A 106,963-nucleotide genomic window follows, 5' to 3' on the forward strand; every position below is an offset into this window, starting at 1 on the left:
CTCACCTCATCAGTTCTTCAGCTGATCCTGTTTCCTCTGACTGGAAGCTTCTGACTCCTCATCCAAATGGATCTCAGCTGAACTGCTGCTCAAAAGCCTAAAGCTTAACCACCCTAGTTCCTGGTTTTCACGCCTTATATACTTTTCTGCTTTCTGCCATCACTTCCTGGGATTAAAGGCTCACTTCCTGGGATTAAAGATGTGAGTCACTATGCCTGGATGTTTCCAGTTTGGCCTTGAACTCACGGAGATCCAGATGGATCTTTGCCTCCAGAAGGCTAGGATTAAAATGTGCCACCATTTTCTGGCCTCTATGTCTGTCTAGTGGCTGTTCTGTTCTCTGACCCCAGATAAATTTATTAGGGTACACGATATACTGGGGAACACAATATCACCCACATAACTGCCTCAGAAAGCACTAACTAATATGACAATGTCTACCAGTCCTTACTGAAAATGACCCTGGAGCCTGTTTAGCTCTCCTACTGCAGGCCCATGAGGTGTCAGAGCTTTCACTCAGGACCTCCTTTCCACTGAGCTAGTGCTGTAGAATGCAGCTACATGCCCAGCTCTGTAGAACTGTTCCTCCATGCAGATGGTTTCGTGTTTTGCATGGCTGTAGGTAGAATGTCTCTTTTCGCAGGAAAGCAGAAAGTCCCTGCCTTTTGTCCTTCCTGATTCCTTCATGACTCACCACTTGTCAGATAATGTGACACATTCCCAGTAGCAATCACTGAAAGTTGGAAAGTTCATTCACACTCCCGTTGTAGACATTTCAGAAAAAAATGTTTGTTATTTGTTTTTCATTTTTGGAGCTTAGTTTTTCCCCTTGAGTTTTGATGCTAATTTAATGAGAAGAAGAGACTTGGCAAGAATTTACATACAGCATTCAAATCTTAGTTTTGTTTTTTTCTTTATGTGACTTCAGATACAGTCATTTATGGTCCAAAAACAATTGAAAAATTAAAAAAAAACATTTTCTTTCCTTCCTTCCTTCCTTCTTTTTCTTTTCCTTCCTTCCTTCCTTCCTTCCTTCCTTCCTTCCTTCCTTCCTTCCTTCTTTCTTTCTTTCTTTTTCTTTCTTCTTTCTCTCTTTACTAATGTAGGGGGCTAGATGAATGTACTACAGTGACCACTAGTATTTAATAAGTTGACCCACCAGGCACGTGATTCCCTGTTGGAGGGCCCCCATGTAGCAAAGCTGTGGGGTTATTGACTGAATGACTAATTGTTTTCTGTCCGTAACTTTCTAGGGTGCCACTGCTATGCCTCCCTAATAAGAACAGCTGTGGGATACTTTCCACTGCCCTTTGGTGGTGTATTTTATACTTGTTGGGCACACATTTAGCCGTGAATGGTCAGGAAAATTTCTGCCTATATTTTACATTACTCAGACTGAAATAGGATTCTCAGTCACAAAGACAGCCTTTTACACAGACAGATAATTTTAGACTTCAGATCAGATTCAAAGCAGGCTGGTTGTCCCTGGAGACAAATATCTGATTTCCCTTAGAGATAAATACATGAGGTCAATTTCCCAGGTGTTATTTGTTGCTGATTCGAGGTCTGGATTGAAGGAACTTTATTAGATGTAACTTTCTCAGTAATTGACTTTTTGCATGTAGTCCTAGTCTCAGGCTCAAGGTTCAGGCCACTGTTTACCATCTGGAATCCCTCACCAACTTAGAGCTATGGTGTCATGGGTCAATGTGACATTACTAGCCTAAGAGAAACTATGTGAGTTATCTTGTGCTAAGAGTTTGAGGGAGCCGGGTGGTGGCGGCGGCGGCCCACGTCTTTAATCCCAGCACTCAGAGGCAGAGCCAGGTGGATCTCTGTGAGTTCAAGGCCAGCCTGGTCTACAGAGTGAGATCCAGGACAGGCACCAAAACAACATGGAGAAGCCCTGTCTCTGAAACAAAACAAAACAAAAAATAAAAGGAAGAAAAAAAAGAAAAGAAATGAAAGAAAGAAAAAGAGTTGGAGGGGCTCCTGGCAGTGTGATCAAGTCTATCTCGTGCCTGAACTGGCTTTCTGGATCCTAATTACCTCTGCTCTGACACTTAGCTCACCCTTGATGCAGCAGGGAGGGTCTTGGTCCTGCCTTAACTGAAGGTACCAGGCTTAGCTGTTCCCCCATGGGAGAACTTTTGAAGGAGGACATGAGGGGTGGATCGGGGAGGGAATATGGGGGGTTTGGAAGGAGGGATGAGAGGAGGATCTGCTGTTGCTATGTAAAATGAATAAAAAAATTAAAAAAGAAAAAAATAAAGATTGATATCCAGCAGGAGAGAGAGAGAGAGAGAGAGAGAGAGAGAGAGAGAGAGAATTGTGGAAAGAGCTGGGCACAGGTGACAGTGTTTGTGTGCTGAGTGAGAGATGGAGCTGTGTGGAGACAGAACCGGAACTGAAGAGAACTGGAACTAGAGAGAACTGGGACCAAAGATTTAGAATAGAAAAGACTGGGGCTGAGGCGGGGGGGGGGGAGTGAATGAAGAGTGAGTGAATGATGCAGTAGTGTGTGAAGAAATGTAACATATAGATGTGTGTGAAGAGATGCAGCTGTATAGGCAGAGAAAAAGGAGAAGTATGAGAAATAAAAGATTGTGGGAGTATGATGAGTGAATGAATGAGAGAATGAGTGAGTAAAGAGTGAATGAAAGATGTGGTACTTAGTGAAGGAATGTGAGAGAGTAGAGAGAAGAAATGTGTAGATGTAACTGTGCAAAAGAGGTATGTGGGTGTGCGGAGAATTTATGGAGAATGTAACAATGTGGAATGTATCATGTGGAGACAGAGAGATTCTCAGAGAAAGAGATTTTCTAAGATGTAGTAAAAGAGAAACTTACCACCATCAGAAAGCATGTGCGTTTCCTTATTTTTCCCCTCAGACAGAAAAAGTCTAGCTCTAAGATGGATAAGAAGTTTTCCTTAGCCTTCACCACCTTCATAGATTTTTTTTTACATGCTCTAGTGGTCTCTGGGGGAGCTGAAGGGATAGCTAAGACGTTAAAGGCCAGACTCACAACCAAAAATATAAGGGATGAGTTCCCATCACTCATGGCTGTCCCCTCCAGCTTCCGATTCATTCATGCATTTATTTATTTAGTTAATTTATTTATGTCTCATAGACTCATATAATATGGGGACCAGAAGTGATTTCCCTTGTTTCTGTAATTCAATAAATAATAATTTATTTACAATCACTCAAATAGTTACAGACAACACACTTAAATCTCCAGTTTAGAATAACCACTTGAAAACATCTCGGTTCTGTAAAGTTTATTACAAACTCCTAAGATACCATTGATGTTTTAACTAGTTGATAAAATAAAATTCCACTATATAACTCATAGCCTAGAATAATTTCGTGGGAAGTAACTCACAGTCTAATATAATTACATTACTAGAAAATAGCTATGGATATTCCCAAGACATTTACATACTGCCAAGATTATTATTTACAACTTTATGTATTAACTGGTTTATTAGAGCATTTTTATGTGTAATAGTGTATTTAATAAACATCAATTACAGGTATAATTTTTTAATTTTTTTTATTGTACTCAGATACAATTCATCCAGATCAGAGCTTCCCCTCTGTCTACTCCTCCATGTTGTCCCTTACCTCCTGTTGGGCCCTGGCCCCCGTTTTTTTGGGGAGCTGTTGCCTTGCTTGCTGACCTTCCTTGATCAGATGTCCTCACTATGCTGATTCCCTGCGGGTTTCATTCTTCCTAAACAGCTTACCGAAGGTTCCTTGTTCGCGTATCCTGCATATTGGTGTAATGCTAGAGTGTAAAACATCTGTAGCTTACCTTTGCCCTCTTTTGCTCTTCCACCGTACTGTAAGTCTGTATTTAAGGCCTCCTCCCTCCTTCAATAAACGGCATTCTACTGAGACAAATGACCCGCTGCTGTCTTGTCTTTCTTTTTAATCCTCAGCCCATCACTAAGACATGGTGAACGGGTAGTAATGCGGGCATTGCTACAACCTCCTCCTTTCTGTCTGCTTCCCTCTTTCCGTCTCTCCCCAGGAAAGAGCAGGCCCCCATGGGACATCACCCAAATAGAACACAACACAACCAGCCACAAACCCTCACATCAAAGCTGGGTAAGGCATGCCAAAGGAGGAAAAGGGTCCCCAGAGCAGGCAGAAATGTCAGAGTCACCCCAACTCCCATTCTCAGAAGTGCCCCCCAAAGGCCAAGGCAACAGCATATCAGCTATCCAGAGGACTTAGTGCAGACCTATACAGGCTCCCTGCTGCAGCTCCAGGCTCTGTGAGTCCCCATGGGTTTCTCAACCATGATATCCTGGTGTCCTCGACCCCTCTGCATCCCACAATTCTGACTCTTGCTCTTCCCTGGGATTCCCTGAGCTCCAAGGGCAGGGCCTGGATGGAAACCTCAAACCTGCACCCTCTCTTTGCTTTATGTTTGGCTGTGGATCTCTGCACCTGCTCCCATCTGCTTCCAGTGGCAGTCTGATTGACAGCCATTAAACTGGGTACTGTTCTTTCAACAAAGTAGAACATCATTAAAAGTCATTTCTTTCTCATATTTTTGGTTGTGAGCCTAGCCTTTAATGGCTGAGCCATTTCTCCAGTGCTAAAGAGGCCCACAGAAATCCACAAAGATACCCCCACAAAAGACTGCTGGCAATGGTCGAGAGACAGCTGGGACTGACCTACTCTGGTGATGGGATGGCCAAACACCCTAATAGTTATGCCAGAAACCCCATCCAAGGACTGAGGAATCTGGATGCAGACATCCATGGCTAGGCCCCTGGTGGAGCTCTGGGAGTCTAATTAGCGAGAAAGAGGAGGGTTTATATGACCGAGAATTGTTGCAACCAAGGCTGGATAAAGCACAGGGACAAATAGCCAAATGAATGGAAACACATGAACTATGAACCAAAGGCTGAGGGGCCCCCAACTGGATCAGGCCCTCTGAATAGGTGGGACAGTTGATTGGCTTGATCTCTTTGGGAGGCATCTAGGCAGTGGTACCAGGTCCTGGGCTCGTTGCATGAGTTAGCTGTTTGAAACCTGGGACTTATGCAGGGACGCTTGGCTCAATCTGGGAGGAGGGGACTGCACCTGCCTGGACTGAGTCTACCATGTCGATCTCAGTCCTCGGGGGAGGCTTTGCCCTGGAGGAGGTGGGAATTGGGGGTGGGCTGGGGGGCAGGGGAGGGGGGCAGGAAGGGGGAGAACAAGGGAATCTGTGGCTGTTATGTAGAACTGAATGGTATTGTAAAATAAAATAAAATTAAATTAAAAAAAAAAGTCATTTCACTGATTTTTTGTGAGTCTTCTTTGGTTAAGTGTCATTGTACCAGAACATCATATAGTTAGGACAGATTGTAGGTCGAGTGTTTAGTGGCTGGGTTGGTGTCTCACACCCAACTGACTGGAAGCCTTGTCTGGTTGCAGAAGATGGATAGTTCAGGTTCTGTGATCTCCATTACGCGGAGTACTTTCTAGGGTCACCCTCAGAATGAATAGAGTAACACCCATCTAAAAAGAGAAGCTGTTATCCTCATCCTTTAAGAATATTGCTTTCCATGAAGTTTTATAAATTTTTCTGTTATTAGAATTTTAATAGTCACATTTTACAGTCTCAGCTTTGTTGATTTTGAAGGGCATAGATATTTGTATTTTATCCTCAGACACTTCACAAACATTGATCCAAATAAGATTCAAATAATATAAGTATTACAAGGAATGGATTCTGCTTTAGTTGTGATATCTGGGTATTGTTTCTTTTTAGTGATGTTAATGAACACAGTACAATCTACTTTAAATGCACCATATGGTAGTCATGATCGTAATACTATAAAATCTTAATTTAGGTTATATAAAATAACATTTTGAACAGTGCGAGCTATTAGAGAAATTTAAGTTAAAAATAAAACCTTAGTTCAATAAAGCATTGTGTACATTCCTCTGTCAAGTATGTTATCTTATTTTATTTGAATGACTGTATAATTGAGTCACAAGAATGTGCTTCATTTTATAGAAAAGAAAATTATGGTTGAGACATGATATATTTCTGTGAACTATTTTAGAATAGGGAGAGTGTATAAGTCTTTTTCTGCGTTCTCTCCAACCCCAGCACTGAGACATCACTACAGTTGTCTAAATTCCAGCCACTGCTCAAGTGGGCAGCAGAGCTGGTCTTGCTGGATGTAGTTTTCAAACATACAGAAAGCAAGTGGTCTAGCTCTATTCCATTGCTGTGGTAACACACTCTGACCCCTGAAGAGGGGAGTGTCTATTTGGCTTCCGTTTCCACTTCCATGTTATTAATCAAAATTGAGGACACATATGGCAAGAACTCAAGCTCAAACTAGAGAAGAACATGGCTTGCTGACTTTCACTCTGTCTTGATCACCTAGCTTTCTTACACAACCCAGGACTAATTCTCCAGGGATGATGCCACCCCACCCACAGTGTGCTACAACCTCCTCAATCAATGGTTCATCAACTCAGTCCCTAACAGTCATAGCCGCAAACTAACTTGATCTTAATAATTAGGTAAGACTCACTCAGACTGTGTCAAGTTGACAGCTGAAGCTAACCAGGATAGCAAGAATTATGGAGACATGAAAACTTCTACTAAGATTTCGAGAAAAACCATGTTGTTCAGGGAATATGTAGTAGGTTTCATACTGGCAGCCCAGAGTAGGCTATTGTCATAGTTTGAATGTAATTTGGCCCCATAATCTCTTAGGGAATGGCACTATTAGGAGGTAAGGCTATTTTTGGAGTGAGGTAGGGCCTTGTTGGAGGAAGTGTGCCACTATGAAGGCAGGCTTTGAAGTTTCCGATGCTGAGGATAATGCCAAGTGTCTCAGTCAATGTCTAGTTGCCTGCATTATATAGGACTCTAAGCTACTTCTCTAGAAGCATGTCTGCCTGCATGTGGCCTTTCTCCCATCATAATGATAATGGAATGAACCTTGAAACTGTGAGTTCCCTCATATAAATGTTTTCCCAATAAGAGTTGCTGTGATGATGGTGTCTTTTCACAGCAATAGTAACCCTAACTAAGAGAGAAGTTGGTACCAGGAGTGGGGCATTGCTGTGACGGATCTGACAATGTTTTTGTTTGAAGGAATATGGGCCTTGGGACTGTGAATTAAAAAAGCAATTGAAAGCTTTTAGTGCTGCTTAATGGGCCATACTAGAATGAGCATGGAAGTCCTTGGTGTCGAATGTGATTTGATGAAATGGGGGGGGGGGGGTGGCACTTACTCAAGAGTTTTCAGAAGTGAGGAATTTTAGTATGTTGCCTAGAGATCATTCTTGTGATGTTTTGGTGAAGAAAGCGGCTGCTTTTTGCCCTAGTTTGAAAAGTTCGCCTGAAGTTAAAGTGAAGAGTTTTGAATTTATTCCGTTGGCAAAGGAAATCTCAAAACAGCCTGGTTTAGGCTTTGTCGTGTGGCTGTTAGTGGTACCTCTAATGAAGATTTATAATGGAAAGTAGCAAGATGAGCAGGGTAAATTACAAAATATACCATTTAAGGAGAAAAGGAGCACCAAGAGTGGAAGGGATCTAAGTCCTCTGGTCAAGGAGAAAAACAGATTAAGAAAAGGAATTAAGGGAGTGGTGACCTCAGGGCAAGATCCCACCCAGGGTAAGTTTCCAACTTGGGAACAGGAACTAAAGAAAAACTTAGAGCCAGAAGGTGTGGGGCACACCTTTATTCCCAGCACTGGAAACACAGAGGCTGGATGATTTCTGAGTTTTAGGCCAGTCTGGTCTAGAGAGCCAGTTTCAGGAGAGCCAAGTTTAGGCAGTGAAGGACAGAAAGCTGGGAAAGATTTCAACTGAATAAGTGTCTCATGTTCCAACTCCAGTAAGCAGCAGCTCTTGGCAGATTTGACCATGTGGTTTTGGCTTTAGAGGTAAGGATAGAAGAAATGGCGTGTGTCAGGATGTCCCTGAATGGGGGCCCAGTAGAGGCCATTGTGTGAAGCTGGGAAGTTGAAGCCTGGATTGCCTTGGAGACCCCAATGTTAGAGATGCCAGTGTCATGGGATACCTGCAGAGGAGAGCTGCTGATGGGGAATGGACCCAGCTCAAGAGAGAGAGAAATGTGTTGCACTCAACAAAGCTGGACAGAGTTGGACATCTGAAGAGCTTTTTAACATCAGACATTGAAATGCAGCCTTTGGAGTTTGTCTGGCTGATTTTCAATCTTGCTTTGATTCAGTTTTCCTCACTATGTTCCCTTCAATACATTTGGGAATGTTGATGTATATCCTGTGCCATTATATGTTGGAAGTATGTGATCTCATTTTATTTTGATTTTATTTTATTTATTTATTTATTTATTTATTTGAGACAGGGTTTCTCTGTGTAGCTTTGCGCCTTTCCTGGAACTCGCTTTGGAGACCAGGCTGGCCTCGAACTCACAGAGATCCGCCTGGCTCTGCCTCCCGGGTGCTGGGATTAAAGGCGTGCGCCACCACCGCCTCCCCGCTTATTTTGATTTTATAAGGGATTACATTTAAGAGACTTATGAATTTCAGGAAAGTCCTTGAACTTTGTACTTTAAAACATTATTGAGACTGTGATAGACAATGGAGACTTTTGAAGTTGGACTATATTCATTTTGCATTATGATATTTTTACAAGTTTATGGGTGCAAGGGAGTGGAATGTGGTAATTTGAATGTAACTGACCCCCATAGTTTCATAGGGAGTGACTATTAGGAGGTATGGTTTAGAGTGGACATGACCTTTTTTGAGCAAATGTGTCACTGAGAGTATAGGCTTTGATGTTTCCTATGCTCAGGATACTACTGAGTGTCTTAGTCAACTTCCCACTGCCTGCAAGATATAGGATTCTCAGCTACTGCTCCAGCAACATGTCTGCCTGCATGCTGCCATGCTCCCTGCCATGATGATAATGGAGTGAACTTCTGAAAGTGTAAGTGAGCTCCTTCAATTAAATGTTGTCCTTCTAAGAGTTGCTATGGTCATGTTGTCTCTTTACAGCAATGGAAACCTTAACTAAGGCAGGTATGCATGAAAGTGAGGTCTAAAGCGCCATGGACATGCTAGGATGCTGGAGATGCCAGGAATGTGGGATGTATGTAAGAACTCTTGCATTTAAAAAATGGAATGAACCTGAGAGAGTCCAGATAGACTGAAGGAGTTAAGGCTGAAAAGGGTCTGCCTATGTCCTTTGGAGTTCATTTCTTGTAATCATATTCCCCACTTTCTTGTCCTGGAGCTGCAAGCTTTGGTATTTTTCTCACGTATTTGGTCTAGCTCTTTTTAAGATTTTTGTGTACCATTACCTACACTGTCCTTTTAGAATGCTGGCCTTTAAGGAATGCCCTGTACAGTAGATCGCTAGAGCCACCCCTTTGAGGGATTATCCTCAATTTTTAGTTTCAGAAGTGCTCAGCTTATAGGTCAACCAGAACCAGAACATCTGCCGCCTCATAGTCCAGCCACCTTCCACTGATTTCCTACACCATGCCTTCTTCATTCACATGGACTTAAACTCTATAAAGTGATGTGCCAAAACCATGCTTTGTTTGTCAAATGGTGTTTGTCACACGACTTAAAGAACTAATACAGTATCATGGAACAGAGAACATTTCATCATAAATTTCCTTTTCTACTCCTGTCTTTTTCACCAATGAAAGAATAAATTCTACTGAGCAAATATTGTTCAAAATGAATTCCCATCAGGGCTTGGTTCTGAGCTTTAAGTATCTTAAAAACAAATATTGACATATCACATATATTTTTTTCACATATAAGGCTGTTTTTGAAACAGAAAATGCCTGCATTTATATTTATCTCAGACTAGATATAATGATGTAGAAAAGTGTTCCAAATGCAGCACTTTAACTAAAGCAGTGCTTCATTCTTGATGGACAGGGAAGGAGCTTGGCCCTGTCTCAACTTGGCATATCATGCTTTGTTGACTCCCATGGGAGGCCTTACCCTTTCTGAGGAGTGGGTTGGGGAATAGAAATGAGGTTGGGGAGGGAATAGGATGAGAGAGGAAGGGGTGTGTGGGAACTGTGTTTGGTATGTAAAATAAACAAAACATTTAATGAAAAAAAAAGGAAAAAACAAGGTAACAAGAGAGGGACCAATATTTGCTGATTGCCTTGCATGGGGCACTCATTCAGTCAACAGAAAAGGCTTCAGTAGGTTTTATTTTACCCTGAATCACTGGAATAGCAGTAAGAAAGATATTGCAAAAGCAGTCAGGATAGCTACTATACATAAGAGGAAGAAGTGCCAGAAAGGGTGTGAGAAATTGTAACCTTTGTGCATTGCTGATAGGGACAGAGAGTGATGCAGGCAGGAACTGGCGGGGCATACAGTATGGTGCCTCCCCACAAAGCTAAATGGGGAATTACCATATGATTTTTTCATACACATTTATATTTACTTCACATCTATATTTATTCCCCAAAGAATTTTATGTCAGGCCTCAGATACTCATGTACCTCTGAGAAAACACACCTCCTCATTTCTTATTGTAATTGAAAGCCACCAAGAAGAAATCCATTCATGGGTAAATGAATAAACAATGGATAAACTAAGAAAACTAAAGCAGTGCTCATTTACATAAAGAAGTTATGGATGAACCATTAATGACCATCATCAAATACTGTATAGCTGCATTAGTAACTAGAAGAGCTAAAGGGAAATGTAGCAATCAAATGGACTAAAACAACTTTGAATGGATAATTAAATTATTTTTATTTAATTATTATTCATTATTCAATAACTTTGTACATTCAAAAATGATATCTTCTAAAAATATATTACAAAGCACATAAACATATATACATATATACATATATACACATATACAAGAACTATTTACATCAAGGGAAGGAAGGTAAATATAAAATAAACACTGAAGATAGTATAATATATTAACATAATATAACATAATCTAATGAAACAAGATAAACATATGGAAATAAAAACTGAAGATAATATAATAGTGTAATATACTACAATATAATGAAACAAAATAAACAGGTGAAAATAACACTGAAGATTATGTAATATAATACTATAATATTCTAAAACATAAAATAAAAATGTGCTTTTTCTTGAAGCAATTATTGGAGAAGGGTCAGATTGTTTTCCTGAGTTGTTTTATTGTAGATGGTCAGAGAAGTTGTCAGCCAATTGTCGTAGACTTGTCCAAGTTCTAGGATGAGAATAATTCAATTTAAATGCACAGTGCTCTCTTCTGTTTTATAAACTATATGGTGAAAAGAGCTAGTTAGAGCACTCATAAAATGCATTTCTAGAACATGTGTGCCAATGGAGACGTTTTTGTAAAATTCACCTTTCATCCATCATGAATATTCCCTTTAATACTTCACTTTCATGACAGACCTATATGCACCATGACATTTGTAAACCTTAATGCTAACACCTAACCTTAAATCTACTCTAACTATATAACAGGAAGCCTAATCATAAAATTCAACCTAGCCTTAAACTCTAAATTGGATCCTAACTCAGTATGTAATAACAGTGAGGAAAACATGGAAGATGGTTAGGAATACCTTTTCTTCTTATGAATGAAACCTTTGTGTTAGAAATTGATTTATGTTCTTATTACATATTCAACACTATGCTATTCCTTTTCTAAAGAATTTATTCTCTCTCCCACCACCAGACACACTGCTCCATGTTCCTCCTTTATGCCCAGTATTTGAAACTGTTCATATTCTTTAGCTCCCAGCTTTCTCTCTTCAGCTTTGTTTCCTAGTATTCTTGAACCTTTGAAATGTGACCAAAACATACATACACATACATTCTAGATATCTATCAATCGCTTATCTATCTATCTATCTATCTATCTATCTATCTATCTATCTATCTATCTATCTATCATCTATCTATCTATCTATCTATCATCTATCCATCCATATCTATCTATCTATCTATCTATCTATCTATCTATCTATCTATCTATCTATCTATCTATCTATCTATCTAATCTATCTAAATAACTATGTGTGTGTGTGTGTGTGTGTGACTGATGACAATCTTGATTTAGCCAGTTGTTGACTCATGAGACAATCATTCCATTGACAGTTAACACTTTTTATCCCCTGTGCTGCACTGAAATACTTATATTCCTGAGCTGGAAAACTGAGTATGTATTTTAGATAAACATTCTTTCTAATACTAATACATTTTAAAACAAAATATAACTCTTACCATCACTTTTTTATGTTTTCTCTTCTATTTCTTGTGGTGGCGAGAAGAGCTTCGTTTTTTGGTGAAACATGCACAAAAACATGCTCTTATAGTATCAATCTGAAAGAGATTATGTAAAATAAGGAATTTTTAAACTGAAAATTAAAACAATGTCACGAAAGATTTGAACCATCCATTCAACTAAAAAAGGCAATTATGGCTGATTGCATATTTTACATATATTCACAATTTTAGAATAAGTTACAATAGTATGAGAATTAAGTACTAGGACTCCTTCAAAAAGGGAGGGACTCTGAGTTCTAGGCTTAGGCTACCTCTGATATTCCAGAAACTCCAGAACCAGATGAAAGATTCTGACTTCCCTTTAGGGCCACATATGATACCCATGAACTTTGTCTTGGGGCCTGACTTGCATGATATCCTACAACAACATAAAGCCCAGGGATTTTTCTCCAGGATCCCAGGCAGTATGACTTCCTACACAAGTGAGGAGCCCTGCCTTCTGGAGGTTAGGCCTACTGATGAACTAGGCAAACTCCATGACCAGTTGAGAGGCTCTCACTGCTTTGATTCAACCTATGTATTTTGCTTGGGACCATTCCCACAGGTGGCTAGGTTTCACCTGCCAGGCACCACCTGTACTGACACAGGAACCCCGCTCTAGGCTTAGACAGAGGCTGACTCACAGATGAAGGATAGGACTAGGGCTGTGGCCCTCAATATCAGTGGCACAGAGGAAAAACTGCATATCAACCCTACCAAAATTTAGTCTCTCCTGGTGGTTTTAAATGCCTCCATTGAAACATAAGGTGTCTTGAAAAAAGGAAAGGAATACGAAAAATCCAACTAACAACCGAAAACATCTTCTGAAAAATTATTGATCACTTAATAGAGAGTTATAAAAGAGAACGATGTGGATGAAATTCAGGAGAAATAATTCAAGAGAATGATTTTAACAATGTCCAAGCAATTCTGAGATAATAAAAATCTGGGCTGAAACTAATAAAATAGAAATGACAATGTTTCCATAGAGCTCACTCTGGCAATATGAGTGAGGGTGAACTGGATCTGAGAACCTAAGAGAAGGAGAATTGGCCTTCTTTGCTCTGGTCTGTATTGGGTGAGCTAGCCTAGGCAGTGTTGGAGAACACATGCGGGTAGTGATAATAATGAAAAGCTAGCAAGCTGGCCAACCCAGCTAAAACCCAGGCCCAGAACCGGGGTTTTGAGTTGGTTCCCACCAAATCCACCAAATCTATGTACTGTTGGAGAATGTGAAGGGGACAAACCTACAGATTCAAAACAGCAGGACCTCCAAGACACAGGACAACAACAGGATGTCCAAGAGGAGCACCAGGGAGAGACCATTATTGGTGGTGAAACAGAAACCAGAGGATTTGAAGCAGACCAATTACTCATGGTAATTAACACTTGCAAGTTAAGGAGAACAGATTAAGAGATAAATTGTGTATCTTAGCAGGCCACACTACTGCTTCTATACAAGGTTCTTTTTTTTTTTGTTTTGTTTTTAAACTTCCAATGAAATTCAGAAATCACAAACATATTTAAAAATCTCCAGTGCATGTAATTCTAAAATCTAAAAAAAATGGATGTATTTCTAGATTCATTGTATGTAATGAAATTAAGTCAAGAGGAAGGAGATGATTCAATATATATATATATATATATATATATATATATACATATATATATATATATGTATATATATATATATATATATATTGAGATTGAAGAAGTAACAAAATATTTTTCAACTAAAAACAGACCAGGACAAGATGGATTATTTGCAGAATTTTACAGAATACCAAAGAAAAATGAATATCATTGCTACTCAGAAGGATTTCTCCTAAATCCTTTTTATGATGCCAGTAATAACTTGATACCCAAACTAAAGAAAGACTCACATGAAGAGAATTAGAACCACAGACTGATTTTCATGATGAGAACAGATACAAAACTTCTAAATGTGAGATTGACAAGCTGGGGTTTGAGAGATAACCCAGCATTGACAAGCACTGCCTATTCTTCCAGAGGACCCGCTTTCAATTCCCAGCATCCATATCATATCTCACAGCTATCAGTAACTCCAGTTCCAGGGAATTGGATGCTTTTTTCTGGCCTATGAATATACCAAGCACATATGGCATGGACAAGAATAATGTAGACAAATAACCATATATATAAAATTAAAAATGGCCATGGCAAAGAGAATTTAAGACCATAACAAAAAGATTATCCATGATGGCCCTTTTGGTTTCATCCAAGAATGCAGGGTAAGACAAATGTATGTAAATCAATAAATACAACATATCAAATAAATAGAATGAAGAAATTCACATGATTATCCCAATATATGCATAAACCACCACTAAAACAATTGAATATTTGGAACTTAATGATAAAAGTCAAGGAGAGGCTAGGTATGGGTAGAGAACATATCACAATCATACAAGTGAAAAACAACAAGCCTACAATCTACATCTTCTAAAATGGAGAAAAAATATTAATCTAACCATTATGATGGGGAAAAAGGCAATCATTGTTCACTGTCTCTATACTTTTTCAATAAAGAACTGAAGTTCTAGATAGACCCAATAAGGTAAGAAGGATATTAAAGCATTCAAAGTGTAAGAGAACTCAGAATGCCCCGACTTAAAGACGGTAGGATTTTATCAGCTGTAAAAGGGGTTGAGGCTCCACAAAAAGTCTTACAGCTGATAAACACTATAACAAATTAGCATTTCACAAATTTAACACCTAAATCAATGATGGCAAACTGAATAAAAAATCAACAAAAGAATCCCACTCATGTGCCCTAGGATATAGAATCAATCTTGATAGCCATCAGCAGATGAATGGATAAGGAAAATGTGGTATATACACACAATGGAATATTACTCAATAAAGAAAAAAATGAAATAGTAAAAATTGCAAGTAAATTAATAGAACTAGAAGAGTTTTACTCAATGAGGCCAGCTAGGATTAGAAAAGCAAATGTGATATGCTGTCCTCGTGTGTAGATATTAGACTTTCGTGTGTTCAAATAGGATTACATAAGGAAGCCTAGAAATTAGACATGGTCTATTGTAGATGGACCCATTGAAAGGGAGAGAGTAAAATATATGTAAAATTAAATCAGAGAAGGAGAATATTGGATGTTGACAGTTTCAATCATGGAAGGACTGGAGGATAAAGGACAAAAGGATGAGTGCCGAACAAAAATGAAGGTCTATGAAAAAAGCCTTATAGGAACTATGATGTTGCAAATTAAGGAAAATACATTTTGAACGGAGGTAGAACACAGGTGACAAGAAATAACACTGGATCAATAAGTAATCTGGGCTAAGGTTTAAGTGGCAATGAAGGCGGAAGAATAAGTCAGAGCAGGGACTAAGGTGTAACTGAACCGTATGAAGGCTTGTAGAAGTGACTCGTTTGTAAAAAAGTTTAAAAGACATACTAAAAAGAGTTTGTTCAGAGGTACCTGGAATGTGTTGACTTCCCTCATAAGACATGAGATTTATATTGAAACTCCAAAACAAAGGACAAGATACCTCCTTATGAGTTATTGGTCAATTAGGCCTCCATGTCACCCCAAATAACAAAGTCTATTTCTACACATTCTGCTTGTTTGTCATAACTAAATGGTAAGACTCTCTTGTTGAAGATACCACACAGTCTGGTTATGTAGGGCATTTAGAATCCAATCTCTAGCAGACAAGGAATTTCTGCCTTTCATCACAATAAAAGTTGTAGTTCCAGCCACTGGTCATGAAATACATGAAGAGTCTATCCAGTCTTGGACCTTTCCTATGACAACAGTGACCAGCCAGGTAAGCTGTCCACAATGATTGTGTGGTAGTTATGTAAATAACCAACCTTGTTAGGAATGGATGGGAGAGCTGCTCCAAGCAATGGATTAAATGTCTGATGCTGTAAACCTTGTCAAAAGCTTATGTCTGGAATAGTCATAAGCTAGTGCAACTAGTGCTATTATTATTTGTGTTTATACCCATAGGTTTGTTCTGCCCTCATTGTTGGTCATATGATTCCTTTTTTTTTCAGGGAGTAATGGTTAATATAGAGACTCATAACTAGTTAACATGATAAGGATAAGCCAGGGTGAAGGTTCATCTGCAGATGCGTCATTTCTATTGACCTCCCACTACTGAAAGCTCAAGAAACAATGAGGAAGAATGGTCTGAAAACAATGTAAGAGTTTGAATCTGGAGAGAAGTACACTGAAATGTTCTTTTGGGGACAAGGAATAACGGGTGCACAGATCAACTCAGAACAGCTGTGTCTTACACTAGACTTGCACAAGCTCTAGCAAATCAAGACGCCAGCATGAGTGAGGAAGCATCTCTCAAGGCCCCAGGACTAGATGAGGAGCAATTGGCCATGGCTGGTTGTGAAAGGAGGATCCTAATTTATCTGTGGGCTGTGGCTTAGGAGAGATTGCCTCATGTCCCAGAAGGTGTCTTCACACACATTCACAGATGGTCAGCCCCACTTAGACTCACTGGGCTATTGATAATAATTTAAGAGCCAGGCAGTGGTGGCATATACCTTTAATCCCAGCACTCGGGAGGCAGAGGCAGGAGGATCTCTGTGAGTTCAAGGCAAGCCTGGTCTACAGCGTGAGTTCCAGGAAAGGCACAAAGATACACAGAGAAACACTGTCTCAGAAAACAAATCAAAAACAAAAAAATAATTTTAAGAGATATTAAGCAAAGAATAAATAGAAGAAGAAGAAGAAGGAGGAGGAGGAGGAGGAGGAGGAGGAGGAGGAGAAGGAGAAGGAGATGGAGAAGAAGGAGAAGAAGGAGAAGAAGGAGAAGAAGGAGAAGAAGGAGAAGAAGGAGAAGAAGGAGAAGAAGAAGGAGAAGAAGAAGAAGAAGAAGCAGAAGAAGAAGCAGAAGAAGAAGAAGAAGAAGAAGAAGAAGAAGAAGAAGAAGAAGAAGAAGAAGAAGAAGAAGAAGAAGAAGAAGAAGAAGAAGGAAGAAGAAGAAGGATGAGTTCCACCAGCACAAGGTGGAGGAAGTCAGTGGTGAATGCAGTTTTCAAAGAATAAATAATAAGAATATTTAAAAAACATTTACATTTTATGTATTAATTCTAGAAGACATACTAAATTTAACCTTATTTGGCCTATGGAACATTACTGTGGAAATAGCATAAATGTGCAATGTAAAATGAAGTATTTACTTACAAATGACTGCTTAGTTTTTCTAGCACTGGGCTGCCTCTGCTCTTCTTCTGAGGCATGCGCTTGGTCTTCCATGACAGATGCTGTTAAGAAGTGCACACATCTCACTAAGCAAAGTACAATGAACATTGAGGGGAAAAGCTGTCCATTGCTATAATGAAGACACACTAGGGATGGGAAAATATTTATTTTCATTTTCCCAAGCAATAGTTTGACTTAAGTATAAACTGCAGTGGAAATATTTAACTTATCTTCTCTGCTTAATAAAGGATCTCTCTCAAAAACAGGTGTTTGGTGTGTCTTTTTTCTCTAAACAGAGGATTGGGAAGCAGCCCCCACTGTATGGGAGTTCCCTTCACTTACATATTCAGATTGATCTCATATATTTCTGAAGATAAAGCAAAAGAAAATGGACACCTGAGAGGTGGGAGCAAGGACTCTGTCTTTGACAAACAAAATCTTATCTGTTGCTCAGATTTGATATTGTGTGTATTATTACCGTTCTACTAATCCTTTGGCTTCCTATATATGTAGTTGTCTGTCTATAACAGACAGTGTTCTGTTCTATACACAATCATTCTATAGAACAAGTATATTTTAAAATGTACTACTTACTTTTCTCCTGATGCATTATTACATTTTTTTCTGCAACATTGTCCATATTGGATGAGTCAGGAGCTTCTGTGGAAGATTCCTGTGGTCCATTAGGGTCAGACACACTCTATCAAAAGGAGTATTGGTAATATATTTTAGAAAGGTCTTATTTGATTTCTAAGAACATACTTGAATTCCTAATTTCATGACAAGTGTACTTGAAATTCTATGTAGTATATATTTAAGACAAAGTCATTTTAATAGCAAATCTATTATTCACAGTAAAGTTTAAATCTATCCTTCATTTTTCATGGCACTTCACTATGTAAGAGGTACAAAGGAAAAAGGAAACACATTCAGAGGATATGACCTGATGCACAAAATTAACAAAAATAAAAGCAACTACTTTTATATAAGAACTGTTAATGCTATTTATATTCCCAAAATAATTTGGAGGATATTTATAAAATAAAGAAGTGCCTACCCTATTACCAGGAAAATTTCTTTAAACAGTGTGGTACTTTGAATGCCAATGGGCCCCATAAGCTTATAGGAAGTGTCACTATCAGAAGGTTTGGCCTTGTTGGCAGCGGTGTGACCTTGTTGGGGGAAGTTTGTCTGTCTGGGGGCCATTAGAGGTCTCCTGTGCTCAAGTTACACCCAGACTAAACACAGGTTCTTGTGGTGGTAATCTAATTATACTGAAATGTGATTTTGATTGTATGTTAATAAATAAAGTTGCCCGCGGGTCAGAGCTATTAGAGCCATAGCAAGAGTGTGGCGGTGGTGGCACACGCCTTTAATCCCAGAAAGCCAGCCTTTAATCCCAGGGAGTGGTGGTAGAAAGCAAAAAGATATATAAGGCGTGAGGACCAGAAACTAGAAGCATTTGGCTGGTTAAGCTTTCAGGCTTTGGAGCAACACAGTTCAGCTGAGAGCTATTGGGATGAGGACACAGAAGCTTCCAGTCTGAGGAAACAGGACCAGCTGAGGAACTGATGAGGTGAGATAGCTTTGGCTTGTTCTGTCTCTTTAAATAGACTAACAGACAGGAAATAGAGCCCTGATTCTGGAAGCTGGGACACCGCAGGCGGAAGGGTGAGATTTCAGCTCTGAGCTCTGACCTCTCGGCTTTCTCTTTTGCATTGTTTCTGTGTTTCTTATTTAATAAGACGGTTGGTTACATCTATAGGTTCTTTTACTGCTTGCTGATCAAGATGTAGAGCTCTCAGCTCCTTATCCAGGACCATGTCTGCCTGCATGCTGCCATGTCCTGCTATGATGATAGTGGACAAAGCCTGTGAAACAGGAATCCATCCCAATGAAATGTTTCCCTAATAAAAGTAGCTATGGTCATGGATTCTCTTCCCAGCAATAGAAACCATAACTAATACAAACAGTATTGTTTTCTATTCTCCTATTTGTCTCCTTTAATTTTGTTCTCTTGCTTTATTGCTCCAGCTAATAGATTGAGCACAACATTGAAAAGGATTCAAGATGATAGACAAATTTGTCTCTTATGACCTCATGGGACTCATGTTTTCATCCACTGGGGATGATGTTGGCTCTGAGTTTCTCATTACATAATTTTTATTGCATTGAGGTATGCTCCTTCTTGTCTTACACTCTCTGGATTGTTATCATGATGGTATATTGGATTTTGGCAAGTGCCTTATCTACATGTATTGAGAAGATTAGGTGACTTTTTGTCTAAGTCTGTTTCTGTGCTTTGTTAAATCTGTTGACTTGTGTATTTCAAACCATCTCTGCTTCTCTGAGATAAAAACAACTTGGTCATTGAACATTTGAACAATTGAACATTTAGAACTTAGTGATAAAATTCAAGGAGAGTCTAGGTATTTGTAGAGAATATGCCACAATTATACAAGTGATAAATAACAAGCCTACAATCTACATCTTCTAAAATGGAGAAAAAATATTAATCTAACCATTATGGTGGGAAAAAAGGCAATCATTGTTCACAGTCTCTATACTTTTTCAATAAAGAACTGAAGTTCTAGATAGACCCAATAAGGTAAGAAGGATATTAAAGCATTCAAAGTGTAAGAGAACTCAGAATGCCCCGACTTAAAGACGGTAGGATTTTATCAGCTGTAAAAGGGGTTGAGGCCCCACAAAAAGTCTTACAGCTGATAAACACTATAACAAATTAGCATTTCACAAATTTGACACCTAAATCAATGATGGCAAACTGAATAAAAAATCAACAAAAGAATCCCACTCATGTGCCCTAGGATATAGAATCAATCTTGATAGCCATCAGCAAATGAATGGATAAGGAAAATGTGGTATATACACACAATGGAATATTACTCAATAAAGAAAAAAATGAAATATTAAAAATTGCAAGTAAATTAATAGAACTAGAAGAGTTTTACTCAATGAGGCCAGCTAGGATTAGAAAAGCAAATATGATATGCTGTCCTCGTGTGTAGATATTAGACTTTCGTGTGTTCAAATAGGATTACATAAGGAAGCCTAGAAATTAGACATGGTCCATTGTAGATGGACCCATTGAAAGGGAGATAGTAAAATATATGTAAAATTAAATCAGAGAAGGAGAATACTGGATGTTGACAGTTTCAATCATGGAAGGACTGGAGGATAAAGGACAAAAGGATGAGTGCCGAACAAAAATGAAGGTCTATGGAAAAAGCCTTATAGGGACTATGATGTTGCAAATTAAGGAAAATACATTTTGAACGGAGGTAGAACACAGGTGACAAGAAATAACACTGGATCAATAAGTACTCAGGGCTAAGGTTTAAGTGGCAATGAAGGCGGAAGAATAAGTCAGAGCAGGGACTAAGGTGTAACTGAACCGTATGAAGGCTTGTAGAAGTGACTCGTTTGTAAAATAGTTTAAAAGACATACTAAAAAGAGTTTGTTCAGAGGTACCTGGAATGTGATGACTTCCCTCATAAGACATGAGATTTATATTGAAACTCCAAAACTAAGGACAAGATACCTCCTTATGAGTTATTGGTCAATTAGGCCTCCATGTCACCCCAAATAACACAGTCTATTTCTACACATTCTGCTTGTTTGTCATAACTAAATGGTAAGACTCTCTTGTTGAAGATACCACACAGTCTGGTTATGTAGGGCATTTAGAATCCAATCTCTAGCAGACAAGGAATTTCTGCCTTTCATCACAATAAAAGTTGTAGTTCCAGCCACTGGTCATGAAATACATGAAGAGTCTATCCAGTCTTGGACCTTTCCTATGACAACAGTGACCAGCCAGGTAAGCTGTCCACAATGATTGTGTGGTAGTTATGCAAATAACCAACCTTGTTAGGAATGGATGGGAGAGCTGCTCCAAGCAATGGATTAAATGTCTGATGCTGTAAACCTTGTCAAAAGCTTATGTCTGGAATAGTCATAAGCTAGTGCAACTAGTGCTATTATTATTTGTGTTTATACCCATAGGTTTGTTCTGCCCTCATTGTTGGTCATATGATTCTTTTTTTTTTCAGGGAGTAATGGTTAATATAGAGACTCATAACTAGTTAACATGATAAGGATAAGCCAGGGTGAAGGTTCATCTGCAGATGCGTCATTTCTATTGACCTCCCACTACTGAAAGCTCAAGAAACAATGAGGAAGAATGGTCTGAAAACAATGTAAGAGTTTGAATCTGGAGAGAAGTACACTGAAATGTTCTTTTGGGGACAAGGAATAACGGGTGCACAGATCAACTCAGAACAGCTGTGTCTTACACTAGACTTGCACAAGCTCAAGCAAATCAAGATGCCAGCATGAGTGAGGAAGCATCTCTCAAGGCCCCAGGACTAGATGAGGAGCAATTGGCCATGGCTGGTTGTGAAAGGAGGATCCTAATTTATCTGTGGGCTGTGGCTTTGGAGAGATTGCCTCATGTCCCAGAAGGTGTCTTCACACACATTCACAGATGGTCAGCCCCACTTAGACTCACTGGGCTATTGATAATAATTTAAGAGCCAGGCAGTGGTGGCATATACCTTTAATCCCAGCACTCGGGAGGCAGAGGCAGGAATATCTCTGTGAGTTCAAGGCAAGCCTGGTCTACAGCGTGAGTTCCAGGAAAGGCACAAAGATACACAGAGAAACACTGTCTCAGAAAACAAATCAAAAACAAAAAAATAATTTTAAGAGATATTAAGCAAAGAATAAATAGAAGAAGAAGAAGAAGAAGAAGAAGAAGGAGGAGGAGGAGGAGGAGGAGGAGGAGGAGGAGGAGAAGGAGAAGGAGATGGAGAAGATGGAGAAGAAGGAGAAGAAGGAGAAGAAGGAGAAGGAGAAGAAGGAGAAGAAGAAGGAGAAGGAGAAGAAGAAGAAGAGGAAGAAGAAGAAGAAGAAGAAGGAAGAAGAAGAAGGATGAGTTCCACCAGCACAAGGTGGAGGAAGTCAGTGGTGAATGCAGTTTTCAAAGAATAAATAATAAGAATATTTAAAAAACATTTACATTTTATGTATTAATTCTAGAAGACATACTAAATTTAACCTTATTTGGCCTATGGAACATTACTGTGGAAATAGCATAAATGTGCAATGTAAAATGAAGTATTTACTTACAAATGACTGCTTAGTTTTTCTAGCACTGGGCTGCCTCTGCTCTTCTTCTGAGGCATGCGCTTGGTCTTCCATGACAGATGCTGTTAAGAAGTGCACACATCTCACTAAGCAAAGTACAATGAACATTGAGGGGAAAAGCTGTCCATTGCTATAATGAAGACACACTAGGGATGGGAAAATATTTATTTTCATTTTCCCAAGCAATAGTTTGACTTAAGTATAAACTGCAGTGGAAATATTTAACTTATCTTCTCTGCTTAATAAAGGATCTCTCTCAAAAACAGGTGTTTGGTGTGTCTTTTTTCTCTAAACAGAGGATTGGGAAGCAGCCCCCACTGTATGGGAGTTCCCTTCACTTACATATTCAGATTGATCTCATATATTTCTGAAGATAAAGCAAAAGAAAATGGACACCTGAGAGGTGGGAGCAAGGACTCTGTCTTTGACAAACAAAATCTTATCTGTTGCTCAGATTTGATAATGTGTGTATTATTACCGTTCTACTAATCCTTTGGCTTCCTATATATGTAGTTGTCTGTCTATAACAGACAGTGTTCTGTTCTATACACAATCATTCTATAGAACAAGTATATTTTAAAATGTACTACTTACTTTTCTCCTGATGCATTATTACATTTTTTTCTGCAACATTGTCCATATTGGATGAGTCAGGAGCTTCTGTGGAAGATTCCTGTGGTCCATTAGGGTCAGACACACTCTATCAAAAGGAGTATTGGTAATATATTTTAGAAAGGTCTTATTTGATTTCTAAGAACATACTTGAATTCCTAATTTCATGACAAGTGTACTTGAAATTCTATGTAGTATATATTTAAGACAAAGTCATTTTAATAGCAAATCTATTATTCACAGTAAAGTTTAAATCTATCCTTCATTTTTCATGGCACTTCACTATGTAAGAGGTACAAAGGAAAAAGGAAACACATTCAGAGGATATGACCTGATGCACAAAATTAACAAAAATAAAAGCAACTACTTTTATATAAGAACTGTTAATGCTATTTATATTCCCAAAATAATTTGGAGGATATTTATAAAATAAAGAAGTGCCTACCCTATTACCAGGAAAATTTCTTTAAACAGTGTGGTACTTTGAATGCAATTGGGCCCCATAAGCTTATAGGAAGTGTCACTATCAGAAGGTTTGGCCTTGTTGGCAGCGGTGTGACCTTGTTGGGGGAAGTTTGTCTGTCTGGGGGCCATTAGAGGTCTCCTGTGCTCAAGTTACACCCAGACTAAACACAGGTTCTTGTGGTGGTAATCTAATTATACTGAAATGTGATTTTGTTTGTATGTTAATAAATAAAGTTGCCCGCGGGTCAGAGCTATTAGAGCCATAGCAAGAGTGTGGCGGTGGTGGCACACGCCTTTAATCCCAGAAAGCCAGCCTTTAATCCCAGGGAGTGGTGGTAGAAAGCAAAAAGATATATAAGGCGTGAGGACCAGAAACTAGAAGCATTTGGCTGGTTAAGCTTTCAGGCTTTGGAGCAACACAGTTCAGCTGAGAGCTATTGGGATGAGGACACAGAAGCTTCCAGTCTGAGGAAACAGGACCAGCTGAGGAACTGATGAGGTGAGATAGCTTTGGCTTGTTCTGTCTCTTTAAATAGACTAACAGACAGGAAATAGAGCCCTGATTCTGGAAGCTGGGACACTGCAGGCGGAAGGGTGAGATTTCAGCTCTGAGCTCTGACCTCTCGGCTTTCTCTTTTGCATTGTTTCTGTGTTTCTTATTTAATAAGACGGTTGGTTACATCTATAGGTTCTTTTACTGCTTGCTGATCAAGATGTAGAGCTCTCAGCTCCTTATCCAGGACCATGTCTGCCTGCATGCTGCCATGTCCTGCTATGATGATAGTGGACAAAGCCTGTGAAACAGGAATCCATCCCAATGAAATGTTTCCCTAATAAAAGTAGCTATGGTCATGGATTCTCTTCCCAGCAATAGAAACCATAACTAATACAAACAGTATTGTTTTCTATTCTCCTATTTGTCTCCTTTAATTTTGTTCTCTTGCTTTATTGCTCCAGCTAATAGATTGAGCACAACATTGAAAAGGATTCAAGATGATAGACAAATTTGTCTCTTATGACCTCATGGGACTCATGTTTTCATCCACTGGGGATGATGTTGGCTCTGAGTTTCTCATTACATAATTTTTATTGCATTGAGGTATGCTCCTTCTTGTCTTACACTCTCTGGATTGTTATCATGATGGTATATTGGATTTTGGCAAGTGCCTTATCTACATGTATTGAGAAGATTAGGTGACTTTTTGTCTAAGTCTGTTTCTGTGCTTTGTTAAATCTGTTGACTTGTGTATTTCAAACCATCTCTGCTTCTCTGAGATAAAAACAACTTGGTCATTGAACATTTGAACAATTGAACATTTAGAACTTACGGGCGGTGGTGGCGCACGCCTTTAATCCCAGCACTCGGGAGGCAGAGCCAGGCGGATCTCTGTGAGTTCGAGGCCAGCCTGGACTACCAAGTGAGTTCCAGGAAAGGCGCAAAGCTATACAGAGAAACCCTGTCTCGGAAAATCAAAAAAAAAAAAAAAAGAAAAAAAAAAAACTTAGTGATAAAATTCAAGGAGAGTCTAGGTATTTGTAGAGAATATGCCACAATTATACAAGTGATAAATAACAAGCCTACAAACTACATCTTCTAAAATGGAGAAAAAATATTAATCTAACCATTATGGTGGGAAAAAAGGCAATCATTGTTCACTGTCTCTATACTTTTTCAATAAAGAACTGAAGTTCTAGATAGACCCAATAAGGTAAGAAGGATATTAAAGCATTCAAAGTGTAAGAGAACTCAGAATGCCCCTACTTAAAGATGGTAGGATTTTATCAGCTGTAAAAGGGTTGAGGATCCACAAAAACTGATCCATGATATTCACATTGAGTCTTATCTTTACCCAGGTGTGCAAATACATTAAAAATAGAGCAATTACAATTTTCAGAAATTTACTTACTATACATCAATGGAAATATTTAGCAATGTCATGGGATTCTAAGAATACTAAATGCTTTCAATTTATTATTCAATAATTAATTTTTTGATTGAATAATGTGGTTTAAAATATAGCATGTGAGCCTATGGCAAAGTCATTGAAGCAAACAATAGGAAATGAGAAATTTAAATTTAAATTTTACGTACAAATTCTTGATTTTCTGCACTCTTAACAAAACTTCTCTTATTTTCCACCTTAGATTCTGTTATTTCTTCTGAAGAAATTATATCTTTTACATAAAAAATATGAACAACAATTAGGCAAAATAATACTCTATAAAAATGGAAATAATGTAAAGTTAGGGTTTTACATTTTATATGTTATTTCAATTAACCACATGGTATAGGTATATATTTACATCCTCAAGAAAACTTGTAATTGTAGACAAATCAACACTTGGACATATACTACATATTGGCCAGTTTTGAGTCATACATGCTTTATATGATTTGTTAGGAAACTCATAAATATATGCTTACATCCACATCTGCAGAAACTGTGGGAAAATAACACTTTCACCCTGTAAACTATCCTTGCCTTGCAAGAGTAACTTTAAATAACTCACTGTTAACTTCCCCCAAATGATACTTGGTTTACCACACATTTTTCTGTGAACAGGATAACATGCTTTTGCTCTGCTCTGACAAATTGATTTTTTTTGTTGTTGTTGTTGTTGTTTTTTGAGACAGGGATTCTCTGTATAGCTTTGGAGCCTTTCCTGGAACTCACTCTGTAGACCAGGCTTATGTCGAACTCACAGAGATCCATCTGCCTCTGCCTCCCAAGTGCTGGAATTAAAGGCACTACCGCCTGACAAATTGCTCCTTTTTGACTCACTTTATCACATGGAGTCATTCTGTACATCTTTTTTCCCCCAGGAAAAATGGGTATTGCTGTGGCTACCCTAGCTTAAGATAATGCTTAAACTCTTCTTTGTGACTTCAACTCGAACCCACTTTTTTACAGTTATATCTTTTTCTCCTTGACATGTAGGACCTATATTAAAGGTTATTCTAAGCTCCAAAGATCTCTTTGCTTTTGTTTCCTTTTTTCTTTTAATTACTTTGTGTGATTCTGATAGGTTTTGACTTTAAGTTTTGAAAGTAAGTAAGTCATTACAGACATGGTTTCTTTACTGATACAATGTCTGTTGTGACACAGAGAGATGAGTTTCAGACAACAGAGTACAGAAAAATAAAAAGGTGTAAAAGCATACAACATGTGCATATAAGTAATGAGATTTTCAGTGACTGAACTGTCATATGCAAGTGTATCCTAATTTATTGAAATAGATTGTAGATACGCTTTTAAAATGCCATTCCTTTTCCTTGTAAATAAATTACAATGCTCTGCAGATGGAGGAAGGCAGTGCACTATGATTTATAAACAACACAAAAATTGATTTTCTTTTCTGAAAATGTGGTATATTGCTGTTTGTCCAGCCCAGAACAGAATCTCTGAGCTCAACATGTCTCTGCCCTGACCTTTCAGAGAACTTTACTATAGGTGTGCATTTTGAGACCTAGGTGTCCAGAAATGATGTTCAAACATTGGGGAAGTCACATTAGTCTCATAGTTGACTTACAGAAGTCAATAATAAACAGGGAGTTTGCACACTGGAAAGGTTAAGGTGAGTGAACCTGAGTATTAAACATTGAAGCTGTGCTTACATTTACTAATAATTCATATTGTCCTTGTGAATGTTTTGAAGCATGCCTGCCACTAGTGAGATGGAATTGCTTATGTCAAACCCTGTCATCACCATCATCAAGATATAATGGGCATCAGGAAATCTGTGTGCATTTGAAATGTAATAAAATAAACTGATCAGAAGAATGTGACATACAAAATTTACCTGGTTGAGATTGGTGTGGTAGAGACTCAGGTTTGGAGATTGGATGTGAATAATCCCTCAGCTGAATGGATTTTCAAATGAGATATTTAATTAATGTTTTGGAATTCAATAAACATTAATCATTTAATATAAACATTAAAAGTCATTTACCTCTGGGTGAGGACATTTTTCAGCCCACACTAAAAAAGAAAGGATAAATTTATCAATCTCCTACACAATGGGAACTGCAAAAGTAATTTTATGTAGGCTTTGGATGGCAGTGAGTTCTTATTCCCTTCTTCCTAAATAAACACCTATTAGTTTACTGGTTAGGGCAACAGCTGACAGAAATAACTGAAATGTTCTAAAAGCAATCTTAGAGTCAATGTAATCCTCATCAAAACTACAACATGACTAGTCAGAGAAATTGAAAAAAATAACCACACCACCATGAAAAAGCCTTTTAGCTCCACATAGAAATAAACACAAACGAACAAAGAAAAAACCCTGGAGAGAGGTAAAACAAACCCCAATACAAAAAGAGTTGGAGAAACCACCACCCCAGATTTCATGATTTTTACAGGTCTAGAGTACTAAAAACATCATGGTTTTTAGCATCACAGTACACGTGTTGATCAATGAAATCAAATTGAACACCAAACATAAGTCCACACGCCTATGGACACTTTTACTTTTGATAAAGAAACTAGAAATACACACTGGAAAAAAAAACAACTTCAATACATGGTGCTCACCAAACTTTATGGCTTCAAGAAGAATGCACAGAGAACTATATTTCTAACCCTGAATAAAACTCAACTTCAAGTGGATCAAGGATCTCAAAATGAGACCAGAGACCCTGAATAAGATAGAAGACAAAGTGTGTAATAGGCTTGACCTTACTGGTACAGGAAAAAAACTTTCTGAATAGGACACCTGTAGCACAGGCACTAAGATCCACATTTAATAAATGGGACCACATGAAGCTAAAAGCTTCTTTATGGCAAGATATGTATATCAGTGTTGGGCTTTTAAATAATCACTCCACCATATGATAGTGTTATTGAAATAAATTATAGATATGAATTCTAAATATATTTCCTATTTCTTGTTACTAAGTTACAGTAGTGTACTACAGATGAAGGTAAGATATACATTATAAGTTCTAGAACAAAACAAAACTTGATTTTCTTTTCTGAAGATGTGGTATATTGCTGGCTGTCCAGTCCAGAACAGAATCTCTGAGGTAACATATGTTTTTGCTTTGTCCTTTCTGGTAGCTTTGAGTATGACAGGTGTTCATTCTGAGACCCAGGTATCAAGAAATCATAGTCAAACATTGGAGAAATCTCAGTAGTCTCACGATTGACTTCTATAAGTAACTAATAAACAGAGAGTTTGCACACTGGAAAGGATAAGGCCTTAGATCATAAGTATTAAACATTAAAGCTGAGCTTATTTTGCAAATGTTTTATATTTCCAATGTAATATATTTTCCAGCATGTATGCCACTATCAGATGGCACTGCGTATGTCAAATTCTATCATCACCATCATCAAGATATAATTGGCATCGGGAAGACTGTGTGCTTTTGAAATTTATTGAAATACCTTGATCAGGAGAATGTGACTTACGAAATTTACCTGCTTGAGATTGCTGTGTTTCAGACTTGGGTTTGGAAATTCGATGAGAATAATCCCTCTGCTGAATGGATTTTGAAATGAGATATTTAATCAATATTTTGGACTTCAATCAAGATGTAATTATTCAATATTAATATTAAAAAACATTTACCTCTGGGTGTGGACATTTTTCAGCCCAAACTGAAAGAGAAAGAATGTAGAGTCATTCTCATGCACAATGAGATCACCAAAACTACCTTTATGTAGGCTTCAGATGGCAGTGAGATTTCATTCCCTTCTTTCATAATAAACTCCTATTATTTTACTGCTTAGGACAAAAACTGACACAAATATACTGAAACTTAGCAAAGCAACTTAAAGATTCAGTGCAAGAGCCATCAAAATTCCAATATAATTTGTCAGAAAAATTGAAAATAAAAAAAAAAACAAAACAAAAAACCAACCACAACAGCATCAAAACACCTTTCAGGTTCATGTGGAAATTCAAAAATAAAAATAAAAAGAATAAAAATAAAACAAAAAAAAGAATGGACAGACTCCACCAGCTCAGATTGGACCAAGAGGTGAGTCACTGTTCTCCTAGGCACAGTTACAGGCCAGCAGGCAATACTCCTGCAGGCAGGTCTGATTACCACCACCCCATCAGATCCTTTAATCACAAGTCCTACTACTCTGGCCCTCTAAATCTACCCACTGCACCAAGACTGCAGCTGCCCCGTGAGACACAGACTCTGCTAGGTCCAATTGAACCAAGAGGTGAGTCACTATTCTTCCAGCAGGTCACCCCAGCCTCCAGGCCTTAGGCCCAGGGGCACAACCCATGCCCCCATTCCCTCTCCATTGCAGCCCCAATTGCAGGCCAGTTGGAGAGTTTCCTGCAGGCAACTGACAACCTGACAACCTCCACTTCACATATGACCCTGTTATCTACAAGTCCCACTTGCTCCCCCAAATCCACCCATCCCCCAAGACCATAGCTGTTCCCTGAGACATAGACTTAGCTGGCTCCCCCTGGACCAAGAGGTGACTCACCATATTCCCAGCTGGTCACCCTGCTTCAGAGGCACAACCCAAGCCCCCTTCCCCCACCCATTGCAGCCCCAGCTGCCAGCCAGCAGGCAGGACTCCTGTGGTGAGGTAACCCAGGCTCAGAAAGACAAACATGATATTTAATCACTCATCAGTGGATACCAGATGTAAAGAGAAAAATAATCAGACTACAACCCACAGCTCCAAAGAAGCTAGGAAACAAGGAGCCTAAGAGGGACACATGGATTGCCATGGGAAGGAGAAACAGAGGAGATCTCCATGAGTAGTGGGGATGGGGGGCAATAAAGGGCATGGGATGGAGGATGAGAATATGAGGAGATAATAGGATGGTTGAGCTGGGGGAGGGACAGAGTGGGAGAGCAATGAAAGAGATATCTTGTTAGAGGGAGACGTTATGAGGTAAGGGAGAAACCTGTTGCTAGGGAAATTTCCAGGAATCCACAAGGATGACCCCAGATTAGAAGACTGGCAATAGTGAAGAGGGTGCCTGAACTGGCCTACCCTGGTATTCAGATTGGTGAATTCCCTAACTGTCATCATAGAGCCTTCATCCAGTAACTGATGGAAGCAGATGCAGAGATCCACAACCAAGCACCAGGCTGAGCTTGGGGAGTCCAGTTGAAGAGAGGGAAGGGGATTATATGAGCATGGGCAGGGTCAAGATTATGATAGGGAAATCTACAGAGACAACTAATCCATGTTTGTAGGAACTCAGGAACTTTAGACCAACAGCTGTGGAACCAGCATGGGACTGGACTAGGCCCTCTGCATATGGGAGACAGTTGTGTAGCTTGGTCTGTTTGAAGGCCCCCCAGTAGTGGGATCAGGATCTACACCTGGTGCATGTGCTGGCAATCTGGAGCCCATTACCTATAGTGGGATGCCTTGCTCAGCCTTGCTGCAGTGTGGAGGTGCTTGATCCTGCCTAACTGAATGTACCAGGATTTACTGACTCCCCATAGGAGACCTAACACTTTTGGAGGAGAGGTTGGGGGTATGCTGGAGGGGAGTGGGAAGAGGGATGAGAGGGGGATTTGTGCTTGGTATGTAAAATAAAATTTTAAATAAAAAGAACAAAATAATGAAAGACTTAACATTGAATAGAGATAAAAGGATACTTAATATGAAAAGAGGATGGAGAAATCACTATCTTAGAGTTCATGTTTTGTTACAGAGTTAGACTAATAAAACAGCATGATTCTAGCATCACAATAGACATGTTATCAATGAAATCAAATTGAACACCAAATGGAGGTCCACACACATGATTTTTCATATAGAAACCAGAAATATACACTGGGTAAAAAACATCTTCCAACATGATAGTGAACTAATCTTGATTGCTGCATGGAGAAAACTGCACATAGATCTGTATTTACTACCATAAATAAAAACATAATTCCAAATGAATCAAGGATCTCTAAATAAGACCAGAGACACTGAATGTAACAGTAGAGAAAGTGTGTGATAGGCTTGAACTCATTGGTACAGGAAAAGACTTTTTGAATAGGACACCTGTAGCACAGGCACTAAGACCCACACTTAATAAATGGGACCACATGAAGCTGAAAGTTTCCTATGGCAAGATATCTATGTAAGTTTTGGGATTGTCAATGACTGCTCCACTATATGATAGTGTATGCTGTGCTATTGAAATAGATTGTAAGTAAGAATTCTAAATGCATTTCCTATTCCTTGTAATTAAATTACAGTGCACTATGAGTGAAGTGAAGCAGTGCACTATGAATTCTAGAGCAACACAAAAATTGATTTTCTTTTCTGAAGATATTGTACATTGCTGTTTGTCCAGTCCAGATCAGAATCACTGAGCTCAAATAAGTTTCTACCTTGTCTTTACAGATAGCTATGTGTGTAGGTGCGCATTCTGAGATCCATCAAGAAATTATGGTCACACATTGGGGAAGTATCATTAGTCTCATGATTGACTTCTATAAGTCACTAATAAACAGAGATTGCACACTGGAAATGATAAGGCAGTCGAACATGAGTATTAGACATTGAAGCTGAGCTGACATTTCTAAATGTTTTATATTGTCAATGTAATAATTTTGAAGCATGTATGCCACTAGTGAGTTGGCATTGCTTATGACAAAACCTTCCAACATTATAGTCGAGATATAATTGGCATCGGGAAGACTGTGTGCATTTGAAATGTATTAGAATAAATTGATCAGAAGAAAGTGACTTAACAAAATTTACCTGTTTGAGATTGCTGTGTTTCAGGCATGGGTCTGGAGGCTAGATGACAATAATCCCTCAGCTATTTTGAAAAGAGATATTTAATCAATATTTTGGATTTCAACAATATATAAATATTCAATATAAATATTAAAAGTCACTTACCTCTGGATGTGGACATTTTTCAGCCCAAACTGAAAGAAAAAGAAAGTACAGTCAATCTTATGCACAATGAGAATTCCAAACCTACCTTTATGAAGGCTTCAGAGGGCAATGAGTTCTATACCCTTCCTTCAAAATAAACATCTATTATTTTACTGGTTAGGAAAGCAGCTGACAAATATACTGAAATATATCAAAAGAAATCTATAGATTCAATTTAACTCCATCAAAATTCAGAGAAATTTTAAAAACAACCACAATAGCATCAAAAAGCCTTTCATGTTCATATGGAAATACAAAAAAGTCTTGGATATATTTAAGAAGATTCTCAATACTAAAATAGGCTGGAGAAATCACTATTTCATGGTATGTTTTGTTACAGAGCTAGAGTAATAAAAATATCATGGTTCTATCATCAAAATAGACATGTTGATCAATGAAATCAAATTAATGTCAAAACACCTATGAATACCTGATTTTTCACAAAGAAAGTAGAAATACACGCTGGACAAAAATAGCCTCCATACATGGAGATTACCAAACTTCATGGATACATGAAGAAGAATACACATAGGAGTATTTATTACCCTGAACAAAACTTAACTCCAAATGGATCATGAATCTCTAAATAAGACTAGATATCCTGAATATGACAGAAGAAAAATTTTTAACAGGCTTGAACTCACTGGCATAGGAAACAGAACACCTGTAGCACAGCACTAAGACCCAAATTTAGTAAATGGGACCACATGAAACTGAAAGCTTCTTTATGGCAAAGGACACCATCATCAGGCTACATAATAGGAAAAGAACTTAACCATTTAAACCTCTAACGTACAGTTAGTATCTAAAATAAATAAAGAAGAAAAAATTGGACTCCCAGGAAACAAATAACCCAATGACAATGGTGTTTGGGAATACAAAGACAATTTTTAAAGATAAAACACAAACTACTGACAAACTTTTAAAGAAATGCTCATCATTTTTATTTATCAGAAGAATGCAAACCAAAAGTACTTTGAGATTTCATTTTACTCCTGTCTAAAGGGCGAAGTTCAATTAAGCAAATGACAACTCATGCTTGTGAGGATATGACGAAAATGGAACACTTGCTCATTACTGATGAGAATGTAAACTTTTACAGCCATTATGGAAATGACTCTGGCATTTTCTCAGGAAGCTGGCTACTAATTCTTCTCTAAATTCACCTATACACCTATCTGGCATATACCCAAAGGACTCTATATCCTACTACATAAATATCTGCTCATACATGCTCATTATTGACTATTTACAATAGCCAGATTTAGGAACAGTCTAGATGTCCTTTAATTGACAAATATATAATGAAAATGTGGTGAACTTACACGATGGGGTGTTTTGCTTCTATCAAAAAAGGAAATTTACATATAAATGTATGAAGCTAGAAAAAATCACCACGAATGAGGAGACCCAGATCCAAAAGTCAAATACTGTATAATTTCCCTTATATGTGAGTGTTAGCATTTAAGTCTTCAACATGTGTGCTAAAATCCATATAACCACAGAGACTCTGCATCAAGTAAGGGATTGCTTGTGAGGATCATTCAAGTAAAGGGAAATAGAATATATAATTGTAGAGAGACAGTGGGGGGAAGGGCGATGCAAGTGAGAGGTTAGGGTAGGAATATGGGGATGACCAATTTACTAACATCCACATGAAAAACCGTATGGAAACATACTACTGTAGAAGATTTCTAAATACATAAGCATATAAAATAAATACAAATGGAGTCTCCAAATAAGAGAGGAGATAAACCCCCAATTAGACATCTTTTGCTAAACATGAAACCTTTAGTTATACCTTGTTGAGTCAATGGACAAATGGGGCACCTTAGGTATCTCAGGTAGAAGAAAACTCAGAGATCTTTCTGGGACTATCTCAATTTTACACATCGCTCATGCTTATTAACATATGGGACTTATTACCACTTTTGTTGTCTTTTATTTAAGTGTAAATTTATTCGGTGATTTCTTTCGGTAGCATAACATACCAGCATTTGTCTTACATAAAGTCTTTTCATGATGACTCTTACCTTCAATTATTTCATTTTCTTCTGGACCATTTCCTATGCTGGATGACTGGGCAGCTTTCTGCAGTGGATTAGGATAAAACACACTCTGTCACATGATATTAGTAGTGTAATTCCAAAAGGTCTTATTTTCTATTTCTGAACATATCATGATATTTGACTTTAAGGAAATTGTTCATGAGAATATATGCAGTATATATCAAAAACCATGGTATTTGAATGGAGAATCTTATATACACAGTCAAGTTTAAGCTTTTCATTTCCCAATTATATACAAGAAATATAGAGTAGAGGAAAAGCATCCACAGACATATTAATGCCTGATGTGCATGTATCAATAAAAGTAATCATTTTATATTATAATGCATGAAACTAATTTGTTCTTATTAGTAAAGTTGGAGGATGTTAATGAGACAAATGTTCACATCTTTAGTAGGGCCATTCCTCTAGGACACGATTAACATTAATTATGAGGTGTTGTACAATGACATTATTTGTGTGGTTAGGCTTGATAGGAGGTATGTATTATGTTAAAAGCATTCATATTGTATCATGCTGATTGTGTAGTGAAGAAGGCAGAATGGGCTCAATTTCGGTAAAAGTGAACAAACAAAACTGACATATTTTGTTAATTTCTTATACATGGTAATTCTGGATCAAAATGATTAGCAGACAAGTTTTTATTTCCTATGTTACCTTTAGACAATAACATTAGACCATTATGCAGTTTTTTAATATTTTACAAATGTTTCTCAATGAACAGAAATCTTCCCCAAACACCATTTCACAGTTTTTGCATGTTTAACAGAATAAACAAATCTTGCTTTCTCGTTCTTCAAGAATTTTAAAAGTTATGAGAATATGTTGTCCACTATTCTATATGTACAGTAATGCCATCCTATTTGACAGTTACTGAGTGGACACTCCCTCATCTTCTAAAACATGTTTGGCTTCATACTTTGATCTCTGATGACAAAATACCATTCTCACTCCTACCCTGTATTAACGACAATTTTGCCTAAATATCTCTCTCTACCATATGTTTTCTTTATGACAAAATGCACCTATCTGAACTAAAACAGTTGCTTTTTACTTGCTTGGTGTTCTATTACTATGGCAAAGGCTTCCCTCTGAAATTCTCAGTTCTTGATTTCTCAACATAGAGTAGATATTGACTATACAGATTTATGTGGGTTTAAAACATGAAAAATGTCTTCAGAACATACTCATACTTCAGTAAGTACCTAACATTGTATTATGTCTCTGAACAGATTGTGTGAAAGAGAAAGTATAGTGTCTTGAATCTATTTGAATTCTCTACATTAACTCAATTCCATATATATATATATATATATATATATATATATATATATATATATATATATTGAGCATATTGGACAATAATGTGGAAATAATTAATTTCCTTCATTGAAGTGAGCAAAATAATTGAGTTTTTCCTTCACAATTAGGTCTCTTTTATGGAATCAAAAATTCTTTCTGTTGGAAGATTAGTTGATTATATATCCATATGATCTTCTCAAATGAGGACCTTGAAATAACCCAATGACCATAAGGAAAAAATTTCTCCTTGACATAATTGAGTATAATCATCACATAACAAATTTAGTTTTTGCAGGAAGAATCAACTTTATTAAATAAGTCCAACTCTAAAGTCATAATTTTATATCGTCCACTATTTTAAATAGAGAGTCTATGGCTCTCCAGCCATGTAAAGAGCTTAACATAAAGCACAAGTAATAATCATATAATTATTTACTAAATTACATATAAAAGACAATGATTAGCTGTGTGACTGGATTCTAAGAATACCCTGTGTTTTATAATAGGTAAAAGACTTTCATTTCAATGTTAAATCATCATTGATGGACTGAATATAGTAGCCTGAAGTGTAGTTTCTTTTGGCCTATGGTAAGATCATCAAACCAAACAGTATTAAGTGAGAAATTTAATTTTACACAGTTACATACCAATTTTTGATAGTCTTCATTCTTATTACAAACATTTTCATTTTCCAGTTTTAAATCCGGTATTGTTTCTAATTCCAGTTCTTCTGACATATCCACATATTTTATTTAAAAAATAAATATAACAATTAGATACATAATTTTCTATGACAATAGATTGAAATACATTCACAATTAGAATTTAGAAAAAAATTTACTCTTATCAAATATTTCAATTAAATGTACTTTATAGATGAATATGCACATGCTTAGATAAATGCCCAAGTTGTAGAAATACCTGTATATCACTTGTATAGAAACTGCATGTTGCCAGCTTCAAGACATCCAAATACTTGACTAATTTACACACCTCTCATAAATGACCAAGCTCTCTAAAATCTACACTTTCAGATGTCATCGATGTTTCAGAACATTTATCATGTGCTTATACCCACAAGCACATTCAAAAAATGTACAAATTAAGGAAATTGGAAAAGGATTATGAAATAATTTTTTTTTTGGTTTTTCAAGACAGGGTTTCTCTGTGTAGCTTTGTGTCTTTCCTGGAACTCACTTGGTAGCCCAGGCTGGCCTCGAACTCACAGAGATCTGCCTGGCTCTGCCTCCCGAGTGCTGGGATTAAAGGCGTGCGCCACCAGTGCCCGGTTGAAATAATTGTTTTTTATTGAAACTAGCAAAATAGTTTTAGTTGTAAGGCCCTATTGCTCAAGACTCCACACTTTAGACACAGAATTTGGAGTAATTTAACTGGACCTGACATAGAAACCTGCTCTCATACTATGAGAACATGCTTTGCAAAGTGCCAAGGGAGATAAGCAATCAGTAATCCCACCAGCAGAAAATGGTACACCACCAAGATGTTGAAAAGCCTGGCAAGATAACGCTCATGGTAGGATAGCGATACTTTTATTTTTGGGGTAACCAACAGCTGTCCTATTGGTCTGGAGACCCACTAAATGAGAAATTCATTCCAAGTACTGGGAAACTAATCAACTATCCATGGATGGAGAAATTATAAACACTAGGAGTCATCAATTACTCCCATTTTCTCATAACAGTATACTTACTATGTTCTAAATATTGTTTTTTATAGTCACAGTTATACCCACAGAAGAATGTAGCTGACATTTTTCCTCAAAGAATTTACTTTTCACAGTACATAAAAGTATTACAGTATATACAATTAATCAAAATCCAAGGAGTGACCATAATATGCCCCAACTCCACTTATAAAGTCCTAAATCTAAGGATCAGAAAAAAATAGCAAGAATTGGGAAGATTGATTGTAAAATCAAAGTACCAGCACTCTTGAAGCTACACAGCATCTTCTATGCATGACTTAGATATTGCTACCATGAAATTTCAAAGGTATGATATCTGAAAAAACACCTGTATAAGGACAACACCAGATGAAATTCTACTGTGGGTGAAGTGAATCTCACAATGCACAACCCCTAGATGAAGATCTGTAGGCAATCAGTGGCTGATAAACAAAGATAAATCAGGTGATTTTCCAGAGATGAGCTCATCCTAGTAGGATAATAGGTTGTGCAATTCCAGTGATCAGTCCTAAACACATGTACATATAAGCAACACACTAAACAAATACATACAAGCATGCATACACTTATACACACACAGAAACACAAACACACATGCACACACACATGCACATACGTGCATAAACACACACAAATATAGTGTGTCTTTACTAATAGTATAGAAGAGAAGTCACACACAGAGTTACTAAGGACTTGAGCACAGGGAATGTTGTAGAAATAGCCAGAAACCTGAAAAAGATGTAAATATAGTACACAAGCATGAAATTATCAAAAGTTAAATAAAATAAAAGGCAACTCTTTTACTGACGTTCTTATTTCAACCTTTCGATGAAAATTTTTCTTGTCTACCATTACATTTTTACTTTTGTTTGATTTAACATATATTACGTGGGTTATTTTATTTGGCTAAGGTATTTGTTGTCATGTTTTAAGCAAACCTCTCTGCCAAGTAATCTTACAAGTTAAGCATGTGCATTACCTTCTTGTTCTTCTACATGTTCATATTGTTTGGAAGCTATTGGTAAGTCATCCGCACCACTTTTCAGACTATTCTCAGGAATATCTTGCTAAAATAATGAAAAATAATAATGAGAATATAGTTGAATTTCCTATTTTGAATTCAACTAAACTTAAAAATAGGATAGCATATTTTCATAGATAACATTTTGCATGCTCTTGAGATCAACCTATCTTTTCACCTCATACAGTCACATATGCTAAAATCAAGCTTTGAAGCAGAAATAGAAAAAGATCATCTGCAGAATTCAATAAGGAACTAAACTCATAATATGAAACTTATATTCCTCACTGAAAATTAAACAGTTAAAGAATGCATTTAAGTACTAACTATTAATGTGCTTGCCATACCAAAGTATTTGATTTAAAAATCAATTCCTTGAGAAAATCAATTTAATATTATAGTAAGGCCCTTAGATTAGTATGAAAATACAGACTATGCCATGTGGAGAAGAACTGAAATATTTTAGAATCAGTTTTGCTTATGAAAAGAAGGATGTACAAAAATAGTTTTGTTAAAATCTTAGATATAGAGAAAATAGTTTCATAAAATTAAAAAGCAGTTAGTGATTCTTCTCTCTTTATACAATGCATGTAATTATTCAATGAAATCTCAAACTCTTTCACAGTAAAAAACAGGTATCGTTAGAGCATAACAAGCATTAACATGAAGGGAAGCATCAGAACATTCATTCGATGTCTGGAATGTTCCTGGTGCTTATTTATACTTGAAATAGTAGAGATGTCCTTATGCAATTACACACTCAGCATTGTTAGTCATTTAGTTGTAAGATAGGTAAGAAAATTTAAGGTTCACATAGATTCACTATTCTCTAAATGGCATAACACTAATAGTTATCACCTCATATTTAAGTCATATGAACTGGTAGTTTTAATTCAGAAAGATTCTGTGATGAAACATCAATGTCATTATGCCAGTTGAGGATTTTTAAGTCTTCAAATACTGTTGAAATATATGTTAGTCTGGTCCCAACATTCATAAAACACACAAAGAAAGGAATAAAAAAGCCTAATTGACTGTATGCTGAAATCCACATTTGAAGAATTTATGTATAGCTTATCACAATAAGACTCAAAGGACTGGGTGTGTGGTTGAGTGGTAGAGAATTTGCCTTGCATTCATTAATTTCACAGTTGATGTAATAAATGAAAAAACAAAAAGGAAAACTAAAAAACACCAATCACAAATGATCTTGGACACCCAGAAACAGGAAGCCTAACCTCAGAGTGATTCTGGAGATTTAAATGAGCAATGAAACTACTGTATAGACATCCTTTAAAATTTGAAGTGTTACATATGATGCAAAGAATTTCAGTTTAATTTTCAACATTTTGAGTGCAAAAATAAGATGAAATTGAAATTTGGCCTTTAGCATTTGTTATCAAAGACCTTATTCTAGAACTTGCTATAATTAGGGGGAAACACGTATACCTCAATTATATGAAGAGTATTTTCTTCCATTTTTGATTTAAAAATGTGCATGTACAATATATTTTGAACATACTTTCCCAACCAAAATACTCCCAGATTATTCCTCATCTACCTACCCCCCCAAGTTTGTAATCTTTCTCTCTTAAATCTATCCCCAAATTGAAAATACAAACTTACAACCAATAAGACAAAAATGCCACAAGAGAACACATCAGCCCCCAACAATACCACAAACACAAAATTGAACACTGTTTCCTTTGTGTTGATCAACTTCCCCTGGTCATAGTGTCTGCTCAGGAGTGCCTTTGATATACCCAGTGATGCTTCAAGTAGAACACTGATTTTTCCTTTGCCAACAGCTATCAATTACAAATGGTGTCCTGGTTATGGATGGCAGCCTGTGTCTTCTGCCTCTTAGTGCTGGCAAACTGTCTTGTTGGAACTTGTGCAAATCATCTGTGTACTGGCATAGTCTCTGAGTTCATATGTGCATTGATCTTGGTCCTGCTGTGTCTGGAAGACAAAGTTTCCTTGACCTTATCCATAAGCACTGGCTCTTATAATCATTCTACTTTTTCTACATAAACACTGAGCCTTGTTGGAGGAGGTTTGATGAAGACATCCAATTTATGACTAGGTGGTCCAAAGTCTCTCACTCTGCATTTTGACCAGTTGATCTCTGTGCTGATTCCCATCTACTGCAATAGAAAACTTCTGTAAGGAGGATTGGGAAAGGTATAGTGACATGTCTCTAGGACTAATTTTCTTGCTCATTTTCATTCAGAAGAAGAGTAGCATTGGGTTTGTCCATGACCCATACCCTATATTGTCACATGTTATTGGCCCCTTTGGCAGTGTCAGGTTTGTATTCCATCTTATTCAGTCTTTAAGTCCAATGAAAAAGTCATTTATTACTCCCATAATGTTTGTGCTACTATGGGACCAGCATATGTTTCAGACAGGTCACTGTTGTAGGTAACAGGGTTGTAGCTGGTGATATTGATGGTTACATTTCTCCTCTGGGAGCATGAGGTGTATCTTCTAGTACCATGAACATTAGTTAGAAGGTGTAAGGATTCTATTTGGGCACAAATGCAACTACTCTATGTTTGGTGATTTAATATGTGGTTCCTTCACCAATAGGGTCTTCCTATTTAGTTGTGGAGTGAGACTAAAGGCCTTAGCCATAGCCTGTTATGTTTGGATAATTCTATGTGCCTATAGCATCATCAACAAATGGTTCTGGTCAAACTGGATGGCTACATGCAGAAGAACTAAGTAGATCCATATCTATCACCCTGCATACATCTCAACTACAAATGGATCAAAGACTTCAACATAAGACCATAAACTCTGATTAAGATAGAAGAAAATGTCTGGAAAAGGCTTCAATTCCTTGTTATACTCAATGACTGACTTTCTGAACCAGATACCAATAACACGGGCATTAGAACTGAAACTAGCAAGTGTAACTTCATGAAGATGAAAAGCTTCTCCTTAGAAAAGAACAGCATCATGGAAAAATTATGGCATGGAAAATAAATAAACCATTGTCAATTATACATCTGATAGGGGATTAGCATCTAAACCACAAAGAACTAATAAACTGAATATCAAGAAAACAAATAACATGTTCTAAAAAATGGGGTATACAACTAAGCAGAGATACACAAATGCCTGAGAAACACTTCAATAAATGTTCAACATCCTTAGTCATCAATGTAAATGTAAATCAATGCCCCTCTGAGATTTCATTTTACCTAAGTCAAAATGGCCAAGATCAATAAAACAAATGACAGCTCAGCTTGGGAGTATGCAAGGAAAGGGAAACACTTGTTCCTTCCTGAAGAAAGTGCAAACTTATCCTTGGATATGAAGAGCGTTCAAACATTCTTTTTCTACCTCATTATATATTGGCAGCCTGAGACAGAACTCATTAGGAACATCCTTGAACTCTTGGAAAGTTCAACCTGCCTCTGTCATCTGAATTTTAGGATAAAGACTGTGCCATGATGACTGGATCCAATATTTTATGAGAATGAATAATGCAAAGCTACTATTATACTAATTTTGAGAGAAAGATGTTGTATTTCTACATTTTAATCACTTTAAATAATACTTTTTTTCTAGATAAAGTACCAAAATTCTGTGGGATGGTCTTTCTGTATGCTGTGAATATATGTTGCTCCCATGGGTTAATAAATAATGCTGCATTAATAAATATGGCAGGGCAGGATGGAGCCAGGCAGGAAAACCAAGAGAGATAGAGGAAGAAGAAGGGTAGAGTCAGGGAAGATGCTGCAAGCTGTCAGGGGGAGCATGATGTAATAAAATACAGGTAAAGCCACGAGGCACATAGACTAATAGAAATGGGTTAATTTAAGATATAATAGCTAGCTAGCAATAAGCCTGAGCCATATATCAAACAGTTTATAATTAATGTAAACCTCTGTGTGTTTATTTGGGACCAAGTGGCTGCAGGACACAGGAAAACTTCCATCTACACCAGACTTGAAAAAAATGTTTTCAAAAGTTAGTGTTATGAGTAAAAGTGGTTTTTTTTTGTATTTTTATTATTAAGAAATTTTCTATTCATGTTACATAATAACCATAGATTCCCCTATCCTCCCTCCTTGTACCCTCAGCCTTCATCCCCAACCCATCCCCCATTCTCACCTCCTCCAAGGCAAGGTCTCCCATGGGGTCTCAGCAGAGCCTGGTACATTTGGTTGAGGCAGGCTCAAGCCCCTCCCTCATGCACCAAGGCTGCTCAGGGTGTCCCACCATAGGCACTGGGCTCCAAAAAACACACTCACACACCAGGGACAGATCCAGTTTCACTGCTTGGGGGTCCCCTAACCGCTTCAAGGCAAACAACTGTCTCGCCTATCCAGAGGGCCTAGTCCAGTCCCATGGAGGCTCAACAACTATTGGTCCACACTTCATGTATTTCCACTAGATTGGCTGGCTCTCTCTGTACATTTTCCCATCATGATCTCAATGTCCCTTGCTCATAGAATTCCTCCTCTCTCTTATCAATTGAACTGCTGGAGCTTGGCCTGGTGCTCAGCCATGGATCTCTGCATCTGCTTCCATCAGTTACTGGATGAAGGCTCTATGATGACAGTTACAGTATTCACTAATCTGATTACCAGAGTAGGCCAGATCAGGCACACTCTCGACTATTGCTAGTAGTCTAAGGTGGGATCATCCTTTTGGATTCCTGGGAACTTCCCTAGCACTCTGTTTCTCCCTGTTCCCATGATGTCTTCATTCATCATGGTATCTCTTTCCTTGCTATCCCACTCTGTCCCTGTTCCAGCTCAAACTTCCCATTGCCTTGTGTTCTCATCCCCCATTCCTTGTCCTCCATGACTCCCCCTCACCCTCAGTTTGCTCATGTTGATCTCATCTATTCTCCTTCACTGTTTGTTCTATGAGTCCCTCTTAGGGTCTTCCTTGTTAGCCAGCTTCTCTAAAGTTGTGGGTTGTAGTATGGTTATTCTTTGCTTTACATCTAGTATCCATGTATGAGTGAGTACATACCATATTTTTCCTCCTGAGTCTGGATTTTCATTCATTTGCCTGCACATTTTATAATATCATTATTTTTTACTGCTGACTAGTACTCCATTGTTTGTATGTTCCACATTTTCTTTATCCATTCTTCATCTGAGGGGCACCTAGATTGTTTCCAGTTTCTGGCTATTATGAATAATGATGCCATGAACATAGTTGAGCTTGTGTACTTGTGGTATGATAAGCATTCCTTGGGTATCTACCCAAGAGTGGTATAGCTGGGTATTGAGGAAGATTGACTCCCAATTTTCTGAGAAACCGCCATACTGATTTCCAAAGTTGCTGTACCAGTTTGCACTCCCACCAACAGTGGAGGAAGGAGTGTTCCCCTTGCTCCACATCCTCTCCAACATAAGCTGTCTTCAGTGTTTTTGATCATAGCCATTCTGACAGGTGTAAGATGGTATCTCAGAGTCATTTTGATTTGCATTTCCCTGATGGCTAAGGATGTTGAGTAATTCCTTAGATGTCCTTTGGCCATTTGAGATTCTTCTTTTGAGAATTCTCTGTTTAGCCCTGTAGCCCATTTTTAATTGGATTGTTTGGAATTTTGATGTCTAGCTTATTGAATTCTTTTATATATTTTGGAGATCAGCCCTCTGTCAGATGCCAGGTGGGGTTGGTAAAGATCTTTTCCCATTCTGTAGGCTGTTGTTTTGTCTTATTGGCTGTGTCCTTTCCCCTACAAAAGCTTCTCAGTTTCAGGAAGTCCCAATTATTAATTGTTTCTCTCAGTGTCTGTGCTATTGGTGTTATATTTAGTAAGTGGTCTCCTGTGCCAATGCATTCTAGGCTACTTCCTACTTTTTCTTCTCAAGATCAGTGTAACTGGATTTATGTTGAGGTCTTGGATCCACTTGGACTTGAGTTCAGTGCATGGCGACAGATACGGATCTATATGCAATCTTCTGCATGTTGACATCCAGTTAACATGTAGTTGACAGCCAGTTAACAGTTTTTAAAAGTTAGTATCATGAGTAAAAGATTTTTTAAAAGGTACATTAAAAACTAATGATAATTTCTGAGCCCTTCAATACATGGGTTGGAAATGTAAGCTATTGATAAGATACCTTAAGTAACATAATGAATAGGTTAGTCTACATATTTAGAGAAGCCTGAAAATTATGTAAGTCATGCTATAAAAATAAAAATAAAACAACTAATGTTTATTTGTCCAAATATTCCCAAATTTCAAATTCCCTCCAATGTGGTAAAACTATACAAACTAATTTTTCTGTGATTACTTATTTCTTATCTCATTTTTGGCTTTCAGAACCTTAAAATAGTTATTATGTTTTGGTATTTTTCACCATCAATATAGTAATATTTTCATAATTTTATAAAAAAAAATTCTAGCCAATTTTTCATCTAAAGTGATGACATTTTGACAACTGCTATATTATACCATTTTAAACTCCACAAAGAAGAAATTCAGCACAAGAATTTACCTCAAGAAGGCATTGATTACCTGAGTTTTCAAATTAGCTGTGTCCTCCATTCTTGCACACACAGACGTCAGTGACTTGGATTCAAAGTGATATCTTTGAAGCAAAACACACAACAAATAAGTGAGAAGTGGACAAAAGCATTTGTCCTGAATGTTTAGTTATTTGAATAGCAAATGGTGTTTCTATTGTTATTAGACAACTGTTTTATAAAATTTGTTCAGCTGTTAATTTCTGTCTCCACTTCTCCTAATCTCTGCACTTGTCAAGAAAGAGTTACACATAGTTCCACATCAAATAGTGTCAGTCAATGTATTTGTGGAACCTGAAAATCATTTGTTTTGAAAACTGTCCTGGTGATTGAACGCAAATTACAATTAATTGCTCACATACTCTTTAACCATTAATTTAAATAAAGGTAATAGCCCCAAATAAAGCAAAGCAATAGTGACCTCGTTCTACTCTATTAATAAAGCACAAAACTGTATAACTACTAAATGGCAACCTTCATTCTTGAGCATGGAAAATACCCATTGAAAGGAAACCATCACATCCATTCATTGTAAAATAACTAATGAAGTCATGAAACAAATGTGAAATCCTTGAACATTAAAGTTATAAGTGAACAAACAAATGTGCACATTGAGATTTGAAATCCTTTTATCATGGGTGTTCAAACATTAAAATATAATAATTCAGTTGTGCTTTCTACTTGGTGCAGGCTGATTCAAAAACTACCATGCACTTAAAAACCTTCATATGTGCTCGGTTGATGGCAGAGACATCTGGAAAAGCAGATCCCTGGGACTTTTGCCTCTGTTTCCCTCTATGTTCTCTAGATGTCTTCCTTATATAGGATACCACTCCTCGTTCCCTCTTTTGCAGTCTTCAGTGATGCTCTCTGGCCTTTAAATATTCATCCCAGGAAGGTGCAGATTCCTGAAAGTACAGGCTCAAAGAACCTGAAAGACAGCTAGTTCCCTGGTTCAGGCATATAAGCTAAATGGAGGGTCAGCAACACACATCCCAAGCCTAGGCATGTTATAAAATTCTATGATTATGTTCTGCAATTCCAATCTGAAAAGGACAGGAATTTGGCAAAGGTAACAGGAAAAGAAGCAGTGGCAGTGGATCATAGATATTTTTCATTCAGATTTCATTTCAGCCCTTGGTGCTGAACATTCTCTAGCCCACCCTCTGTGATACCACATTCCCTGTTTTCTATAAAGACTTCAGGTTTCTCAAGAAAGTTTCAACAGAAGAATTTATTTGTCATTTCTATCAATTAAGCACAAAAGGTAATATAGTTTCCAAATTACATTCAACCCTATCCATTCCCAGATGATTTTCACCATCCTGTGTCTATGTAATTAACTTTATTGTCTTTAAAAAACTAATCACGAGGCCAAACTCTTAGTCCTATTGACCTCCATGATTTTACTTTCAAAATTGCCCTTCCCCTGTTAAAGTCATTCAAATCATCCACCACTATGCTACTTTTAATGCCATTCTTGGAACACTTGACTCATTCCCATATTTTCCTACAGGAATTCTCAATCAAATACTGGTCAGTAATGACTGGTCTTTTAGTGAAGGAACTAAAAGACCTAAATTGGGCCATTTGTATTTCCACCTCCGTAGAATACTGTGTTTTAGTTTTGGCTTCTCCCTCAGAGCAACTGTTTATGTATAATGTTGGATCTAGTTTTCTGTGCTCAGGATACTTTTATTAGTTTTCAAAATCCCTTAAAAACTACAAATTTTTCATATCTGAAATTTTCTAATAAAACAAGAAGGAGTACCTGGCAGTCAAAAATTCTAAACTATAGGTCAAGAAACATGAGGAAAAATAAATGTACAGTAAAAATTTCAAAATGCTTAGTGTCTTGGGGGAAACCAAGACTTGATAAAACGAGGAAAAAAAATCCTCTTGTGACCAGGCAGTCTAGTAGTTTGAAGAGAAAACAAAACTGAGTATAAGTTCATAATGTCCCTTAAATAGATGCTCAATTGTAACAGCATAACATGGTGTATGTGCACATGGACTACCATTCCAATAATGTAATTCCAAGCCTTCTGTCATCTTGCTCATTTCAAACCTATGGCACTACAGACACAATTAAGAGAGGATCCCCCTCCAATCTTGATAGCAATGTAGTATCTAAGAACAACTTTCAAAAAGAAAAACTATGGAGTTATAGATAGGTTTCTCAGGAAAACTCTAATCCAGAGTTGACACATAAGGAAAACTGGCTTTCTACATGAGATCATCTCAATGTAGTCACAGGAACAAGAGAATGAAGAGGCTGACAGTTCAGTCAAGAGCTGGCAACTTGTTACCTATGGGATTATAGAATTAATCAAACTCTCTGCATGACCTTTGCTAAAGTAGTAAGACACTTAGTCACAAGGACATAAAAGCTTTAAAACATATGATTATATTAATGCATCATGGACACTAAATAAATCAGATGGAATCAGTGAAGAACACAATATTCAATAAACATTAGTTCTTTTCCCTGGTTCTAATTATAAGTTAACATTCATATTCAAAGACCTTAAAATCTTACCCTGATGAAACGACATCTTCAGGCTCATTTCCTATAATTGAATGAATAGTAAACATATTTCAGTCGATTATATTAGTCTATAAAATATCATAGGGTAAATCTTCTAGAGTAAAAAATCTTCTAGGATAAATAATAACTATGGTACTGGAATATAACAAATGCATCAGGAAATCACCTTCTTTGGATTTATTGAATAAAACAATGAAAGAAATTATCAGCATTTGATACCTCAAAGTAGGTGACCATGTATACTCACAACAATTCCAACTTACGGCAAATAGTGCCATTGCCAGAATCAGTGCCTATCATAAATAAATAGCAAAGAGAGTAGTTTTCTGGAAGAATGGTACCAGGATCAATTTCAAGAGAGTATAAATATTTTGTTATAACACAACAAATATTCCCCAGATACACGGCTGCAATCCTTCAGGTAAGAATGAACAACCTATCAGAGAGAACCTGAAGCAATGATCATTGTACTTATCAATCTCCCCTAAAATTATGGAAACCTATCAGGACAATGTTTCTCATAAAGACTTGCATGGAATTAGAAAAGAGAGGTAAGGTGAAATCAATGCTGCCCACCCTCCCTATCTCCTCTGTGGTTAGGTTCTGATGAGCTCTTTTAGATCTGGCTATAATTCTCATTCTTACCTATGATGCAATAAGGTAGAAACTCAATTGCTATTGTCACCTTTGGACATAACTACTGGTAAGATCCCCTTCTTAAGAACATATCTATTCTGCACATGGCTATTATACAGAAGATTAAAAGTATGCACTAGCAAGGCTAGGTCAAAGAAAGTTGCTTTGGAAATTTGTTTATTATAAAACTATAAATCCATATGTAGGTATCTACATATATATCACTTAATAACTCACTTAAGGTCTTTCTACTGGGATAGAAACCTAGTCCCCTATGGTGGTATTTTATTTGTGCTGAAGTGAAGTGTGATTTTATTTGTATGTTAATCAAGTTGCCTGGAGATCAGAAGTAAAACCGAGCCATTAAGCAGATGTCAGGCGGTGGTGGCACGTACCCTTAATCCAATCCCATGCAGGCAGAGTCTCTGTGTGGTCAAGGACACAGCCAAGCAGTGGTGACCTGAACCTTTAATCCCAGTACCAACCATAGAGACCTGGAGGTCTGTATAGACAGGCAGTGACAGGGAAGTCATGTGGTTGGGTTTAGAGCCAATGAGAAGGCAGAACAGAAAGACAATAAAAAGATAAGTCACAGAGGAAGAAGGTCTCTCTCATTAGAGAAGAGACAGTGGCCAGGTATTAAGATAAGGCTGTCTTGGCTCTTCACTAGTGCTCTGATATCTTGGACTTTTAACTCTGTATTTGGCTCTGTGTTTTTTATTTACTAAGACCATTTAGAATTTTGTCTACAGTTCCCCTTTTATATAAAATAAGAAAGACAACACATGGTGAGATCCTATTGACATTACCCTTGAGAAAGTATCTTCCCATGGAAAATGAAGACTAGAAATGTGCCCAAGGGGCAGAGCACTTGTCTTGCAAAATAGGGTAAAAGATAAAATGGGGTTGTGGATGGATAGTCAAGTATTATCTGGTGTATGAGTGGCTTCATATTTACTGATAAACACTACAGATATTAACCACCCACAATAAAAACAGAATTTAAATCTGGAATTAGTAGACTAGTTTCTTCTTTTTTTCCCCGAAAGAAGAGGTTCATTATTTGCTTCATCTATAGTATTCACATTCTAAAGGTTACTGCATATGGGAAAAAATCATGTGAAAGACTTGACTACAGTTTGACCTCTGGAGATTGCCTTTTGGCACTCAAGAGTCTATTTGGCAACACAAAGCAGGAAGACAAAAATAAAAATAAAAATAGGGTCATTGGAGTAGCAAATACATAGAGCACCTCCTTCTTAAAGTATGAAACCTTGAGTTCAACACCTCACAGTTAAGAATATTAATTTCTAATTATACATTTAGGAACCAAACCATTGCCATACAGTAGAGCCAGAAGTAATCACCATGTATGTAAACATTTCAGTAACACTATATGATGTATTTGTTTAAATGGAAGAATTTGAATACAAAATTACCATTATTTTAGATTTTGTGCCACCTTTATTGAATAAGTCTCTTTTTTTTCGTAACCCCCCAAAAACTGCCATCAGTAAACTCACACTTGTTCCAGATCCAAGCTGACAACCCTCTTTGTTTGTGAGTCACCATTGTTGAGCAAGTCTCTCTTTCCATTTCCCATCCTATTATCCCCTACTACTTTCTCCAAACCCACATGCCTTGCTTTAGAAATGCAGCAGGCATGGCCTCCATGTTTCCTAGCTACCTTTGCTAGCTAGGTGGCTACTTCATTTTCTCTGGAAGCCAACAAGCCTATTCCAGGTCCAAAGCTGTGAACCCTCTGTTGCAGGAATCCTAAATGTTATTTTAATTTAAAAAAAAAAACAACAGAGCCAGATATTGGGGAAAATGCTGAAAGATCAAAAAGACAAAGAATCAAGTCATAGCCAAGTCTAACCTCGCCAACTCCAGGAATCCTCTGACTGAATGCCTCTGAGTCCTCAGCTAAAAGCTCTCTAGCTGAAAAGCCTCTAGACAAAAGGGGTTCCAGCCAAAAAGCCTTTAGTTCCTGTCTCCTCGAGCCTTATATACCTTTCTCTACCCAGACATCACGTCCTTCCTAGTGTTGGGATTAAAGGCATGTGACTTCCCAGTAATGGGATTAAGGGTGGGTGCCACCACTGCTTGGCTCTGTTTCTCTCCTAGACTGATTCAATCTCATGTAATCCAAGGTGGATATAACTCACAGAGATCCAAATGGGTCTCTGCCTCCCAAGTGCTAGGATTAAAGATGTGTGCCACCACTGCCTGGCCTCTATATTTAATCAAGTGGCTTGTTCTGTCCTCTTATCTTCAAGCAAATTTTATTAGAGTATACAATATATCACAACCTTTTCTGGGTAAGTCACTTCTTCCCTGTTCTGGCCCCACATTTTTTTGCCTGTGGCTGTCACCATACACAGAAGACTAGGTCCAGATCAATGGCTGCAATAGATATAATACTGAAAATTGCAGCATCCCAATTAGAAAGTTCAGAGAAAAACCTTACCAATATAACAAATCAAACAAAAAATAGAATATGAGAATGTAAAGAAAAAGTAGAAAATCTAGAATTAATTAGCAAATAATATAAAAAAGAAAAAAAGCCATGCTACAAGACCATATAGTGGTATTTTATTTGTACTGAAATGTGATTTTCATTGTATGTTAATAAATAAAGTTGCCCAGGGGTCAGAGCTATTAGAGCCAGAGCAAGAGCATAGTGGTGGTGGTGGTGCATGCCTTTAATCCCAGCACTTGGTAGAAGAGATAGGTAGATCTCTGTGTGTTCAGGGATACAGCCAGCATTGGAGACATACGCCTTAAAGACCTGGAGGGTGGTACTTGCAGGCAGTGATGAGGCAGTCATGTGTTTGGGTTTACAACCAATGAGAAGGCAGAATAGAAAGTCTATTTAAAGAAAGACACACAGGAAGTAGCTTTTTTTCCAGGAAGCTAGGAACACTGCAGGAGGTAAGATTTTTAGCTCTGAGCTCTGACCTCTTGGCTTTCTCTTTTACATTGGTTCTGTATTTTTTATTTTAATAAGACGATTGGTTATATCTACATCTGGTGCCCAATGTGACAAGAATCCATTAAAAACCTCTTGGGGTTGGCTCCCTAGTTCGAGTGGTCGGCCCTACTCCCTAGCCCTGGCCCAGGTCTGCTTGGCCTCAGGACGGACTAACCTTGAGCTGCTTGCTTAAAGCCGGTGCTACATACAACTCAGGCCTGCCCTGCTGAACAGGGCCCCTGCCTGTAAAGCCAACTCACCTGGTGGGAGCTTAAGGAAGCCAGAGCCAAGCCTTGACTCGACTCAAGAGGGAACACGTGGCTGGATTTAAGCTTTAGCCGGCTACGCTTTCACTTTCTCTCTCTGTCTCTCTGTCTCTGTCTCTCTGTCTCTCTCTCTCTCTCTCTATCTCTCTGTCTCTCTCTCTCTCTCTCTTCACACCTAGGACACTAGGTGGCTATTTTGAAATTTCCTCAGATTTCTACTGTTCTACGCAGATTTGGTAAGTAACAACATATCAGATATTTTAAAGGAAACTATTTAAAAGAGAAAATTTTTTCCACATTAAAAAAAATGGGTTTTATGTGTACATTGGAAGAAAATTGAGTTTTGTTTGAAATTTTAGGCAGTCTGACAGTGGAACAACTATATGAGAAGATTAGTACTTGTGGAATTATGCAGTTTATCACTATGCTTATCCTCATTTTACAATTTAAAAAGATAGTCAATTTAAGTGCCAGGATGACAGCTTTAGAAAAACTTGTTAAACCTGTAAAAATTCAGACAGAAGAAATTAACAGTGAAGTTGTTTCATGTTTGGATCATAAGGTTACAGAAAGAAAGCCTGTTTTCACACAGTCACCTTTAATTTATCCTGTAACCGTACAGCAGTTGCCTGATCAAATGACTACACAAAATATTTGGGCTCCAATTGAAATTTTGGATTTAAAAAGGTTTAAGGAGGCAATAGTATCTAATGGCATGTATTCCCCATACGTAAAGCAAATGTTAAACTCTTGGTCAACATATAATAGGATTGTACCACAGGACTGGTAGGAGCTGGTACAAGCTGTTCTTGAACCCAGCCAGAGGCTGCAATTTTTAACTTGGTTTATGGATGAAGCTAAAAACATAGAAAAACAATGGAGGGATAAAGGAATACAAGTTTGCCAAGATCAGCTTATTGGAGAAGGCCAATATGCAACAGTACAAACACAATGTTTATATGATGTCCAAACCCTAATTTTATGTCGAACAGCAGCCTTGAATGCATGGACAGAGGAACCAGGAAAAAAAACCTGAATCATTTACAAAGGTTATGCAAGGCCCCAAAGAATCTTTCACAGATTTTTTACAAAGACTGGCTTCAGCAGTAAAGAGAATGGTCTCAGATTTAGAAGCTAGTAAGATAATAATTGAATCTTTGGCCTTTGAGAATGCGAATGCGAATGCAGCATGCAAAAGAATAATCAGGCTGTTAAAGGCAAGATCTGCACCTTTGGAAGATTGGATTAGAGACATACTTAATGTTGAGGCTCATGAGCATGATGATATGTGGGTAGGAGAAGCAATTTCAAAAGGTTTGAGGAGTGTTAGATGTTTTGGATGTGGAAAGCAAGGACATTTGAAAAGGGACTGTAAACAGGTCATTCCTAGAAGCAGAAGGTGTGATAAGGGAAAACACTGGACCAATGAATATAGATCAACAAAGGACAGACAGGGTAATCCTTTGCCTCAGTTTTTGGGAAAATCCCGGATGGGCCTCATGCAGGCCCCCATAGCAAATCCAGTTCAAACCTTTCTTGCAACTGTAGAGGAAACCCCTGCTCAGAGTGATTAAATAACCAAGTGCCTATTGGAATGAATCATGCTGGTCAGGATGATGAAACAGAGAGAATAGAAAATTCAGGAGAAAACAAAGAAAATTTTTTTGGCAAACTTCTATTAAGGAACAGAAACCAAAATTAACGATAAAAATAAATGGCCATATAGAGTACTAACTAATTCTAGAAAAAAGACTTCAATTAGTTGTATATATATGTCTTTGTGTTCGAGTCTCTTATCAGTTTTCTGCAAGAAATCACGGCCTAACATCAACTGAAGTCTCCAGAAAGAAGATGGGGCTCCACAACAACAACAATTCCACGTGGACAATAATAATATCACTAAGCTAACAAACATCATCTACAGATCAACTTTGAACTACAAGGTGCTCAGAGCAATTTTGAGATGACTAGCTGAGATGATCCAGTCTGAAAGACTACTTGAATAAGGACTTGAGATAAACCCTGAACTTTGGCATTATACACAGACTGGATAATGAAGGATATAGTTACCTTTCCTAGAATTTGACAATTAACCTAAATTTTTTCTTTCAGGATAAAGATAACTTCACTGATACCCAGCAGGAAGCAATTTTGAGAATACAATGCCCACATTCCCAAAGAGGTGGTGTGGGGCAGGTGGTTTTTTGGTTCTTTTAATGGGTTTTGGGTCTGGGATAATTTCCACTGTTTAGGGGGGTTGGTTAGAAGTTGTTGTCAAGGCTTAGGAAAAAGGCTAAGCAAAGGAGATTAGATTTAAGGTTCTTGTTTAAAAAAAAAGAAAGAAAAGAAAAGAAAAAGACATTTACTAGTTTTAAGTACTTTACATTATTACCAACTATTAGGATATAAAAAAATGAAAGTTAGTAGTTAGACATTACAATAGAACTTGTAGTCATATTAGATATGTTTTAAAAATTGAACAGATATATTTTAGACAGGTCATCTTCAAACCCTTCAGAGATCTACAGAATATGGCATTTAAAATGTTTTAATAACTTAGAAATTTTTCTTTTTTGAGACATGTCGGCTCCTGGCAGTACCAATCTACTTCAGAGAAAATATGGGCATTGAAGAAACTGCATATGGAGCTAACTTTCATTGTGGCAAAAGTTAGCCACTGGACAATAAAGTATCCTCGAATCAACAGGACAAAATGGACAGACAGGACACGAAACAAAGGACTACTCATTGTTGCCAAAACAAGTGTGGTTATGGCTTTGTCAAAAGGCATCTTCTGAGGCCAGGACAATATGGGCACCATCCCTGAAGTGGCCTTCACAATCCGGAAAAGGTACAGTGCCCTTTTCTTCAAAGGCAGCTGAACAGGCAGTGGGCCGATGGCTTCTGTTGTGCAATGCAACAGCAGCTGAAAGCTCATGCCTCTCAATAGTAGACTGGCATTTAATAGATGGATGTGGAGAAGAAGGGGATGCTGAGATGAAGCCATATATACACAGCCAAGAAGAATGGTCAGCTGAATTCAAAAACTGTCAACAATTTCCAGAATTTATAATCCTGAATCATGACATGACACTAGTAGAATTCAGGTGTTTCTGGTACATGGACTGCTCTCACCCAATGTGAGGTTGAACTGTTGACCCTGTGTACATCCTACCTCACAAATAAGTCTGTCAGATACACTAAGCCTATAGGCTGAAGATGATGCCCCAACACTGCGGAGAAACCTCAGGTGACTGTCCAGGCAGCTCGCTGCTTCTGTCAACTCACAAATTTTTTGGAAGTTGCTTGAGTGCACTTCCTGTTTTTATTTTTGTTAGCTAATATTATTTCCTTCTTGGGTCTCTGAGGGAGTTGAAGTTTAGTTAGTTATAGTTGAAGATTAATTAGGATAGAAAGTGAATTAGATACATTTTGGACTTACCAAAATAGGATAGATAAGGGAATTATTTTCTCTGATTTGACAAACACAAATGGACTAGACATTGTTTAGGTATTTGTTACTTGTATATATTGTATATAGTTATTGTACTTTTGTATATTGTTTTTTCTTTTGTTAGTTATAACCTTTTGCCTTTTTTTTCTTTTTATTAAAATAGAAAAGGGGAAATATGGTGGTATTTTATTCATACTGAAATGTGATTTTTATTGTATGTTAATAAATAAAGTTGCCCAGGGGTCAGAGCTATTAGAGCCATAGCAAGAGCGTGGTGGTGGTGGCGCACACCTTTAATCCTAGCACTTGGTAGAATAGATAGGTAGATCTCTGTGTTTTCAGGGATACAGCCAGCATTGGAGACCTTTAAGACCTGGAGGGCGGTACTTACAGGCAGTGATGAGGCAGTCATGTGTTTGGGGTTACAACCAATGAGAAGACAGAACAGAAAGTCTATTTAAAGACAGACACACAGGAAGTAGCTTTTTTTCCAGGAAGCTAGGAGCACTGCAGGAGGTAAGATTGTAGCTCTGAGCTCTGTCCTCTCGGCTTTCTCTTTTACATTGGTTCTGTGTTTTTTATTTTAAAAAGACTATTGGTTACATCTACTACAAGACCAGGCAAGAAATTTGAGATACCATCAAAAGCTCAGATCTTTGAATTCTATTGGGATACATGAGGAAACAGTATTCTCAATCAATAGCATAGACAAGATTAATAGAAAGATCACAGAGGAATTCTTCATCCAAGTAAGGAAATATATACACACACTGATACAAGAATCAAACAAAACCCCAACCAGACAAGATCAGAAAAAGAAAACTCCAAAGCATATGATAGTAGCACCACCAAATATACAGGACTAAGAAAAATATTGAAAGCTTAAGAAAAAAAAGTATACAAGTCATTTGGAAATGAACATGCCCAGGGCAACAGCTGGATTATCAAATAAAACTCTGAAAAGCAGAAGAACCTGAAGCAATGAACTTCAAATACTAAAAGGCCATGCATGTCAGCCAGGACTCATGGACCCAGTGAATCTGTCTGCCATAGCTGAAGCAGAAACACTTCCATGATACAAGCAGCCTGAAACAGTCATAGCAAATAACAAAGTCTAAACAGACTGCTAAATGTAATACTTCTAACTGAACAGAGGAGTAAGTGTGAGAGGAGACTTTTAGAAAGAAAACAAGCAAAACTAGAATTAAAGGAAATACAAAGGGCATCTAACAACAAAAAACAGGAAAATAAAACACTGCAATCTAGGTACAACTTTCAACAACGAATCCAGATATCAATGGCCTCAACACTCCAGTCAAAAGACAAAGGCTACCTAAACAAATTAAGAAACAAAATCCAACTATCTATTGTCTATGAAAAATCCATTCTTAGTTTAAAAGTCAAGCACCATCTTACAATGAATGGATGCAAAATGTATTCTAAGCAAACAGTGTCAGGAAGCAAGCAGGTATCACCATCCTAATATCTGAAAAATCATTTTCAAACTAAAATGATGCAGAAGAGACAAAGATATGTACTTCATACTAATTAAAGTTTCAACAAATACAAAATAGAATACTTACACACACACACACACACAGAGAGAGAGAGAGAGAGAGAGAGAGAGAGAGAGAGAGAGAGAGAGAGAGAGAATGAAAGAGAGAGTCATATCTTCAGCTGCACCCAACTTCACAAGAAACCTAATGGAACAAAAGGCACAGATCAACACAGACCCAATAACATTACGTGATTGCAAACACCGAGTTTTCCAATTGATTGGTCATCCGGCCCAAATACATACATACAATCTCAGAATTAAATGACATCTTCATTCAATTGACCTAACCAATAATTAAATATTCCACCTCAACACCAAAGAATATATATTCCACTCAGCAGCACAAAGAGGCTCCTCTTAAATAGAGCATATGCCTAGAGACAAAGGAAACTTTAAGAAATACAGAAAATTGAAATAATGCCATGTACAGTATGTAACCATTGAGTCATAAAAGTTAAAATTGACAGGAAAATAAACTCCAGTATGCATATAAACAAATAAATAACCTAATGATCCAAGTTAAGAATTTGAAAAAAAAAGAACAAACCAAACCCCCAAACAGTAGATAGTAAGAAATAATAAAAAGTAAATGAATTAAATAGAAACAAAGAAAACTGTACAAAGAATTAATGAATCTAATTGCTATTTTTCTGAGAAGATAAAGATGACCCACTGACCCCCTTTATCAAGAAGATTCTCTTGAGTCCCACACCAGAATGTACAAGTAGACACGAAGCAGAGATCAACAGAGTCTAGGGATCCCAGTCCCAGTTGATACATCAACTTTACAACTCCAGCATCTATAGCTCAAGGAACATCACAGAAAAGGCAGGTGGAAAGACTGCAAACATCAGGAAGTCTGCTGTGAAACAAACAGTCTCTCATGGAAATGGCTACATTAACAAGATCTGAACAGAGACAATATCAATAGACATGCTAAGGAAGAAGTGGGGAGGAATCTCTGAGGGTCATGCTCCTGGACAAGGAACTGCAGGAAACTACTGACTGCTGAGATAGGAATAATGAGTCTCTCTCAGACAGGAATGCCTAATTGCTTGACCAATGAAACTGTAGTCAACACTGAAACCATGTAACTACAAACAAGACAACTGAACTCAGTAGGTTGTAGTTATCCATTTGTGCCTCTGTGTGTGAATGTGTGCATTGAAGAGTAATTATAAGGGAAGAAGAGACTATCGATTTGAGACCTGTGGGGACATGGAAGAAGCGGGAGCATAGGGAGAGTGCTGGAGGGAAGAAAGGGAAGTGGGAAAGGGATCCAATTGTACTTTAGTTAAAATCTATAGAAAAGAAAACATTCCTTTAATAACATACACAAAAAAGGAAATCATAACAGAATTGAATATTGTGTCATGTTTACCCATATAAATCATGTTTTCTATGATATGTATAACAAAGTAATTATGTTCACTTACTGCAATGCATTCATTTAATGTGTTTTTTATAATGTGTGTGGGTAGCTAAGAAGACAACTTAGAAGTGAATAGCATGCTTTGCTCTTCAAGAGGACCTGTGTTCTGTTCTCAGAACCTATGTGGTATTTTACAATCACCTGTAACTTCAGTTACAAAGAATACAACACCATCTTCTCTCTCCCACAAGCACCAGACATGAACATGGTGCACATGCCTGGTGTACATGCAGGCAAACACTCACACATGAAATAAACAAATAAAATGAATTACAATACAGTGTAGTGGAACTATTAATGAACTAGACACTATGTCAACATTTTTAGGAAAAAAATGTATGAAGTAAACTAAAATGTGCTGTGAGCTGGGGAGAGGCTGGCATGTCACCCCAGTATGGTAATTTGAAAAATATTTTTACATGCAAGTATGTAATTCTGGTGCAAAACTGAGAAACTTTTTAACAAGGCAGTTTCATACAACTAATTTCTTAAACAATTCAGCTGTCAATAGACACTTGATTTTTAAAACTGCCTAGGAGGAGCTGGAAAGAGGAATGGAAAGGGGGAAAGGATATTAATTGTATCATAATTTAAATGCATTTTAAAAATAAAAACTGCTCTTTGTGGGTGAAGGGTAAGAGGAACACTCATCCACTCACCCAAAGGTAAGGGCAGTACAAACTTATAACCACTATGGAAATCTGTTTGGCCATTATTCAAGAAGCTGGTTATGGATCTACCTCAAGATCCAGCTACCCAAATAATATCTAATTACAGAGAATTGAAAAAATTCTAAATGCAACATTTTTAATCTAAAGAAGGGCTACATCCTGTGTGTCTGCTTGAATTTCCTTCTTGCCTCTAAGCTGCCTTGCCATGCACCAAATGGCTTTATTTATCAACCAATCAAAGCAACACATATTCACAGCATACAGAAAGACATCCCACAGCAGATAGTATTAGTGTTTATATAATATATTTTGATTTTTCAAGAATGGAGATAAAACTTGGGCCCTTGTGTCTGTTACACTCTTTCACTATGCTGTGTCCCCAGCCCAATTTTGTTCGTTAATTAATTAATTAATTAATTATTTTTTTTTCTTTTCTGCCACTTTTTTTATTATTATTATTATTATTATTATTATTATTATTATTATTATTATTTTACAACACCATTCAGTTCAACATAATAGCCACAGAATCCCCTGTTCTCCCCCTCTCGCCCACCCCTCCCCCCAGCCCACCCCCCATTCCCACCTCCTCCAGATCAAGGTCTCCCCCGAGGACCGGGGTTGACCTGGTAGACTCAGTCCAGGCAGGTCCATTCCCCCCTCCCAGACCGAGCCAAGTGTCCCTGCATAAGTCCCAGGATTCAAACAGCCAACTCATGCAACGAGCCCAGGACCTGGCACCAATGCACAGCTTCCTCCCAAACAGATCAAGCCAACTGACTGTCTCACCCGTTCAGGTGGCCTGATCCAGTTGGGGGCCCCTCAGCCTTTGGTTCATAGATCCTGTGCTTCCATTCATTTGGTTATTTGTCCCGGTGCTTTATCCAACCTTGGCTTCAACAATTCTTGCTCATATAAACCCTCTTCTTACTCACTAATTAGACTCCCAGTGCTCCACCAGGGGCCCAGCCGTGGATGTCTGCCTTCAGAAGAAGAAAGGAAAGAGGAAAGAAACACCAGCTGCCACCAGGAGGAGCAAGATGTGAAAGTGCTGGCAAGCCACGGCCATGTGGCAACTTATAGATTAATAGAAATGGGTTAAGTAATAGGGACTAGTGAGCCAGAAGCCTGAGCCATTAGAACACACAGTTTGTAAATAATATTAAGCCTCTGAGTGATTATTTTATAAGCAACTGTGGGAGTGTGGGTGAGAGAGATTTGTCCTGGCTGCAGGCTAGGCAGGACACAGAAAAACTTCCAACTACAACTATCAGAGATTATTCTTTGATAAAAAATAAAATCATATTAAACTCAAAAAAAAAAAAGAAGGGCTACAGAGAAGAAACTTTAAAAGACTTACGTGTGAAGGTATTTTGTTGTCTCAAGAGGAGTAAGTCATGCTGAATAATCACCATTTTTCTGCAAAGTATGGAAATGGTGGTAGACAATGTTATTATTTTAATAAGGATGGAAAACCATTTATCAATATATTAAACATTTAAGATATTTCAAATACAATATAAGATTCCATCAGGTCATCTGGATATACCCTTCAAATTTATTAGTTCTAAAAGGTTTTACAAAGTTTCTCATTTTAGAAGGAAAGAACAGAGTGAAATGGTGTAGATTTACTACGATTCAAACCATCTGGATTATCTTGACAGGATGGAAAGTGCCCTAATATAGGAAGGAGTCCTAAGTATTCTTGCTCTGAGAAAGTGTTTCCTTAGGCTCCAGCTTAACTTTCCAAAACTCAGGATTTCCCTACTTTAGTTTAACAGTTTGCTATGAACATTTCACCACCTAAAAACAGGCACGGAAATAGTAAAGCAGTATCTAACTTGCTTCTCAGTCTTGAACTGATTAGAATCCTAAATGAAAGCACACTGTAATTCATGAATGGACCTATTATCAAATGCTACAGAATTCAGAATTTGATATTACTGAAATAAAGAGTAAGCCCATGGTGAGAGTAAGCCCATGGTAAGAACACTAATGAATTCCAAGACATCGGTTGCTCTATTGCTGGTCTTCCTTTAGCCAAGAAGGGAACAATGATCAGAGTTTTGTCATAATGATCCTGAATCGCCATGCTTATCATCAACCTACATGGAAGACAAAAATCGTTTTTTATAAATGCTATAAGTATACTCATGGGTTGTGATGGGGCTTAAATACTGAATACAGTTAATATAATTTAGATTCACAAAATTGTATTCATTGTCTTCCTTCTGAGGCAGAGTTGTGAAATATCCTGAAATCTTGAGGTAAAGATTCAAGTATCTTGAAAAATGTTCCTTTACACAGAAAAAGCACTTAGTAGGCCAATCACTTTCTGTCAACTTCCCTGGGAAAGGCGCTAGAGATCTGTCACAAACACAGATTGTGCTACAGAGGATGATATAAAGGAACCCTTGCCTACAGATTACTATGAAAGAAAGAAAGCATCTCTGGCCTCTTTCTGCAAGTGCTTGGATTAATGTGATAATTTAGTATATCCGCAAACCCATCTGATGGCTAAAAAGAGAGACTCCTCCAAAGTATCGTGCCATGATGGTCTTCTAGGATACTGGAATGCTTTGAATAAGTGATAAGGTTCAGATGCCTAGCAACAGCTTTGGAGAAATCTTAAGAGTTTTAGCTGCCAGAGAACACTATGTTATATTAGGAGAAAATTTGAATTTTCAGGCACATAGTTGAATTTTCAACTACCCTTTTCTCATGACTCCATAACTATTATGATAAAGATACAGATCAGTAGGTACAACCTGATAATCAAGTTTATTTAACACTGGACTAAAAGACAGGTGTAATCACATTAAATCCCCATGAATAAATGCTTCCTAAGTTTTCCTCATGTATGCCATATCTATCTGATATATGTAGGAATTTTTACTTTCTTGGACTGAGGGAGCATGTTAGATTGTTGAGCATTCAGGTAATAAGTTGGATGAAATATTTGGAAGATAAGTATCAAGATTTTCTGTCAAACTACAAATGTTTAGATTCAAAGAAGTAACTCAAAAACTAAAATTCTGTGCCATGCATTGCTTTATTTTTGGAACGACCAGAGCATGCTGGGATCTTGAAAGATAAAGATATTAAGGCTTCCAAAGGAGAGTTTAGCCATGAAGTTGAGTGGTAAAATAAATGCCTCATACATTCAAGTCCCTGAGTGTGATTCTCAGAATCATCACAGATCAGTCTTGAGATTAAGACTCTTGTACACCCGTTGTTATTCTGACCAATCTATCCCTTTGCTTATCTCATGGCAAGTGGAGTTGACTAAAATGCTTCCATTCCAAAAGCATTTAAATAATGAAGTCACGCTTGGTTAAAATACAACATTGGTAAATATTTCATGTCTGAATTTAGTTTCAAATAGCGTTTTAACTTCTGTACTTACGTTTTGCGTTTCCCCATAACGGCATAATAAAGAGCAGTCCATCCAAATGTGTCCTTTAAGTGGTGATCAACACCTTTCTTCAATAAAATTTCAACAATATTTTCACAATCCCATTTAACTGCATACATGAGTGTTGTTCTAGAATGACAGAGGCAATTCGATTACTAAAATGGTGAACTGTATACATTTTACCATGTAAGTATAAAGCCTTTGTGTGTAGAATTGACCATTAACTAAGTAGCCTTAAGCATCCTGAAAGCAGAGTTCAGATTCCTAAAATATGTCCAAGGCTAAAACTAGAAAACTTCTTAGCCCACTATGATACTTTATAGAGTAAAATTTGTATTTTAAATTGTTTATGGTGAATAACTGGAGAAAAGTGACCAGAAGTACAGAAAGCTTTATATGAAAAAGAATGCCATTTCCTTTCTATTCTATTGTAATATAATTCACTGTTAAATACGGAACTGCAATTTGCATAAAATAATAGTAATAATGTTATCAAATAATTTTAATGTTAAAATGAATGTTTTCAATTGCTGATACTAATATCATGCCATATATGTAAGTTTACAACTACCATTCATATATCATCCTTCTCTGCACACCACCAAAAGTATTTGAAGATTAAAGGTTGTTCACAAGGTTGTGTGATTGCAAACTTGAAAACTTTGGAACTGACACTGTAAATGTAAAATCTAATAAAAATGCTATCAACTCATATAAGATCATATGGCAGTCAAAATAAAAATCAAAAAAACAACCTCTCATTATCAAAGGGAATATGAACCTGACTATCATTCTTTGGCATAACCATTTCATGTAATAGATATTTTTTAGATATGTAACTGATGTTTTATTGACTTTTTCTAATCTATTCCAATAACACATTTGAAATGAATGATTTTTACTATTCTAGACTATTTTCAACACAAGCAGTGTTTTAAAAATGCAAAGTGTAGTACCTTTGATATTTATCACATACGTGAAGATTCGCACCGTTTGTGATTAGGTATGCTGCCATGCGGTGTTTCCTTTCTCGGAGGGCTAGCAGCAGAGGGGTCAACCCATCCTGTAATGATATCAATTAATCATTCACAATACTGCATATTTCACAACTGAACTGAAAATCATGTATGTAGCCCTGTGATCATAATGTTTACCATAGACTTGACCACAGTAGTCTTTTCCTTATTAGCCTAATGCACCTTCTAACGATCCTCAAGATTGCAATATTCTAACCACGGCTACAGTCATCACAAAGTCCTCTAGTCCATTACAGAACTCATGTGACACCCATGGACCTATGGTTCCTGTCACAGAAGTTGTCATAGTACTTTGAAGCCATGGCCCTCTCCCCTCAGAGTTTATCTAAAGAGACACACACCGACACACAGTAGCAAAGGTGTTAGATCCTAAGTTGCATGGATGAGCAAAATTGTCTTTTCTATGTCAAAAATTCTCCTGTATTTCAAAAGACAGTTATGTGGCAGATGTACCATTTCCCAACAGAAAAATTCAATTAAGCATGATGACAAAACTATGGAATTGTCCAGTATTTTAAACCTGATTTTGGAAGTACTGTTTGGCAAATCTTCTGTGGGGCAAACATGAGCGACAGCAGAAGTTGTTTCTCAGGCACAATTCTCCGAGTATTGTAATGATGTGGTATTTGCTGAGGACACAGAGGAAGCTCTGCTTGATTCTCCATTCAGGAAGGGCCAGGGGTAACAATGTCTGCCTCTTGCTCTGAACAGGTCACCAAAGAAATGACCTCAAAATGAGTACAATCTCAAAGAATCTTTTTTCATTCTTCGAACTCACAAAGATCCGCCTGCCTCTGCCTCCCGAGTGCTCGAATTAAAGGCGTGCGCCAACACTGCCCAACTCAAAGAATCTTTTATTGCTTACCTTGAAATGTATTCTGTCCTGTTACAAGTTGAAAACTGTTTTAGTGTTTAGAAAATCCAGTACATTTTTAAAATGTTTTTTATTTATATTATTTTTAGACAATTTCCTACATGATATCTGTATTTACGTAGTTTCTACACCCTCACTCCTCCAACTCCCCCTAACTCCCTCTGAAATTCAGGACATGTTTTTTATTACTATCACACACACACATGTGTATTATGTACAACTTACTGGTTCCATGTAATGTGAACAGACTCTCTGTGTGCCTCTTTTTTATGTCTCTGCCTCTCCTTTTCTTTTTCCCTCCCCCTCTGTCTCCCTCTCTTCCTGTATGTGTGTTGGTTTGTGTGTGTGTTCATGTGTGTGTATGTGCATGTGTGTAAGTGTGTGTGTTTAAGGATGGCCACTGTGGCTGGATAAACTATTGAGGAGTTTAGAGTGTATCGCTGGAGAAAATTGAAATCTACTCTCAGCAGTTATGGATAATGGGCAACTCTTTATTTACGAGTGTAGTTTTGAAGTTTCCCCTATCAAGTGTTTGCATGTCAACTGGTGTTTTCCTTGTGCAGGTCTTATTTAGGCAACCATATTATTGAGATTTCATAGATGAATTATCCCTTCTGTATCTAGAAGACACTTTTCTGCAACAGTCATCCTGGTCACTGGAACTCAGAGGTTTTTTTTGTTTTGTTTTTTTGTTTGTTTGTTTGATTGTTTGGGCTTTTTTTCTTTAGAACTTTCTTTCTCAGTGTCACCTAAAACTTAAGTGTGGGTGTTGTATTGTAGATGTAGGATTGTGGTAGGCACCCATGCTCCTTTGGTTTTTGCATTTTCACTAGTTGTGGATCTCTGTTATACTCTGTATTTGCTGCATTTTAATCATCATTGCATCTAAGTCCAATTTACTGAGTGACTGTACTGTGCTATAGCTATACAGATCTGTGTAATTGAAGTTTTAGAGATGGGCAAGGCATTGCTTTCTTTCTGATTTATATTTTGCTTAGAAAACAATCTAAGCAGGAATCAAAATAGAGCAATAATTTAAAAGTATTTTAAACATTAGGTGATTCAGAAATGAAGGCACAACTGTAATCCCATCAAGAGAGTGCAGGGTATTGCAGGAGGATCATGACTTCTAGGAAAGTCTGGGCTACATAGTGAAACCCTATCTAAAAAATTAATATTGGAAGTCTATGATGATTTTAGGATTATCAATATCTGTGAGATTAAGAAGATGTATTGTAATTGACAGGAGTGAAAAAGCCTTGCCCAACTCCACAGCTAACAAAAGACACAGTGCCAGGTAGGGAAAAATTCCCTAGGCTTTTTGGGAGTTCCAGAGATTTCCCAAACAATATGAGCTAACAACCCCTGCTCTTGGTTGCCTCCAGTCACTTAAGTGTAAGATCTTGTTACAAAAGACACCAAATCCTTTGGAGGGAAGACTGGCAGGAATAAAGCTGGAACTAACCCAGTGATTCCTACCCAAGTACTAGCTTCCTTAGAATCTGTGGTGCTCTGCAAACTGCCAAAGGAGAAAAGGAATCTTCAGACATCTTAAATTTATATCAAAGCACTAAGAAATAAGGCTAGTAGAATGAAATACCTGTATTGGCAAAGCAGGTGAAATGGGGGAATACAGCTCTGGTTTGTTAGCAAATAAAACACACTTGGAGTTTGGATCGTGGAAGTACCTCCTGCAGGGAACCATTCCATCATAGGGGCTCAAAAGCAAAATGATTGGATTTGTTATAGTCAGGATGAAGCATAGTTTTTAAAATTCTCCTAGAGATTGAGCATGCACTGCGTTCCTGGAGAAAACGGAGGTATGAATGGACTGCGCTGTTCCATAGCCATTTGGTTTGTTTACTAAAATTTTAACCTCTGCTGCATGCGTACTAATGGATGTGTGGAAATCAAGTGCTTGTAGTGCAATGTACCATGCTTCAGTTGCAAATATTCAGTCTGTGATAGCAGTTTGAAGGTTAAGTATCACCCACAGCCTGAAGTGATTTATATCCCAGCACAGCTTGTCAATATTTTGGGTAGGTGTTGAAACTTTTGGAATTGGATATTTGATGGGTGTGATATTGGTATGTAGGCAGTTTTGGGGTACACCTATTCTGAGTTTTTCAAGGAGCCACTGATTCTGTTTCTGTGGAGATAAGAGGAGAAAGGAAGGATCACAAGTTCCTGATACCACGGACCAAGCTATCTCCAGCTGCCTATAGGAAGTTATCTTGATGGCTAACCAATGAAGAGAACCCAGCCCCTGGTGGGCAGCACCACAGCCTTGTTTCAGAACATGGCTGTGTAAGACTTTACAGAGATAGCTGCATAGTAAGCAAACAGGCACTCTGGACTCATTCATTTCTCCCTCTCTTGAGGATAGATGATATGTCAACAGCTTTCTCAAGATCCTGATTCTGTGCTTTCCCCAGTAATATATAGTAACTTGGAAATGTAAGTCAAATAATCCTTTTAGTCCATTATCTATTTTTATAAATATTTTCTATGGCTCCATAAAAGTAAGCTAAATTCTCTAATACTGATTTCAATAAATTAACATTTACTTCTCCCCATTTGGAAATAATTTTGAGAGCTATATTCAATGCAATTTAATCATATTCACCCCTTCCCTTTCACTACTTTCCAAATGCACCCCTCTTCTGTACCCATCCATCTTTCTAACCTTATTGATATAAACCCCCTCTCAAGTCTCTGGGGTCACTGTAGAAGATCAGGGTAAAGCTTGTAAGAGCCAGGTCCACTGGATGATCAAAAGCAAAGAGTGTCTCATGGGCACACCAGCGTAGATGTTCATATGACATCACAGTCACCGTGAAAACATGCAGAAGACCCTTGGAAGCTCAAGTGACACAAAATCTCATTATGCAAGCAGGAATTTAGCATGAAGGTCTGCTCTGAGCTGAGGACTTCTCTATAGTTACAGCTGCTAGGACTGGATAGACATTTTCATTTAAAAGTGTGGCCTGGGTGGACTGATCATGCTCCAGTGGATGGTCATATACCCAAGAGTATGTGGGCAGCACAAATTGGACTCAATGGGGGTAAAAAACAATAACAACATATCAATACTTAGATGGATACCGATCAAGTTATTTCAAAGGGCCGGTCAAGTAATACTTAAACTTCTAAACATGAAAAATTTGGACCAAGATATGACACCTGTTAAAGCATATAGTTTTCAAATACTTGGGAATTCAATTTAGAAAATCTTTACCTTTGTAGTATCTTCAATGTTTCCCCCAAATTCAAGAAGACTGCTGGCAATATCTGGCCTGTCTACATACACTGCATGGTGGATCGCTGCTTCTCCATTGCAGTCTTTAATATTGGGATCTGCTCCATGATGAAGTAGGACAGACACGATCTCTATCTCCCAGCTCTGTATAGCCTGTGGATATTGTTACCAGGAAAACACTGTTAATTTAAAGAATACACGAGAAACTTCCCCCAGCTTTCACCATGATTTATATTTAAGTGACTTTAATTTTACTTTCGTTCTAAACCCTTAGATCAACTTAATTACTGAAATTGAAGTCTTTGAAATACCTTCATTAGTGGTGTGGACTTTTGATTGTCAAGGGCATTTATCTTACAGTCCTCAAATAACAGTAAATGAACCATATCGATATGACCATAGAAACACGCAAAGTGGAGCGCAGTTCTGTGGGAATGAGAGACATTTTGAAGGAAAACTGTAAGGCACTATTATCAACATACACAATCACTCTGGCATTTATAAATATTATATAACATTTAAGTCCATTGACCTCTAAAAATATTTAACTTCAAAATTTATTTTTATTTGCTCTTATAATTTACTGTATTTAAAAATTTACTACAACTATCATTTATGGCAGTGTGAATAATACACACACCTGCTGCAGCCTAGAGAAGTGCTCTATTAGTGAACTACGTAGTAAAGAGCAGCCTATTTGAACAAAAAAAACATGACTATTGGGTGAACTCATTTTCAGTTTGAATCCTACTCTAGACACTGCCATCAACCTCCTACTTCTCAGCCTTCCTGTGTTGTGAATTCTTGTCCAGAAAATGAGTGTTAAAAGGAATACTTCTATCAAATTAGGATGACTCAATTAGATTTTTTGCAACTATTCAGAAAATATTCTTCAACAACAACTGAACAATCTTTTAGGTATTTAAGTTATGAACGTTAACACTATAATAAACATATTTCAAGTCAATATTAGTTCCATTATCTCTATTTTGTAAATATATTAAGGAGTATAAACTTTAGAGTCTAAGGATATCTCTTCAAAACTTGAGACAAATTCTACTATAAACTTATGCTTCTGCTGCCTCAGCCTTCAAAGAGCTTGGATTGTAGATATGACACACCACTGAGCTTGAGATTTGGTTTTTTGCACATTTTAACTCAGCTAAAATTGAAATGTCATTTACAATTCATAATGTACAACAGTGACTGCCAAAACTTAAAGGCAATTCTTAATACATAAGATAGCATGTCATTTGTGCCATGCATGATGTCTCTACTAAGTGAAATGTGATATATAATATGATATACATATATATATATATATATATATATATATATATATATATACATATCCATGCATATAAAACATTTCTAGACTTTTACTGGATTTTTTTTTTTTTTTTTTTTTTTTTTTTTTTTTTTTTTTTTTTTTTTTTTTTTTTTTTTTTTTTTTTTTTTTTGGTTTTTTCGAGACAGGGTTTCTCTGTGTAGCTTTGCGCCTTTCCTGGAACTCACTTGGTAGCCCAGGCTGGCCTCGAACTCACAAAGATCCGCCTGCCTCTGCCTCCCAAGTGCTGGGATTAAAGGCGTGCGCCACCACCGCCCGGCTTTTTACTGGATTTTTTAAAGAAAGTAATGAAATGTACTATTGATAAAAACTGAAAAGTATCAACAGCAAAATCTAAATGCACAGCAAACTTGGCTTTGATTTTTAAGAAACTTTAATTCAAAGGAACTAAGTATGGAATTTCAATTCAAATACATAAGAATGGCCATTTTTGACAATAGTTAAATTCACAGCATACATACGAATTAGATACGTGCTAAGCCTAACATCAGTGTCTAATATCAGTTTCACCAGGGAGATTTAGTACACTGTGGGCCACCTCAAACAAACCCAAAATTGGGAAAGCAAGATAGTTTGTTGATTTGTAAATCATGAAATTCACAGCAAGTTCCATTTACCTCTATCAGAAGTAAGTAAAGATATCAGAAGTAACTTTCAGAGAACTTGGAGCTTGTCAGCACATTGTGTTATTAAAATGGTGGCTGATCAAGGCCGCACTGAATAAACTTTCAGAAACACATGAAGTAATGAGTGAAGAAACATAGGAGAAATTTATGGAGATGGGAGAGTGAGATCCCCATGAAACTAGTGAGAAACAACAAGAAAATGAAGGAGCAGCAGGAAGAGGAGAAATATCAAGTTTTGATTATTTCTATTATTTTCAGTGAGGAATATAAATGTTAGTACACACAGATAAAAGATTCATAGTGAATGTTTTTGGGTGATATTAGGTTGGAGGAAAACATTGAGGAACACTACTTGATCTCTGTAGTTTCTACAGTTTACACAACATTGTGTTTAATAGGTACATTGAAATTAATTCTCATTTCTTTATAGTTTGTTAGATTATTCCATTGTGTATTCAATGCTCCATAAGAAAATGCTTCATAGGGGGATTGCGGGGTGACAGTAAACCTGCTGGAGCTTTGGTCTATGGTTCTCCTGCTCCAGAAGAAGATCTGGACACTGGACCTCTGTGTGATCACGGGTACCAAGGAGACTGTAGTCCAGAAAGCACAGCTGGTCTCTCCTCACCCCTGTTGCCCTCAACAGAGCTAGTCAAGGTAGGCTTCTCCCATCACCCGATTTCATCATTAATGATTTCATCATTAGCTTCCAAGTGTTCTTACCGTTTCCCTTCATCCTCATCATTCACATGAAAATTCTTCTTCATGAGGAGACGCAGCACCACTTTGAGCTTTCCCATGCATACTGCTTCATGGAATTCGTTTTCAGGGTCATAAGGCTGGCAGTACCTGTCTTCAGTTCCACAGTAAAAGCAGGACAAGTATCCCGTTGCCCTGCTTGGGCCATCACAAAATCCCAAGGGAGTTTTCGGCTCCTTTTTACAGCACAAGAGCTTCCTCCGGGTGGACAACATAGCTGTGACCACCTTTCTATCAACTCAACACTAAGTAATTTTAGGAAATGATGGACTTTTAACCACTGACCGTCTAACAACCAGAGCCTGACTCTGTGACTCCCACAAGTGCGAGGCTATGGTTTGACCAGTCAAACCGAAGCATCCAGTTATAGAACAGTCGTTGCTAAGCAACACTGGTAAACAAAAGCATGCTCGTTCTTCCTCAGGCATAACTGACAGTTTCATGGAGCAAATAGTGCTCACTGCGCATGTGCAATGTAAGCGTGGTGGTCTCCTGGGCTTTAGTTTGTGTATATCCTGCAAGATCTCGATCTCTTTATTTCTTTATTCCCCACAACAATCTTGATTGGTACTTACTTTCTTTGGGGGTGTAATTACTCATTATGATATCTTTTTTTGGTTTTGTTCTTATTTTACTGAGTGTTGGTTTTTTATTTCCTTTTTCACTAAGAGGTCAAGGATGGGCATGTCTTTGTAAGGAAATTTCTCTCTTGAAGCTTCTCCCTGATATTTTTGGTTCAGTGTTCTTTGAATTTTCAATGTAGTGAAAAGCTGTAAAATTACTATTTTTGTGACTCAGGAGTGATGGTACACACCTTAATCCCAGCCTTTGGCAGGAGGCAGAGACATATGGATTTCTGTGAGTTCTAGGTCAGCCTGGTCTAATGAGCCAGAGCTGCATAGTGAGAACCTCCTTAAGAAAATGAAATGAAAAGATGTTTTTAGTTTTACATGATTTCAATACTAAGAGGAGAAGTTTTTATCTGGTCATGTCTGTTGTGATTCTAAATTTATTCTGTGCACCTGGGTGTGTTTCTCTTGATATGAGGAAATTTCTGCTGTTGTTTCATAGAGCATATTTTCTATCCCTGAAAATCTCCACACACTATCTGTAGTGTTAGATACTTATATTTGCTGTCTGAGCTACTTTTGAACGAGAATGTCCCACACAGGTTCAGCTATTTGAACACTTGGTCCCAGAGGGTGGTGCTAATTGGGGAGGATGTGGAACATCTGGGAGATGGAGCCTTGATAGATGACATCTGTCTCTGGAGACAGGCCTTGAATGGTCATAGTCTCTGCCCATTGTGTTTGCTCTCTGCTTCCTGAGTGTGGTTGAGATGGAACCTCTAAGCTTCCTTTTCCTGCCCCCAGGTTGGCCATTTGTGCTAAGTCTCCCCACCATGATAGACTCCCATGCTTTTGGAACTTAAAGCCTAAATACACTCTTCATTCTGTAAGATGCTTCTGGTCATGATGTTTTATCATAGAAACAGAAAATTAACAAACGCAATCTCTGAACAGTAGCATCTCAGGGATCATAAAAGATGTGCTCATTACTTTTAATTTATTAATATCTAAATATAATAATACACATACCTTTGTATCTCTAATGTTTTTGTACTGGATTTTCACTCTAATGCTGATTCTTTTGAAAGAATTTCTATGCTTTGTGTATAGAGACATATTTCCATTAAAAAAAAACCTGCAAAAGTGAAATTCCCAATAGCCAGTGTCTCCAATGAGTACATGAGCAACACAAATTCTACTTGGTGTATTTGGAGCAGGGACACAGGTGTTGGGTGGTGGACCTGGGAGAAATGGGAAGCTAATGTGATTGTTACACACTTTTTGCAATTCCCAATAAGCCATACAAACATTATGTCGGAAAAATTACTGTGATAGTTTTCACATTCTTTCTCCTGAATTTCACATCCAAGTTGTGTATTAATTTTCTTATACATTCAGTTGTTTTATTTGTATCCTCACTGTAATAATGGATGTTTCATTTCTAATTATTTTAAATTTTATTTATATAATAGTAGTTATTCTTCCCACAGCTCCAGAGAAGCTAGGAAACAAGGAGGATCCTAAGAGGGACACATGGATCACCTTGAGAAGGGGAAATAAATGAGTTCTCCATGTGTAAACTGGTGATGGTGGGCAATATGGGGAGGGGATGGGAGATGAAAACATGTGGGAACAGGATAGTCAAGGGGGGGATGGATGGAGTGGGAGAGCAATGAAAGAGATATTTTGATAGAGAGAGAAATTATGGGGTTAAGGAGAAACCTGGTGCTAGGGAAATTCCCAGGAATCCACAAAGACAACCCCAGATTAGACTACCAGAAATAGTCGAGAGGATGCCTGAACTACCCTACCTGGGTAATCAGATTAGTGAATAGCATAACTGTCACCATTATGATGGAAGCAGATGCAGAGATCCATAGCCAAGCACCAGGCCAATCTCAGGGAGTCCAATCCAAGAGAGGGAGGAGGGATTCTATGAGCAAGAGGGTCAAGATCATGATGGGGAAATATACAGAGACTACTGAACCAAGCTCATAGGAACTCACAAACTTTAGACAGCTTTGGAACCCCACATGGGACTGGACTAGGCCCTCTGCACACCGGAGACAGTTGTGTAGCTGGGTCTACTTGAAGGGACCCTAGCAATGGGACCAGGATCTATCCCTGGTACATGAGCTGGCTTTCTGAAGCCTATTACCAATGGTGGGACACCTTGCTCAGCCATGATGCAAGGGGGAGGGCCTTGGTCCTGCCTCAACTGAATGTAGCAGGCTCTGCTGACTCCCCATGGGAGGCCTTACCCTTTGAGAGGAGGGGATGGGGGTTGGGTCAGGGGGAGGAAGGCTGTGGGGGAGTGGAAGGAGGGATGAGAGGAGGATCTGTCACTGGTGTGTAAAATGAATAAAAAATTCTTAAATTAAAAAAATTAAATTTCTCAAATTGCTCAACATCCTTAGCCATCGGGTAAATGCAAATCAAACTGATTCTGAGATATCATCTTATACCTGTTAGAATGGCTAAGATCAAAAACACTGAAGACAGCGTATGTTTGAGAGAATGTAGAGCAAGGTGAACACTCCTCCACTGCTGGTAGGAGTGCAAACTTATACAGCCACTTTGGAAATCAATATGGTGGTGTTTCAGAAAATTAGGAGTCAATTTTCCTCAAGACCCAGCTCTACCACTCTATGGCATATACTCACGGAATGTTCAATCACACCACAAGACACATGCTCAACTATGTTCATAGCATCATTATTCGTAATAGGCAGAACCTGGAAACAACCTAGATGCCCCTCAACAGAAAAATGGATTAAGAAAATGTGGTACATATACACAATGGAGTACTACTCAGCAGTGAAAAACAATGACATCATGAAATTTTCAGACAAATGGATAGAACTAGAAAATATCATCCTGAGTGAGGTAACCCAGACTCAGAAGGACAAACATGGTATATACTCACTCAAACATGGTATGTACTTGCGCAGACTACAACCCACAGCTCCAGAGAAGCTAGCTAACAAGGAGTACCCAAAGAGGGACACATGGATTGCCCTGGGAAGGGGAAAGAGATGATCTCCATGAGTAAACTGGGGATGAGGGGTAGGCAATGGAGGTTAGGGGGTAGGGGATGGATGAGAACATAAGGGAACTGGAATGGATGGAGTGGGAAAGCAGTGAAAGAGATACCATGATAAAGGGAGATATCATGGGTATAGAGAGAAAACTAGTGCTAGAGAAGTTGCCAGGAGTCCCCAAGGATGACCCCAGCTTAGACTAGTAGCAATAGTGGAGAGGGTGCCTGAACTGGCTTACCCTGGTAATCAGATCGGTGAATACCCTAACTGTCATCATAGAGCCTTTCTCCAGTAATTGATGGAAGCAGATGCAAAGATCCACAACCATGCATCAGGCCAAGCTCCAGGAGTCCAGTCAAAGAGAGAGAAGAGGGATTGTATGAGCAAGGGGCATCAAGATCATGATTGGGAAACCTGCAGAGATGACCAAACCAAACTAGTGGGAACTCATGCAATTTGGATCAATAGCTGTGGAGCCTGCATAGGACTGGACTAGGCCCTCTTCATCGTGAGACAGTTGTGTAGCTTGATCTGCTTAAGTGGCCCCCTGGCAGTAGGATCAGAATTCATCCCTGGTGCATGAGAAGGCTTTTTGGAGAGCACTACCTATGATGGGACACCTTGCATAGCCTTGGTTCAGGGGGTGGGGCTTGGACCTGCCTGTACTAAATGTACCTCCCCATGGGAGCCCTTACCTTCTTGTAGGAGGGAATGAAGGGTGGGTTGGGAAGGGGAAGCTGGAGGGGCAGAGGGAGGGAAGAAGGGATCTTTGATTGGTATGTAAAATGAATAAAAAACTCTAAAGAAAAAAAATAAAAGAAAATACAAATATATGAAAAAATAAATTTCTCTGTCTCTGTCTCTCTGTGTAATTCTATATGTTATGTGTGTGAAGGTGCTTGAGGTGGCTAGAATAAAGTGTTGTATTACCTGTAGTTGAAGTAACAGGCAGTTGTGCCCACTTGAACTGCATTCTAAGAACTAAACTTGAGTTCTAATGCAGAGTAAGAAACACTTTAAGCACTACAGAATATCTCCAGTTCTGGTTTTATAATTCCATATTATATTTTGATTAACATATAAATATATCACTTTACCTTTTTCTTTCCCTCCTTGATCTCTTCCAATGTTTTCACCTTCCAAATTATTCTGTTTTTCCATTACCTCTTAAACTGATAGCCTCTTTTTAAAATTATTACTGTTTTATATACAGAGAGAGAGAGAGAGAGAGAGAGAGAGAGAGAATATAACGTGCTGAGTCCACTTCATGTTGCTTTTGTGTATATGTACCACATTTTCATTATCCATCTATCAGTTGAACTACATTAAGATTTTTTTCATTTCCTAGCTATTGTTAAAAGAGCAAGAATGGACATGATTGAAAAGGCATGGATGAGCAGAGGGTATGTACATGAAGGTCATGGGAAACTCACTGAGCAAGAGCCTTAGGTTCCTTCCTAAGTTGGAGGTCTGGCTATTTAGAGTGTGTGATTAAATACTGTTGCATGACCACTAGGGGACTTATCCCTGGAAAAGACTAATTTTCCCTCTTTCAGTAGTGGTTAGCTGTCTATTGTTCCTTTTAAAAATTACTTTTTTAATGTTTAAAATGTTTATTTTTTAGATCCATATTTTTTAACAATTACAAGATTACTGGTTTTCAAAATTTCATGCAAGATATTTTGATCAAGCTTTCCATTCCCCCAACTCATGCAAGATCTTCCCTTCCACATTATGAACCGAAGCTTTTGTCTCCTCTTTTCTTTTTCTTTTGCAATAATACCACAAAACAAATATAAAAACAAAAATGAGAAAACACAAATTCCCCCTGACACATACACAAAAAAACCTGGAATTCATTTTTGTTGGCCAACTACTCTTGGCCATGGGATTTTGTACACACAGAGTCACTCCATTATAGAAAACAGGTTTTCCCTTTCTGGTAGGTATACATTTCAGATACCTTCTTTGTTAGGGATAGGAACCCTATTTCATTTTTCACCCTCCTCAATGCTGGAACTCCATGTAGTTGAACCTGTGCAAGTTTTTTGTGTTCTGCCACAGTCTTTATGAATTCACTTGTGCATCAGATCCATTGTGTCTAGAAGACATCATGTCCATGGTGTTTTTTTTTTCATTTCATGACAGAAACTTACGTTAAAATTTTGTCATGAATGAATATATTCTTTTTATGTACCAAGATTCTGTATTCTCATTTTAGGATATATAACACATGAGCATGATCTAGGTAAATTTTCACCCTGGAGAAATAGTTACCACATTGGATAATGCAGTTACATGATACAGAAGAAAACAAAACACTGTTGTTTTCCAAAACAAAAGTTTATGAATGGTGCATTCTTTACAATTAATGAAGAAGCTGTGTGAAAAGTATACACTATCACATTTTTAAATCTTATAGCACTATGGACAAGAAGAATGTTAGAATTTTTTGAAATTGGTTACATAAAAGGTTGGAAGACACCACGTTCATCCAATATTTGATAATTGAAATGTAGTCTATGAGGCATGATTAACACAGAATGAGTAGATTCTATTTTGTGAGCACATCTTTACAACTGTACAATATTGAGTTACTTGCAAACTTATGCAAAACACGCAGGAGAACATTTAAATTATGTAGCTGGATAAGAATGTGGCTAATTTCTCCAATCCACAATGAAAGTTTTGTCGATTGCTGTGGAATGGTCTTTCCGAACCCTGCGAATAGGTGTTGCTCTTATGGGATGATGAATGAAGCTCTTTTGCCTATATGGCAAGGCAGCTTAGAGCCAGGTGAAAAATCCAAGGAGAGATACGGGGAGAAGAAAGATTGAGTTAGGGATGACAATGCATGCCTCTAGAGGAGCAAGATGTAATAGAACACAGGTAAAGCCACGAAACACATGGCAATACATAAATTAATAGAAATGGGCTAATCTAAGAGGTAAGAGCTAGCTAGCAATAAGCCTGAGCCATACACGAAACAGTTTGTAATTGATAATAAACCTCCAACTCATTATTTGGGAATAGGCAGGTGGGAGAGATTCATGTGTCTATAGTCAATATTTCTTCTATATAACACAGGTCCCATTTTATAAGCCCACATTTCCTCCAGCTCATTATAGGAATGTAAGTGTTATGGAAAATATCTTTGGCATTACTCCTATTACAATATACAGAAGGAAGAAAATAAGAACTGTCCATTTAATTTGAAAAATTATATTTGAGGATATTTCATCTGGAATAAAGAAATCTATCTTTCAAGAACATACTCTCCTTACATGATTATCAATCAAATGCATTGCTCTGGAAGAATAGAGATGATTACTAAACAGAAGGTGTAAAGATGTGGCATTCTTTCAGGCCATGAGAGAACTCCTATGATGAATACCTTATAAGGATTCTATTTCAGAGGAAGACATTTTCTCTGGTCATTATAGGTCTATATCATTTTATGATAAATACCTTATTAGAGAACTTGTGAAATACAGTTCTAACCAGGGTGCATGAGAATGTACATTCTGTCCCATTCCTTTAGACAAGCATTTATATAATGCATCACTAACCTATGAGAAATGGCTTCCTCTTATGAGTGCATGGACCCTGTAGCTTTTTAGACTATTTGGATTAGTGAGAAGAAGAATATGTTTCTCAAATCCAGTAACAGAGAGTAAAGGAATTAGAGTAGAACTTTTTATATCGTACAAGAAATTTTATGATTTGCCCTGAGGAAGATGGGAATGGGGGGTGGGTTGGGGGGAAGGTGGGGTTTGGGGGGGCGGGAGGGGAAAGGACAAGGAAATCCGTGGCTGATGTGTAAAATTAAATTATTAAATAAAAGAAAACAAAAAAAACATAAAAAAAGAAATTTTATGATTAATCTTTCACCTAGAAAAATAAAAATCCATCTTAAATGCACATATAATGGATAGCTCTTTATAGGTCTGTACACACTGGTATAAGGTTCTAGTTAGAGTATTCATAAATTACATCTGTATTTACATATTTACAAAACTCAGGCTGAAATATCTACACCACAACTCTTACATCTCCAGGTCAAGGAACATCACTGAAAAAGAGGTGGAAAGATAAGAGTTGGAGTATTAATATATCTGTTAAAAGATTGTGTCTTCCAGCTATGGCAGGGAAGCTATACCTATGAAATCTCAATAATATGGCTGCTTAAATGAGATCTGAAAAATGAAACCATCAGTTGAAATGCTAATTTGGATAAGGAAAATCTCATGAGAGCTCATCACTAGATGGTCTGTAAGAAATATTTAATGACCTCTGACAGAGAAAGAATTATTCTTTTCCAGAGATGTGTACCAGGACAGATTATCCAGTCCCATGTATTTAGACCTAAAACATATACATATAAGAAATACTGAATGTACAGAACAAGTATATATTTTCAAGTCTAAGTTGATCTCTTCAAAACTTGAGACTTGTTCTGCTGTAAATGTATGCTCCTGAGACCTCAGCCTCCAGGTAGCCTGGATTGTAGATATGGCACAGCACTGAGTTTGAGATTTGATTTTTCTTACATTTTAATTAAGCTAAAGATAAATGTCATTTATAATTCATAATGTACAACAATGATTGTCAACACTTAAAACCAATTCTTCATACATATCATTGTGCCATGCATGATATACCTACTAAGTGAAATGTGGTATGTAATGTGCTATACACACATCATTATTAGTCTTTATACTGTTTTTAACATAGTTATGAAGTATACTATTGATAAAAACTGAAATGTGTCAAGAGCAAAATCTAAATGCACAGCAAAATTGGCTTTGATTTTTAAGGAACTTTAATTCAAAGGAAGTCAGTATGGAACTTCAATTCAAATACATAAGAATGGCCATTTTTGACAATAGTTATATTCACAGCATACATATGAATTAGATGCATGCTATGCCTAACATCAGTATCTAATATCAATTTCATGAGGGGGATTTAGGACATTTTGGGTCACCTCAATTAAACCCAAAATTGGGAAAGCAAGTTAGTTTGTTGATTTGTAAATTATGAAATTCACAGCAAGCTTCAATCACCTCTATCAAGAGTAAGTTAAGATGTCAGAAGTAACTTTCAGAGAACTTGGAGTTTGTCAGCACATTGTGTTATTAAAATTGTGGCTGATCAAGGCCGCACTGAATAAACTTTCAGAAATATACGAAGTAATGAGTAAAGAAACCCAAGAGAAATTTACGGAGATGGGAGAGTGATATCCCCAGGAAACTAGTGAGAAACAACAAGAAAATGAAAGAGCACAGGAAGAGGAACACACAACCATCTATCAAACTTTGATTATTTCTATTATTTTCAGTGAGGAATATAAATGTTAGTGCACACAAATAAAAGATTCATATTGAATGTTTTTGAGTGATTTTTGGTGGGAGGAAATCATTATGAGGAACACTACTTGACCTCTGTAGTTTCTACAGTTTATACAACTATGGTGATGTTTTTATTTGTACTGAAATATGATTTTAATTGTATGTTAATAAATAAAGTTGCCCTGGGGTCAGAGCTATTAGAGCCATAGCAAGAGCATGGTGGTTAGAAGAGCTAGGTAGATTACTGTGTGTTCAGGGATACAGTCAGTATTGGAGACATATGCCTTAAGACTCGGAGGGCAGTACTTACAGGCAGTGATGAGGCAGTCATGTGGTTGGGTTTACATCCAATGAGAAGGCAGAACAGAAAGACTATTTATAGACAGACAAACAGGAAGAAGCTCTCTCTCGGGGAAGCTAGGAGTACTGCATGCAGGAGTTAAGATTTTAGGTCTGAGCTCTGACCTCTCGGCTTTCTCTTTTACATTGGCTCTGTGTTTCTTATTTTAATAAGATGATTGGTTACATCTACATCTGGCGCCCAACGTGACAAGAATCCATTAAAAACTGCTTGGGGTCGGCTCCCTAGTCCAAGCAGCCAGCTCCCTAGCCCCCGCCCAGGTCTGCTTGGCCTCAGGCCGGACTAACTGGGAACTGCTTGCTTATAGCCAGTGCTACAAACAACTCAGGCCTGCCCTGCTAAACAGGGCCCCTGCCTGTAAAGCCAAGCATTGACTCTGCTCAAGAGGGAACAAGTGGCTGGATTTAAGCTTTAGCCGGCTACGCCTTTGCTTTCACTTTCACTTTTGCTCTCTCTCTCTCTCTCTCTCTCTCTCTCTCTCTCTCTCTCTCTCTGGATTCACACCTAGGACACTTGGTGGCTGTTTTGAAATTCGCTCGGATTTCTACTGTTCTACACAGATTTGGTAAGTCATAAAGGAAACTATTTAAAAAACAAAGTTTTTCCACATTTAAAAAATGGGTTTTATGTGTACATTGGAAGAAAATTGGGTTTTGTTTGAAATTTTAGGCAGTCTGACAATGGAACAACTATATGAGAAGATTAGTATTATTGGAATTATGCAGTTTATCACTATGCTTATCCTCATTTTACTATTTAAAAAGATAGTCGATTTAAGTGACAGGATGACAGCTTTAGAAAAACTTGTTAAACCTGTAAAAATTCAGACAGAAGAAATTAACAGTGAAGTTCTTTCAAGTTTGGATCATAAGGTTGATCCAAAGAAAGCCTGTTTTCACACAATCACCGTTAATTTATCCTGTAACCGTACAGCAGTTGCCTGATCAAATGATTACACAAAATATTTGGGCTCCAATTGAACTGTTGGATTTTAAAAGGTTTAAGGAGGCAATAGTATCTTATGGCATGCATTCCCAATATGTAAAGCAAATGTTAAACTCTTGGTCAACATATAATAGGATTGTACCACAGGACTGGCAGGAGCTGGCACAAGCTGTTCTGGAACCCAGTCAGAGACTTCAATTTCTAACATGGTTTAAGGATGAAGCTAAAAACATAGAAAAACAATGGAGGGATAAAGGAATACAAGTTTGTCAGGATCAGCTTATTGGAAAAGGCCAATATGCTTCAGTACAAACACAATGTTTATATGATGTCCAAACCCTAATTTTATGTCGAACGGCAGCCTTGAATGCATGGGACAGAGTTGAAGAACCAGGAAAAAAAACCTGAATCATTTACAAAGGATATGCAAGGCCCAAAAGAATCTTTCAAAGATTTTTTACAAAGACGGCTTCAGCAGTAGAGAGAATGGTCTCAGAATCAGAAGCTAGTAAGGCAATAATTGAAGCTTTGGCATTTGAGAATGTAAATGCAGCATGCAAAAGAATAATCAGGCTGTTAAAGGCAAGATCTGCACCTTTGAAAGATTGGATTAGAGACACAGTTAATGTTGAGGCTCATGAGCATGATGATATGTGGGTAGGAGAAGCAATTTCAAAAGGTTTGAGGAGTTTTAAATGTTTTGGATGTGGAAAGCAAGGTCATTTGAAAAGGGACTGTAAACAGGTCATTCCTAGAAACATTGATTCTTCAAGGAACAATGGCAACAGAATGCCTCTTCCTTCTAGAGTATGCAGAAGGTGTGGTAAGGGAAAACACTGGACCAACAAATGTAGATCAACACAGGACAGACAGGGTAATCCTTTGCCTCAGTTTTCGGGAAACTCCCGGAGGGGCCTCATGCAGGCCCCCATAGCAAATCCAATTCAAATCTTTCCTGCAGCCATAGAGGAAACCCCTGCTCATAGCGATTAAACAACCAAATGCCTATTGGAATAAATCATGCTGGTCAGGATGATGAAACAGAGAGAATAGAAAATTCAGGAGAAAACATAAACAAAATGTTTGGGCAAACATCTATTAATGAACAGACACCAAAATTAACGATAAAAATAAATGGTGTTTTGTTGTCTGGTCTGGTAGACACAAGTGCGGACGTTACCATAATTACACCAGAATTTTGGCATCCAGCTTGGCCTCTTCAGGAGGTAAACTTTCAACTGTTAGGAATTGGGACATTATCTCAGGTGAAACAGAGTGCAAGATGGCTGGAATGTATAGGTCCAGAAGGACAGAGAGGAAAATTAAAACCATATATGGCTAACATAGCTATGAACCTGTGGGGTCAAGACTTGTTGCAACAATGGAATACTCAGATTAACATCCCTCCAATCTCAGAAACAAATAATAAACTAGCACATGTTTCTGAGAGAAATGTTAGAAGGCATTATTTTGAGTGGTCACAGCCATCCATATTATACAAGAACAGGGCACAACAATTGATAATCTTCCAAAGATACCAACAGCTCTACCTTTAAAATGGTTAACAGACAAGCCTGTATGGGTTCAGCAATGGCCTTTAACAGCAGCGAAACTCCAGGCTTTAGAAGAGCTGGTAGGAGAACAGTTAAATGCTCAGCATATTGAAGAATCAACCAGCCCTTGGAATTCTCCTGTATTTGTTATTAAAAAGAAATCTGGTAAATGGAGAATGGTAACAGACCTTAGAGCAATTAACAAAGTAATTCATTCAGCCAAAGGGCTCCCTCCAATGTGGAATTCCTTTACCTACCAAATTCCTATCTTACCAAAAGGATGGCCTCTCATAGTTATTGATTTAAAAGACTATTTCTTTTCAATACCCTTTCAATAAAAAGACAGAGAAAGATTTGCTTTCACAGTGCCTACTTATAATAATTCTCAACCGGTTAAAAGATTTGAATGGAGGGTCCTCCCACAGGGAATGTTGAATAGCCCAAATCTGTGCCAATATTTTGTACAACAGCCATTGGAAGTGACACATAAAAAATTTCCTAAATCTATAATTTATCATTATATGGATGATATTTTACTAGCTGACTCAAATGCAGATACTTTAGAAAGAATGTTTGAAGAAGTAAAGAAAATTTTGCCTTGCTGGGGATTACAAATTGCTCCTGAAAAGATACAAAGAAGAGATTCTATTAATTATTTAGGATATAAAATAGAGCTACAAAAATTAGACCCCAAAAGTTGCAAATTAGGAGAGATAGACTACAGACTCTTAATGACTTTCAAAGATTATTTGTAGATATTTCTCATCTATGAACTATTGTTGAGGTAAAAAATGATGAACTGACTAATTTGTTCAAAACCTTAGAAGGTGACAAGGACTTAAATAGTCCAAGAAAATTATCACCTGAAGCTGAGAAAGAATTAGCCTTGGTAGAAAAGAAAGTACATGAAGTGTACGTAGATCATATTGATCCAAAGCTGCATTGCATTTTGGTTATTTTACCTTCTAGGCATTCTCCTACTGGAATATTAATGCAGAGGGAAGATATTATATTGAAATGGATATTTTTACCAAATAAACCAAATAAAAAATTAAAAACTTATGGGGAAAAAACTCTGTCTTGATTTGGAAAGGAAAATTAAGACTTCGTCAATTAGCAGGAATAGACTCAGCAGAAATTGTCGTACCTTTAACTGAGGAGGACATTGAAAAATTATGGACAGAAAGTGAACCTTGGCAAAGAGCTTGCAGTAATTTTTTTGGAGAAATTAACATCAAATATCCCAAAAGTGATAGAATTGATCTTATAAAGAGAGCGATTGGATCTTGCCTCAAATTGTACGGCAAAATCCCATATCTGGAGTTCATACATTTTATACAGATGCCAACAAACAAGGAAAGACAGGTTACAAATCAGAAAATTTAAGTAAAGTGGTTCAAAGTCCTTATAATTCAGTTCAAAAATCAGAATTGTATGCTATTCTGTTGGTATTAATGGATTTTTCAGAACCTCTCAACATAGTAACTGACTCTCAGTATGCTGAAAGAGTGGTATTAAATATTGAGACTGCAGAATTTATTCCTGATGCTTCAGAATTAACTGAATTATTTATTCAATTACAAGATACAATCAGGAAAAGGAATCATCCTTTATATATAACTCACATCCAATCTCATACTGGTCTGCCAGGCCCTTTAGCACAAAGCAATGATGACATTGATAAATTATTGATAGGAAATGTGCTGGAGGCCTTAGAATTTCATAAAAAACATCATGTCAATAGTAAAGGTTTAAAAAAGGATTTTTCCATAATCTGGCAACAAGCCAAAGAAATAGTAAAGAAATGTCCTACTTGTTCCTTCTACAATCAAACACCATTACCAGCAGGATGTAACCCAAAGGGTACTCAGAGGAATGAAATCATGCAGATGGATGTGTTTCACTTTGCAGAATTTGGAAAATTGAAATATGTACATCACACCATCAATACTTATTCAGGATTTCAATGGGCAACTGCTTTGAGTTCTGAAAAAGCTGATTCTGTAATCACTCATTTGCTAGAAGTTATGGCCATCATGGGTATACCTGCACAAATCAAAACTGACAATGCTCCATCATATGTTGCTGTTAAAACGAAACAGTTTTTTGCTTATTACAAAATAAAGCATATTACAGGTATACCACATAATCCTACAGGTCAAGCAGTTATAGAAAGATCAAACAAAACTCTAAAGGATATGCTAAATAAACAGAAAGGAGTAACAATAACCCCCAGAAATAGACTGCTTAATGCTCTATTAACTTTGAATTTTCTCAATGCCAATGAGAAAGGAACAACGGCTGCAGAGAGACATTGCATAATAGAAAAAACTATAGAATTAAATCAGCCTATATACTTTAAGGTTGTGCTGACCTCAGAATGGAAACCAGGGTATGTATTACGTTGGGGACAGGGTTTTGCTTTTGTTTCTACAGGAGAAGATAAGCTGTGGGTACTATCAAAATTGATAAAGGTTCGATTTGAACAAGAGAAACCTCTTAATTAGAGGAGGTGATAGTTCATCAACCAGCATGAACATCCAATTTAAACTAACTTGTACCAGTAACACATGCCTTTTCATTTATTCAGATAATAACTTGCCAAAAAGGAACATCCCCAAAATTAGTCTTGGAGAAAGGTTTTTGTTTTTGTCTTTTAGGAGAATGAAGGTTAAGGAATCTGAAGAACACAAGACAAATGAGACAACTGAAGAAAGGGGACAAATCATCTATCCCAGGAAACAGAGTGAAACGGTGTATAGGTATATATTATCTAAAAAATTTTATGTCTTCCTAAATGTTTGTTTCTGCTTTTCTCTAAAGATTTAACACTATTGGTCTTCTAATAGTCTCAGTTCAATTAAAATTTAAAGCTGACTTTGGAGATGGAGAATGGCTCTCTTCTTCTTTAAACACAAGCATGTTGTTTAAAGGAAAATGCAAACTTCCTGTATCATGCCAGAATAAAAGAGTCATTTTCTGCTATGGGACAGGAAAAAAGCCAAATTAATTAAGGGGCTATTCTATTAGTAATCTCAACTCTTTGATTCTATTCTGATTCTTTAAACTTTTCTTAAAGTATAAATTTTATATCAAAATTTACAAGGTTATTATGTATATATATATACATTTTAAACTTTGTTAAGATATGAATGGTCATATAGAGTACTAATTCTAGAAAAAAGGTTTCAATTAGCTGCATATATATGTCTTTGTGCTCAAGTCTCTTATCAGGTTTCAGCAGGAAATCACGGCCAGGCCTAACATCAACTGAAGTCTCCAGGAAGAAGATGGGGCCCCACAACAACAACAATTCCACGTGGACAATAATAATATCACTAAGCTGACAAACATCATCTACAGATCAGCTTTGAACTACAAGGTACTCAGAGCAATTTTGAGATGACTAGCTGAGATGAACCAGTCTGAAGGACTACTTGAATAAGGACTTGAGGTAAACCTTGAACTTTGGCATTATACACAGACGGGATAATAATGAAGGATATAGTTACCTTTCCTAGAATTTGACAATTAACCTAAAATTTTTCTTTCAGGATAAAGATAACTTCGCCCATACCCAGAAGGAAGCAGTTTTAAGAATACGACACCCACATTCCCAAAGAGGTGGTGTGGGGCAGGTGGTTTTTTGGTTTTTTTAGTGGGTTTGGCGTCTGGGATAATTTTCATTATTTAGGGGGTTTGGTTACAAGTTGTTGTCAAGGGTTAGGAAAAAGGCTACGCAAAGGAGATTAGATTTAAGGTTCTTGTTTAAAAAAAAAGAAAGAAAAGAAAAGAAAAAGACAATTACTAGTTTTAAATACTTTACATTATTACCAACTATTAGGATATAAAGAAATGAAAGTTAATAGTTAGACATTACAATAGAACTTGTAGTCATATTAGATATGTTTTAAAAATTGAGCAGATATATTTTAGACAGGTCATCGTCAAACCCTTCAGAGATCTACCAAATATGGCATTTAAAATGTTTTAATAACTTAGAAATTTTTCTTTTTTGAGACATGTTGGCTCCTGGCAGTACCAATCTACTTCAGAGAAAATATGGGCATTGAAGAAACTGCATATGGAGTTAATTTTCATTGTGGCAAAAGTTAGCCACTGGACAACAAAGTATGCTCGAATCAACAGGACAAAATGGACAGACAAGACACGAAACAAAGGACTACCGATTCCTGCCAAAACAAGTGTGATTATGGCTTTATCAAAAGGCATCTTCTGAGGCCAGGACAATGTGGCACCATCCCTGAAGTGGCCTTCGCAATCCAGAAAAGGTACAGTGTCATTTTCTATGAAGGCAGCTGAACAGACAGTGGGCCAATGGCTTCTGTTGTGCAATGGAACAGCAACTGAAAGCTCACGCCTCTCAATAGTAGACTGGCATTTAATAGAGGGATGTGGAGAAGAAGGCGATGCTGAGATGAAGCCATATATACACAGCCAAGAAGAATGGACAGCTGAATTCAAAAACCATCAACAATTTCCAGAATTTAAAAACCTGAATTATGACATGACACTAGTGGAATTCAGGTGTTTCTGGTACATGGATTTCTCTCACCCAATGTGAGGTTGAACTGTTGACCTTGTGTACAACCTCCTTCACAAATGAGTCTGTCAGATACACTAAGCCTATAGGCTGAAGATGATGCCCCAACACTGTGGAGAAACCTCAGGTGACTGTCCAGGCAGCTGGCTGTTTCTGTCAACTCACAAAATTTTTGGAAGTTGCTTGCGTGCACTTCCTGTTTTTATTTTTGTTAGCTAATATTATTTCCTTCTTGGGTCTCTGAGGGAGTTGAAGTTTAGTTAGTTATAGTTGACGATTAATTAGGATAGAAAGTGAATTAGATACATTTTGGACTTACTAAAATAGGATAGATAAGGGAATTATTTTCTCTGATTTGTCAAATACAAATGGACTAGACATCGTTTAGGTATTTGTTACTTGTATATATTGTATATAGTTATTGTACTTTTGTATATAGTTTTTCTTTTGTTAGTTATAACATTTTGCCTTTTTTCTTTTTATTAAAATAGAAAAGGGGAAATATGGTGGTATTTTATTTGTACTGTAATATGATTTTAATTGTATGTTAATAAATAAAGTTGCCCTGGGGTCAGAGCTATTAGAGCCATAGCAAGAGAGTGGTGGTTAGAAGAGCTAGGTATATTTCTGTGTGTTCAGTGATACAGCCAGTGTTGGAGACATACGTCTTTAAGACCTGGAGGGCGGTACTTACAGGCAGTGATGAGGCAGTCATGTGGTTGGGTTTACAACCAATGAGAAGGCACAACAGAAAGACTAAAGACAGGCAAACAGGAAGAAGCTCTCTCTCCGGGAAGCTAGGAGCACTGCAGGAAGTAAGATTTTAGCTCTGAGCTCTGACCTCTTGGCTTTCTCTTTTACATTGGCCCTGTGTTTCTTATTTTAATAAGACGATTGGTTACATCTACACACAACATTGTGTTTACTAGGTACATTGAAATTAAATCCCATTTCCTTATAGTTTGTTAGATGATTCCATTGTGTATTCAATGCTCCATAAGAAAATGCTCCATAGGGGGATTGCAGGGTGACAGTAAACCTGCTGGAGCTTTGGTCTATGGTTCTCCTGCTCCAGAAGAAGATCTGGACACTGGACCTCTGTGTGATCACGGGTACCAAGGAGACTGTAGTCCAGAAAGCACAGCTGGTCTCTCCTCACCCCTGGTGCCCTCAACAGAGCTAGTCAAGGTAGGCTTCTCCCATCACCCGATTTCCTCAAGGCCCCTCATCATTAGCTTCCAAGTGTTCTTACCGTTTCCCTTCATCCTCATCATTCACATGAAAATTCTTCTTCATGAGGAGACGCAGCACCACTTTGAGCTTTCCCATGCATACTGCTTCATGAAATTCATTTTCAGGGTCATAAGGCTGGCAGTACCTGTCTTCAGTTCCACAGTAAAAGCAGGACAAGTATCCCGTTGCCCTGCTTGGGCCATCACAAAACCCCAAGGGAGTTTTCGGCTCCTTCTTAAAGCATAAGAGCTTCCTCGGGGTGGACAACATAGCTGCGACCACCTTTCTATCAACTCAACACTAAGTAATTTTAGGAAATGATGGACTTTTAACCACTGACCGTCTAACAACCAGAGCCTAACCCTGTGACTCCCACAAGTTTGAGGCTATGGTTTGACCAGTCAAACCGAAGCATCCAGTTATAGAACAGTCGTTGCTAAGCAACACTGGTAAACAAAAGCATGCTCGTTCTTCCTCAGGCATAAGTGACAGTTCATGGAGCAAATAGTGCTCACTGCGCATGTGCAATGTAAATGTGGCGGTCTCCTGGGCTTTAGTTTGTGTATATCCTGCAAGGTCTCAATCTCTTCCTCAGGTTTGGTGGATCCCTTTCTTCCCCACTGTAATCTTGCTTGGTGCTTCTTTTCTTTGGGGACTGCAATTATTCATTATAAAATTTCTTCTTGGTTTGTGGCTTTTTTTATTTTCGTTTTTTACTAAGAGGTCATGGATGGATTCCCTTCGTAGGGACATGGAATTTCCTGAATCTTCTCTCTGGTGTTTTTGGTTCTGTGTTTTTGGAATTTTCAGTGAGGTGAAAAGCTGTAAAATAACGATTTTTGTTTGCTTGGGAGTGATGGTACACACCCTAATCCCAGTCCTTGGCAGGAGGCAAAGACAAATCGATTTCTGTGAGTTCGAGTTCAGCCTGGTCTAGTGAGCCAGGGCGGCATAGTGAGAACCTCCTCAAATATGGCCTTTTCTTTCTTTCTTCCTTCCTTCCTTCCTTCCTTCCTTCCTTCCTTCCTTCCTTCCTTCCTTCCTTCCTTCCTTCCTTCCTTCCTTCCTTTCTTTCTTTCTTTCTTTCTTTCTTTCTTTCTTTCTTTCTTTCTTTCTTTCTGTCTCTCCCTTCCTTCCTTCCTTTCTTCTTTCTTTCTTTTCTCTCTCTCTCCTTCCTTCCTTCCTTCCTTCCTTCCTTCCTTCCTCCCTCCCTCCCTCCCTCCCTCCCTCCCTCCCTCCCTCCCTCCCTCTCTCTCTCTTTCTTTCTTTCTTTCTTTCTTTCTTTCTTTCTTTCTTTCTTTCATTAAGAGATTTTTCTATTCATTTTACATAATCACCACGGAATCCCCTGCCCTCCCTCCTCCCTCTCCCACAGTCTTCCCTCACAACCCACTCTCCCATTCCCACATCCTCCAAAGCAAAGTCTCCCCTGGGGAGTCAGCAGAGCCTGGTATGTCCAGATGTGGCAGGTCCAAGCCCCTCCTCCCTGCTTAACGTCTTAACAATACAATGTGGAGAAGTTATTATCCAGCCATGGCTGTTGTGGTTCTAAATGTCTTCTGTAGAGTTGGTTCATAAATTTCCTTAGATATGAGGAAATTTATGCTATTGTTTCATAGAACATGATTTTTATGCTATGATTATTTCCACTCTATCTGCAATACCAGATATTTATATTTAGTCTCTGAGGTGTTTTTGAATGAGAATGTCCCCCACAGGTTTAGATAATTGAACACTTGGTCCCAGAGGGTGGTACTAATTGGGGAGGATGTAGAACATCTGGGAGATGGAGCCTTGATAAATGACATCTGTCGCTGGAGACAGGCTTTGAATGGTCAAAGTCTCTGCCCATTGTATTTGGTCTCTGCTTCCTGAGTGTGGTTGAGATGGAACCTCTAAGCTTCTTTTTCCTGCTCCCAGGTTGGCCATTTGTGCTAAGTCTCCCCACCATGATAGACTCCTATGCTTCTGGATCTGCAAGCCCAAATACACTCTTCCTTCTGTAAGATGCTTCTGGTCATGATGTTTTATCACAGAAACAGAAAATTAACAAGTACAATATCTGAACAGCAGTATCCTAGAGATCTTGAATGATGTGGCCATTACATTTAATTTATTAATGCCTTAATATAATAATATGCCCACCTTTATTCACAGCCCTGATGTTCTTCTGCTTGATTCTCTCTATTACTGATGCATTCTAAAGTTTCTATACTTATTGTATAGAGATATCCATGTAGAGAGTGAAGTCATTTTCACATTCTTTTGCCTGAGTTTCACATACACAATCTGTGTTCTTTTTCTTATATATTCAGCTGTTTATGATCTTGTTGTGTTCTGTAAGCACATCTTCACTACTGTACAATATTGACATACTTGTAAAGTTATGTAAAATACATAGCAGAGCATTTAAATTATGTAGCTGGGTAGAAAAGTGGCTAATTCCTCCAATCCACAATGAAAGTTTATATCATTAACATTTCTTCTACAACAAGCAAATTCTATTTTACAAGTTCATATGGCCTCTGACTCAGTATAGTTATGTAAATGTTATGGACAAGATATTAGGTTCTCTTCTGTTTTTCCATTATATAAAAGAAAGTAAGGAAGAACTGTACATTCAATTTGAGAAAATTATATTTGAATATTGCTTATCCAGAACAAAGAGATCTTTTTTCAAGCACATATTACCCATACATGATTATCAACCAAGTTCCTTTCTGCAAGAAGACTTAGAGATAATTACTTAACAGAAGTTGTAAGGATTTGTCAATCTTTCAGTACATGAGAGAAAGTCTATAATGAATAATTCAGCAGTATTCTATTTTATAAGTAGTTATTTCTATTGCTCATTATAGCTCTATGTGTATTTTATTAAAAAATACTTTAGTTTAGAATTTATAAAATGCAGTTATTATACAGGTCGGTAAGAATGTGCATGGTGCCCCATTCCATTAGACAACAATTCGTATTATGCATTACTAACCTAGGAGAAACAGATTCCCCTTATGTGCATACATTCTCTATATCTACTTGTGAAGACTTGATTTGGTGGAAAGGAGAATATGTTTTTCAAGTCCAATATCATAGATGAAACAAATTAGAAACTTTCTATTTTGTGGGAGAAACTTTATGATGAATATTTCACCTAGAGAAAGAAAGGTGTACTTAATGTATAATAAATAGCTCCTTATAGGTCGGTACACACTGATGTATAAGGAGATAGAATATTCATAAATTGCTGCCTCATTTACATGTTTACTAAACCCCACTTGAAACATCTACAACACAACTCCTACACTTGCATTTCAGTGAACATAGCTGGAAAAGAGGTGGAAAGATAAGGGTTGCAGTATCCAGAAATCTGCTAAAAGATTATGTCTTCCAGCTATGACAGGGAAGCTATGTCCATGAAGTCTTAGCACTATGGCTTCTTAAACAAGACCTGAGCAATGAAACATCATTGATGTGCTATTTTGGTTGAGGAAAATCTCATGCAGAATCATCGCTACATGATGTATAAGAAATGTTTCATGACTAATGAGAAAAAATTAGTTTTTCCAGAGATGTGCACCCTGATAGTTTATCCAATACCATGTATTTAGACCTAAAACATGTACATATAAGCAATATATAACGGACACAGTGTTGGTTAAGTGACGACGCTCATGCGAGACTGACGAAGAAGAGTGCTGGATGTATCAGTGGTAGAAGAGTACGAGCCATATTACATTTCTAGAGCTTTATTGGGGGAGAGAGGGTGTGTGTGTGTGTGTGTGTGTGAGAGAGAGAGAGAGAGAGAGAGAGAGAGAGAGAGAGAGAGAGAGAGAGAGAGACCACACGGAGGGGGAATATGGAAGGAGAGAGTGCAGAAAGAGAGGGCACAGAGGGAATGCCCACTTTTTAGGCTGAGATGTCGTTGTCACAGGTTGGTGATGAAATTAAGTATATAATTCTTACACACAGCAAGTTGCATCTATATATTTTCCATATATATGTAAGAATAGTTAAATCAAATGTAATCAAAACATTTAAAATATAGTATAATGAAAAAATATTAAAAGCTGCAAGGGAAAAAACAAGTATCATATAAAGGAAGACCCATTAGAATATAAACCTGGCTTCTTAATGGAAACTCTTAAGTCAGAAGAGCTGAGTACAAGTGCTACAGAGTATAAGAGACCACAGATGCCAGCCCAGACTACTATATCCACAAAAGCTTCAGTCATTAGCTTCTGCTCTGAGTTCATGCCCTGATTTCCAAGAAAACGGACTACACTACATAGGATGAAATAAACACTTTGTCCTCTGCGGAGTAAAGTGCTCTACCAACTGGGAAGGCATCCGACGTACTCCTTGGTAGACTTGACATGGTGAGGATTGTCTGAGAAAATAAATACTTCTAAACCACAGTAGAACCAGATGTGATTATCAGGAAAGGGAACAGAATATTCAAGAACTGTGGGCAACTGAACAGTGTGCAGTTTTCATGTAATCCGAATATCAGAAGAGAAAAAAGAACCCAAAAGAAAGGAAGTATTTAAAGCTGGTTTGCTTCAGGCAACAAACCATCAATCCCAGAAGTTGGGAGAGTGGGTGACAACTGGAGACTTAAAAGGAAATCCTGGGCATATAGTAAGGAAAAAAATCATATTCTAGAAATTAAAATATAAAAGAGGAAACATCCAGCAATAACCCTGAGGAAACAAGAATGCCTCACATACGAAAGAACAAGGAAAAGAATTTTCTCCAAAATCTCCTTATAAACACAGAAGAAAGACAGGAAGGAGGGTATACAACGTGAGCCAATTCGCCAGCCAGACTGTCCCTCCTAATGAGGTAGGGCTTTCTCAGACCCCAAACAAGCAAATGAAAACAACAACAACGAAAACAAACCCTGAAAGTTTGTTTCCAGTAGCCTGCCACGTAAGAAGTGTTCATCAAATTGTTTAGAGAGCCATCCCTAGTTGTGGAGTTCTCAGCAGGTGATGGCTGCCCAGGGAGGGAGAGTCGTTTCTCCACCAGTTCTCTTGCCCAGTGGATAGCCCGATGACCATGCCCATATGTCAGCACTGAGTGGTCCTTGCAGGCTGTCTTAGTTAAGGTTTCTATTGCCATGGAGAGACACCGTGACCACAGAAGGCAACTCTTTAATTGAGGCTGGCTTACAGTTCAGAGGTTCAGTCCATTGCCATCATGGCCAGAAGCATGGTGGTGTGCAGGCAGACATGGTGCTGGAGAAGGAGCCAAGAGTTCTATATCTGGATTGGCAAGCAGCAGGAAGAGAGAGTGAGCCACTTGACATGGATTGAGCTTCTGAAACCTCAAAGTCCATCCTCAGTGACACACTTCTTCCAACAAGGCCACATCTACTCCAAGATCATACCTCCTAATAGTACTACTCACTATGGACCTATGGGGGTCATTTTATGTAAGCCACCACAGAGGCTGCTACTAAAATAAATATAAAAAGTGGTCAGGCAGTTTAGAAGGAGACAGGTTGGTGGGTCCAAGAGAGGGCTAGGAATTAGGGAAGAAATGAAGGGAGTAACATTAAGATATATTATGTATGTGTATGAAGTGTTCCAAGATTAAATTGAAAACTTTATTTAAAAATTTGTTAGGAAAAAACAAAAAGGATGTAGGTCAGAAATGCAGATTGTCATGCTGCAAAGATGGCTTTGTGGTTAGGGGCACCAGCTGTCCTTGGTGAGGACTAGAGTTTAAATCCAAACACCCACATGGTGGCTCACAACCACTTTGACCCCAGCTCCAGTGGATCTGATGTTCTCTTCTGGCCTCCTCAACGCTGTACACATGTGCACCTACACAGGACAGAAATGCATGAAGGTAAAATAAGTACTTGTTTTTATTCTTAGCTATGATACATGTTTATGCACAATAATAAAAGGAATGACATTTTTATCTATGTAAGTATGCATGCACATATGCTTAGGTCTGTACTTAAAATTGATAAAGGAAATGGCTGCATCATAATACAAAAGGACTAGGAAGATTTTTATATGAAAAAATTATGCTCTCAAGAAAACATCCTGGTGCTATTTGAAAGTAGATTTGCATTATTTATAGTAAATACTCTAAACTCTAGAATAAAACATGGAACACATGCAAGGAGAGAAGATGGAAACATGTACGTACTCAGTTGAAATGCTAAGAGACACAGAAAATTTAAGACTAAGTAGGAACAGCAAACAGGGACAGCCAGACAACAGCACAAAAACACAGCGGGTCCTGTTTGTCAAACTTTGTTACCATTGTTGTTTGGTCTCTTTTCTTGATATGTTAAAGGTTCATTTTTATATTGTGTATGTTTGCGCGTTTGCCTGCATGTCTGTATGTGCACCATGTGCATGCCCAGTGCCCAAAGAAGCCAGGAGTGGGCATTGATTCTCAAGGAACTAGAGTTAGAGAAGGTTGTAAGCCTCCATGTGGCTGCTGGGAACTGAAGACTGGTCCCCTGCAAGAGCAACCGGTGCTCTTAACCATGGAGCCATGTCTCCAACCCTCTTGGTTTTGGTTTTTCTTTGTTGTTGTTGTTTTGTTTTGTAGACAGGCTTTCTCTAGGTAGCCCTGCCTGGCCTGGAACTCTCCTTGTAGACCAGGCTGGCTTTGAACTCTGAGAGCTCTGCCTGTCTCTGCTTCCTGAGTGCTGGGGTTAAAGGTGTAGCCAGCAGGTGTAGATGTAACCAACTGTCTTATTAAATAAGAAACACAGAACCAATGTAAAAGAGAAAGCCGAGAGGTCAGAGCTCAGAGATAAAATCTTACCCTTCCTCCTGCGGTGCACCTAGCTCCCCGAAAGAGAGCCACTTCCTGTGTGAATGTCTTTAAATAGTCTTTCTGTTCTGCCTTCTCATTGGTTGTAAACCCAAATGCATGACTGCCTCATCACTGTAAGTACTGTCCTCCAGGTCTTAAAGGCGTATGTCTCCAACACTGGCTGTATCCCTGAACACACAGAGATCTACCTAGCTCTTCTTCCAAGTGATGGGATTAAAGCCGTGTGCTGCCACCGCAGCTGTCACCACCATGCTCTTGCTATGGCTCTAATAGCTCTGACCTCCGGGCAACTTTATTTATTAACATACAATGAAAATCACATTCCACTACAAATAAAATACTACCATATTTCCCCTTTTCTAATTTAATAAAAAGAAAAAAGGAAAAGGTTATAACAGACAAAAGAAAAACTATATACAAAAGTACAATAACTATATACATTATATACAAGTAACAAATACCTAAACGATGTCTAGTTCATTTGTATTTGACAAATCAGAGAAAATAATTCCCTTATCTATCCTATTTTGGTAATTTAAAAATGTATCTAATTCACTTTCTATCCTAATTAATCTTCAAATATAACTAATTAATCTTCACCTATAATTAACTAATCAACTTCCTCAGAGACCCAAGAAGGAAATAATATTAGCTAACAAAAATAAAAACAGGAAGTGCATGCAAGCAACTTCTAAAAAATTTGTAAGTTGACAGAAACAGCCAGCTGCCTGGACAGTCACCTGAGGTTTCTCCACAGTGTTGGGGCATCATCTTCAGCCTATAGGCTTAGCATATCTGACAGACTCATTTGTGAAGTAGGATGTACACAAGGTCAACAGTTCAACCTCACATTGAGTGAGAGCAGTCCATGTACCAGAAATACCTGAATTCCACTAGTGTCATGTCATGATTCAGGATTTTAAATTCTGGAAATTGTTGATGGTTTTTGAATTCAGCTGTCCATTCTTCTTGGCTGTGTATATATGGCTTCATCTCAGCATCCCCTTCTTCTCCACATCCCTCTATTAAATGCCAGTCTACTATTGAGAGGCATAAGCTTTCAGCTGCTGTTCCATTGCACAACAGAAGCCATCGGCCCACTGCCTGTTCAGCTGCCTTTGAAGAAAAAGGCACTGTACCTTTTCCGGATTGTGAAGGCTACTTCAGGGATAGTGCCATATTGTCCTGGCCTCAGAAGATTCCTTTTGATAAAGCCATAAGCACACTTGTTTTGGCAACAATCAGTAGTCATTTCTTTCATGTCCTGTCTGTCAATATTGTCCTGTTGATTCGAGGATATTTTGTTATCCAGTAGCTAACTTTTGCCACAATGAATGTTAACTCCATATGCAGTTTCTTCAATGCCCATATTTTCTCTGAAGTAGATTGGTATTGCCAGGAGCCAACATGTCTCAAAAAAGAAAAATTTCTAAGTTATTAAAACATTTTAAATGCCATATTCGGTAGATCTCTGAAGGGTTTGAAGATGACCTGTCTAAAATATATCTGCTCAATTTTTAAAACATATCTAATATGACTACAAGTCTATTGTAATGTCTAATTGCTAACTTTCTTTATATCCTAATAGTTGGTAATAATAACATTCAAAGATCAGAAAATTGCATTACATTGTTAAATGAATGGTATAAATACAATTAGAAATATAAATATAGCATTTTATAAAAATATCAGAATCAAATATGTATATAATATAAAACAATCCAATCCAATGTAAAGTATTTAAAACTAGTAATTGTCTTTTTCTTTTCTTTTCTTTTTTTTGTTAAACAAGAACCTTAAATCTAATCTCCTTTGCTTAGCCTTTTTCCTAACCCTTGACAACAACTTATAACCAACCCCCCTAAACAATGAAATTATCCCAGACCCCAAACCCATTAAAAGGACCAAGAAACCACCCGCCCCATAACACCTCTTTGGGAATGTGGGCATTGTATTCTCAAAATTGCTTCCTGCTGCGTATGGGTGAAGTTATCTTTATCCTGAAAGAAAAATTTTAGGTTAATTGTCAAATTCTAGGAAAGGTAACTATATCCTTCATCAGCCAGTCCTTGTATAATGCCAAAGTTCAGGGTTTATCTCAAGTCCTTATTCAAGTAGTCTTTGAGACTGGATCATCTAAGCTAGTCATCTCAAAATTTCTCTGAGCACCTTGTACTTCAAAGCTGATCTGTGGATGATGTTTGTCAGCTTAATGATATTATTATTGTCCATGTGGAATTGTTGTTGTTGTGGGGCCCCATCTTCCTCCTGGAGACTTCATTTGATGTTAGGCCTGGCCATGATTTCCTGCAGAAAACTGATAAGAGACTCGAACACAAAGACATATATATGCAGCTTATTGAAGCCTTTTTTCTAGAATTAGTTAGTATTCTATATGACCATATCGTAACAAAGTTATATATATATACATATATATATAAATTATATATAATATAGCTGGGCGTCGGTGGCGCACGCCTTTAATCCCAGCACTCGGGAGGCAGAGCCAGGCGGATCTCTGTGAGTTCGAGGCCAGCCTGGGCTACCAAGTGAGCTCCAGGAAAGGCGCAAAGCTACACAGAGAAACCCTGTCTCGAAAAACCAAAAAAAAAAAAAAAAAAAAAAATTATATATAATATAAATTAATATATATTATATATATAATATATAAATTAATCTTGTAAATTTTGATATAAAATTAATACTTTAAGAAAAGTTTAAAGAATCAGAATAGATTCAAAGAGTTGAGATTAGTAATAGAATAGTCCCTTAATTAATTTGGCTTTTGTCCTGTCCCATAGCAGAAGATGGCTCTTTGATTCTGGCATGATACAGGGAGTTTACATTTTCCTTTTAACAACATGCTTGAGTTTAAAGAAGGAGAGAGCCATTCTCCAAATCCAAAGTCAGCTTTAAATTTTATTTGAACTGGGACTATTAGAAGACCAATAGTGTTAAATCTTTAGAGAAAAGCAGAAACAAACATGTAGGAAGACATAAAATTTTTTAGATAATATATATCCATATGCCGTTTCACTCTGTTTCCTGGGATAGATGATTTGTCCCTTTTCTTCAGTTGTCTCATTTGTCCTGTGTTCTTCAGATTCCTTAACCTTCATTCTCCTAAAAGACAAAAACAAAAACCTTTCCCCAAGACTAATTTTGGAGATGTTCCTTTTTGGCAATTTATTATCTGATTAAATGAAAAGGCACGTGTTACTGGTACAAGTTAGTTTAAATTGAATGTTCATGCTGGTTGATGAACTATCACCTCCTCTAATTAAGAGGTTTCTCTAGTTCAAATCGAACCTTTATCAATTTTGATGGTACCCACAGCTTATCTTCTCCTGTAGAAACAAAAGCAAAACCTCGTCCCAATGTAATACATACCCTGGTTTCCATTCAGTGGTCAGCACATCCTTAAAGTATATAGGCTGATTTAATTCTATAGTTTTTTCTATTATCCAATGTCTCTCTGCAGCCGTTGTTCCTTTCTCATTGGCATTGAGAAAATTCAAAGTTAATAGAGCATTATGCAGTCTATTTCTGGGGGTTTTGTTACCCCTTTCTGTTTATTTAACATATCCTTTAGAGTACTGTTTGATCTTTCTATAACTGCTTGACCTGTAGGATGATGTGGTATACCTGTAATATGCTTTATATTATAATAAGCAAAAAAAAAAAAACTGTTTCATTTTAACAGTGACATATGATGGAGCATTGTCAGTTTTGATTTGTGCAGGTATACCCATGATGGCCATAACTTCTAGCAAATGAGTGATTACAGAATCAGCTTTTTCAGAACTCAAAGCAATTGCCCATTGAAATCCTGAATAAGTATGGATGGTGTGGTGTACATATTTCAATTTTCCAAATTCTGCAAAGTGAAACCTGTCCATCTGCAAGATTTCACTCCTCTGAGTACCTTTTGGGTCACATACTGCTGGTAATGATGTTTGATTGTAGAAGGAACAAGTAGGACATTTCTTTACTATTTCTTTGGCTTGTTGCCAGTTTATAGAAAAATCCTTTTTTAAACCTTTACTATTGACATAATGTTTTTTTTTATGAAATTCTGAATCCTCCAGCACATTTCCTATCAATAATTTATCAATCTCATCATTGTCTTGTGCTACAGGGCCTGGCAGACCAGTATGGGATCGGATGTGAGTTATATATAAAGGATGATTCCTTTTCCTGATTGTATCTTGTAATTGAATAAATAGTGAAGTTAATTCTGAAGCATCAGGAATAAATTCTGCAGTCTCAATATGTAATACTACTCTACATACATACATAGTCAGTTACTATGTTGAGAGGTTCTGAAAAATACATTAATACCAAAAGAATAGCATACAATTCTGATTTTTGCACTGAATTATAAGGACTTTGAACCACTTTACTTAAATTTTCTGATTTGTAACCTGCCTTTCCTTGTTTGTTGGCATCTGTATAAAATGTACGAACTCCAGATATGGGATTTTGCCGTACAATTCGAGGCAAGATCCAATCAGCTCTCTTTATAAGATCAATTCTATCACTTTGGGGATATTGGCTGTTAATTTCCCCCAAAAAATTACTGCAAACTCTTTGCCAATGTTCACTTTCTGTCCACAATTTTTCAATGTCCTCCTTAGTTAAAGGTATTACAATTTCTGCTGGGTCTATTCCTGCTAATTGACGAAGGCTCAATTTTCCTTTCCAAATCAAGTCAGAGATTTTTTTCCCCATAAGTTTTAATTTTTTATTTGGTTTATTTGGTAAAAATATCCATTCCAATATAATATATTCCCTCTGCATTAATATTCCAGTAGGAGAATGCCTAGAAAGTAAAATAACCAAAATGCAATCCAGCTTTGGATCAATGCGATCCACGTACACTTCATGTACTTTCTTTTCTACCAAGGCCAATTCTTTCTCAGCTTCAGGTGATAATTCTCTTGGACTATTTAAGTCCTTGTCACCTTCTAAGGTTTTGAACAAATTAGTCAGTTCATCGTTTTTTACCCCAACAATAGTTCATAGATGAGAAATATCTCCAAATAATCTTTGAAAGTCATTAAGAGTCTGTAGTCTATCTCTCCTAATTTGCAACTTTTGGGGTCTAATTTTTTGTAGCTCTATTTTATATTCTAAATAATTAATAGAATCTCCTCTTTGTATCTTTTCAGGAGCAATTTGTAATCCCCAGCAAGGCAAAATTTTCTTTACTTCTTCAAACATTCTTTCTAAAGTATCTGCATTTGAGTCAGCTAGTAAAATATCATCCATATAATGATAAATTATAGATTTAGGAAATTTTTTATGTGTCACTTCCAATGGCTGTTGTACAAAATATTGGCACAGATTTGGGCTATTCAACATTCCCTGTGGGAGGACCCTCCATTCAAATCTTTTAACCGGTTGAGAATTATTATAAGTAGGCACTGTGAAAGCAAATCTTTCTCTGTCTTTTTATTGAAAGGGTATTGAAAAGAGACAGTCTTTTAAATCAATAACTATGAGAGGCCATCCTTGTGGTAAGATAGGAATTTGGTAGGTAAAGGAATTCCACATTGGAGGGAGCCCTTTGGCTGAATGAATTACTTTGTTAATTGCTCTAAGGTCTGTTACCATTCTCCATTTACCAGATTTCTTTTTAATAACAAATACAGGAGAATTCCAAGGGCTGTTTGATTCTTCAATATGCTGAGCATTTAACTATTCTTCTACCAGCTCTTCTAAAGCCTGGAGTTTCTCTGTTGTTAAAGGCCATTGCTGGACCCATACAGGCTTGTCTGTTAACCATTTCAAAGGTAGAACTGTTTGTGTCTTTGGAAGATCATCAGTTGTTGTGCCCTGTTCTTATATAATATGGATGGCTGGTGACCACTCAAAATAATGCCTTCTAATATTTCTCTCAGAAACATGTGCTAGTTTATGATTTGTTTCTGAAATTGGAGGGATATTAATCTGAGTATTCCATTGTTGCAACAAGTCTTGACCCCACAGGTTCATAGCTATGTTAGCCACATATGGTTTTAATTTTCCTCTCTGTCCTTCTGTACCTATACATTCCAGCTATCTTGCACTCTGTTTCACCTGAGATAATGTCCCAATTCCTAATAGTTGAATGTTTACCTCCTGAAGAGGCCAAGTTGGAAGCAAAAATTCTGGTCATGTAATTATGGTAACATCCGCACCTGTGTCTACCAGACCAGACAACAAAATACCATTTATTTTTATCGTTAATTTTGGTCTCTTTCTTAATAGAAGTTTGTCAAAAAATTTTCTTTATGTTTTCTCCTGAATTTTCTATTCTCTCTGTTTCATCATCCTGACCAGCATGATTTATTCCAATAGGCATTTGGTTATTTAATCGCTCAGAGCAGAGGTTTCCTCTATGGCTGCAGGAAAGGTTTGAATTGGATTTGCTATGGGGGCCTGCATGAGGCCCCTCTGGGAGTTTCCCGAAGACTGAGGCAAAGGATTACCCTGTCTGTCCTTTGTTGATCTACATTCGTTGGTCCAGTGTTTTCCCTTACCACACCTTCTGCATACTCCAGAAGGAAGGGGCATTCTGTTGCCATTGTGCCTTGAAGAAACATTGTTTCTAGGAATGACCTGTTTACAGTCCCTTTTCAAATGTCCTTGCTTTCCACATCCAAAACATCTAACATTCCTCAAACCTTTTGAAATTGCTTCTCCTACCCACATATTATCATGCTCATGAGCCTCAACATTAACCGTGTCTCTAATCCAATCTTCCAAAGGAGCAAATCTTGCCTTTAATGGCCTGATTATTCTTTTGCATGCTGCATTCACATTCTCAAAGGCCAAAGATTCAATTATTATCTTACTAGCTTCTGAAGCCGAGACCATTCTATTTACTGCTGAAGTCAGTCAATGTAAAAAATCTGGGAAAGATTCTTTTGGGCCTTGCATAACCTTTGTAAATGACTAAGTTTTTTTTTCCTGGTTCCTAAACTCTGTCCTATGCATTCAAGGCTGCCGTTCGACATAAAATTAGGGTTTGGACATCATACAAACATTTTGTTTTTACTGAAGCATATTGGCCTTCTCTAATAAGCTGATCCTGGCAAACTTGTATTCCTTTATCCCTCCATTGTTTTTCTATGTTTTTAGCTTCATCCTTGAACCAAGTTAAAAATTGAAGCCTCTGGCTGGGATCAAGAACAGTTTGTGCCAGCTCCTGCCAGTCTTGTGGTACAATCCTACTATATGTTGACCAAGAGATTAACATTTGCTTTACATATTGGGAATGCATGCCATAAGATACTATTGCCTCCTAATAAATAAAGCTATATTGGCCTTTGCTATCTTTTGTATTCCTTTACATTTAATGGCTTACTGTATTTTAGTTACTGTTGTATTGATGCACTGGAAGTAGTAGGGAGGGACATCAAGTGGCATGGCTTTTTTTGTCTGGTGGAGTGGAAGGATCCTCTTTGGGAGACCCTAGCAAGGAGAGAAGGTTAGCTATTTGCTACTCAGCCTCTCTAAGCTTGCAGGTTTTTACCCCAGTCTTTGAATCTCAAGTCTTATTTATAAATAGAACAATATTTAGCTGAAGCTACCTTTAGCAGCGGTACAGGGCCAGTGCCTGTGGAAACAGAATTCCTACCAGGCTGTTGCCTGAGCCACCGGGTCGCTGCCAGACAAGCAGGTCGGTAACTGTGGAGTCATAATTACTGGCTAAAATAGCATTGGATTAAGGTGCAGCCACTATGCCGAAGTTAAAACAACACCCAAACCTCTGCCTACTCTCTTGGAGGCACAGCTGCCCACAGACATGCGTGTACAGGCAGATGTGAGCTCAGATGTACCTCAGGAGTCCAGGCAACACAGCAGCGTCACTACCCATTGCCACAGGAATGTTTTTTTGTGGCACCTCAGGCTCACACCAGCCAAGAGCGAAACCAACGAGAGCGGCTAGTAGCTTCACATGCTCACTGGACTTCCACGTTTTCTTTTCTGTTTCTTCTCCATTGCTTATTATTATTTTTCCATGATGGTTAGTTTGTTTCAATGCTTGCAAATGAACCTTAAGAACAACCTGTGACATGTCTAATCTTTCACAGCAAATATTCCCTTTCTCAGTCATGCTTACAAATTCTAAGTAAAATTAGTATTTAGGATGCATAGATTGGAGAACTCCAATTTCTGAGTAGAGACACAGAGGATTCACAGGGTGTCATCTCATTCTCTGTGTTGAGAAAAGGGGTGTGGGAAAACAGAAAGCATTAGCATATTCTCTTTTACCCAACAGAAAAATGAGATTTTTAGCAGGAATAGTAATCACCTGAAGGTAGACACCACCTGAAGGTGGTGATGCATGATGCTTGACCTAAACTACAGCAAAGCTGTAAAGCTGCTAGATTAGAGTAATAGCTGGCAAGAGTCCAGTTTCTAGCTTGAACACCCCAAAGGCCCTTGTGTTGAAAGCCTGGTCCCCAGCCTCAGATGCTGGTATGGGGTCCTGGAGCCTTTGGTAGGTGGGGCTGAGTGTCTGGGGAGATGTCCAGTGGCTCGAAGTGCTCTGCAGGTATGGATACTCAATTTTAAAGTCTCAGGACCCATTTTTAAAGTCAGACATGACTGCATGTACCTGTAACCCCAGCCTTGGAGGGTGGAACCAGGTGGATCCTGAATGATTCCTGGCCTGTGACTGTAGCCCTAGACTACAAAAGTCAGCAATAGTGAGACACCCTATTTCAAAACAATTAAGCAGAGAAAGATAAAGGAAGACAGTCATTGTTCTGCTTTGGCCTCGGCGTGTGAGTGCATGAGCAAGTACACCCCCATGTGTGTCAGGTAACACACACAGACACACAGACACACACACAGACACACACACACACACACACACACACACACACACACACACTTTGGAAAAATATAATGACTTAACCAAAAACAAAACCTGTGCAAAATGACATCAACCACACAAGCAAAAGAAACAGAATTCCAACAAAGTCATGTTCTAATTGCCTTACAGAGAGAGCTAAGAAAATATGCTGCTCCAATGTCCTTTTCAGAAGATATTAGTCTACCTTAGAATTCCCTCAAACTGTCAAATTATAATGTAAAGAGTTAAAAATTAAGCCAATGGGGCTGGAGAGGTGGCTAAGTGGTTAAGAGTACTTTTGCCTTTGCAAAGTGTCTGGGTTCCATTCCCAGAACCCACGTGGTGGCTCACAACCACATGAAACTCCTGTTCCAGGAGGCAGGGTGTTACAGGCACAGCACACACATGTGGCACACAGACAGACAAGCAGACAAAAGACCCACACGCATGAAATAAAATAAATAAGTCTTTAAAAAGTCAAAACTAGGACTTTCACACACAAAAAAAATCTAGAAAATATTTAAATAGGAGGAAATAAATAAAACGTTAAAATATGTTTTAAGGACACTTGAGGAACTAGGTAGTATATGTACTGTTTTAACTAAAATTGTTAAATGAGCTTATTAGGCTAGAAGTAAACCAGATTAATGGGCCACAGGACATAAAGCCATCACCCGTGGAGTTATTTTGTCAAATGTTGTCCCTGTCAGAGTGTGAGCCATGAGCAAACACAGCAGGCAACTTCCCCAGGAGAAATAAGTGACCTCCGGTTTGTCTGCCAGGCAGCTTTCCGCCGCGCTATGCCTCCTTGTTGTTCCCAGGCATCTGATAGTTTTCTCCAATTCAGGTTTGTCATTAACGGCCATTGGTATCATTTATTTGAAAAAAAAATTCAGTCATGCAACAGGGAGTTTTACTATGTCTGCCTTAAATTAGAATATTTCTCAATACATTTCTTTTTGCATTCCTTAAAGGATTGTATTTTGACTAATATTGGGTCACTCTTCAATACTTTATATTACACACTAATTACATAAAAGAGTTGGGGACAAAGTTAATTTTAATTGAAGCCATCATGTGGTTCAGACTTTTTCTATGCAGAGGGCATGGCATGTCCTATTCAGATGACAAAAGATGTATTACTACTTTGGGATGATCCCAAATTAATACTGGTTATTATTTTAAATCTTGCTTGCAGTTCATATTAAGGTAATAATTAAACTATAATTAAATTGATTCTATTAGTTAGAATCTAATTAGGTTTAATGCATGCATATATATGTATACTTTCTTTATAATAGGTAATGAAAGAACCCAGAAGGAAATTATACAAAGTTTATAGACACAAAATCTAAGGATCTGGAGAGACGCCTTGATTTGTCGCTGTCCCAAAGGACCTGTGTTTGGTTTCCAGCACCTGTGTCAGGCTGCTCACAACACCTGTCACTGCAGCTCCAAGGGATCCCATGACTCCTCTGGATTCTGCAGACACCCATACACATATCACACACACACACACACACACACACACACACACACACACACACACATCAAATAAAATGAAATAATTATTACAAAATAATTTAAAAACTTAAGCATTTATCTTGATAACAAGACAGCATATGACAGTCACACAGGTTAACATATGGGCTGCCAGAATTCTTATCATGTAATTGTACATGTCTGCATGCTGACACACACACACACACACACACACACACACACACACACACACACACACACACACCTGTCCACGTTATTCCTGTAAATAGTGAGAGCCTTTACTGTGCCACCCTCATTTCACTGAAAATGTAATGAATTCAAAACATCTGTAGCAGAGACAGCATGTTGGCAAACATTGATTGCTGCAGAGTGCATGCGGGTGTCCCACACTGTCATTTAAGAAAAAGACGGAAGGCCCCAGGAGGCTTTGTCGGCAATGAGCACCGTGACATGTTTCACAAATCAGCTGCATTATTTTGTCAAGAGCATTATTCAGGAACAATGGTATCAGGAGACGATCTCTTGCCTCTTTCTCTGAAGATGATAGATTCTGAGAGCCAAGGAGGACTCTGGAGGCGAGCTAATCTTTATCTCATTTGCAGAAGCAACTGTTTCCTCGCCTTAAACTTGTATGTCAAGAAACGTCTTTTGAAATAAATAATTTTCCTTTTTTATCTCGAGGATGATTTCCATATTTTCATTACCATTCTTTCTTCTTAGTATTCCTTTTCTAACAATGTGTATTTATTTTCATTCTGTGTGTATGAACGTTTGCCTGCATGTCCGTCTGTGTACTGTGTGTAACGCCCAAAGGGGCAGATGAGGGATGTGGATCCCCAAGGCCAGGCATTACAATGTTTGTGAGGCACCATGTGGCAACTGGGAACCAAACCTGGGTCCTCCACAAGAGAAAACAAAATGTTCCTAACTGTTGGAATTCCTGGCCACTGGCCACTCCCCCAGTTGGAGGAGGGAGGGGGAACATCAGAAAGCCACTGAAAATCCATTTGTCCACTCAACACGGCCTCGAAAAGGAAAGAGATCAAGGCTAAGGGGCGATGGTGCTAATGTTCCCTCACTGCCTGTTTGAGGCCCCATATATCTAGTAAATATTGCATGGCTTCTGTGGATGCCAAGGGCTTCCCCAACCCTGAGGAAAAGCTCAACCCAGGCTCTGAGTCAAACCCACATAGGGAAGGGAAGAGGAGTCAGGGGCCATCCTCTTGGCTCGCACAGCCAGGACAGGAGATAAGGGTCACTGGGCTTTGGGCTCCTGCTTCCCTCATGGGAAGCCATGCTGCAGTTGTCAATGCCCTGCATGGGGATCAGCGTACTAGGGAATCTTGCTTGGGCTTCAGCAAGAAAAAATGTATGATAGGGAACTCAGGAGCTCAGTGTTTGCCTGAAACTGTAGTATAGCAAGTGTTTTAGGGGGTCCTGAAGTAGAGGGGGAACTTAAAATCATCACCCTGAAAGCCAGACAGAATGTGGGTCTCCACCCACAGGATCATCTGAATGCTGTCCATAATGAAGAGTGTGGGGTGGGTGGGTGTAGAAATCCCCTGTCACTCTGCTGCTTAGCTGAACATCAGAAGTTGGGTTTGCAGGTACATCCACCCTGCATACATTTCCATATGACTCCACCAGGGCAAATTTTATTTTCTTCTTCCGTCAGAGAATGGCAGTCAGTGGAGAGGGACCTCCAGTTGACTGTCAGCTGTGGGAGAGAGTGGCCTGGCTTAGCTCACCTGCAGAGGCCTGTCATCCAGGACAAGGGGATCCATTAAAAAGGAGTTTGCAAGATACACCTGTGTGTTTCCTCCACTAAAACGAAAGAAGGAAAATGGCATGAATTCAATTGGGAACATAAATCAAATTGTAAACATCGATCTTCACACCTCTACTTTGATTTTTTAAAATTACCTTTGAACTGCCATAATCAGAAACTTTCATTCGAAAATTACATTTCAAAATTTTAAGGAAAGTTGGCTCAGTGGTTTAAAGCAATGGCTATTCTTCCAGAGGTCCTGGGTTCAATTCCCAGTGCCAATAAGGCACACAAATAACTGTAACTTCAGTCCTGGGGTCTCTGATGCCTTCTTCTGGCCTCAGTGGATACACTGCTGGCAC

At 37.8% G+C, this 106,963-nt stretch overlaps 1 protein-coding gene across 4 annotated transcripts; it reads right to left on the reverse strand.

Moving 5' to 3' along the window:
- Positions 1–10,965: 10,965 nt before the first annotated feature.
- LOC143269234 (uncharacterized) lies at positions 10,966–70,417 on the reverse strand. 4 transcript variants are annotated; one of them, XM_076554296.1, is made up of 24 exons: positions 70,029–70,417; positions 67,643–67,757; positions 67,311–67,484; positions 63,118–63,224; positions 62,153–62,290; positions 60,107–60,165; positions 47,747–47,777; positions 45,200–45,272; positions 38,662–38,749; positions 36,625–36,704; positions 34,640–34,697; positions 32,568–32,596; positions 32,424–32,484; positions 29,305–29,333; positions 29,154–29,214; positions 27,682–27,710; positions 27,532–27,592; positions 25,823–25,905; positions 23,248–23,353; positions 22,636–22,715; positions 18,078–18,183; positions 17,466–17,545; positions 12,233–12,331; positions 10,966–11,207 (listed from the first exon to the last, which is right to left on the reverse strand). In XM_076554296.1, the coding sequence occupies exons 1-23, from the start codon at positions 70,277–70,279 to the stop codon at positions 12,257–12,259; spliced, it is 1,974 nt and encodes a 657-aa protein (XP_076410411.1). In that variant the 5' UTR covers positions 70,280–70,417; the 3' UTR covers positions 10,966–11,207; positions 12,233–12,256. The 4 variants fall into 4 exon arrangements, with proteins under 4 accessions (XP_076410411.1, XP_076410409.1, XP_076410410.1 ...); XM_076554294.1 differs by having other exon boundaries at positions 36,625–36,707; XM_076554295.1 differs by having other exon boundaries at positions 10,966–11,261; positions 36,625–36,707.
- Positions 70,418–106,963: the final 36,546 nt, after the last annotated feature.

This window comes from Peromyscus maniculatus, chromosome 18 (assembly GCF_049852395.1).
Source record: "Peromyscus maniculatus bairdii isolate BWxNUB_F1_BW_parent chromosome 18, HU_Pman_BW_mat_3.1, whole genome shotgun sequence".
Taxonomy (NCBI): domain Eukaryota; kingdom Metazoa; phylum Chordata; class Mammalia; order Rodentia; family Cricetidae; genus Peromyscus; species Peromyscus maniculatus.

Excerpts from the sequence above, each read along its gene's own strand:
- LOC143269234 (XM_076554294.1), bottom strand. The coding sequence starts at position 70,279 with ATGTTGTCCACCCGGAGGAAGCTCTTGTGCTGTAAAAAGGAGCCGAAA. Across the intron at positions 60,166-62,152 it reads GTTATGGGGAAACGCAAAAC|AAAAATGGTGATTATTCAGC; the intron begins GTAAGTACAGAA and ends CATACTTTGCAG. Across the intron at positions 29,215-29,304 it reads AAAAATGTCCACACCCAGAG|CAGAGGGATTATTCTCATCG; the intron begins GTAAATGTTTTT and ends AAATCCATTCAG.